This window comes from Emys orbicularis, chromosome 1, assembly GCF_028017835.1.
Source record: "Emys orbicularis isolate rEmyOrb1 chromosome 1, rEmyOrb1.hap1, whole genome shotgun sequence".
Classification (NCBI taxonomy): domain Eukaryota; kingdom Metazoa; phylum Chordata; order Testudines; family Emydidae; genus Emys; species Emys orbicularis.
The window spans coordinates 360,308,219-360,452,397 of NC_088683.1; the positions used below are offsets into that span (position 1 = coordinate 360,308,219).

Here is a 144,179-nt window from a genome sequence, read left to right on the forward strand (position 1 = left end):
AACTTCAGCGGGTGGGTTGTTCATGAGCTGTTTGCATGGTGTCCACTTAAAATATTCAGTATGTGCGATATGAGCTTTGTTTGCACTGTGTGACCGGTTACCAAAGCCACGTGGGGTTTTTGACATTGTGGGAGTGAATGTGGGCTTAACTTTTTATGAGCAGGAAAATCACTGGGACGTTGATTCTCACAGGGAGGTGGTTGGGAGCACTGCAGGGAGAGAGAAGTAGCAGGAGATAAACAGACCCAGAGAATATTAAGATGTTTGAAAGTACATAAGAACGGCCAGACTGGGTCAGACCAAAGGTCCATCTAGCCCAGTATCCTGTCTGCCGACAGTGGCCAATGCCAGGTGCCCCAGAGGGAATGAACAGAACAGGTCATCATCAAGTGATTCATTCCCTGTCACCCATTTCCAGCTTCTGGCAAACAGAGTCTAGGGGCACCATCCCAGCCCATCCTGGCTAATAGCCATTGATGGACCTATCCTCCATGAACTTATCTAGTTCTTTTTAGAACCTTGTTATAGTCTTGGCCTTCACAACCTCCTCTGGCAAGGAGTTCCACAGGTTGACTGTGCATTGTGTGAAGAAATACTGCCTTTTGTTTGTTTTAAACTTGCTGCCTATTAATTTCATTTGGTGTCCCCTAGTTCTTGTGTTATGAGGAGTAAATAACACTTCCTTATTTACTTTCTCCACACCAGTCATGATTTTATTGACCTCTATCATATCCCCCCTTAGTCGTCTCTTTTCCAAGATGAAAAGTCCCAGTCTTATTAATCTCTCCTCATATGGAAGCCGTTCCATACCCCTCATCATGTTTGTTTTTTTATCTTTCCTCTCTTCCACCGGAAAAAAGCATTATGTTTAGCTACAGAAGTGGATCCCCGCTTTAAAAATGCCTGGATTCCTTCCTGACTCCAGGAGACAGACACAAACCAAAGCCAGTGGCTGTTTAGCAAGCTTTACGATCAGTTTTAGTATCACATTCACACTAAATGGTGCATTTGTGAAGAGTGCAGGCACTTGCTCTGGGTGCCAGGACTCACTGGGTGCCAGGACTCTAGGGACAGCTGGCGAGTACTATGCTAAGCTATCTTATGTGATATTTAATAATTCACTTAGTGCATTTAGTGAATTTGATGCTCTCATCAGTCACTGTTTTGCACTATTTAGTAATACCTTCTGAGAGGAACCCTTTCCTAGCATGCCTCTCTGGAGGTGGCCCTTTATATGAGGCACTAAAGTGACCATTTTGCAGCTGGCTGCTAATTGCTGTATTTCATTCCCTTTCAACCAGGAAGTAGTTTTCCCTCCTGTTGTGTTTCTCCTTTCTCATCTCCGAGGAGCTGGCACGTTCTCACAGGCCCCACCGGTCTTTGCTGCACAGAAAACGCAGGCTGTGCAGGAAGCGCATTGCCAAGCCCATTTTTGCTACTTTATCCCTGCTCTCATTGTTCTCCTTTAGCCTGCCCAGAATACAAAGAGGGCCAGGCTTATGGAAGTCAATGGAGTTACCCCAGAAACGGGCTTTGTTCATATCACCTCTCCCTTTGCAATTCATGATTCACTGTGTTCTCAAATGGTTTCTAAAAGCTATTTTAAATAACTCTGGGGATGGAGCTTCCTCAGCCATAGCCCTCAGCACTAGGAAGTTTTCCTTGCTGTTCTATTTTCCTTTGTTTCCTTTCATCCCATTCCTCCCATGTGCATCCCCCTGTACCATATTAAACACACCCGCTCTTCCCTTGGCAGGGCCATCCCTAGGCGGGTGCGGGGCCTGGGACAAATCAGCATAGGCACAGGAACTAGGGGTGTGGGGGGTACTGCAGCACTCCGGGGTCCCGGCTGCCGGCCCTGCATGCCCAGGGTTTTGCTCCTGGCCTCAGCTGGGGGTGTGTGTGTGTGTGGACAGCTGGCTTTCAGCAACCCCCCCTATTAAAAATGTTCCAGCGCCACTGCAAATCAGCTCCTGACGGCTTGGGGACCCCGCTCTGCATCGGCGGTTGGGCTGGCAGGACAGATCCGGCCTGGTGCTGGCCCACCTGTTGCTGCTGGCAGTTGCCGGTGCCTACCGCAGGGCTATTGTTGGCCATAGCGCCACGGCGGCTCAGAGCTCCAGTCGAGGTGAGGGAATCGCTGCACCGGGTCTCTGGGACCGACCACGCTGGCCAATCGCACTGGCCCGCATGGCGCCCCAAAGCACAGCACCCGGAGCGGACACCCCGATTTGCCCTACCCACCCTACACCCTTCACATATCTGCATCTTGTTATCTGTCTCCTCCCTGTTAGCAAGTTGGTGGTGCTACCCCTTCCGTATTTAATTTTCTTAATCTCTCCTCACAAGTCAAGCCCCCTGTAGTTTTCTTTTGGAGTGTGGGGGGAGAGGATGGTTTTATTTACGTTTATAGCAACTGCAGTTCCAGCTCTTGGATATTACAACAGCAAAAACATAATAATGGCTGTTTACATTGACCACCGAGCTGAGCCCAGCTGTTCCCAATTGTCGCTGATTCCTTACCAGCAGGAAGCCTTCTTCTAATGGAGAGGTAATGAGGGAAGGAAAAGGTCATGCTGCACCAGTTTGGGCCTTGGTTGGGAAAAAATCTCTGTATGATCCGATAAGAGCTTTCAAAGTGGGAAAATAGCTGCCCATCCCTTGAGCCAGCAGTGGCAAGAAGCCAATGCTTGAATGTTACAAAAGAGTCAGGCCATTCCTGTGGTTTGCATTCAGCTTGTTCACAAGCCCAGCAAGATTTCCCATTGTTCCCGCTGAATGGCTGGGGGGTTGTTCCGTCCATCCGTTGTCAGAAATAGAACGGCAGATTCTAGGGAGTGCAAATGGGCTCACTCTTTATTAGTGCATGTGCAATTTGTAATGAATATCACAAGATAAATAGCTGTGTGCGTTGTGTCCCTTCCCCCCCCCCCCCGCCCCACAAACAGCACAATCAGCTCATTTTCAGCAACTGTTTGGTAATCAGGAGGATTAGGGAACAGCTGCCTTGATCAGGGGAACTTTCAGAAATAAATACTTTGCATTTACACTGCCAAGGACCTCAAAATGTTTTATAACGGAGGAGACGTTTGGAAGTGCCCTACTGACTCTGCGTTCTGGCTGTCATTGTGACGGTTTGCATGTCTGTGGTGCACAGTGTAATGATGCAGCTATATGTGGCTCTGGGTTGTTTTTTTTCATATTGTCCTAAGTCCCATTTTCAAAAAGGAGAAACTGAAGCACAGCGATGTCAAGTGATTTGCTAAAGGGCCCTGAGGAAGTCAGTGTCAGAATTGGGAGCAGGTCTTCTGACTCCTGCTCTACCTCACTGTCCTCCATCCCTCATGGAACTGTCGTGTATGTTTCTGCAGTGCCTTGCAGTGTATCCAATTATTTCATAGACTCATAGAATCATAGAAGATCAGGGGTGGAAGAGACCTCGGGAGGTCATCTATTCCAATCCCCTGCTAAAAGCAGGACCAATCCCAACTAAATCATCCCAGCCTAGGCTTTGTCAAGCGGGCCTTAAATACCTCTAAGGATGGAGATTCCACCACTGCCCTAGGTAACCCATTCCAGTGCTTCACCACCCTCCTGGTGAAATAGCATTTCCTAATATCCAACCTAGACCTCCCCCACTGCAACTTGAGACCATTGCTCCTTGTTCTGTCATCTGCCACCATTGAGAACAGCCGAGCTCCATCCTCTTTGGAACCCTCCTTTAGGTAGTTGAAGGCTGCTATCAAATCCCCCCTCACTCTTTTCTTCTGCAGACTAAATAACCCCAGGTCCCTCAGCCTCTCCTCATAAGCCATGTGCCCCAGCCCCCTAATCATTTTCGTTGCCCCCTGCTGGACTGTCTCCAATTTGTCCACATCTTTTCTGTAGTGGGGGCTCCAAAACTGGACGCAATACTCCAGATATGGTCTCACCAGTGCCAAATAGAGGGGAATAATCACTTCCCTTGATCTGCTTGCAATGCTCCTACTAATGCAGCCCAATATGCTGTTAGCCTTCTTGGCAACAAGGGCACACTACTGACTCATATCCAGCTATTTGTTTAAAAACACAACGTTTCTGATTTCTACTCAGTTTCCCCTTTCTTTCTCAGCCTGTAGGATTTTTTCAGTGATGGCAAAATCATCATTGTTGTGGTGATTTATTATTTTTTGAGCACTGGCCAGGTGCAGAATATAGAGTTGACAAGGTCTCTGCCCAGAGACCCAGTGTAACATCCAAATTCATCATCATACAAATGACTGAGAGAATGTATTTTTAAGCAACATTTTTGGTAACCTCTTAAGTCGAAGCAGTCCAGTGGTTAGAAGAGCAGCCGGTGCACCAAGACCCTTGAGGTCAGTTCCTGGCTCTGATACTAACTCATTTGTGTTGCTTGAACCTGTCTGTTAATGTCCCTGGGCTCCATGTTTAAAATAAGGCAGAAATACTTCCTGGGAGAGGTGTTGCAAGCCATATTTAATTAACTTCCAAAAAGTGCTTTGAGCTCCTCTTGGAAAGGGTCTTATAGGAGTGGAAATATCAGTATTAATAAATACTACTAATAGATATAATTTATTATTAAGGGGCTGATATTGCAAACCTGACTCATTCCTTCCTGCATTAGAAGCCATTCGAACTACTGAGGTATGGAAGAATTTGCAGGACCAGGCCTTACATCTTTAACCTCTGGGCCAGTACCTCACTAATCTCACTTGGGATTCCAAGCATAGTGATATTCCAGGCAGTTCATCTCTCTACAATCCATGATTATAAAGTGTTTCCTGCCAGTAAGCACAATTTCAGTTCTTATTAGTTTGTTAAGGTTTTTATTGTGCTGCTGAATGTTTTCAGGCAAAACTGTGCTGATTGGGAGGCAAGGAATTGCTCGTAGAGCTGAAAATCATTCATAGAATTTGTTAAGGAGTGCCCCTTCTCCTTCTGAAAAGGATGTGGTGAGGGTGCAACCAAACTTAATTAAGTCTTAGATTTTAAGACCAGACAGGCCCACTTCGTTCATCTAGTCTGACCTCCTGCATAACACAGGTTGGAGAATCTCAATCAATAATTTCTGCATCAAGCCCATAACTTTTGTTTCAGCTATAGCACCTCTTTTAGAAAGACACCAGTCTTGACATGAAGACTGCAAATAATGGAGAATCCACAACAACACTTGACAAGTTGTTCCAAAGGTTAATTACCCTCACTGTTTAATAAAACCCATGCCTTAATTGTAGAATGAATTTGTCTAGCTTTTGCTTTCTGCCATTGGTTTTTGTTATGCCTCTTTATGGTAGGTTAAAGAACTGTCTACTGTCAGAAATTTCTTCTCCATGTAGGTAGTTGTAGACCATGATCAAGTCACGTCTTAACCTTCTCTTCAATCAACTAAATAGACTGAGCTTTTTTAGCCTCTCACCATATGATGTTTTCCAGACTTCTCATAATGGCTAAACAGACAATTTGGAGGCCCACCCAAGTCTGCAGCACCATACCCCAGCACTGTGGGCCTTAGCTGTGCATTCCAGGGGAAATACCATGTGGCATGCCGCACTATAGTCTAGGGGCCCACCTGGAGGGGTGGAGGGGACAGCGATGGAAGGCACAACTGGCTGTTTCCCAGCAATTGCCCCAGAAATACCCATGTGCCAATGATGGACAGAAGGTCTGCTGAGGTGGAAAGAATGCAGACTGCTGTGGAGATGTGAATTAGCTATGGTTAAAATAAAACAGATTTGACCCTTACCCCAAAATTACAACTGAATCTGACCCTTTAATCTCTCTACCCCACTGAAGAGGCACAACAGGTTCAGCTTGGCACTGTGGCCTAGTGGATTAGCTTCAGGGTACTTTTAGAGTTGGGTTCTACTCCTGTTTTCGGCACTGGCTGGCTTTGTGAGCTTGGGCATGTTCCTTGACTCCACTCTGCCTCAGTTGTAAAGTGGGGACAGTAATACTTATGTGCCTCTGCTAAGTGCTTTGACAGCTAACGATATAACAGTGCAAATCATTATTGCAGAGGGATGCAACACTCCCAGCACGCTGCAACCCGTCTACTCAGAGCTTGTTTGCCTGGGATGGTTCTGCAGTTCGAGGGTCCATGTAGCAGAGTTGCCATTTGCCTCAGTGTCCCAAACGCAAGGTTCATCATAGTAACCCCATAGTTCATACCAATGCTCCTCTCCTCCACTGAGCCCTTATTCTGCTCAACGGAAGCCCAGCCTTCTGGCTCAGTCTCCCTCCCTTCCTCTGTCCATGCGCACCCTGCCTGAGAGGGAAGGAGGCATATATACTAGTCTGCTTCTGAAAGCTTTTCCCAATTGGCCAGGAGAGAGGGGAGCCCTGCCCCACCCTATACTACAGGGCTCTTGATCCTGGGCCCTTAATGCCAGCATTCTGGGATCTTCCCACCCCACCGCTATCTCCCCGGGACTACTTCCTCTTGTCTGGATTCAGCATGTTTCTGAGCCGGTGCTCACAACCAACAAAGGAGTTTTGGAATTCCTTGCCTGAGGAGGTTGTGAAGGCTAGGACTATAACAGGGTTTAAAAGAGAACTGGATAAATTCATGGAGGTTAAGTCCATTACTGGCTATTAGCCAGGATGGGTAAGGAATGGTGTCCCTAGCCTCTGTCTGTCAGAGGATGGTGATGGACGGCAGGAGAAAGATTGCTTGATCATTACCTATTAGTTTCACTCCCTCTGGGGCACCTGGCATTGGCCACTGTCGGTAGACAGGATACTGGGCTGGATCGACCTTTGGTCTGACCCAGTACGGCCATTCTTATGTTCATAGAATCATAGAATATCAGGGTTGGAAGGGACCTCAGGAGGTCATCTAGTCCAACCACCTGCTCAAAGTAGCACCAATTCCCAACTAAATCATCCCAGCCAGGGCTTTGTCAAGCTGGGCCTTAAAAACCTCCAAGGAAGGAGATTCCACCACCTCCCTAGGTAACGCATTCCAGTGCTTCACCACCCTCCTAGTGAAATAGTGTTTCCTAATATCCAACCTAGACCTCCCCCACTGCAACTTGAGACCATTGCTCCTTGTTCTGTCATCTGCCACCACTGAGAACAGCCGAGCTCCATCCTCTTTGGAACCCCCCTTCAGGTAGTTGAAAGCAGCTATCAAATCCCCCCTCATTCTTCTCTTCTGGAGACTAAACAATCCCAGTTCCCTCAGCCTCTCCTCATAAGTCATGTGCTCCAGACCCCTAATCATTTTTGTTGCCCTCCGCTGGACTCTTTCCAATTTTCCCACATCCTTCTTGTAGTGTGGGGCCCAAAACTGGACACAGTACTCCAGATGAGGCCTCACCAATATCAAATAAAGGGGAACGATCACGTTCCTCGATCTGCTGGCAATGCCCCTACTTATACAGCCCAAAATGCCGTTAGCCTTCTTGGCAACAAGAGCACACTGTTGACTCATATCCAGCTTCTCGTCCACTGTGACCCCTAGGTCCTTTTCTGCAGAACTGCTACCTAACCATTCGGTCCCTAGTCTGTAGCAGTGCATAGGATTCTTCCGTCCTAAGTGCAGGACTCTGCACTTGTCCTTGTTGAACCTCATCAGGTTTTTTTTGTCCCAATCCTCTAATTTGTCTAGGTCCCTCTGTATCCGATCCGTACCCTCCAGTGTATCTACCACGCCTCCCAGTTTAGTGTCATCGGCAAACTTGCTGAGAGTGCAGTCCACACCATCCTCCAGATCATTAATAAAGATATTAAACAAAACCGGCCCCAGGACCGACCCTTGGGGCACTCCGCTTGAAACCGGCTGCCAACTAGACATGGAGCCATTGATCACTACCTGTTGAGCCCGACGATCTAGCCAGCTTTCTATCCACCTTACAGTCCATTCATCCAGCCCATACTTCTTTAACTTGGCAGCAAGAATACTGTGGGAGACCGTATCAAAAGCTTTGCTAAAGTCAAGGAATAACACATCCATTGCTTTCCCCTCATCTACAGAGCCAGTTATCTCATCATAGAAGGCAATTAGGTTAGTCAGGCATGACTTCCCCTTGGTGAATCCATGCTGACTGTTCCTGATCACTTTCCTCTCCTCTAAGTGTTTCATAATTGATTCCTTGAGGACCTGCTCCATGATTTTTCCAGGGACTGAGGTGAGGCTGACTGGCCTGTAGTTCCCCGGATCCTCCTTCTTCCCTTTTTTTAAAGATGGGCACTACATTAGCCTTTTTCCAGTCATCCGGGACCTCCCCCGATCGCCATGAGTTTTCAAAGATGATGGCCAATGGCTCTGCAATCACATCCGCCAACTCCTTTAGCACCCTCGGATGCAGCGCATCCGGCCCCATGGATTTGTGCTCATCCAGTTTTTCTAAATAGTCCCGAACCACTTCTTTCTCCACGGAGGGCTGGTCACCTCCTCCCCATACTGTGCTGCCCAGTCCAGCAGTCTGGGAGCTGAACTTGTTTGTGAAGACAGAGGCAAAAAAAGCATTGAGTACATTAGCTTTTTTCACATCCTCTGTCACTAGGTTGCCTCCCTCATTCAGTAAGGGGCCCACACTTTCCTTGACTTTCTTCTTGTTGCTAACATACCTGAAGAAACCCTTCTTGTTACTCTTAACATCTCTTGCTAGCTGCAACTCCAAGTGCGATTTGGCCTTCCTGATTTCACTCTTGCATGCCTGAGTGATATTTTTATACTCCTCCCTGGTCATTTGTCCAATCTTCCACTTCTTGTAAGCTTCTTTTTTGCGTTTAAGGTCAGCAAGGATTTCACTGTTAAGCCAAGCTGGTCGCCTGCCATATTTACTATTCTTTCTACACATCGGGATGGTTTGTTCCTGCAACCACAATAAGGATTCTTTAAATCTGTTCTTATGTTCTTTACCACATCCCTGGAATGTGGCCTTCTGGACCCCTTAGGCTTAAAGGGCCGGTACACCCCATTACAGTCCAACCTTGCTACCCTCTCCCTCCCAGTACCACTTCTTCTCCCTCCCAACTAGCTGGTCACCCCGTGCACATGCAGCCTCTCTTTCAACCAACACAAGAGCTTCAGTATATCAGCCAGCCCTTACAACCATACATCTAGCACAGCATCACTCCTAGTCATGTCAGTGCGAATAGGACCAGGTTTTCAGAGGTCCCGAGGCCATCTAATAATGTAACAAGAAGAGAAGAAGGTACCCTAGTGCTATGATAATTGGTGTTTATGGCCAAGTACAGAATACATAGAGACATTTGTGTACTGTACAAAAACCTTTATAAAAACAATTCAGCTGTAGGTATTAGTACTTAGAGTGCTGGCATCATCCAGATTGCCAGCTGAATGAATGCTTAGGAAGATATAAATCTATAAGGCTGCAATGTCCAAAGGGATTAATCCAATCAAACAAGCTCACGAGGCACCACTCAAGCATGGGTAGATGTAAACTAGCAGATAAAAAAAGAAGACGAAAGAACAAAAGCTGTAGCTGCCAAAGATAAAGACAGGAAATAAATAAGCTTATCTCCTGTTCAGTCTCATCCCAAGCATCCATCCTTCACAGTAACAGTAAAATGCAATCCGTGTGCTTCCCTGGGCAGCAGATATGGAATGTGATTCACGTTCTCTGAGTCAGACTTTGGAGTCTAGGTTTTTGCTTGACTTTTCTGCCAGCTTCTCTTTCTCTGGGATTGTCTTTGGCTCTGCGGCATTCCTGGTTTCCCTCTCTTGTCGTCTGAGAATGATGAACACAGCCACGAAGCACAGAAAAGCTCCCACTTCAAAGAAAAACTGGAGCCCAAGGAATCTAAGGTACAGAAACACAAAAGGACAAGGTAATAAGGTAAGGTGCAAAGTTTCAGGGTACAGCATCTATCAACCACCAAGCCTCAGGACATGCATCAAATGAGCGTGGAGTTTATGTCAAGAGCTTTTTCAGTCAGTCAATGAATAGGGAAGGCGAGTATCACCTATCAATGGGTAGGAAATCTGCATGTGTCAGGGGCAAAAGAAAATGTCGGCTGAATACTGACCTCAGTAATAGCTTTCCTGGTGCAAAGGTTTGGAAAATAAAATGGAATATGCCTCTGCACCCAGGCTGAATAGCACTTGCTCATGCCAATAGCAAATCCTACTCAATGTAAGCAACCAGTTAGAGGTGTCTTCCAACCTCCTAATGATTCTGTAGCCCTTCCTCAGCTGAGCAGTGCCAGTGCAGTCCCTGGTAGAGAGGTCTGGGATGACTTCCCTGAATCTGGTGGTGTCATTCCATCTCTGGACACTGTTATATTATCCCTGACAGAGAGGAGGGATCTCCAGGGGCTCATACACATTCTGTGGAGGAACTTGTTTTTTGCCAGAGGATTGCACCATGTGTGAGGTAATTTCAATAAACTGTCCTGTGGAGAATACCCCGGAACCCCATGAAAACCCTTTGCCCCACTTTAAGCGGAGCACGGTGCTTCACACTTACAGCATTTTTCAGGTAGTAAATACAAAGTTTTGCAACAAGTACAGCTGATTAGAAGTCTGTCTGCTGGGCAGTGCTGCCTTCTGGCATTTGGAGAAAGTGTCTTTATTTAAATGGAGAAACAAATCACCAGATGGCCCAGCCCTTTACCCCATATCTCTGCCAGTACATGTACCTCACTGTACCCGGGGTTATGGCAGGAAAAGTGGGGATGTTTCTGTGAGAGCTCTTTAATAAGATATTAACTGCACATTACTGCAGCAGAGTAGGAAGTCTGGCTAGCAAATCTCATGATGCCACTTTCCAGTCTATCCATCCATCCATCCGTCCCATGTTCATCACCTTGTTTTCCGAGCAGATTCCTTAATTTTCTTTTAAAGACGCCACCAGTGTACGATAAGAAATGTGGCCTGGTCTACACTTAAAAGCTACAAAAACAATGAGGAGTCCGGTGGCACCGTAAAGACTAACTGATTTATTTGGGCATAAGCTTTCGTGGGTAAAAAACCCCACTTCTTCAGATGCATGGAGTGAAAATTACAGATACAGGCATAAATATATATTGGTACATGAAGAAAAGGGAGTTACCTTACAAGTGGAGAACCAACGCAGAAGGCCAATTTAGTCAGAGTGGATGTGGTCCACCCCCAATAATTGATGAGGAGGTGTCAGGTTGACATAGCAACGGTGCTCAGGGGTGTGTGAAAAATGCATACGCCTGAGCACCATAGCTACACCGACCGAAATCCCCAGTGTAGACACGGGGAGATCAATGGAAGAATGCTTCCGTTGCCTAGTTACCACTGCTTGGGGAGGCGGAGTTACTACTGTGGTGGAAAAAACCCTTCCGTTGCTGTAGTGTGTGTCTACGCTTCAGGGTTACAGTGGCAGAGCTATGGGGCCGTAGGACAAGCGGTATCTGATGGAGCCTCACAGGGCCGTACCTTTGTCTGAAGAGATCGTTGTCGTAGTATCTGCAAGCTGCATTCTTCTTGCACTTCTTTTCCCACAGGATGCAGGTTGTGTCGATGGCACTGCCATAAAGCACCGGTCCTGGCATCCAGGCTGGAAAACAAGTACAGGGCACTTGGTTTGTCAAATGAGAAGCAGTTCTTTCTGTTAGGGCAGACCCCATCATACCATTTTTCAAAACCACATTCAACTGATTTCAGAATGGCGGGTGGCCTGGCTGGTGTCTTCCTGGCATAGGCGACACATGGGGGGCATGCGGGTCAAGTGCCATCCCCGCCCCGATTTCTGCTTGGCCTGCCTGGGAGCAGGGAAGGAGAGGGGCTCTGTTCTTCTCCTGATGCGCTTGCCCCCTGGCATGCTCAGCCCCTGTCCCTGGCAGCTGGGCCCGGGTGGGGAGTGGAAGGGGTGAATGGAGCTGCTTCTCATGCCGGCTGAGGGTGGCCACTCCAGGTTGCTGCTCTGTGCAGCACAGCGGCTGCCTGCGAGAACCCTGCTGGAGAGGCGGTGGTGGCCTGCCCCCTCTGCTCCCTGCCCAGGCTCCACTGCTGGGGACAGGGGCCGAGCGAGCCGGAGCTCTCCCCTCCCCCACCACGGCATGTTTCTGGCTCGCTTGGCCCCTGACCCTAGCAATTGGGCCCAGGTGGGGAGCAGAGGGGGGCGGGCCACTGCTGTCGCCTCCCTAGCCGGGATCTCTCTCAGGCAGCTGCTGCGCTGCACAGAGGCAGCGACCTGGAGCAGCCACCATGAGCTGGTGTGAGAAGTGGCTCTGTCCTGCCCCCTCCATTTCCTGCCCAGGCCTGGCTGCCAGGGAGAGTGGGTGAGTGAGCTGGAATGTGCCAGGGGGAGGCGCAGTGGAAGAAGGACAGAGCCCCGACCCCCTCACCCCGGCAGATCACTCTGGTGAAGTGAGGAGAACATGGCAGTCCTGGGCTGGACGCAAGGCGGGTGGTCACTGGAGATGGTGCCAGGAGCAGGTTCCTGGCCTCTGCTCAGCTGTAGGTAGGGGCATTGCCTGTGCTTCCCCTGCTGAGGTGTCCACGAGCTCCAGGGAGACCCTGGTGCTGTGAGTCTCCCTGGGCCCCCAGCCAGGCCCAGAGGCATGTGGTCCCCACTACTGTGGCCCTAGCCTCCCAGGAGCTGTTGGGATTGTCTGCCTTGACCCAGGGAGGTGGGGCTGGAAGTTCCTCCCAGAGGCAACATATGGGGCGGTCACGTCCCCGCCCCCTTTACATTGTGTCCCCCCAGTATCAGGAGGCACAAGTTGTCTATGGGCCAGACACTAGAAAATGCCTTAACCAGTTAGCAGAAACATCCTCCAACGCCTGGAGTGGCTGTTCAGGTACTTTCTTCCTAAAAGTTACTATAGTTGAGAATGGAATGAGACATCAAGGCCCCAGACCTGCAGTTCTACCAGGCTAGACTTAATTCCATCTGGTCTGTCCTTGCAGAACAGCCATGGTTTGCAACATAGCTAAAACCATGATGTTATAGGCAGCTACAGGCTTGTTAAATACCACTTTAAGGAACAATCCTGCATTGGCTGGGGTTGGACCAAATGTGATGGGTTTTTTATCTGTTGTTTTTCTATAAGGGACATTCACACAATCCAGGTATTATTGCAATTGCAGGCTCACTTCTTCCTCTCCATTCTGTATTGTGTGAAAATGTGCATTGTTAGGACTTCTGGGACACATAGCAGTGTTTGCCAGGTGAAAATTAATTTCTGCATAAGAAAAACAATTATTTGAATTGAACGCTATTTTGAGCCATTCTGACATGTACCTCATGAGATGGTCGAGTTCAGGATCCTGACAAAAGGAAGAAAAGAGAGCAGCAGAATACGGACCTTGGACTTCAGAAAAGCAGACTTTGACTCCCTCAGAGAACTGATGGGCAGGATCCCCTGGAAGGCTAATATGAGGGGGAAAGGAGTCCAGGAGAGCTGGCTGTATTTTAAAGAAGCCTTATTGAGGGCTCAGGAGCAAACCATCCCGATGTGCAGAAAGAATAGCAAATATGGCAAGCGACCAGCTTGGCTTAACAGAGAAATCTTCGGTGAGCTTAAACACAAAAAGGAATCTTACAAGAAGTGGAAACTTGGACAGATGACTAGGGAGGAATATAAAAATATAGCTCGAGCATGCAGGGGTGTAATCAGGAAGGCCAAAGCACAATTGGAGTTACAGCTAGCAAGTGATGTGAAGGGTAAAAAGAAGGGTTTCTACAGGTATGTTAGCAACAAGAAAAAGGTCAGGGAAAGTGTGGGACCCTTACTGAATGGCGGAGGCAACCTAGTGACAGATGATGTGGACAAAGCTGAAGTACTCAATGCTTATTTTGCTTTGGTCTTCACAGACACGGTCATCTCCCAGACTGCTGCACTGGGCAGCACAATATGGGGAGGAGGTGAGCAGTTCTCAGTGGTGAAAGAACAGGTTAAGGACTATTTAGAAAAGCTGGACATGCACAAGTCCGTGGGGCCGGATGCACTGCATCCAAGGATGCTGAGGGAGTTGACGGATGTGATTGCAGAGCCATTGGCCATTATCTTTGAAAACTTGTGGCAATTGGGGGAGGTCCTGGACGATTGGAAAAAGGCAAATATAGTGCCCATCTTTAAAAAAGGGAAGAAGGAGAATCCAGGGAACTACAGACTGGTCAGCCTAACCCCAGTCCCCGGAAAAATCATGGAGCAGGTCCTCAAGAAAACCATTTGGAAGCACTTGGAGGAGAGGAAAGTGATCAGGAACAGTCAACATGGATTCACCAAAGGCAAGTCACACCTGACCAACCTGATTGCCTTCTATGGTGAGATAACTGGCTTTGTGGATATGGGGAAAGTGGTGGACATGATCCACCTTGACTTTAGCAAAGCTTTTGATACAGTCTCCCACAATATTCTTGCCAGCAAGTTAAAGAAGTATGGGCTGGATGAATGGACTGTAAGGTGGATAGAAAGCTGGCTAGATCATTGGGCTCAATGGGTAGTGATCAACAGCTCGATGTCTAGTTGGCAGCTGGTATCAAGTGGAGTGCCCCAGGGGTCAGTCCTTGGGCTGGTTTTGTTCAACATCTTCATTAATGATCTGGATGATGGGATGGATGTTCAGCAAGTTCGCAGATAACACTAAGCTGGGGGAAGAGGTAGATATGCTGGAGGGTAGGGATAGGATACAGAGGGACCTAGACAAAGTAGAGGATTGGGCCAAAAGAAATCTGATGAGGTTCAACAAGGACAAGTACAGAGTCCTGCACTTAGGGCGGAAGAATCCTATGCACTGCTACAGACTGGGGACCAACTGGCTAAGCAGCAGTTCTGCAGAAAAGGACCTGGGGATTACAGTGGACGAGAAGCTGGATATGAGTCAACAGTGTGCCCTTGTTTCCCTAACTGCATATTGGACTGTATTAATAGGAGCATTGCCAGTAAATCGAGGGAAGTGATTATTCCCCTCTATTCGGCACTGGTGAGGCCACATCTGGAGTATTGCATCCAGTTTTGGGCCCCCCACTACAGAAAGGATGTGGAAAAATTGTAGCCTTCAACTACCTGAAGGGGGGTTCCAAAGAGGATGGAGCTAGACTGTTCTCAGTGGTGGCAGATGACAGAACAAGGAGCAACGGTCTCAAGTTGCAGTGGGGGAGGTCTAGGTTGGGTATTAGATAAAACTATGGGCTGGTCCACACTAACCCCCCAGTTCGAACTAAGATACGCAACTTCAGCTATGTGAATAACGTAGCTGAAGTTGAAGTATCTTAGTTCGAACTACAAGGTACTTACCGCGGGTCCACACGCAGCAGGCAGGCTCCCCTGTCGACTCCGTGTACTCCTCTCGCGGAGCAGGAGTACCGGTGTCGACGGCGAGCACTTCCGGGATCGATTTATCGCATCTAGACAAGACGCGATAAATCGATCCCAGAAGATAGATTGCTTACCGCCGAACCCGGAGGTAAGTATAGACGTACCCTATTTCACTAGGAGGGTGGTGAAGCACTGGAATGGGTGGAATCTTCATCATTAGAGGTTTTTAAGGCCTGGTTTGACAAAGCCCTGACTGGGATGATTTAGTTGGGGTTGGTCCTGCTTTGAGCAGGGGGTTGGACTAGATGACCTCCTGAGGTCTCTTCCAACCCTCATCTTCTATGATTCTATGATTCAAAGAAAGACACAAATAAGAATAATTTTCCCCTAGACACTGTCATTTCTTGAGAAAGATCCCAAAGTGCTTTAGAGAAGCTATGTATAAAGGTCTCTTCCCCATCCCATGCTGGGATGAAATGGGGCAGTCTGTGCCAGGAATGCACAACAGTAGTGTTACTAGGAAGGTAAGGGAAGAACAATGGAAATTACAAGGGGAATTTCAGATGCAATTCACAGATTGAAATTTGGCCAGGACACCAGGGCCCAACATACCATCTCTTGAAGAAAGTGCTGTGGGATCTTTAATGACTACAGATGATCAGGACTTTGGTTTTACTGCTTATCTAAAAGGCACTTCAACCAGCAACACAGCACCCCATAGCTAGGAATAATGGTTCAGCAACAAGTGAGAAAAAGTGTGACACCTACTGAATCAACAATACCCTTCTTTTGTAGCACCTGACTTTCTCTGTTGATGTCCCATCTGATCCATGTGAATTCAAAATATCTTATGACTTTTCAATGCTACATAACAACAAATTTTAATTTACCTAAAATTCTCAGCAGCAGGAACTGTATCCCAATAGCAAATGACTTATCTTCAGGCTGAACGCTCCTGAAAAGCAAAAACAAAAGAAGAATTAGTACATCCCCCTACACCAGTGGTTCTCAAACTATTGTACTGGTGACCCCTTTCACATAGCAAGCCTCTGAGTGTGACCCCCCCTTATAAATTAAAAACACTTGTTTATATATTTAACACCATTATAAAAGCTGGAGGCAAAGCGGGGTTTGGGGTGGAGGCTGATAGCTCGCGACCCCCCATGTAATAACCTCACAACCCCCTGAGAGGTCCCGACCTCCAGTTTGAGAACCCCTGCCCTACACAGAAATAGGAACAAATATGGCCCTTTGTTACATCCATGCAAACTTTGTATGTGTGTAACTGAGGGCAGACTTTGCTCCATCAGATGTATCACAGCCATGATGTTTTGGTTAGCTCTCATAATCTCTCAATTTTTTAATAATATTACAATATGTTCTTTACAAAATTTCACTGCTCTTTACTGTAACATGTTTTCAAAACATTTTATTTCCTAGTATTCATTTGTTTAACATACTCTGTATTAGCAGAGGACAAGGCTAGGATTTTGGGCATCTCCTGATATCAGGTGGCCAAATATTTCGATGTTCATTTTGGCACCTAGCACGTATTTGGGTGCTCAAAGGTAACAACACTTAACAATAAATAATCCCATTTCCAGCGAGTTGGTTCACAGTCAAGCTGGAAGGGCATATCAAGTGGGGTACCACATGGATCAGTTCTGGGTCTGGTTCTGTTCAATAACTTCATCAATGATTTAGATAGTGGCATAGAGAGTACACTTATAAAGTTTGTGGATGATACCAAGTTGGGAGGGGTTGCAAGTGGTTTGGAGGATAGGATTAAAATTCAAAATAATCTGGACAAACTGGAGAAATGGTCTGAAGTAAATAGGATGAAATTCAATACGGACAAATGCAAAGTACTCCACTTAGGAAGGAAAAATCAGTTGCACACATACAGAAAGTGAAATAACTGCCTAGAAAGTAGTACTGTGGAAAGGGATCTGGGGGTTAGAGTGGATCACAAGATAAATATGAGTTAACAGTGTAACACTGTTGCAAAAAAAGCAAACGTGATTCTGGGATGTATTAACAGGTCTGTTGTGAGCAAGACACGAGAAGTCATTCTTCCGCTCTACTCTGCGCTGATTAGGCCTCAACTGGAGTATTGTGTCCAGTTCGTGACCCCACATTTTAGGAAAGATGTGGACAAATTGAGGAATGTCCAGAGGAAAGCAACAAAAATGATTAAATGTCTAGAAAACATGACCTATGAGGAAAGGTTGAAATAACTGGATTTGTTTAGTCTGGACAAGAGATGACTGAGAGGAGACATGATAACAGTTTTCAAGTACATAAAAGATTGTTACAAGAAGGAAGGTGAAACACTGTTCTCCTTAACCTCTGAGGATAGGACAAGAAGCAATGGGCTTACATTGCAGCAAAGGTGGTTTAGGTTGGACGTAAGGAAAAGCTTCCTAACTGTCAGGGTGGTTAGGCACTGGAATAAATTGCCTATGGGGGTTGTGGAATCTCCATCATTGGAGGGTTTTAAGAACAGGTTAGACAAACACCTGTCAGGGATGGTCTAGATAATTAGTCCTGCCTTGAGTGCAGCGGACTGGACTAATGTCCTATTGAGGTCCCTTCCAGTCCAACACTTCAGTGAGTCTAATAACATTCTTCCACTGTGCAAACTGAACTGAGGCTGAGTCACAGCAAGGTCATGGGGGAGATTTCATTGGTAAAAAAAATTCAGCCAAAGCCAGTGAGCAGCAGCTGGCTCTTGCTGGGGAGTAAAAATGGTACATATGATACATTGCATTTCTATAGAACCTCTGATGATGAAGCTGTGAGGAAGGAAAGTAGCTTCTTACTTCATTGTTGCTTCATTTTACAAATGGGAAAACTTGGGCAAAGAGAAATTAACTGACATGGCCAGGGTCATACAGGTAGACTGTGGTAGGGCTGGGAATACAACTAAGGCCCAGATGCCCAGTCCTGTATTTAAAGTACAAGACTGTCCTTCCACTCCAACAATAAGGGCCCAATGCAGCTCCCACTAAGTCAACGAAAAGACTCTCATTGAATTCATTGAGAGCTGGAGCTGGCCCTAAGTGAATTCCAACAACAAGCAGTTTCTGAGGAGAATAATTCCCTCCCCTGCAGGGATCAGTGGGTGAAATTCTGTGGCCAATATTATGCAGGGAATCAGACCAGATTATCATAATGGTCCCTTCTGGGCCTAAAATCCTCAGAACCTTTGAGGAATGAGACTATAAGCTGAAATGATGGAGGCGTCCATTTGTTTTTTATTGTAAATCTATAGGGGAGTGAGGTACAGACCTCTGGCTCCGAGCAAGTTGCCAATGTAGCCCCTGGTGTCACAAAGTCTGAAAAGCCCAACTTCCATGGGCTATGACAGACAGAGTAACCGTTTCATTGAACCAGCCAAGAATGTCCCAATCCCTGGGAGGTTAATGGTGTTGAAATATTGACAGCTGCTCAGCACTGAAAAGTGCCCCCACAGTACACGTCACGGTGGCTAATGTTGTTGACTTGTTCTTTAACTCTGCAAGGGATTTAGCTGCTTCGGTTAAAGAGATGGGAAGAGCCTGTGGAGTCAAAGAGTACCTGAAACCTGCTGTGAGAAGTGCTCTGCCTGAACTCCTAACACAAAGCACAGCCTGTCGTAAGGGTCTGCGTGAGGCAAACATCAGTCCCAATGATTTCTCCTGCTCTATGTAAAGCAGCTCTTCGTTTCTAGCACTATTTGACGCTCAGACACATGACAGAGCTTCCCATACCTGCTAGCAAACTGAGCTAGTAGGCCAAGTGCCGAAGGTGGAACTACATGGCATGCTTACCTGCCCTTCTGTCTTGGTGATTTGCTATAGTGTAAAGATGGAGACACTTTAAGAAAGACAGGAAGAAACAAGGAGAAAGACAGAAGCAGATTTAGATAAGGATAGCTACAGATGATGGATGGCAAGACATAGACCGGGATGGCACAGCAATAACTCCAGTGAAGTCAGTGGGTCTGATCCTCCACTGCCTTCACTAACACCTGGGCACAGTGCATGTGGGAAATGCTGTCATGCTGATCTGGTAGCACTTTACACCCACTTTTACCCTTAATTTGCACTAGGGTAAATCAGGTGCAAGGCAGCGTGCAGTGAGCCCCAGTGCGGTTACACTGCTGTAAATTCAATTGGGGATCAGAATCAGGCCCATATGCAAATCAGGCCCATCTTTGTTGTTACCTTATCACCCACCCTGTCCCTGTTTGTCTGCTTATCCACCTGCAGTGTCTTGTCATAACCCGAGACTGTGAGCCCTCTGGGCTCCATTTCCTCACTTGTACAGGGCCTAGCACGCTGGGTCATGACCCCTGACTGGGACCTCTAGGCATGGCCACACTATAAATAACAACATATATGGTTAAATATGGATAAATATAATAGAGATGTGCCAAGATGGGAGCTCTGAATTTAACCCTCATGCCTGCCACTCCCTGAACGTTTGTGGTTTGGATAAAATAGCTCTCAGATCTGAGCCACCGATGGTTTTGGGTTTTCAAAACTCAGCCTCCTCATCCCAGCTCCAGAGTATTCTCCAGAGGAGGGGAGATGCCGGATAGAGCTCGTGGTCCGAGAGTGGTGACAAATCCCGCCTACATTACCTCAGGATGAGCATGAAGGATGGTGTGTGCGACGTGCTTGCCAGGATTCCAGCCAGGCAGGAAAGTACAACAAAGGGTAAGAGGAGGTGGAAGCAATTTGTGCCACAGGTCCCAGGGGAGGCGGATCCTTCAGTCCCGTTTGCAGAGATGCACCTGCAGTGTGTATAATTCTGAAAAGAGAGCAAAGAAGATGCTGAGATGGGGGAAGCCATTGGAAATACAAGGCACTGCAGCCAGCTGTAAGTGGAGGCACAGATGTAGATAAGAACCTAGGATTTGCCCGGCTAAATCACACCATGGGTCAGTTAGTCCCATATTCAGCCTCCAGCAGTTAACTAGCATCTGAGGCTTCTGATGAAGGCAAAGAATTCATTACTATTATAGCTGACCAGTGGCAGACTGCGGTAAGGAAGGGAACATGCCACAGGTGCTGACTTTGTCATTTCCCAGGAGGTGCTTGACCCCCACTCTGCCCCAGGCCCTGCCCCCGCTCCACCCCTTCCCCCAAATCCACCCCCACTCCGCCTCTTCCCGCCCTGCCCCTTCCTGTCTTGCTCTGCTCCCTTCCCTGAGCATGCCCCGCCCTCACTCCACCCCCTGTTCCCCCAGCGCCTCCTGAACAGCTGATCATGGAGGGCGGGAGGCGCTGGAAGGGGAGGAACTGATCGGTGGGGCCACCAGTGGGTGCTGAGCACCCACTATTTTTTTCCCGTGGATGCTCCAGTCCTGGAGCACCCACGGAGTTGGTGCCTATGGAACACGCTCTTCCTGACCCCGGCTTCTGTCCTGAAGGACTCCACGAGGGTGACTCGGGGCATTCTTGGATAGCTGTGATCACCATCAGACTTTAGAGCAGTGGGTGGCCAAGACTTTGCCGTTGCTCCTGGGTGTGGCACTCATCATCCCCTGGACATCTGCCTCAGTTCAGCCTCTCCTCACTTTTAGAAGCCATCTAGTAATATTCCTTTTCCAGAGACATTTCTATTATCAGTCATGCCAGCCCCTGTGTAGGGCTCCTCCCCACCCATTCTTGTAGTGATTCCTCAGGTTTTGTGCTTTCAGTCCTTTGTTTCAGGTCTATTGTGTATTTGAGATGTTTATGCACCTTGACACCTGAAACAAACTCTGATTCTTGGGATAGTTTCATCTCTTATGAGAGGTCTCAACAACAGCTTGTTAAAAAATCAAATCAAATGTGTCCATTTGCCTGAATTAAATCTTCCTGCAGAAACAGCTGTGGGAGAAAATCTGGGGCAGAACACTGAGGGAGGATTGCATGGAGAATTTCCCTTAGATTGCTCCATTGAGGAAGGGGCAAGTTTTGCTTCCCCCTCCTCAATGGGATGATCAATGGTTAAGCTGCCAGAACCAACTGAATCTTTGGTATCCACAGGAGACCAGTCTCTCCTCAGTGATAGATGCTGGTTTCCCACTTCCCCTCCCATTCTCTGACATCACAGCTCCATAAGAAATGTTCTATTATTTACAATCTGGGCCAAATCCTGCAGTCCATACTGATGCAAAACTCTGAGAACATGGACCAATTAAAGAATAGATGTGTGCCCATCTTACAGGTTCTTTTTAATTACATAGCTAGTAAAATACCTACAAGTAGGCAATAAAATTATCTATCCAATCTGCTACATGAAACACACAAAACAGAGAGTGGCTCAGATGAAAAGGCTGTGGTTAAATATTTAATCATTGTAAGTGAGGTAATTGCATCCTATCTTTCACTTTCAAAAGCATGTGCAAGATCCTAGCTCATTGCTAATGACAGTTACTGTCTCCAGCATGCAGTGTTATGGACAACATTTCAAGTTCAACGTGTTTCCACTACACCACAGATGGATCTCCAGGTGGTTGGTTAAGCGTTCAGTTATAAAAACCTATATAGAACGGAATAGTTAATTATGTCCTATAAAAGTTGGAACCTTATTGGTGAAGAGGTGGAAATCAATACTGGAAGCTACTTTCAACAGCCCAATACATTCTTGAATGAGAACATTACTCTGTCCAGAAAGGAGGTTTTCTCTCATTCTGAGTGGAATAGAAACTGAAGAGAAATGAGAGTTTTGCTAGTGACTGCAATGGTAACAAGACTGGCCGATAGGTTTCTGAATCCTGAAGAATTTGCTCTCAGAGCTTGAGAAAAGAACCAGTGTCTTTAGCAGCATGCTGTAACGAGTCAGGGAGCACTAAAGTGATATGGATGGCTTGGTGTTAATGATACCCCTGTGTTGCCAGTGTAACCTTTGACTTCTATCTAATCTGGTTAACCTATGTCTCTGATCTATTTTATGGCCTCACTTTAGTTTTGTGCTTTACAAAACTATATGAATCTGTCTGAAAGGTCTATACAAAGCCCCATCCAGGGGCCAACAGGCATGTCTAGAACTTCTCTTTTTATCCTGAGTGGGGTGAGCTCTTTGTTTGTTTGTTTTTGGGGTGGGGGGTGGAGGGTTCTTCCAATGAAGGGGCGCAATCCTTCGAGGTTAAACACCCTCAACTCCTTGGGAGGCCAGTGAAGCTGTGAAGTTGATGGCCCTCAGAACCTTAAGGAATCAGGTCACAAATGAATTTAAGTTGGTAGATCCCAGCACAGTTTGCAAATGAACTTCTTTACACATAAGAATAAGATATCCATTCTGATTTTATTAAATCTGTCAACTGCCTTAGATACCATTGACCATGAGGTGTTCCTAGCATATCTGCAATTCCTGGCTTGGAATGGTTTAGTTCGCTTTTTTCAGAGAGGGCCCAGCAGGCAATGATGGGTGACTGTCAATCAGAATGGAGGGATCTCTTATCCCAGGGCTGGAGGGGAGTTTTACTAATAGGGCCTGGGGGTTGGCGATTCATTTACTTTGGATGGAATGCAAAATCTTTTGTTATACAGCATAATGGCATGAATTTGTTCATATTAATTTCCATCTCTGTTCCCAGAGCATGGATGTGGGCCCCTCTTGGTTAGAGTATCATCTTGTGTCTATGCCAAAAGAATTAAAGATAAATACATCACAAAAGCACTAGATGCAGCACTGCTGTCAGTCTGTGCTTAGGCCTGGGGTGTGAACAAGACTCCCGCTGTCAGGGTTGGAGTGGGTAACTTTGAGAGACTTGTCTGCCTGCTCCCACTGTGCCTGGTTCTAGCCATGGCCATTAATCACTTGCTTTCACTAAGCCCAAACTCAATGAAATATTAAATTAGAAAGCTCTGCTTGGGCGGGGGAGAATGCAAAGCCTCACCTTTGAGAGAGGGACAAAAATAACCAACATATTACTAGTGAAGAGAACAGATTGTGGGCATGGGATATAGATTTTTCCAGTTTCTCTATTTTTAGTCACTACTGACTTGTTGTTACAAGGAGCTCGTTCTTTAAAACAGACCTTTAAACAAACAGAGAGTGAAGGTAGAGCTTGCGAAAGGGACTGGATTTACAGCCTGTGGCTGACGTGTGTGTCCACAAAACAGGTACAGCACAGACAGAAGCTGTGCAGACTCCCCTCACAGCACCATCCATATATCAATTACTTCAGCTAAAGGAACAACTCCATCAGATGTTAGTATGTAGCGAGCTGTGATCTTGACTGGGGACAGCCTTTAGAAGAAGTCTTGACTGGAGACTGTAAATCACTGTGTGACAGGGCCTATCTCTGTGGTGCCCCTTGTGGCCCAATGGGATACTACTAACCTTGTTGTGGGGGCTCCGATGGTCAGCTGTCACCTCTCGAGGGTCCAGGGCTGTGATGCTTTAGCCTTCCAGCTAAGGCACACTTGAGTCCCACCCTTCTGGGGTACTGAAGTCCAAAAATAAAGGAATGCTATGGACTCAAAACCAGGGTTGTCTGAGACGTCTTCAGCAGGACCCCACCTTTCTACTCAGGGCTTGTCTTCATGCAGCCAGTCCGTTTAGCCAGTCTTCCTGGGCCCAGTCCTCCCATGCATTAGGAGGCTCATCTTGGCAGTAAGCTGTCACAGACACTTGGCTGAAAGCAGGCTTCCCTCACCAAGGGAGAAGCAGAGCTCTGCTTCCCTTCCTGGTCATCCCCAAACTTAGCTGGTTTCCTCCTTTTACCTCTCCTCTCCACTCCTGACATCTGCTACAAGTGTAGCAGGGTGGGGCCAGCTGGATCCACAGGCCCTCATTAACCTCCTGGAGCCTTGCCGGTGTGAGGCCTGGATGCCCCATCCCACATGGTATCTCTAAGTCAAGCTTGTCCTGAGTGCCTTAGGTCCACAGGAGATCAAGTCCCAGTCACAAGTGAGTGGCAGGCTGATAGTTGCAAAGGGTTACCATTAGAGGAAGTTTTGCTCACATGCACTAAACCAGCATTTGACCAATCACCGTGCTACTGGCCGCAAAGGGCGGTTACAGAGCGAGCTTCCAGAACTCTCGCCCTGATCTGCCTCATAGTCTGTAGAATTAATGATGTTTGTAAAGTGATTTTATAAGGGGAGATTTTGGCAAACCAGTAAAGTGCCTGAAACCACTATGGCTTATTGCTAAAAGCAGCCAAGCCAGCAGGCTTAGCTTAACCAAGGAAGGAGGGGAGGGGGTTTTGGGTGCCACAGAAAGGGCAGCTTGACCCTGCATCCTTCATGGTAAGAATTGTGTTGAAGTTGCTGATACATGCATTTTAGAAGAGCAGGATGTGCCTGGTTAATCAATAATCAGAAGAAAACTTCTTCCTTGACTAATGTATAAAATAAGGGGGGGAAAGTTCGGAGGTGGTGGGACTCTTCAGGACTGGTCTCTCCCTCTGGATGCATCTTGTGTTCCCCACTGGCAGACGGGCTGCCGCTGTGTCACTCGAGAGCCACACTCAGCTTCGGTAATTATCGAGGGTTGGGGGTGTTTTACTAACCTGTTGCGGACGTGTGTAAGTGCTTGATTCATAGATTCTAGGACTGGAAGGGACCTCGAGAGGTCATCGAGTCCAGTCCCCTGCCCTCATGGCAGGACCAAATACTGTCTAGACCATCCCTGATAGACATTTATCTAACCTACTCTTAAATATCTCCAGAGATGGAGATTCCACAACCTCCCTAGGCAATTTATTCCCGTGTTTAACCACCCTGACAGTTAGGAACTTTTTCCTAATCTCCAACCTAAACCTCCCTTGCTGCAGTTTAAACCCATTGCTTCTTGTTCTATCCTTAGAGGCTAAGATGAACAAGTTTTCTCCCTCCTCCTTATGACACCCTTTTAGATACCTGAAAACTTCTATCATGTCCCCTCTCAGTCTTCTCTTTTCCAAACTAAAGAAACCCAATTCTTTCAGCCTTCCCTCATAGGTCATGTTCTCTAGACCTTTAATCATTCTTGTTACTCTTCTCTGGACCCTCTCCAATTTCTCCACATCTTTCTTGAAATGCAGCGCCCAGAACTGGACACAATACTCCAGTTGAGGCCTAACTAGCGCAGAGTAGAGTGGAAGAATGACTTCTCGTGTCTTGCTCACAACACACCTGTTAATGCATCCCAGAATCATGTTTGCTTTTTTTGCAACAGCATCACACTGTTGACTCATATTTAGCTTGTGGTCCACTAGAACCCCTAGATCTCTTTCTGCCGTACTCCTTCCTAGACAGTTTCTTCCCATTCTGTATGTGTGAGACTAAGTAAAGTGTATCTTTAAGTGAAAGCACTCTTGTGTTGTGCTGTTTGTGCCAGCCATCTATCGGTCAGACAGCCATGTCTCCCCTGATTTATTTCCTGACATCACCTTGCATAGAGTAAAAGTTACTAAGAGCTATGGGTTGAAAGAACCCCAGGTAACAATTTGGGTCCCATGTAGAAGGAAGGCCCTATATAAATGCAGGATCATCCTTGTTATTGTACAGAGCAGGGCTCATAATGATTGATGCACCAGGTTTTAACAGAGCATTCAACTAAAAATGGGACTAGCTCCACTGTGGCCTAGTGAGATTTTTAGCTGCTGCTTCCTGATGCCGACAGCGTAGCTGTGAAACCAAATGTACATGGTGCCCATAAGTCAGAGCCAAGGTGGACTGCACATTCGCTCCTCTCTCTGCCCATATGGGGAGGATGTTGAACAAGAGGCGACATGTTTGCTACATCCACTGCTATGGAAGCATGTTTAATAAAGCTGTTGGTACTCATTGCAGCTTGTTAAAGACATTTCACATGCGCCAGAGAGAAACGTGACAAACCTACTGTGACCCTCAGAGCACTCCAATGCCAGAAGACAAAGGGCTCCTTGGTATCTAGCAGTGAGTCTCAGCTGGCCTGACCAGCTCAGTGTACCCCAACTCACCATTGTCATAATCTGCATCTAAAAGGTGTCATGCAAGCAAAAACCTCCGAGAGCGCAACTGCCGAAGCAAAAAAAAAACCCCAAACCACCCGGAATGCCGCCCCTGGAATTGTGCCGCCCCAAGCACGTGCTTGGTTTGCTGGTGCCTAGAGCCGGTCCTTCATGCAAGGTACAAACTGGTAACACACTGCTGATTAACACTACTGAGTTATATATGTACGGGTGCTATATAGAAAATTATATCTATGGGCTGGAAATATGTCCTTAAAATGTGTTTGGCAGTTAGTGCTTAAGTCATCCTGCCCTAGACAAAGGAACCTGCCTGCTTGAATGTGTCTCCAGTGTAAACTGAGCAAAGAGACAATGGAAGAACATTTACATAAAAGGTAAACAAAGCTCACAACCTAGGGAGTGGGGGAGATAGCCAGGTAACTCTCACAGCGGGGGAGAGGAGACTGCAAAAATTAACATGGCGTCAACTCTCTGGTAGACGCAGCAAGCTGAGCCCTTGAAAACAAAGATAAACTTTGAAGATCTGAGCAGAGAGAGAAAGCCATTTGGCATCCTTCACCTGAAGAGACAAAGAAGCCAAGTGCTTTGAGCTCTGTGTTAGATCCTGGCTAAGACCTGGCCAGCCATGCTGGGGAGAAAACTACTTTGAACAAATGACTCTAGGTTGTTCAGTTAGGTTTTAGTCTCAGCAGCCTATTTTTTTATGGTTTGTTTGTAACCATTTCTATCTCGATTCCTTCCACTTGGTATCACCTAAATGTCTGTTCTCTGTTAATAAACGTAATCCTGTTTTATGACAAAACCATCTCAGGGCTATGTTTCAAACTGAGGAGTAAAATCATTGGCCAAACTCACAGGCTCATGCTGTGAACTCTCGTAAAAGGAGCAGCAAACTTCATAAGGTTTTGTGAGTGCTACAGTGAGAGGGGCTGAGCACTGCAAAGGAGACGGTTCTGGGGAGACTCGGGCCTGGAGGGGCTGTTGATGTCACCCTGTATGGAGTAACCAGGCTGGTGGAAGCCAGGGTGAAGTCAACGTGCTTGGAGCAGGCTCTGAGCCAAAGCTGCACAGCACAGAAGCATTCACTGTTAAAGGGCGGGTGGTGACACAACCCCTATTGGTCTGAGTGAACGCCCAAAGTGTCACACCCATACCGGCAAAAGGGCAACAAACAACGTGTGCACGTCACCCTCTGCACTTTGCTGACATGGACCACGAGCACAAGAGGTGTTTCCATCTGGGCCAACTGCTTTTGTTTAAAAAAAAAAAAGCAAATGTTCTGAGGCAGGCTGTAGATCAGTGTTAAAATGCTTCAGATTATATTTATCGATTGTAGATTGTCACTAACAAGAAAGACTTGCACCTCTGGCATTTTGGTTGTGTGCTGTTTATCTTGTCTAGTTAGATTGTAAGTTCTTTGGGGCACCACTGTCTTTCCACTTGTGTTAACTTAGCACAACAGGCAATCTTACTATGTCAATAAATAGCCAGCTACGGAAGTGCTCCTCTAACTCAAGTGGAAGTGGCCTCCCCAAGTGTGTGTGTGATTTATCGGGTAAATGTATTTGTGGTCTGTAGCACATGAATGTGTGATGTCAGCACCAGGTTTGAAATGTCTTGGTTGGCTCCCTGGGGCCATATGTATTAATCTGAGCCCTGCAGTCTTTTCAGGTTGAGTCCAACAGACAGTTGAGTGTGTGGTTTTCTTTTAGAAGATAACACTCTGCCCTTCTACAAACAGTAATTACCGTAGTTAAGGTTAATTAAAGCCACTCTGAGTGAGGTATTACTGTGTCTGTTTTATAAGGAAGCTGGGTCATAAAGAGTTTAGATGACTTGCCCAAAGTCACGGCAGAGTCAGGAATACAACCCTAAGACACCTGTCTCTCATGCACATGCTCCAAACAAGACCATGCTCCTTTCCTTTCATTCGGCTGTGACTTCATGGCAGTGGATGACCACGGATTCATTTCAAAGCCTCTAACTACTAGAGGGCAACACAGCCACAGATATCTGACCAGGTCTGAATCCATCCAACAGAGAGTAGTTGTGAAATATGTACGCTACCCAATTTGTACACGTAGGTGTTTTAACACAGCACAGAGCCGCCTTTGGGGGCCTTTTCAGATGACATAAACCCTGGTTTAGAAAATCCAGCTACCATAACTTGTGTTTAACAGTCATGACTCGAAAAAAAATTGCACCAAACCTCTGAAACCAGCTCTGCGGGTTGTGGGAGTCAGTAGCAGCCAGGCTCCTGTTCTGGCGGGCAGCCAACCACAATTTCTTTCATCGCTGGATGTCAAATAATATTACTCAGTGGTAATATCTGGCAATTGAGTTCTCAGATGAGAAAGTAGGTCACATCAAACCGTGCATGTTGCGTATTCTTTTTTTGCTAGCTGGGACTTGCTGGTATTTAAAGTTTTGTTGCTTTTTCTCTCAGAGAAGGAAACACCTATCAGGTTCAGATTGTTTATATAGTGTGTGAGTGAGGTGGCACAGTGGGAGTTGGCACACTAACCTCTCAGCTTTGGGGACATGCATTAAGTTACATGTGGACTGTATTGGGACATCTCTCATACAGGTCCTTATTGGCACTAGCATACACCACCGAAGCACCACTCAAGGGGTTAGAGCCCCATCTTCCCTCCCATCCCCATACATCATGTAGAAGGGCCAGAATGACATAAGGTGCCCTAAAAGTCCCACATTGAGCTGGAGGAGAATTCCTTCAGTGAAGGACTGACTGCAGAAGACAGCCATAAGGCTACCTTCTGAGGACCCCCTCACAAGCCCTGGTGTAGGGGGCATGCTGGGAGTGGGGCTGGGGGCAGGAGATGGATGTTTGAACAGGGAGATTCCAGGCAGTGCTGCATCCCATAGGGCAGCTCCAGGAGGCTACTCTAACTTTGACTGGCCCCCAGGGCTGCCAAAGTGCTGCTGATGGCCTCCAAAGGCCCTGGAGCAGCTCACAATTGGGAGAGTGCAAAGATGGCTTAACGCCACTCTAACGCCCCCAGTCCCTTGGGCAGAGAATTCTGTGCTGTGCCTCAGAGTCCTGAATGGAGGTGTTTCCATTCACCCCACACCAGCTCCAGCACAGGGAGTCCTTTAGATACCAAGCAGTATCAGTGCTACCATTATCATCACCCGTTCCCAGGCACACACCACACTGGTTTCTTCAGACTACCTCTGGTCTCTGTAACTCTGTTAATAGTTCACCCAACCGTTACTGGGCATGGTTATATACTTATGTTCTAAATAGTCAACAATTCACCATCCATAGGTGATGATGGGAAGGTCGGGCTCATCATTCCTTAGAGAGGTGCAGTCTGTGCGAACTGTGGGACCCAACATACAGTGCTCCACTATGGCCTGGTGGAAGGTCACTCATTTCAAGATGGACACTGCATGATGGGGCCTGTACTTCCTGCAGCCCGCACCCCTGTGTGAAAACTGAGAATGTAATCTGCTCCATGTGAGGAGAATGGGTTGTGGTCCTCAGGCTCTTGGCAATAGGTCAGTGCAGCCTTCACTTTGGGCAAAGTTTGAGTAGCCCTGATGCAAATTGAGTTTATGTTTCCATACACATGTAGCAAAACATATGCTTGCAGCCTGTGAAAGCTTTTATCTAACAGTAGGAAAAAAAGCAGAATGAAGGAAATACAGTCCCCAGAAGAGAGTACTGTGTACGTGGCTCCTCTGAACCAGGTGGCAGCAACTCCAAGAACAAAATGGCTGCCGGCCCTGCACACAGGAGTTCTTAGAAATGTAATGGTGCAGGAGACTGGAAATAAAAGGCATCACAGTGCCATAGCCACTTACACTGCAGGGCTGGCAATGGAAACAGTAACAAAAACATAATTACACCCAGGAAAGTTTGTGCTTGGGGAATACCATAAAATGTAATAACCGTGTTTATTTTTCCTGCCGCAATTTAGCCATTTCTCTGAGCAGAGAATTTGGAACCAATAACTAGGCTATACTGCTGGCATGTGGGAAGAGTGAAGTTCAGCTTTATCTGAGCTTTTATCTAGATGACTTTATGTCTTGGGTGGCTGCAGTGCAACAAACTCTGTTATCTAGGTTAACGAGCAGCAAGAACATGGTTTCCTCGTGCTGTGACAGATGGGAGTTAGTTTTAATTTTCAGGAAATAGGAGATACTGGCAGGGACCAGGGTGAATCCAAACCAAAAAGAGATTGAAGTTGTTCTGTGGAAAGCTGGGCAAGTAATTCTTTAGTAGGCACGTAAGGGGCATAGTTCAGTCTTAGTAGCCATGGCATTGTCTGCACTCATCTCCTTGTCATGGTTACTTATAATGCCCAATTTACTGTGTGTTGGTCTAGTGCTGGGCACTAGACCAACACTCAGTAAGAGACAGTCCATGCCCTTAGGTGCTTAAGATCTCCCAAGCTAAACTGGGTCAAGATATGTCCATGGTTGGATGGAGGCCTCACTCGCCCCTCCCCCCACAAGTGCTGCAGGAAGTGCTATTGCTGGTTTTACTAGACGGTGTTTGCTCATGTGTTTGTAAGCACCCAGTACAATGGGGCCCTGATTGTGTTTGGGGCATCTGGATTCTACTGTAATACAAATGCAGACGCTCCCCGGGTTACGCAAGACCCGACTTACGCAAATCCGCACTTACGGAAAAAGTTCCGTAAGTTAGAAATAGGAGGTTTGTTTGATTTTTGCGTAACGGTTGGGTATATGTTCCAACTTACGCAAAATTCGAGTTAGGCAAGGTGTTCCGGAACGCGATTGCATACATCGGGGGGGGGTCTGTAATACAGGGGTAAAAGTATCTGAAGGCTTTCTGGGGTGGAGGAAGCTACGGGCAGGATACAGTGTTCCTGCAAGGAACAAACCTAAAAACAACCGTATTCAGGAGTGTGCTTTGGCAGAAAGATTATTTGTTGAAAGGAACACCTTCAAAAAGGGTGTAAATTCAGTTCCTGTCCTGTGTGTATGTGTGTATACACTGTGGTAGGAGGAGGGGGAATGCTATTTCTTTAATATGGACTCATAATGTTTCACATTATTTATGTATTTGGTTTGGTTTATAATGATTATGATAGTTTATTTGTATTACGGTCGCATCCAGAAGTCCCAGCTTAGATCAGTGCCTCATTGTGCTAGGCACTGTACACAGACATAGTAAAAGACAGTCCCTGTCCTTGAGAGACTGTAATCTAATTAACAAGACAAACAAAAGACAGAAGGAGAAACAAAAGCACAGCAAAATGAAATGACTTATCCACAGTCAGAACAGATTAGTGATAGAGCCAAGAACAGAACCCATTTCTTCTGGCTCCCAGTCCAGTGCCCCATCTACTAACCTTTGCTGCCTCACAAGTGTCTAGCTTGACAATAGGCATCAAAGAGGATAAAAATTGCAACCAAAATATGGCAATTTCTACTGTATGTTCGCAGTTATGGAGGTGGGTAAGTTGCTGGTCTGGTGAAGTCCCCTCAAAATGCCAATCTAAGGATTAAACAATGCCCTGCACAGATTTTCTGAATGTTGGTTCGTAACCATTCTTCTGCCATTGCCACACCACTGTGGTTACTTGTGAGCTACCTTGGGGGAGATGTTCTAATCCCATTAGCATCTCGCTGTAGCTATTGTGAGGCCACCATGTTCAGTGCTAGTAAGAACAGAGTGAACGTTAGACTAAGTCTTTCTATTAAGATACTGCAGAGCAGTGCCACAGGGTCCTCTCTCAGCTATCTGGTGTGCCACGGTGCTTAGCCAGTTTCCATCATCCCATGGTCACAGGGCCGGTGCAACCATTTAGGTGACTTAGGCGGTCGCCTAGGGCACTAGGATTTTGGGGGCGCCATTTTCTTCGGCAGCGACTGCGGCGGCCGGATCTTCGTCCGCCCCGGTTGTCGCCGGCATTTATGCGGAGGGAGCTGGGGGGCAGTGGAGCGCGGGGAGGGCTGTCTGCAGCAAGGGGGAGGGGGCGGCACGCAGGGGAACTCCCTGCCCCAGCTCAACCCTGCCCCGCCTCCTCCCCGAGCACGCCGTGGCTGCTTCACTTCTCCCGCCTCCCAGGTTTGCGGCGCCTAAGCTGATTGGCGCCGCAAGCCTGGGAGACGGGAGAAGTGAAGCAACCACGGCGTGCTCGGGGAGGAGGCGGGGCACGGGTGAGCTGGGGCGGGGGGGGGTGCCTCAGGGTAGGGGGTGGGGAGCTGCCACAAGGGGGGGGCCTCAGGGCGGAGGGGGGGGAGCAACCGTGCGGGGGTGCCTCAGGGCGGGGGCTCGGGGATGGGGGGGGGCGTAAGGTGGAAGTTTTGCCTAGGGCGCGAAACATCCTTCCACCAGCCCTGCATGGTCATAAACACACCCAGGCTCTTTTCCTTTCACCATGTGTTCCTTTTATACCACAGTTCTTTTGCAAACAGAACACAACACAGGCATATTGCAGCAGGGGCTTGCCAGACAGCTTTTCTCCTCCATACAGTTCACCTTCTGAGCTCCTCCCCCTGCTTCCTCTTCCTCCCAATTACTGCCACTTGTATCAGTAGTCTAGTAATGATCACCCAGGTGCTCATCCCCCAATAGAAAAGTGATTAACTGCTTCCAGCTAAGCCTGCAGCCTTTTCTGTGCTGCAGCAACATCAGTGATCAGGGTGCTGCTGCTAGCACTCTGACAGAGGCAATAATAATGTTAAATGTTGTCACCGTATGTACTCGAGTAATAGATATATTTAGAGTTAGTTTCCGGTTAAGGAATTATATTGTGATGGCAGGAGACCCCAGATGGCACTGTTACATATAGTTTACAAGCTCTTTTTTTTAAGAGTTTGAATGCTGTTCAGTCCTTGAAGAAATGCTGCACTGTGGTTACTTTGGTAATGTAGTTTCTTTTGGGTGAAGCTATTGCAAAAAGCAGAAGAATTTTCACTCTGTCTTAACCACTTGCGGAAGAGTTGCTCCCTGGGGGCTGGAAATCGATGTTTTGGCTGAGATTTCTGAAAGAGGGATTTGCTTATGTGTTGGTTGTGACCAGACCTGTTCAAGAACTGGTATACACAGTGTAAATAAAACAAGTTACACTAAGAAAATACCCAGAGTCAATGACACTGATTTCTCCTCTAATGGGAAACTGACCGGTAAGACCCCAACCTCTACTATGGCTCTGCAGAAGGGCGACAGTATTGTTGGTGGAGTTTTCCACTGGATGTTAAGTGCCATGGATTACAATTATCTGGGTTAGCTTGGGCTAGAGAAAGGAGGAAATTACTGTGAGCAGATTGTGTGAGAAAATTTTAGATTTTGTAATTTTCTGGTCAGTGCAGTACACTCCAGTCAATAAGCCACCGATTTCAGGCTTTGAACAGTGAATAGGGTAATCCTGACCATCAAAGAACTAATGGGTAAGAATTAGGTGTTGCAGCTGCCAAAGGTCACTGAGAGAAAGCATGTTTAACTATTATATTTTCTGTGGGTTTGCATCAGCGCGAACCATGATGTAATATGTCTAATTTCTCCACTTAAACACTAGATTGTTACCACCAACACAATGGGGTCCCAATCCACGAATGGAACTCCTAGGTGCTACCATTATGCAAATAAATAGTAATAATCATATAATCATAGGACTGGAAGGGACCTCGAGAGGTCATCTAGTCCAGTCCCCTGCACTCATGGCAGGACTAAGTATTATCTAGACCAGTGATTCTCAAACTAGGGCCACTGCTTGCTCAGGGAAAGCCCCTGGAGGGCTGGGCCGGTTTGTTTACCTGCCGCGTCTGCAGGTTCGGCCGATCGCGAGTCCCACTGGCCGTGGTTCGCCGCTCCAGGCCAATGGGGGATGCAGGAAGGGCGGCCAGCACATCCCTCGGCCCGCGCTGCTTCCCGCAGCCCCCATTGGCCTGGGGCGGCGAACCGCAGCCAGTGGGAGCCGCGATTGGCCAAACCTGCGAACGCGGCAGATAAACAAACCAGCCCGGCCTGCCAGGGGCTTTCCCTGAACAAGCGGCGGCCCTAGTTTGAGAACCACTGATCTAGACCATCCCTGACATGTGTTTGTCTAACCTGCTCTTAAAAATCTCCAATGATGAAGATTCCACAATCTCCCTAAGCAATTTATTCCAGTGCTTAACTACCCTGACCATTAGGAAGTTTTTCCTAATGTCCAACCTATACTGCCCTTGCTGCAATTTAAGCCCATTGCTTCTTGTCCTATCCTCAGAGGTTAGGAAGAACAATTCTTCTCCCTCCTCCTTGTAACAACCTTTTATGTACTTGAAACTGTTATCATGTCCCCTCTCAGTCTTCTGTTTTCCAGTCTAAACAAACCCAATTTTTTCAGTCTTCCCTCATATGTCATGTTTTCTAGACCGTTAATCATTTTTCTTGCTCTTCTCTGGACTTTCTCCAATTTCTCCAGATCTTTCCTGAAATGTGGCACCCAGAACTGGAGTAAAGCAGAAGAATTACTTCTCGTGTCTTGCTTACAACACTCCTGCTAATACACCCCAGAATGATGTTTGCTTTTTTTGCAACAGTGTTATACTGTTGACTCATATTTATCTTGTGGTCCACTGTGACCTCTATATCTCTTTCCATAGTACTCCTTCCTAGACAGGCATTTCCCATTTTGTATGTGTGCAACTAATTGTTCCTTCCTAAGGGGAGTACTTTGCATTTGTCCTTATTGAATTTCATCCTATTTATTTCAGACCATTTCTCCAGTTTGTCCAGATCATTTTGAATTATAATCCTATCCTCCAAAGCACTCACAATCCCTCCCAGCTTGGTATCGTCCGCAAACTTTATAAGTGTTCTCTATATGCCATTATCTAAATCATCGATGAAGATATTGAATAGAACCAAACCCAGAACTGATCCCTGTGGGACCCCACTCTTTATGCCCTTCCAGCATGATTGTGAACCACTGACAACTACTGTCTGGGAATGGTTTTCGAACCAGTTATGCAGCCACCTTATAGTAGCTCCATCTAGGTTGCATTTCCCTAGTTTGTTTATGAGAAGGTCATGTGAGACAGTATCAAAAGCTTTACTAAAGTCAGGATATACCATGTCTACTGTTTTCCCCCTATCCACAAGGCTTGTTACCCTGTCAAAGAAAGCTATCAGGTTGGTTTTACATGATTTGTTCTTGACAAATCCATGCTGACTATTACTTATCACCTTATTATCTTCTAGATGTTTGCAAATTAATAGATTAATTATTTGCTCCATTATCTTTCCAGGTACAGAAGTTAAGCTGACTGGTCTATAATTCCCCGGGTTGTCCTTATTTCCCTTTTTATAGATTGGCACTATATTTGCCCTTTTCCAGTCTTCTGGAATCTCTCTCGTCTTCCATGACTTTTCAAAGATAATTGCTAATGACTCAGATATCTCCTCAGTCATCTCCTTCAGTATTCTAGGATGCATTTCATCAGGCCCTGGTGACTTGAAGACATCTAACTTGTCTAAGTAATTTTTAACTGGTTCTTTCCCTATTTTAGCCTCTGATCCTACCTCATTTTCACTGGCATTCACTATGTTAGATGTCCAATGACCACCAACCTTCTTGGTGAAAACCGAAACAAAGAAGTCATTAAGGACCTCTGCCATTTCCACATTTTCTGTTATTGTTCCCCCCCCCCCCCCCGGCCTCATTGAGTAATGGTCCTATCCTGTCTTTGGTCTTCCTCTTGCTTCTAATGTATTTGTAGAATGTTTTCTTGCTACCCTTTATGTCTCTATCTAGTTTAATCTCATTTTGTGCCTTGGCCTTTCTAATTTTGTCCCTACATACTTGTGTTATTTGTTTATATTCATCCTTTGTAATTTGACTTAGTTTTCACTTTTTGTAGCACTCTTTTTTGAGTTTTAGATCATTGAAAGTCTCCTGGTTAAGCCAGGGAGGTCTCTTGCCATACTGCCTATCTTTCCAATGCAGTGGGATAGTTTGCTCTTGTGACCTTAATAATGTCTCTTTGAAAAACTGCCAACTGTCTTCAACTGTTTTTCCCCTTAAACTTGCTTCCCAAGGGATCTTACCTACCATCTCCCTGAGTTTGCTAAAGTCGGCCTTCTTGAAATCCATTGTCTTTATTTTGCTGTTCTCCCTCCTACCATTCCTTAGAATCATGAAATATACCATTTCATGATCATTTTACCCAAGCTGCCTTCCACTTTCAAATTCTCAACCAGTTCCTCCCTATTTGTCAAAATCAAATCTAGAACAAAATCAAATCTAGAACAGCCTCTCCCCTAGTAGCTTTCTCCAGCTTCTGAAATAAAAACTTGTTTCCAATACATTCCAAGAACATGTTGAATAATCTGTGCCCTGTTGTGTTATTTTCCCAACAGATGTCTGAGTAGTTGAAGTCCCCCATCATCACCAAGTCCTGTGCTTGGGATGATTTTGTTAGTTGACTGGAGCTTCTAGGTGCTACCATTATACAAATACATAATAATAATAACACCTCATTTCTCATGCGCCACTGCGCAGCCATCAGATGGTAACAACTGTCAGTCACTGCTGACACCATTACCAAATCCGTCCACCTCTGGGCACTAACACCATTGTGATATGAGTGCATCACTAGCTCGTACACCACGGTGGCCATTGCATTACCAGAGCTCTCCATATCTATTTGTGGACATCCCATAGTGTAGTTACACTACAAGAAAACACAATTATGAAAAGGGCCCTTTTAAGTGACAACTTGTGAAGAGAGCACAGCAAACTCTGGCACTGTCATTGCCAAAAAACAGTGGGTGCCTTTGAAAAGCATAGAATATATTAAAGATTAAATAAAGGTCCCAGTAGCCAAACCTGAGCTGATTAAAAGCAGTAGAAGTGGGAAACATATTTTGCTTGCCTGATCTTTCTGAAAACTCATTGTTCACTGTCATTTTGAATGCTATACTTGCAGAAGTACTGCCCCGAACAAGGCACTGAACTATGAATTTCAGCAAAACACTGGAGAGTGCTTAAGAGGATACACCTGTGCCAAATGTTTCCTGGAACTTTCCATTCGTCCTCTGTCAGCACTACTTTCAGCAGTGATGCAAAGAGACGGCATCCAAGAGGCATGTGAGAGCCCAATTCACAATAAAGATGGAGTCCATGTCTACACTTAAACCACTATAACAACACAACTGCACCACTGCTGCTGCGCCTCTGTAGCACGTCAGCACAGACACTCACTATACAGTGACGGGAGAGGGTCTTTCATCGCTGTAGTTAATCCACCTCCCCAAGAGGTGGTAGTTGGGTAATAAAAGATTTTTTCCACGACGTAGCACTGTCTACACCAGGGGTTGGGTCATCTTAACTACGTTGCTTAGGGGGTTGACCTAACTTCTTAGGGTAGATCTGGCCAAAGATTTTCTTGCTACACAGCTGATCTAAACAGTATCACTGAACTATCAGCATTGATCTTTGCATTGGACTCTTAACTCATTAGCAATGCCAATTCAGGGCTTTAGTGCTGAGTGAAGAAAAAAACTTTACTCACCAGAACTTTATTTTCAACCACATCAGAGTTTACAACTTCACAGCCAGCAAAACATGGAGAGATGTATTCAATCCCATCAGCCCCACATATAGGGTTATAGGCCTTATCGAGGCAGTTGCATTTACTGTTACATTCAAAAGAGTGTTGTCCAACATCAGAGCTACAGTAGAAGGAAAGATATGACTAAATTAATATATACATTGTGGGTTTATGTAGTATACCATATGTATATAGATATTAGTAAACAAGAGCTTGCTTGCTTAATACTGAAAGTGTGTATTGGTGGACTCTGCCAAACCCACAGAAAAAATAATTTCCATAGATTAATTCTTGTACCTCTAAAAAAAACCCTCAAAAGTTTGAAAGTCTGGCCATGAACAAAGGATGCAGCCACTTATATACATGCCATATATTTCTCCTTCAAATACTACCACGCCATGCAAGTGGAACTGAGCAGCTCATCAGAACTAACGGTACCACATCAGGAATATGTAAAAGTAAAAAATTCCCAATTCAGAATTAATATTTTCTTCTTTAGTATCACTGTGTGTGAGCAGGTTCCTTCAGCTCTAAACTACAGTCCACACTCTGAGTAGTCAAAACTCACCCCCTACCAGGGGTCTCTTTTTCTTAATAGAGGGTAAGGTTCTGCCTGCATTTCAACATATAGAGAGGCAGCCATTATTTCAAAAATATTCTCTCCATGTTAACATCTTGGTAAATTATCAACCAGTGAATGATGAGTCAAGCATTTTCCAGTATGAATTTTTGATTCCAAATTATTTGTGATAAAATTCATTAAACTTGTGAGGTTTGTGACCTTTTCGTGATGTTTTTTGGGTTTAATTCCTGTGTAAACTTTGTGGAATGCACATGGAAAGGGACACTTTATAAATCAATCAGTCAGCCCATGAAAATGTGTCAGAGGGCCAACCTTATGGTCTATATGACAAGTGGTACCTTCGTCTGTAGTTAAGGCCAGCAACTTTCTGCGTAGGGCAGCCCAGGAAGAGGAGGGGAAAGGCAAAGATCACACAGAGGAGCATGCCAATGACACACATGCCGCCACACTGTTTCAGAGTCATTTGGAACTTCTTCATGATGGCGCCACCCACCACTATTCCAACCATTGCCCCGGGGATGTTCACAGAACCTTGGGAACAGAAACAAGAGCAGGGAGTTAAGATCTAAATATCAGTGATAATACTTCAACACCTTCCAGTCAATGCAGAACATAGTAAATGGATTAAATGGTAACTGATAGATCTCAAAACGTCATTGTAAATAATAATTCCCTGTTCTTTTCATCTCATCTTTCATCAGTAGATCTCAAAGCATTTTACAAGCACCACGTCTCCATTTTACAGAGGGAGAAACTAAGAAGTGAAGTCACTTGCCCAAGGTCACCCAGCAGACCAGTGGTAGAGCCAAGAATAAAACCCAGGTCTCCTGAGGCCCAACCCAGTGCTCTATCCATGAGACCCACTGTCTCCTGTAGGAGGGAATGGGAAATCATCATCCAGTGAGATTGATCACTTCTGCCATTTCCACATTTTCTGTCATTGTTTCTTGATGCAGGAACCAATTGATGACATGCTAAGGGCATGTCTGTATGGCGAGTTAGAGCATGACAATCTGGGGTGTAAATCCATGGAGCTCTACTGAGCCATGCACTCACTGGCCATATGGACTTTCCTACGTCAAGCTAAAAGTTCTGTTTGAAACTGCAGTAGATCAAAGGGCACTACCCAACTTTTAGTATGCAGTGGCAGGATCCCATGGCCCATGAGTGCTTCGCACACTATAACACTGCAGATTTACACTCCAGCTTGCTGGGCACCAAGTTGCCATGTGGAGAAACCCTAAGGCTTGTATTATACTGGAGGTCATTCTAGATGATAAAAATAGTTCCTTTGAACTTAAAATCGATGAATCATCTGGGGATGATCTCAGAGCTCTTAAAATATTTTAGTTACTTCTCAGCCACATTTCCTTCCTGGGGAACTAGGCCCTTGATATATTTAACACTCTTCCCTGACATCTGTGCTCAAATAACATCCGCAGTTGAGTTCCTATTATCACATCTTAAGTCAAAGATAATCAGGCCTTTGCTGAGTGGACCGTAGGGTGTGGAAAGCACTTCTGATTTCTTTCACTGCCCTCCAGGAATTAAAAACAGTGGAGAGTGATTAAGCAAATTCACTCAGGTTGTAACACCTCCCAAGAGGTACCATCACCTGGAGAGGCTCGCATATACTGGTTCAAACTGGATTTTCTAGAGAACCAATAGACAAAGAAAGGACTGTTGGATAAAGTGCCTGAGTCTAAAATGAGTCAGGGCCTTCCTTCTGATCCAGCAAATGGACAGCACCTTCTGCCTAAAGGAAGGGCCCCAATCCTTAGGGAAGGGTTGGAGGGACTGGCACCAACCAGGGCCTTTGTGGAGATGAGGGTGGTGATCTCTGATAAGCTTATTAGAATGAGTGTAGGTTCTTTATTGTTTGTAATATGTTTTCTCTGTAAAGCTTTCACCTTAAGAATAAATGTGCTTGCTTAGAAAGGGCTGTGTGGTAACTTAAAACCATGTGCAATTACACTGTTTATAGCTTCTGTGGAGAAAAGCAAAGGGGGCCTGCTCAGGTGGTCTGACTTGCTGGGGAATTCACGGTGTAAGCAGAGACCTGTGCAGCCTGGGAATTCCCTAGTTAGGAGGGAGTGAGATGCATGTCTCTGCACAAGAGAGGCCATGGCTGGGGAGCTGGAAGCCTGAGAGTGGGTGCCCTTGCTGAACAATATGTGGGAATACAGTTGCAGTTGCCCTGAACTCTGATATTATCTTTGATTTCTCCACACATGAAGAGAAAACAGATGGGACCATCTTTTTGTTCTGTGTTTGGACAGCACCTAACACAATGGGGTGTTGGTCCTTGACTGGGGCTCCTAGGCACTGTCATGATACAAATAAATAATAACTTTTAGTCCTAATGATTTTTATTTTAGTTTAAGAGGACACAGAATATCCACCCCTCCCCCCAGCCAATGTTTGCATCTGAGACTATATCTGAGAGAGGGAGATTGCATTGGCCTGAGTCCACAGAGAGTTAAAGGTGCAGTACGCAGAAACAGAGTTATTGCACTTAAATAGAGAGGTGCACCATATATCTATTTAACAAAGGGGACACTGAGGCACAAACATCTTACGTGGCTTGCCCAGAGCCACATAACTAGCTCAATGGAAGAGAAAGGAGCAGAATTCAAGAGTCCAAGTCCTGTGCGATAACCACTAGAAAAACTCCCTCTGCAAAACTGTATGATCTTCAGTCAGTTTCAGTGAATGCTGAATATACTTTGTAGACCTGTTCCTGACCGACTTTGTAAATGAGCCCCACCCATCTCCAGCCCTACCTACCTCGCTTCTGGGCAGATCAGTCTGCATGTATTTGGTTGTTGTCATGTGAACTGGGTTTTGTTTGAGTTTTGCTGTCTCCCATGTAAAATTGCATTGAGTTTGGGGTAGCCTATCAGGAAACAAGGGCTTCAGTGCTCCCTAGCATGTACAGTAAGAGCTGGAATGTCTCCAGTAGTAACAGGCAGTACTTACCTATGATCATGTTGGCAAATGATGCAGTGAGAGAGAACTGCCTCTCCAGGAATTTGCCCATGAATGTTGCTAAACCGGCAACCATGGCAGACAGATTGACTTGGGCCAAAACCACCAGCAGATAGACTGGATGCCGGAGATTTCTCAACAAAACCACAGGAAAGACTGAAATGAAAAAGGAGAATTAGTAACAAAAACATATTAATATACAGAGCTGGCTGAAAAAGGGAATTTCCATCTCATGGCAGGTTAGCATGCATCCCACTAGCATTATAATAGTTATAATAATATAATACAGTGATAAGAGTAGTAATAATAGAGAGACAACTAGTGAGGAGGTTTGTGAAACAGATACTGGAAATTAGTTCTAAGTTTCTGTAATTCCTCTTCTGATTTTCAGGGGCAGCTTAAGAAGAGTCTTCTAATTATACAAGACTTAAAATAAGTGACACAGCATTGGCTCCAGGTCAGCCAGAACACATACACACAAATATTTAGCCAACTTCCATGCTAATAAATCTTTAACAGCTATGGCAGAAATTGGAAGAGGGGGGCAGAAAGGGGCATCTCCATATCTATTGAATAGACATGATTAACGGATGATAAGACCTTTTCATATTTATCAACTGCTGAAAAACACACACATTAAGACCTTTGAATGGTATTTACTACAGTTCTAAACATGCACACACACATCAAATACAAAAGACCTGAGTTAATGCCACATCAAGTTTTTAAATGCATGAGTCAGGACATTCAGAGTTAAGGTTCTTAAAGCACCGCTACTGTGTCTCCTTATATGTGTGGATTGCAATAGGGTCTTTCATTATGTGAACACACTTTTGTAGCCGTTTTCACCCCAGGATCTCCAAGTGCGTTACAAAAGGTGGTTAAGTATCATTATCCTCTCTGGGTGGCTGGCGAAACTGGCACAGAGAGGTTAAGGGCAAGACTGTGCCATTTCCATGCAACACTGCATTGTGGTGCAGCCCCCCTCCCTGAACTTCCTGCTTTACAGGTGGGTGTGTATATTTGGAGGTGGAACCAACTTCTAGGGTGATGTAGCCTCCACCCTGCCATGATGTGCATGGCCTGCTCCATGGAGCGGGGAGGCACAAGCCTGATCTTCCCCCTTTTTGAGTGGTTTGTGCCCCTAGGAAGGCAGATGTGGGGAGTTGTATGGAGTGCAGGGACTGTGAATACATCAGGCTCTTGTGCTGGGTACAGGGGAGGGAACCCACACAGGTGCCAGTCACAATCTTGTCCGTGGTTTGCCCAGGGTCACCTGGTAAGACAGTGAGAGAGTCAGGAGAATCACCTAGGAGTCTGGACTCCCAGAGCCCTGTTCTCACCATAGCTCATATGTATGGATTGTAATTTATTACTTATATAGCACATTAGATTTTCCTGGTGCCTAATGAATCAAAGGAATGACCAAAGGCGAGCTCATGATCTCAGCTGAACCACTGCAAATGCAGAGCTCCACTGGCTTCAGTGGATTTACTGTGAACTTACACTGCTGTGAGTGAGATCAGAATGGGAACCAGAGTCTCTTTCTCTTAAAATCTAGGGGCCAAAGTCTGAGATTCTTATTTCATTTGTATTGAGTTCTTACTCGGGTGAGCTCACACTGCAGTGAATGGGAGTTCGCGTAGGTAAGGACTGAGTAGAAAGAGAGAAAGTGCCTCAGGATTTGGTCCCGTGTACAGTATGTATCTCACACTGCCCAATGTTGTTTTGTCACACAGGCTGCTGTAGACACACACAGCCCATGCAAAATTTGCCTCTGCATTTCCTTTCCTTGGGCTTCGTGCAGGGAGTCTGTTATAATGAACTCAGAAAGCAGCTGTGAAGTTGTAAAAGGTTTATTTCCTTGTTCACTGCTGCTGCAATTCCGGCATCTTTTTCTTTTGATCATAAAAAAGTACATTTTTGGTTACAGACAAGAAAAACTAAGATGAACGCCCTAGGGGCTGCATCCTTGCTCTGGAATTCAGAGAAGAAAACAGTTTCACTTGCACAGCCCAGGCACCAGAACAAACAATCCCCTCCACCGGGGAATCAGAAAAAATGGATAACATCCACCATGGGCAACAGTGCAATTTCCCGTTCTGTTCAGTCCAGCAGTGTGAAAGTCGTCTTTCATACGAAGTAGGAACCTCATGTCCCAGTCATGCCTCTACCACCCTATAAATAGCAAAGTTCCTTGCAACTCTTTGTATATCTTTGTGTCAACTAAATAAAACACACAGCCGAAGATCCCTTCCAGATAAACAGTAAATGATTTTCCAGATGTGGACTCTAATTCCTTCTACTGATTTCAGCATAATATAATAGTAGTATTTAATGTGTGGGAATAATGCCGGGGGTCACAACAAATGTGTACCGTGAATTCGGGAAGTCTGAGCAACTCACAAATGATGGGGAAATGTCTGGCACCTTTTCCAAAACGAGGGCAATCTGTGGTCTGACATCCTGAGTCGGCGTGTGTCTAGGATCTAAAGCCATTTGGCTAGACATATTCTACCACCATAACATCACAGAACCCGAAATGTTATGCTTGGTAGATCTTCTACCTCACCTCATGCTATAATCTTAACTCTGAGCCCTGGAGCTGGCACTAGCCACTAGAAATAAATTTTAAGTGTGGGTCAGCGTGGGAGGCCCTTCAATAAGCAGAGACGATGACTATGCCACATTCGGTGTTATGACCCATCATTTGCCAGCATTTTTTTTCACCACTGGCAATTCTTTTAATCAAGATTGGAATTTTTTTCCTAAAAGCTATGCTCTAGTTCAAATAGGAATTAATTCAGGAAAGTCTTGTGGCCTGTATTATATAGGAGATCAGACTAGATGATCACAGTGGTCCCTTCTGGCCTTAAAAAAGTGATGACTCTGCAGGCACTAAAACTGCCCTTCGCAGAGTTAGGGTTAGCTATGTTAAATGGTATGGGGACTAGATTGCCAAAGCTGACACTGTCAGATGAGGTGAGGTGCATCTGCCTTTCTAGGGATCAGGGATCCCTCATTTTGCCACTGAGTTATGTAAGTCATCCAAGCAGAGGACCACAATGGTTGATCCTTGCCGTGGGGATTTGTACTAGTAACATCTCACAACTCTAGGATGCAGAGAAGGCACACTGGTCAGCTGTAGGCCAGGTGTAACTAACTCCTGGTCACTATGGGTATGTCTATGGGTATGGGGCTGGCCCGTGACAGCTTATTAGAGCTCGCAGGGGTCAGGCTACAGGCCTGTTTAATTGCAGTGTAGATGTTCAGACTCTGGCTACAGCCTGAGCTCTGGGACGCTCCCACCTCTCAGGGTCCTAGAATCTGGGCTTCAGCCCAAGTCCAAACATCTACACTGCAGTTAAATAGCCCCTTAGCCCAAGCTCCATGAGCCCGAGTCAGCTGGCACATTGCAGTGTAGACATACTCTAAGCCAAACTAAATGAATTGTTTGCCTAATGAAGACAAGTTGTAACAGTTTCTCCTACAGCATTCATGTACGCTGTCCCTGCTTTCCTTAGTATTATCTGGGAGGTTAGAGTGCTGCAATATCTGTCGGGGCAGGTTGGGGCATCACTCAAAGAGGTCAGAGTTAAGGTTGTGGGGTGGGGATGTTGTGTACTTTCCCCCTATTTCCTGGTTTTCAGAGGTTTCAGTGTACGTGAACTCAACATTCTGGAAGGGCACAGGTTAGGGGCGGGCAGGCTTATCTCTGCCTTAACGAGAAAGTGGTGAAATGGGCATGATTAAAGGGCACTTGTGGATGGCCATAAAGGTACTTTCTGGGCACACCTCTCAGCTCAGATACCAGCTCCTACCTCCTCCTGGCCATTCTAAGACCCTGGTAGGGGCCATGGGAAGGATGATAGAGCTGTGAGGAGTGTGTGTACCAGCTGTAGGCAGAGAAAGAGAAGAGAGTTGAGCTCCAGAGTCCCTACCTCACAACTGGGCCTAGTGCATGGGACAAGGACTCTGCACACCCATTGGCAGCAGGTGACGTGGGTATGAAGTGACCCACACATCTCAGTGGGGTGGTCCCAACTGAATTAGAACACCCCCTGGTGAGGAATGAATCCTGAATTATATGTCTGAGAGGTGTGAAATGCTATATTCATCTCAATGGATGGTCTCACCGCCTCTCCTTTCGTCTCAGTGCCCAGGTGCCTTTGCTATGCTCTGAGTATTATCTGTTCTCAGCTCCCTTCCCCCGTCTCAGCACAGTCTGCCTGGTGCATGCACGAAGGGCACCTGTTCCTAGTGCCAGGCACAGGTACAGCTTGTCCTGCCCCGCAGGAGTTTAATGAGCCTCTCCTGTCAGAGAACTGCTTCGTCCTGGCTGGGGCTTTCGGGCTGGACTCTCTGTCATTTTCAATGTGGCAGCTAATACCTCCCATAGCTGCCCATCTCTGTACCCCAGACCATGCTTCATTTCCTGGGCACAATACTACCCACCCAACTGAACATCCCTCAATAGAACCATAGATAGTAGAGATGGAAATGACCTACTGGAAGCTAAATCTCAGTCATACATGTCGTTCCAGTCACTGTAATGGGAGTACGAATGTGACCAATGTCATCCAGACCATCTGCGCAGAAGCCAAGGCTGCTCCCTGTTGTAGTCTGGCTTTTCTAATTTGGAGTAATTCTGGTGATGCAGCTTTGCTAACTTTCCTTGGGTAACTGACCTCATTGTTTGAAAACATCCCCAGTGCCTTGCCTGAATTTTTTCCCATACACCATTTCATCCTCTCATTGCTAGTTATTATTCATTTAACTGCTTTAAGAGCATAAGAACATAAGAACGGCCATACTGGGTCAGACCAAAGGTCCATCCAGCCCAGTTTCCTGTCTACCGACTGTGGCCAATGCCAGGTGCCCCAGAGGGAGTGAACCTAACAGGTAATGATCACGTGATCTCTCTCCTGCCATCCATCTCCACCCTCTGACAAACAGAGGCTAGGGACACCATTCCTTACCCATTCCTTACATAGACACAGTTCTTCCCACCCTTGAAATTCACTCCTCAGATATTTATAAACCGTTATCTTCTCCCATTGGGCCTAAGCCTGGAAGAGTCACAGTACATACAACTCCCAGTGACTTCCAGAGGAGTTGAGAGAGCTCAGCACTTTGCAGGATTGGGTTCTGGAGGAGGAGTCCAGACTAGGAGAGTAAGAGCCCAATTCTGGTCTCACTGAAGTCAATGATAAAAATCCTATTGACTTTGGTTGTGCAAGATCAGACCTCTAGGGCCAAATTCTGCTCCCACGTACACCCATATAATCTCACTGAAGTCAACAGGGCTGAACAGGTGTAGGTGACAGCACAATTTGTTCTTTAATGGTCATTTTCATTTTGTAACTTCTAAATCAACAGAACAGCCCATCTGGGCATTTCCTTCTGCTCCAGCTGAACTGAGCAATTTAAGGCCCAACTCAGCAAAGCATGGAAGCACTGTAAGCATGCACTTAAGTGTTTGGCTAATTAGCAAATGGCCTTAAACATATACTCAAATTCTTTGCTGAATTGCAACATAAACTTGCATGTCACATGGAATCATCCCAAAGCTTGGCTCAGCTCCAAGTAGGTTTTTTAAGCCATCAGTTTTAAAAGAAAGCTCTTCCTGTTCTGTTCAGGCCAGCAGTGTGAAAGCTAACAGACGGCAGAGCTCTTTCCACCGGGAATACACTGTGAAATATATTTTCCTTTCCAAAAGAAACATTTCTAATTATAATTGGCATCTGTGAGCTCAGTCCGGGAAATGGCCATCTCTCAGGCCTGTCACTGTGGAGCCCAGTGCCAAAGCCTGTAAGCCTATTTTGAAAGTGCTTTAATATTAATAATGAGCCAAATCCAGAGCGAACTCACTGAAGCCAATGGGTGTTTGCCTGAGTAAAGGCTCAGTAAACACTGGGTCAGGATGGCCTCCAGATGTGGCCCATAAATTATACATAGCACTTACACCTAGAACATTGGACCTTCAAAATGTTTATAGAGTGTAGATTTATTAATATGTATTTTTACAGAGTGTAAACACTAAGGAGGGAGAGGAATTATTTAGTGTGGTATCTGGGGATCTAACTACAAGCAATGGGATTAAATTAAAAAGGGAAAATTTGGAATGAATATCAGGAAAACCTTCTTGTGTTAAATCCCCAGTCAGGTACTGATGCTGCTACCCCTACTCACGCTGAGCAGCACCGACACTTAGATTGGTGACCTTCCTGTGTAAGTGCTAGTAGCCACTAGGGCCTTTTTGTGCTGCGTGAAAACAACAACAATGCACTAGCTAATTCAGTATAGGGAACAATCTTGTAGTGGCTCCAGGAAGATGGACTAGAGGGCATAATAGGTCTTTTCTAGCTCTAATTCCTATGATTCTCCAAGTTCCAGGTTCTTAGCTCTATATTTAGATTACTTGCTCACACACCTCCCATTCACATTGGTTTTAAAGAGAGAAGGCATAATGTCAGATGAAAGGAGACCTTCCTACAGTGGCTACAGGTCCACTCGCCAAATGGAAGCTGAAGCACACTCTGCTTCCTGGCTCGCCTGTGGGCTGTCTGATGGCTCTCTGCAGTGACAGCACTAGTCTTAACCCGGGTTCTCCAAACTGAGCGATTGTGGGCAGGATTTTCCCAGTTGTCAGTGGGAAAGCTGAATTTCTTGAGGCCTTGCTTGACTTTGTCGCTGTACTGGAGCTTTGGCCTTCCACTGCATTGCAGGCAGTTCTTAAATTGGCCATAGAGCGCAGCCTTCAGCAAATGATCTTGAGGCATACCCTCCATGTGTCCCAGCCAGCATAGTCTGCATAGAGTAGACTGTAGGTTGGTTCTCTCAAGGACCTCGTTATTGGTGATCTGTTGGTCCCAAGTAACTCCAAAGATTTTTCTAAGACAGTGGAGGTGGAAACTGTTGAATCTCTGCTTCTGCTTGGGGTACGTAACCCAGCTTTCACAACTGAAAGGAGGGTATTATGGACACAAATCTGATAAACAGACACCTTTGCGTTCAGGGTTAGCAACTTGTTATTCCAAACACATCAGGTAAGTTTGCCAAAGGTAACAGAAGCTTTACCGAGTCTCACGTCAAGTTCCCTATCAAGGTTAAGTGAGCTGGTAAGAATTGAGCCGAGAGAGCAGAAGTGATCCACAGTGTCCAGAGCTTCATTATTGACATAGATTTTAGTGGAATGTTGGTACCTTGTGACATGACAACTGTTTCCTTGATACTGATTACCATGCCAAACTTCTATATTACTGCATTGAAATGTCAAAACAGCAATGTGGTGTAAAAACTGGATTTTTTCCCCTTCTTTCTCCATCAAATAAATTTCAGGAAGTATAAAAGTTTATTGATTATTCAGACTGGAGACTCTGCAGATATTTTGTTTTTATAAGCTGCTGCGCACAAAAGACTATTAAAGCCAATAAAACAATAAAGTTTAGCATCAGAAAGAATGAACAAAATAAATAAGGTAAATAATAGAAACTGGGAGCAAAATTCTAATCTGAGTTACACTGGGGTAAACTGGGGATGAGACCATTGACTTCACTGGAGTTACTCCAGATTTATATCTAAATCCAAATTCTGGTTCCATTGAAGTCAATAGGAGTTTTCTCATATAATGTGACTGACCAATGTAAAGTGGCACTGAATATCAACATTTTATCTCTCTATATATACTGTACACACACACCCCTAAACACCCAGGTCTGCCTACTTATAGTCTTACCATCCCATTGGACATGGAGCCTAGAGAGATATCCGTTGCTGCCAGTTATTCTGTACTGGAACAATAGAACAGTACTTGTATGCAGAGCAGCAGGCAAATAATGCAGATTTCCATTGAACCCAGACAAAAGGGCATAAGGCGCTTATTTAGCCATGGTCTAGGAACATCAGATAGTTTAACATACTGGGGCAGAAGCTTTGTAACTGAATGCTGCTGCAATTGTTGCTTTTAGAAATCAGTGTTAAATGCTAACAATGAGCAGGCTATTTGTGTCTCTAGAGTACTATACCAATAATGCAATCCAGTACTGAGTGCCAGCATCACAGCTCTGTAATGCCACTTCCAGTGCAGTCTTTAGTAAGTGTTATTATTTCTTAGTTATGTACCACTGGCCACTTTACAGTCAGGTCTCTACCTGGAAGACCTTAGAATATAGAATCATAGGATTGGAAGGGACCTTGAGAGGTCATCTAGTCCAGTGCCCTGCATTCATGGCAGGACTAAGTATATAGTATAAGATATACTAAATATATCTTAGAGTCTCAGCCATAGAGAATGTGGAGGCTTAACAGAGAATTGGAAACAAACAGAAATAGGAAGATGTGAAATTTCAGTAGAAATACCCAGGGGACACGGCCGGCTCTAACTTTTTTGGCGCCCCAGGCAAAAAAGAAGAGCGCCGCCCCGCTGTAACACCCCCCACCCAGTGCCGCGCTGCCGACTCCCCGCCCCCAGCGCCGGGCCGGGCCGCCCAAACCCCCGCCCGATTGCCGCGCCGGGCCGCCCAAACCCCCACCCCCGAGCGCCGGGTCGCCCAAAACCCCCGGAGCGCCGGGCCGCCGAACCCCCCCGAGCGCCGCACTGGGCCACCGAAACCCCCCAAGCGCCTTGCCAGGCCGCCCAACCCCCAGCCCCTGAGCGCCTCGCCGGGCCACCCAAACCCCTGGAGCGCCGCGCCGGCCAACCCCCCCGCTCCCGCCCCAGCGCCGCGCCAGGCCGCCCAAACCCCCGCCCCCGCCGGAGCACTGCGCTGGGCCGCCCAAACTCCCGGAGCGCCGCGCCGGGCTGCACCGGGCCACCCAAACCCCCGCCCCACCCCAGCGCCGCGCCGCCGAAACAAAAAAAAGCCCCCTCGAGCGCAGCCCCGCGACCAAAAACAAAAACACCGTGAGCGCCCCCCGCCACTCCAACACTGGCTGCCCCTTATAAGGTGCCGCCCCAAGCACGTGGTTGGTCGGCTGGTGCCTGGAGCCCGCCCTGCCAGGGGATGAAAAACATTGCAGAAAAGGCAAGTGTCTTTGAAAAATAACTGAAAATAGGCTACTGTCTAGTTGTGCACATAGGAAATCTTATTACTATTTCCCTCATCCTCCTTTCCCTTTCCTCCTGTTGTTCATTACATTCATGGATTATAGCTGGTTGTATATTAGGGCCTAATTTTGCAAAGTCTCACCTCATTGTTACCTTGCACTTCCCCTGGCTGTTTGTGGTATCCACCTGTTAGCTCTCATCGTATACTTAGATTGTAAACTCTTTGGTGCAGAGACCACCTTGTTGTTATGTATATATACAGTGCCTGGCATGGTGGGCCCCGATCTCTGATTGGAGCCCCTTGGTGCTACTGCAATACAAACAGTAACACAATGTGTGTAATTTTTGATTGTAAGCTCTTCGGGGCAGGGACAATATCCCTCAGTATATTTGTTCAGTGCCCCCTCGCAAAATGGGGCCCCAATCCTGAGTGAGGACTTTAGATACTATTAAAAATAAATAACAATACTGATGAATAAGTGAAAATGGTGGAACTATACAGCATTAATTTATGTGCATAAGAATTTGCAGGATCGGGCCTTCAGCTTGTAAGTTCTTTTGAGACAGGGAATGTGGCTTCCTATGTATTTGTACAGTATCCAGCACCATGGGGCCCTGAGCTTGATTGGTGGCAGTGGTCACTGGTGCAGCAATAATAATAAATAATCCTGACTCCCATGCTCTGTGTCTGCTGCTCTCACAACTCCAGGTGAAGAAAAGGTGAATTTGTTCCCACCTTTATCAAGCAGAGGAAATTATTTTTACATTTAAAGTCTGTTTGCAGCCAAACAGAAAAGCGAGCCTGTGCGCTGTGAATTCATTCTCTGGCAATGGCTTCCATAGCAGATTTGCTTAGTGTACCAGCTGCAACAAGATATTCCTAAATGATAATGCAACAAGGGCAACAGGTGATCAAAAAAACCCAGTTTGCTTGTTTAATTTAGAATAGAGCTAGCAAGTGAATGGTGTAACTAGCCAAAGAGACTTCAGCTCACTTTCCCATGGCTGGGTCAGCTCTGCATTGGGGGCAGGGCTGGCTCTGGCTTTTTGGCCGCCCCAAGCAAAAAAAAAAAAAACGGGTCGGCCAGAACGGCAAAGCAAAAAAAAAACCTGTGGCGCGGCTGGAGCGCGGGTGCAGGGGGACCGGCTGGGGGGGGGGAGGGAGAGGGAGCGGGTGGGAGAGAGAGAGAAGGGGGCGGCCAGGGCTACAGCAGGGGCGCTGCCACGCGGCCCCTCCCGCTGCGCCGCTTCCTGCCGCCTGCGGCGAGGGCTCCGCTCTGGTCAGCGGGGAGGGAAGGAAGAGGACTTCCCTGCAGGGCGCTCTGGTTTTCCGCGCCGCCGCCCCCTTCAGGGCGGCCAGAGCGAAACAAGAACAAAAAAAAAGCGGCCGTGCCCTCCTAGGATTGGGCGGAATGCCGCCTCCAACAATCTGCCGCCCCAAGCACCAGCTTGCTCAGCTGGTGCCTGGAGCCGGCCCTGATTGGGGGTAATAAAAATCAGGGCTTCCAGCAAATTATAGTGATGAGATTTAGGAAACTCAGAGGAAGCAAACATGAGGCCAACATCAGAAAGTCACTTTTCTAAAGTGAGAGCCACAGTTGGGATTATTTCCTTCAAAACCCCCATTGGAATACACTCCAAGAATGAAACCTGCTGACCTACCCCAGCACAGACAGACCTTCGCTGTACTTATAAGAACACCATAGCACATTAGCCAAGTCTGACTTCTAGACAAGCCAGCTGTGACAGATGAAGGTAACCTGGCACAGATATTTTATACAGTAGAATTTTACCTCTAGAAATCCTATTTCCAAGCAGAGCCCATTTTACTTATTGCACTGGGAGGGGCAGACTGTTCCCAGCCTATATGTGCTCATGGTCCTTCAGATATAGTTCCCTTTAAGGATTTTAGGAAGGAACGGAGGTAACCCCCTTGAGGGCAGGACTTTAGACATGTGGAGAAAGTTTAGTACTTTTGAGCAACAGCAGCAGTGTTGCAAGAGTCAACTCCTATGCCAGGGATGAGCTCCTGGAAGCTCCTCCCGCTCCTCTGGGCCCTGTGCCAGGACACAGCTCCTGCAGAGTCCTCCAGGCCCTGCACTAGGACCGGGCTCCTGGAGGTTCTTTCCACTCCCTGTGAGCCCTGTGCTGGGACAGGGTTCCAGCAGGCTCCTCCCTCTCCCTGTGGGCCCTGTGCTAGGCCAAAACTCCCGCATGCTCCCTCTGCTCCTGCTGGACCCTGCATCAGGATGGGGTGGCTAGATTTGAGGCTTGGGTCCCCATTTCCTGGTTTGCATGAGGTCCTGCCTGCCACCAGTGCAGTGAGAGGTTGAGAGCCCGCTGTTAGGAAGTGCTGAACTAACAGCAGAAATAGGTCATTCAGGTTAATACGGGGAGGAGTGTGGTACTTTGTTTGATACACTCGTAAACGTTCTGCATTATCAGATCAATAACAGCTCTACAGAGCAAACTTTAGCACACTGCATCCTGGCTATGTGCTAAAGCTGCATCTGCGGGTCAGGCTGTGTACATGGAGCAAGTTATAGTCCCATCTTAGACTTTTTATCACTGGTGGTGCATATTAGTAGCAAGCTCTTCATTGCTAGGAGGGTGATATATGCTTGGGTGAGAAGAGGAGTCACTTCAGAGACTTTAAAAGGAGGGGAAAACACCAACTTACTTTTTATGAACTGGGTTAAGGAGAGGTTTTGCAAGATTTCCGATTTGGATTTAAGCTGGTTCAGTAGGTCTTTGCTCGTCTTAACTTTACTCTTGCTCCCTTTCACCACCTGAGAAAAGACAAAGAGACTTTCAGTTCTGGACACGCTGACAGCTGTTCTACTGAACTCACTTGCTCCTCCAAGCTGCATCACAGCTGTGTTATTTAAAGAAATGAAAACACATTCATTCTGATTTATGGCCCAGCATTCCATCCACAGAGGGATAAAGAGAATGCCCTGTGTTTCACTCGAGAAGGCTCTCAAACAGTTTACAAGTTAAATAAGAATCTTTTCACCCCCCATGGAGAGGCAGCCACTTCTGGGATGGTATGTGGCAGCTGTTTAACAGCAATATATACAGTAGTTATGGGCAAGAAGTGAAGAATACTGTATCCAATTGAAACTGCAAGAGGAATTTAGGACAGCAAAATGCAATTCTCTCTGTTTGAACTTGACCAGGATACCAAGAAAAAGCCCCTGTTTCGTTTCCTCTTCTCTGGTGTTTTTAGTGGCCATTTTTCTTCTCCATATTACAGGATTGTCAACATTACTAAGTTGAACACTTGTATCTTAGTTCTCACACAGACATCCTGCTGCCCAGAGGCCTTTGAAGACAGTGAAATGCCATTGACACAAGACCAATCCGTTGTGTGACTTCTTTGGTTATAGAACCTCCTGCTGCCAGCTGACTCCCAATATATAATAAAGCCATTCACCCATTCAATGTCATTGTCATCTACATGCAGCATCGGCAGGTTGTTCATTTCCATTTTATAGGAGGCATGCATGGCTTCAGTTTTATCACCACTGATCTTAAGTCCAATAGATTCTGCAGTTTTTCACAGACCTTCCAGCATTGGTTGTAGTTGGTTAGTAGTCTCTCCAAGTAAGACAATAAAATCCGCATACTCGAATTCTTCTAAAGACGTATCTTTAAATTTCACACTTCTTACTTTGGTCTCAATCAGCCTTGGCATCAGATAGAATCAGGATTGTGCTAGGAATACATTATTTAACATTCTAATAGACTATCAAAAACCAGTCTGTAATACAACTGTTGACCCTCATACAACTAAATGTACCATGGTACAGTTCCTCCACCAGGCACATTAACGAAGGCCTCAGGCACCCCATACTGGCATAGCAGTATTCACAGTGCTGATCAATGCTTTGAGGCAAAAGCAGCTGCAAAGTCTATAAATGTAATGTTAACTTCCTTTTGTTGCCCTAGTCATTTTTCAATAACATTCTGCAGAGCATATATAGCATGGATTGTAGATTGACTTGTACAGAAACCACAGTTGGGTCCATCTTGGTTCTTCCCATCAATGGTTCTTCATTATAGCCCCATCCACTATGATTTCTTCCCCCCTCCCTCCGAAGTCTTCTTGCTCAGAAGGATGTGTTTCCTTTCACAAACAGCATTGCCAGTCGGACACACTGCCACCTCCCAGCCAGCAACCTATAGGTGGTATGTCAGATGGTGATGGTATCTGATGAGCCAGACTGTGAGTTCAGCTCCTCAGACATCTTCAGAGGCAAATCCCTACTCCTTCCCCACTTTCTACAGATACACTTATTCCTGAATCTGTCCCATGTCAGACTAGACGACCCTTGCGGTTCCTTGTAAACCCTATGGTTCTACGATTCGATGGTTCTATGAGTTACTCAGAAGGAAGATCGCCATCTATGGAACCACCAGCACCACTTCCGGAGTATCAGGGTGTTCCACCAGGAAGCCTTAGGGAGACACGACCAGGCTGGCCTTCCTTTAGCTTAAGCTAACTGAGAGGCTCATGCTGTGCCACTCTGTGATACTACGTGAATGGGATGTTGTAGGTATACTGGCCCTTTGGTACCTTCCTTGAGACCCTGCAGACACGGTCCACTCAGCTTGGAGTTATGCCCCTAGAGAGAGACCCCACGGAGCCAAACAGTGATGTGGGGACTTGAGGTCAAATCCCAGCAGGTGTTGGGACCAGGTTTTCTGATTGTCTTTTTTGGGGGGACTCACTGAGCTGACAATAGCTGGGGGAAGCCCCAGACTTCCTATGCATGCTTGAGTTAATGAGGTGTAGCTGAGTCCAGCTAGGTTCAGAAAGAGGCAGATCTCCTTTCCACAGAGGAAACAGATGGAAGTTGTCTGCTAGCAGGATAGGGCTCTGGTGAGAAAAATAGTGTCCCTATCTATGTGGTATTTCATCTGCAGGGAGAGCACCCACAGGCTTTGCCAATCTAGTTTTATTTTGGATGCACTAGAAAAAAATAACATATAAATACCCCCAGAATGCAAGAGAGAGATTTTTCTCTGCTTAACCTGGAGCTCCTGCTGAGGTCTCTCCTGCTGTGCAGAAGGTAGCCCTTGAGACTTAGTGAAAAACATGGTGACAGGTACTATTTTAATATTAAATAAATAAGGGATAAGAATCCATCAGGCCACAAAAAATCAATTCAGAATGAATTTCCTCAGTTAATGAGCAGGTCAAGCTCCCATCAAACAGCTCATTATACCTCCTCCAGCAAATGCTGGTCCCCTTTAGTTTTTTTTTATTTTTGTATGTGCTTTATTAAAACAACCAACCTGCAGGGCAGGGCCGGCTCCAGGCACCAGCTTAACAAGCAGGTGCTTGGGGCGGCCAAGGGAGAGGGGCGGCACCTGCGGCAATTCAGGGGCGGCAGGTCCCTCACTCCCTCTAGGAGCGAAGGACCTGCCGCTGAACTGCCGCCGCCAATCGCGGCTTTTTTTTTTTTTTTTGATTTTTTTTTTTTTTGCTTGGGGCGGCAGAAATGCTGGAGCCGGCCCTGCTGCAGGGGACTCATTTATATCACACTGGATAATTATTTTTAGCAATTGGTTGCTTCTGTTTTTAAAACTTTGTGCTGAAAATCTGAACACGGAGACAAATCCATCCCTGTTGCCTTCTTGTGCCGTGGCCGCTCACACATTAGTGCCACAAACACACCCTGTTAATTTGGTTCCTCAAATAATACAGTGCATTTCTAACATCTTCTGCAAGTGCCTTACAAAAATTAATGAAAGAATCCTCACAACATCCCAACCCCAGGAGGTAGGCCAGTGTGGTTACCCCCATTTTGTATATGGGGAAACTGAGGCACAAAGGTTGACTGAGTTGCCCATGGTCTGATAGGAAGCCTGTGACAATGCTTTTCTGATTGCTCGTCATGTACTTTAATCACAAGACAACCCTTCCCCCATGCTGGCAAGCTCAATTTAGATGTGGTTTTAGAATAGCCTCTCCAGAATTCTGCCTCAGTGTTTTCCTTTAAGCTGTTCATGTTTATTGGAAGTACCAAAAATAGGCAACATAAGTGGCTGCATAACTGCCAAAGAGCCTTAAAGGGGCTTTGTTCCATAAGCCAGTCTTGCTCAAGCTAAAAATTAGAGACGTTATCTTCACTTCACTTCCTGAACACTACTGCAATATAATGGTGCTGGTGCAGAACAGGGGCCTCGTGTCTCTTCCAGAGGGCTCCCCATTCGGCACTCAGTAAAGTCCGTTACGATCCCTCAGAATGGGCGAGGCAACATCCAGGTGAAGTTGTGATTTACTCAGACTCTGATTTGCTGAATACCCTTGACTCCTGTCGGCGTCCTCATTGCTCCTGAACTCTTCTAACTGACGCTGGTAGGAGTTGTGGGGGCTCAGCATGTGCTAGGAGGCTCTCAGCACATTGTGGGTTCAAGCAGCTAGACCCCCAGCCTGGCCCCGTGAGAGCAGACTGCTGCACCTGCGCAGAGCCCATAGACTTCAGTGGGGCACCATATGGGCTCAGCAGCTCACCCATCAGTTGTATAGCACAGGGTCATTGTTGAAAATCCAGATTTCTTCAAGTAAAAAAGTAAATGAAATAACCAGCCCAAACATTGCCCTGTGCTAACCTTGGCAGTCAGGAAAAGGCCTGATCAGATACCCATATATGGGAATAATCATAATAATTACTAGTAGCTCCCCCTGACCTCATCTGAAGCTGGAAGCACCGCTAGAAATCAGGCTCTAAAGCTTTAGGGCAAGATTCTCTCCTTTAACCCATACTGCAGAGCTTTGCTACATATTCCGTCTAATCTACCAATTGAGTGCCCAGTCACTTGTGTTACTTCTATTGATGTTATCCCCACTGTGGCACTGACAGGGAGCCTGACTGTGAAGTTTCTAATGCAGGCCTGTACATTGTAACAGAGATTAAATGCCCCACGAGGAGTCAGGGCACTTCACACCAGAAATGTGAGGCGGATGGAACGCTGCATGCAGAGCCGGGGGCTGTGACATGCCAGCAATACGAAGGGATGGGCACTGCTGATGGAATGCTGCATGGCAAGAGAGGAAATGTCACAACTCGCAAGAAGGCTGCCTAACCTAGTGAGGAGGGCTTTAAACTAGGTTCACCAGGGGAAGGAGACCAAAGCCCTGAGGTAAGTGGGGAAATGGGATCCTGGGAGGAAGCACGAGCAGGAGAGCGCAAGAGGGGAGGACTCCTGTCTCATACTGAGAAAGAGGGACGATCAATGAGTTATCTTAAGTGCCTATACACAAATGCAAGAAGCCTGGGAAACAAACAGGGAGAACTGGAAGTCCTGGCACAGTCAACTATGATGTGATTGGAATAACAGAGACTTGGTGGGATAACTCACATGACTGGAGTACTGTCATGGATGGATATAAACTGTTCAGGAAGGACAGGCAGGGCAGAAAAGGTGGGGGAGTTGCGTTGTATGTAAGAGAGGAGTATGACTGCTCAGAGCTCCGGTATGAAACTACAGAAAAACCTGAGAGTCTCTGGATAAAGTTGAGAAGTGTGAGCAACAAGGGTGATGTCGTGGTCAGAGTCTGCTATAGACCACCAGACCAGGGGGATGAGGTGGACGAGGCTTTCTTCCGGCAACTAACAGAAGTTGCTAGATCTCAGGCCCTGGTTCTCATGGGAGCCTTTAATCACCCTGATATCTGCTGAGAGAGCAATACAGCGGTGCAGACAATCCAGGAAGTTTTTGGAAAGTGTAGGGGACAATTTCCTGGTGCAAGTGCTGGAGGAACCAACTAGGGGCAGAGCTCTTCTTGACCTGCTGCTCACAAACAAGGAAGAATTGGCAGGGGAAGCAAAAGTGGATGGGAACCTGGGAGGCAGTGACAATGAGATGATCAAGTTCAGGATCCTGACAAAAGGAAGAAAGGAGAGCAGCAGAATACAGACCCTAGATGTCAGAAAAGCAGAGTTTGACTTCCTCAAGGAACTGATGGGCAGGATCCCCTGGGAGAATAACATGAAGGGCAAAGGAGTCCAGGAGAGCTGGCTGTATTTTAAAGAATCCTTATTGCGGTTGCAGGAACAAACCATCCCGATGTGTAGAAAGAATAGTAAATATAGCAGGCGACCAGCTTGGCTTAACAGTGAAATCCTTGCTGACCTTAAATGCAAAAAAGAAGCTTACAAGAAGTGGAAGATTGGACAAATGACCAGGGAGGAGTATAAAAATATTGCTCAAGCATGCAAGAGTGAAATCAGGAAGGCCAAATCGCACTTGGAGTTGCAGCTAGCAAGAGATGTTAAGAGTAACAAGAAGGGTTTCTTCAGGTATGTTAGCAACAAGAAGAAAGTCAAGGAAAGTGTGGGCCCCTCACTGAATGGGGGAGGCAACCTAGTGACAGGATGTGGAAAAAGCTAATGTACTCAATGCTTTTTTTGCCTCTGTCTTCACAAACAAGGTCAGCTCCCAGACTGCTGGACTGGGCAGCACAGTATGGGGAGGAGGTGACCAGCCCTCCGTGGAGAAAGAAGTGGTTCGGGACTATTTAGAAAAACTGGATGAGCACAAATCCATGGGGCCGGATGCACTGCATCCGAAGGTGCTAAAGGAGTTGGCGGATGTGATTGCGGAGCCATTGGCCATTATCTTTGAAAACTCATGGCGATCGGGGGATTCTGGGCTAGAGGCACCATTGGTCTGACCCAGTCTGTCCGTTCTTATGTAAGAGAAGGTGTCATCCACTTGTTGTACCACTTTATAGCAGGATTGTTTCACATAATTTCAAATGTCAATGAATGAAATTTAAATCAATAGGTGGTTGTAGGCAAGACATTTCTTGTACATGACCCATGAGGAATAAGGATAATTCCTTACATTTATATAATGCTGGTATCTAAAGGGAACCTGCATTACATTCAAACCTTATATAGGATTCCCTTTTCTCACCAATGAATTGCAGGCACTGTGGAAATGATTTAACAACAACACTACATCACAGTTTAGCATTGGAAGGGAAGATGAATATGGTGCCCAAGTGAAACTACAGGGAAGGTTTTAGTAGGCAGAATGTAATTACCTGGATTGGAAAATGATAAGGAGACCAGGGACAGACTTTGGGACATTAGCTAATCCCTAAGTGTTAAATACGCTGGGCATGTGTCAATCTCTGTCGTTTCAAATGAGCCAATAGGTGGTGCTATGTCAGTGAGGGGGATGAAGCTAAGCTGGAGCTATTGGAAGGGTCTAGTCCTGACCTGACATGCCTCCTTCCTGCCAAAAACCCCTTTTTCCTTCCTCAGCATGAGATCCTGATAGCTTGGCTGTGATTGCACCTAGAATATTGCTGTCAGGCACCTCTGTACTAGAAAGATACTGACAAACTGGAGGAGTTCACAGATTAACAAAAGAAGAAGAAGAAGATGATGATGATGATGATGATGATCAGGGGCTGGAGGGACTGATTTCTGAGGAAAGATTAAAAAAGCTAACTATGACCCCGAACCTGCAAACACTTACAAATATGTTTAACATTAAGTAGACGAGTAGTTCAATTCATTTCAATAGGATTGAGTAAAATTAATCACATGTCTACGGGTTTGTAGAATCAGGGTCTAAATCTATCTTGACTAAGGAATGACTACAGGAGGTAAATGATTGTCTACAAACACTGGTGGGATGCACTATTATTTATTATGAATAGAATGGCAGTGTGTTGGGAAACATGGTCCCTGTTTCAGACAAAGTGTTATTTATGGTGATCCATGGGGTATAACTAAGACGGAATGAAAGCAGCGAAGGGAAAATGTAGACTGAGAATCAGACAAATGAGATGGATTTGACTGTGGGATAGTCTCCCATCACTTAGATCCCATCACTTGGGTCATTTAAATTGAGGCTGGAGAAAACCCTAGGACATGGACAACAGAGAACAACCCTGCCTTGGCCCCAGGGAGAGAGATAAGATGTCCCAATTGGTCTTTTTCATCTGAGGAGATATTGGGCTAAATTATGTCTACTTCTTGTGGGTTTACTAGAGGGGAGAGAAAGTGTAGGGAGCCCTTTCCCTCCCTAGCTCTTCTGGGCAAGGGTCAGTCATCATCTGGCTCCCAGGGCTGTGGAGGACATGAGGCAAAGTTGGCTGGAAAGCAACTAATGCTGCTGGCAGTGCTAGTGCCCCTAAAATCAGCAGAACCTTCAATCTGCTTAGCTATAGATCTCCTCCCTTGTTGGTGTGGGTAACAGATAGGCTTCCTGCTTATTAGGACATTGGGTACCAAAAATTGGCACAAGGCCTGAAAAAGCCAGTGTCCAAATTTGGTCCCAGAATTGAAGCACAGAATTAGTGGGGGGGCAGTGAGGTACTGTTTCTGTCCGCGCTGTGTCAGCACTGTGGATAGACCGAGGATGTTTCAGTGTCTTCTTGTGTTACTCTATTTCGGGCACATTACCTGTTTTTTTTTTATAACTGATTTAGTCCCATTTTGTTAAGGTGGCCAGACAGGATACTGGGCTAGATGGACCTTTGGTCTGACCCAATATGGTGGTTCTTATGTTAGACAACCAAAGTCCTACAAAAGGATCATTCTTCCACTACTGAAATACAGCCACCGCCATGGTGGAAGTTGAGAGCCATTACTTACCAGGAACAATATACAACACTTTTTAGGCAGGGATGTTTAGACAAATTACAATTTAAAATAAGGTGGAATGGAGGCAGGCAGAATGTAATTACCCAGAGTGGAGTATGACCAGGATATAAAGATTAGCACCAATTCTCTTACAAAACATGCCATGGGATCTTTAGCAACCAGGGCCTCAGTTTTATGTCTCATCTGAAAGAACAATTCAAACCATTCTTTGTGCTATTGCAGCAAATCATCTACCAGAAACTAGGAGCTGCAGAGAGCAAAGTCCCTGCAAAGCTTGTAAACCTATTTTCTCTTCAGTACGAGCATGGACATGTTCTTTGGGCTCTTGAGGAAGATAGAAACCCTGATAATAAGAAAAACAAACTGCTCCTATGTCAATGGGATCCAGTGGTAGATGCACAGGAACACCCAAGGGTAGGATGTGGCTCCAAGTGTGGAGATACACTGAGATCTACAACCAGCATTTCAAACCTCTTTTCTTATGCAGTGTTGGAACACAACATCCCTCTGAAACACCACCATTGGAGCAGAATGTCAATGCTTTCAATAGCAATACTTAGCTATGCAGAGCAAAGATCTCCTAGTGCTTTACAAAGCCAGAGAGGTATCATTAGCTATGTTAGGAAAACTAATGTCGCTCAGGGGTGTGAAAAAACCACACCCATGAGCGACATACGTTTCACTGGCATAAGTGGCAGTGTGCACAGCGCTATGTCAGAACAAGGAGCAATGGTCTCAAGTTGCAGTGGGGGTGGTCTAAGTTGGATATTAGGAAAAACTATTTCACTAGGAGGGTGGTGAAGCACTGGAATGGGTTACCTAGGGAGGTGGTGGAATCTCCTTCCTTAGAGGTTTTTAAGGCCCGGCTTGACAAAGCCCTGGCTGGGATGATTTAGTTGGGGTTGGTCCTGCTTTGAGCAGGGGATTGGACTAGATGATCTCCTGAGGTCTCTTTCAACCCTAATCTTCTATGATTCTTCTATGATTCTATGTCGGCGGGAGAGCTTCTCCCACCGACATAGTTATTGCTGCTAGTTGAGGTGGTTTTACTATGTCCATGGGGGAACTCTCTCCTGTCGGCATAGAGCGGCTACACTGTGACTTTACAGTGGTGCAGGTGCATCGGTACAGCTGTGCCACTGTGAGCTCGCTAGTGTAGACATGGCCCAAGTGACTTGCCCAAGGTCACAGAGCTGGAATAGATCCAGAGTTGCTTGACTCTCAATCCAGTGCCCCCGTATTCATTGGCCCATACCACCCCCGACAGTGTTACTGAAACACTGGGCAGCATGGAAAGTGCCTATTGTTCCATGAAGCCATTATGTTGCACAGCACTCAAGTGGTTATATGTATTTAGGTTTGGGAGCATTAAAAAGAGGAGGAACGGCAAAAGGGAGTAATCTGAAATCTCTCACTCCTCTGGGCTAGCACATTGGAGGCAATTCACTTATAAATGGTGATAGCTGAGACTGGCCTCTGATGCAGCTGCTGATTTGTCCCTGAACCCAAAGGAAAGTCAAAGGTTTAAAGGGAGTAACATGGTTGGAACAAGAGGGACACTACTGTACCAGTCTCAGCCTGGTTGAGGATGGTTGAGGAGAGAGATCTTGGGGAAAGAACTGTACAACTGAGAAGCTGACTCATCAGCAGAAGTGCCCGTGAAAGGCATTTTCAAACACCATGAGTATAATATCTTACATTTAGACCACATCCCTTTAGTTAGAAGGGTCCCACAGTGCCATTCCAACTACGTATTATGAGCATAAGTATAATATGCCCACCACTGATGTGCAGTCACTTGTGAGATAGAGCAATGGTTGCTCATGGAAGTATTCCCATGGACTTCAAAGGGGCTACTTAAATGAGTAAAGGTTGCAGGATTAGCCCCTTCAACAGGAAATGAAAAATCACTTCACCAGTTGAAACAAAATGCGTCGTGTTATGTAGCAAAATATACTAATCCACAGTAGAATTTGGGGAAGTATTTGTGAAAAGTACCATGGGTCACATGGTCAGGGACAGATGTGTAGTCATGTTGCTTAACACACTACTGGAAGGCACTCAGATACTACAGGGATGAGCATGGTATAAGAACCTATACAGAATAGAATAGAATAGAATAGAATAGAATAGACTAGAATAAGGATTCAATACCATTGTTTTTTGAACCTCTGGAGAGGGAAGAGTGCCACCTACTAAACTGTCAGCAGCACTCTGGGTTTTTCTTGGTAGTCTTTTACCAAAGTACTGACCAGGCTGGACTCTGCTTGGTTATCAGATCTGAGCTAGTAAGGGCTGCAGACACTAGAGAAGAGTTCAAATCAGAACATCCATCAGAAACCCTTTTTACTTTCGAGAAGTTTGAATCTGGATACAAACTTCACAGCTCACAGTCATCTCTAGAAGGCACGTGGCCCACAAGGGAAGCAGAGGGGAGAGAGAGAGAGAGAGAGGTGGCATGTGTACAACAGCACATTTATAACATCTCCTCACAGCATATTGATATTCGATATCTTATCCCACTTCAGCATCACTCCATCGCCCAACCAGCCTCAGGAAATTCTCACTGAGACCATCATCCCCTCACACCCCAATCTAGAGTGAACCCACCTGCCATGGGAGCTAAGAGAACTTAATTGTTTAAACCAGCTGAACGATTTGTGCAGCTGACCTTGCCTGTCTCCATTCCTGTTCTTACCTCTTTAGGCATTTCTTTTGGGAAGAAGAAATAAGGGATGGCAGATAAGGCCACGAGAGTGGCTGCGACCAGGAAGCCAAGCCACCAGGCTCCAACCCATCGAGGATCTTTGTTAGTGAGCTGAATTTCCTCTGAAATACAAGCAAATAAACACAAAATAGAAACACAGATGACGGGAAGAAGTGAGGGCCACCACTGTGTCCACCTCTACCCCTCTGACTGCAGGAAATAGGTTCTATTGGATGTGTCCATCTGTCCCTAACAACTGAATTTTGCTCAGTGCTCCAGAGCAGTGGCTCCCACGCTGGGGGCTGTGGATCCCTGGAGGTCCGCAGAACATTTGCTGGTGGCCCATGGAGAGCTGACCGATCACATAATGCTGAATCTCTTCCTTGCTTCCACCTGCTAAATAGCATTGAACGCAGCTAGAAATCCACTAAATAATAAATGTTAATTTAAGCATCTGATTTTAGGCACCCAAGTTTGAATATTTTGGCTTTAATAACTTGGCTACTCTCAGTGGTCAAGCCACGAGTAGGACCCAGGAAACCAGACTCCCATTCTGTTAGTCTAAACAGTTAGACAACACTAGGGTGACCAGACAGCAAATGTGAAAAATCGAGATGGAGTCGGGGGTAATAGGAGCCTATATAAGAAAAGGACCCAAAAATCAGGACTGTCACTATAAAATCGGGACATCTGGTCACCCTATACAACACTCCCTTTTAAGGCATCTCCAAGATACAGGCCAAATTGACCAATTTTACAAAATCCTTTGGTAACTTCCATCTCTTCCTCCCCCTTCTGCTTTTTCCTCTAGTTCGAATGACCATTGTCCCCCTGGTTGCATGACCAGACAGAACATCTGGAATGTTTTTTTTTCCCTTTCCCATGAAGTAAGAGCAGCACCCTGCCAAAGATTACATACACTGTGGGAAGGGTACTTGGCCTAAATAAAACATGATCATCAGAAGTCAGGATGCAATTTCTCAATATGATGAGTTTAAACCAGGAAATATTTCTACAGATCATGGAATTCCTGTGGTTAGAAATTAATTTTAAGCCTAGTTCTAGGAAACTAGTCCTAAAAGATAAGTGAACAGCATCTCTTACACAACTGTGATGTAATAACCTCCTATCCCCACAATGCACATAGCCAGTTGTGCAGTGCCGTATGTGGGGGTTAAAATTCCTTCCAGAATCCCACATGGACAAGGTTTAGCCAAGAATCATGAGATTGGGTTAGCCGTATTTCTGCATGACTACCTACCACTGCCACCACTTTCTGAGCTTCCCCCTTTCCCTCCCACCCAATAGCCAATTACATTCCTATCTGAAGACAGCACACGTAGAGGGAGCTCTAACTCCAGTTACTCAGACATATTCCTCACTTAGCTTTAGTCTAAGGGGATGACTTAGGGTACGTCTATACTTACCTCCGGGTCCGGCGGTAAGCAATCGATCTTCTGGGATCGATTTATCGCGTCTTGTCTAGACGCGATAAATCGATCCCGGATCGATCCCGGAAGTGCTCGCCATTGACGCCGGTACTCCTGCTCTGCGACAGGAGTACGCGCAGTCGACGGGGGAGCCTGCCTGCTGCGTCTGGACCCGCGGTAAGTTCGAACTAAGGTACTTCGACTTCAGCTACGTTATTCACGTAGCTGAAGTTGCGTATCTTAGTTCGAAGTGGGGGGTTAGTGTGGACCAGCCCTTAGAAGATCTAAGCATCAGGTTTGCAGAGCCCCTGGGACCACAGATCCTGCCTGGGTCAATCCATCCCTTCAACATTGTGAGGCAGGTAAGTCGAGTACCAAGCCACTTACTGCTTCAGGACCTTTTGCTGCAGACTTTAAAACTGGGGCTTTGTTTGCTCTGCACTGACATTCACAATCCCAGGGCAGTTTTCTTCAGAATAAGAGTTTGTCCAGTGTCCCTGACCCAGATTTCCCTTCGCCCCACGGTGAGTAGCCTGCTGCATGTCGGTTGGCTGCTACCTTCATGCCAGAGATAGTTGCTTCTGTGATATTAGTATCTGTGGATTGTGCAGAATTTGAGGGTCCATCGGAGCAAAAGCTGTTATATAAATCGAAAAGACGATCTGGGTGAGGTAATATGTTTGATTGGACCAACGTCTGTTGGTGAGAGGGACAAACTTTCAAGCTACGAGGAGATCTTCTTCAGGTCTGGGAAATGTACTCAGAGTGTCACAGGTAAATACAAGGTGGAACAGATTGTTTAGCATAAGTAGTTAACACATAAGAAACCCATGGATCACCACACTTCCCTTCACAGATCCAGTAGAGACCCCAAGCACACCAAGAAATCCATTATTGACAATCAGGTGCTACTGGGCCACTTCATCTTGAATGGTCCCTTAAAATATATGTTAAATACTTATGCTAAAAAACTGTTTTGAATGGACTAAGTATGTTTATTTCCAACAAGGCTATCGATTAATCACAGTTACTTCACGCAATCAACTCAAAAAAATTAATCGCGATTAAAAAAATGAATCATCTTGTGATCCATTCCCTGTCGCCCGTTCCCTGCCTCTGGCAAGCGGAGGCTAGGGACACCCTCCCTGCCCATCTTGCCATCCTTTTTAGATTGACAACCAGTTGTTCAGCCCCTCCCCAGGGCTGCTGCCCTCCCTGGTGCCTGAGCCTGCTCTTCTTGAGACAGCAGCATCAATTTTGTTCTTAAGCTTTTCCACAGTGCTCATCCCTGTTACAACTCTGTGCTGACTGGCAAACAAGGCTGTTTCTGTCAGGGTGGAGCTTCATTGCCCCTCCCTACCTTCTGTGGTAGTCTCTAGTTTTGCCTTTGCTGACAGGCTGACGTTACCGGAGTGTTAGAGATCTTTCCTATGCCCAGCGAATCCCACAAATGCTCTCCTAACATAGTGCAGGACAAATGAAACTGGAAAGGCTTCCAGGACTTTAAGGGCAATTACTGCCCCTTTCTCTCCCTGATCTTTGTCTCTTCTCCTTGTTTTTGGTCTTCTTTCCCCCCTGCCTCTCCCCCCTCCTCAGTTACCCTGTCTTTCTGCACATTCCATGTCTCTTTTCTTTCTCTCCTCCACTCCTTTTTTGTGTTTCTTTCCTCCCCTTTCGTTTTCACTCTCCTCCTACACACCCACCCTGAGAGCTGGTGGTGGGTGGAACGCGCATACCTGTGCAGCTCCCATGTACCACTGGCTACGCAGAAGCAGTCGAGAGAAGGGTAATGAATAAGGTGTAATCCTTGTGGGCACCCAGCTAATACATTGGTGAGCACGGTAAGGACAGATAAATAGGCTTCACTCTCCTTGTGCTGGCAATATTGGAACTGAGCTGCAGCACCGGTGTGAGTGATCCTCATGATTGAGGAAGAAGAAAGCATGAGGAAAGCATGAAGTTTCTGAAGCAGCCATGCTTGATCTAACCCTCTGGCATTTGTGTGTGACTCTAGAAGGGAAACACCCACTTGCCATATCTGATTACTCGGAGAGTTCCATCACCGCATTTACTGTACTTGGTTTACCACCCCCAGAATCATGCAAGCCGCTAGCAGAATGATTACAGGAAGCTCTATTAATGCACTCAGGCATATACAAGTGTGTCAGCAGAGTTAAAGGAAGCCAGGCTTTGCTTCACTTGATGGCAGATGAACAGCAGCGTCGCTGTACACTTCAGATCTTTTAAATTTCTTTGGCATCATGATGCTAGCTCGCAGATCAAAAATAACATTGCCTATGGTAACAGGAAAGTTCTCCCTCCCACGCACTGCATTACAAATGGATAATGGCCCTCAGAACCTACATGAACTCACCTGGGGGAACTTTGTCAATGTCCACATAAAAGCGCAAAATGGCAGATCCTAACATGAATGCCACGCCAGGTCCGATGATAGTCAGAGCAAACAGGATTCCTGCAAAAAGAAACAGAACCTTTCTGCTGAGTGGAAAATGCTGTCTTTGAGAGGAGTGCATGCAGGGGACATGAGATGCAAAACCACAGGAAAATAGGAACTGCCAAATGAGGTCAGACCCAAAGTCCATCCAGCCCAGTATCCTGCCTCTGACTGGGACGAGCACCAGAGAAAGGTGTAAGAACCCTGTAGTAACAGGTGTGGGTTAATTTACCCCCATATTAGGTCTCATCCTGGTATCTAAGAATTAGAGATTGGCTTAAACCCTGAAGCATGAGTTCTAATATTCCTTCCAAAAATGTTGTTACCATTAATTATACCTCTGACTATTCTTGTTATCCATATAAATGTTCCATCTGTCTTTCCATCTTGCTAAGGTCTTGGCCTCGTGGGCTTCCTGTGGCAATGAGTTCCACAGTCTAATTACATGTCATGTGCAAAAGTATTTCCTTTTATCAGTTTTGAATTTCCCACCTTTTGATTTAATTGAATATCCCCTTGTTGTTGTTTTAAGCAACAACAAAAAAACACCAAAAAACAAACAAACCGCAAAATCCTTTATCTACCTCTTCTATACCATAAATTATTTTATATTCTTTTACCATTTCTCATTTCTAGGTAAACAATCCCAATCTTTTCAATCTCTCTCCATAGGAGAGTTTTTCTATGCCCTCAATCATTCTTGCCACTCTTCTCTGAACCCCTTGTGACTTCTGCAGTACATCGGGGCCAAACTCTGACGTCAGTTACTCCTTGTGTAAAACCTCCATTACATTCAAAAATGTACTCAAGATATATACTGGCACTGTTCAGATTAAAAACTGTGCCATTCTCTTTGAAATGTTTTTTTGCTACCTCAATTTATCTACTTCAGCTTTTACATGGAAACCCTCTTATGACAGCTACTGATGAAAAGCATGAACATACATGAGAATCAATTCTTTATTACACTGAATCCTTGTGAAATATGTTTATGGCATTTATAGGAATTAAACTCTGGAGCAGCCAAAACTAAAAACACTTGAAATTTCTTGTAGTCTAAGGGTCTAGAGCAGTCACACCCTGTCATGGAACTGGTCCCTCCAGCCCAGCATAAGAGCTGCTTTCCTTTCTTACCATGGTGGGACTCAATTCTAGTCTTACCTAAATAGAGAGGTGAGTTTCTCTCACTGGCAAAATCGTCAATGTAAGAGATCCCAAAGGGCTGGATGGGGACCCCTCCAATCCCTAGCAAAGCCTGGCCAATAAACAGGATCAGCAGGACCTCGCGGTTTTCTTTCACGGCATGTGGGGTGCAGTCTGTGTCACTGAGGTTTCTGGTGGATATATCAGGTTGGCAGAGATCAGTAGAGTTGCTGAACACACCTGTGGAGGCAAATGCAACACCCCTAAGTGCTCAAAGCCGAAGTTGGTGGACACCTAACCTTAGACATAAAACATCCTCTGTAAAATGGCGTCAGATACAGAGCTGCTGTTTGTCTCTTTGAGGGTTAGGTTGTGGCACTTAGCTACAGCCCCGACTGTGGAGTCACACAGCCCCATGGGGATCCCAGTCACTGACTGTGCCCCCAGAGGATTAATTCCTCCCCATGCTCTCCAGAGCACAAGCAGTGATTGCGGTCTGGCATGCAGCTTGCTTTCTTGGTGCCCCAGCCCAGCTCCACCGCACAGCGCTTTCACCCTGCCACCTGGCATACAACACAGAGCATGCAGTCCCTACACTTCTCCAAAGGCAGGAGCTGAGATAGTCCTTGACTGTTGGCTTTTCCTCAACCCCGTGCTAGCTGCTGGGGCCAGGGAAAATCTGGCTCTTAGTGATTTCTATAGCCATGTATGGTTTACAAATTAAACAAATGATGGGCTAAATTCTACTTTCAGTTACCCACTTCTGCCTCAGTGGACCAATGAAATTTCACAAGTGTTACACAGGGAAGAATTTGGTACAATATTTGTTTCTTTTTAAACATCTCTTTATCTAGTCAATAATAACCTACCTAACAACAATGGCAAATACATCTAGATATACATCAAATAAACACGAGGCCTTAATTTAACATCCACATTGGGGACACTGTGCAAGACAATCAGAAACCAAATAAAAATGTATTTGTTGAGCTGTGAAAGATAATTATGATAAAAGAGCAATGGCACTAAACAAAGGTTACTCAGTAGATAAGTACAATAACCGTCGCACTTAAAAATGTAGATGGATGCGAAAAGGATAAAAATCAAGTCCAACTAAAGAGGCAGTCTGCTCTTGTCTACACTGACTTTGGTGGAGTTACTCTGGATTGAAACCAGTGTAATGGAGATGGAGATGTGAGAGAAAAAAAATTGGGTATCATAAATAATTGTGAAATAATAGATAACAGATTTATCATGAAAGTAATTATCTACATAAATAAGGAATATTGAAAAGTGCAGCATAACAGCCGCCTTTGAAAGTTCTGGAATTTTTGTTGAGTCCCCAAAACAACACTGAATTCAGGATTTTTCCTCTGTGTTTGACAGATCAGTCATCTGACCCAGGGAACGGCTGCCCTATCCAAGGGCCTATCATGAAGTGTAGATTGAACTTGTTTCCATACTTTTGTTAGCCCTTGTTCCCTGGCTAAAGCTGTGAATTAGTCACTTTGTAAATCCTCCTTTGGTGGCTGTAACTGAGGAAATATTAATGGGAAAGTACAATGCAGACCTAGTCTGTGACCCCAGCTGTGTTCTGGCTGATCTGTACTGGTGTAGTGACCCAAGGAAACAGGGAAAAGGCCTCGTAGAGAAGTTTCTAAAGGATTTTGTAGAGTCTGATAGTAGGATTTCTATTATTACTGGGATTGGGGATTATGACCTTGAGGTCAAGGAGCAGGATGACTAACCTCCACCAGCGTATTCTCCTTCCATTCTCGTCTTCTCACTTCTTCCATGAAGCCTCCTATGCCTGTAAATCCCCTCCCTGACCTGGTCCTCCATATCCTACCATCTCCTCCTTCACGCCCCTTCCTAAAAGTTACTTCTTCAATCAGGCCCGCAAACACTAGTCCTCCCCCCAAGGAAGCATCAATGAAATCACAAATAAAGTAAGAAAGATTTAAAATCCGGGCACTTGTGCCTATGGTCACTGCTCTACCACTGCTGTTGGCTGTATCCAATCCTCTTCCTTCACCTACAGTTTAAAGCCCCGTCCTGCAAACCTTTGCTCACCATATGTATTCTCCTTGATTTGGGCTGAACTCAGTGGGACTACTTGTGTAAGGACAACTTCTGTGAGTAATGATTTGCAGGATTAGACCCTTGATTGTAATCTCTTTGGGGTAGGGACCTAGGGTACATTTGGTGCCCTAAATAATCATAACAAAAGGGGAAGCAGGAAGTGGAAGCAGCAGCATATCTAAGAATGTAAATGCTTTAGATCTCATTTTCATTTGTTCTGACTCTAGTTTAGGAGCTGTTTTCTTGTTATGCCTCTCTTGGCTTCACCTTGGTCAATGTTTACCTCTTGGGGGCCAGTACATTTTAATTTCTGAAAACAAAAGTTCAATATCTGCTTCTTTGGTGTCATATTCCACATTTTTATGCTTTGCAGTTAATGAAACCTCAAGAAAAGATTTCCCCCTTTACCTGTTCCCAAAAGGTATATACATTTAGAGTACCTACTGGCAATGGACTGGTCATATTCGTAGGGCCCGGTTATAAAGTGAGGAAGAGACATGAGAAACCCAGCTATGGATACAAGAATAGCGCCGCAGCCAATGAAACGGGGCCTGTTCACTCTGCTTCCAAAGTAACTTACGAAGACTATCAGCAATGTGTTCCCAACCTGCAGTAGGAGACAGAGATTAAAAAGCCTCTGAAACACTTTGTAAATGACCTCCTTAGGACAGACAAGAGTACAGGAGAGTTGTGTGGGTGGGAGATCAAAAGAGAGAATTTTAAATACAGTAGAGGTTACCTCATTGAAGGAAGCGAGCAATCCGGATGTCTGACTGGATAAGCCAAACCGCTTCTCAATTGTTGAAATTGAGCTTTTCAGATAGCCAGATAGCAGGAGCTGGGACAGCTGGAGAAACCCATGGCAGAGCACAAAAAACTGCAGACACAAAAAAATAATCCACTCAGTATGGTTATTTCTATTGAAAGTTGTAACCTAAAAACAAACTCTTTTTTCAAACTTTTTTATATTTAAATAAAACAATCCCTTAAAAATAAGAAGTGTGGTGGTCATTGAACATGTGGGAGCAACTTTAAAATATCACTACTGTTATTCATTTCAGAGTGGTAGCCGTGTTAGTCTGTATCAGCAAAAAACAAAGAGGACTCCTTGTGGCACCCTAGAGACTAACGCATTTATTTGGGCATAATCTTTCATGGGCTAAAACCCACTTCATCAGATGCATGGAGTGAAAAATACAGTAAGCAAAATATATATTATAGCACATGAAAGGAGTTGCCTTACCAAGTGGGGGGGTCAGTGCTAACGAGGCCAATTCAATTAAGGTGGAAGTGGCCTATTCTCAACAGTTGACAAGAAGGGGTGAATGTCAAGGGAGGGAAAATTACTTTTGTAGTGCTAACGAGGTCAATGCAATCAAGGTGGACGTCGCCCATTTCCAACAGTTGACAAGAAGGTGTGAGTATCAGCAGAGGGAAAATTACTTTTTGTAGTGACCCATCCACTCCCAGTCTTTATTCAGGCCTAATTTGATGGTGTCCAGTTTGAAAATTAATTCTAGTTCTGCAGTTTCTTGTTGGAGTCTGTTTTTGAAGTTTTTTGTTGAAGAATTGCCACTTTTAAGTCTGTTATTGAGTGTCCAGGGAGGTTGAATTGTTCTCCTACTGGTTTTTGAATGTTACAATTCTTGATGTCTGATTTGTGTCCATTTATTCTTTTGTGTAGAGACTCTGCGGTTTGGCCAATGTACCTGGCAGCGGGGCATTGCTGGCACATGATGGCGTATATCACTTTGGTAGATGTGCAGGTGAATGAGCCCCTGATAGTGTGGCTGAGGACCTAGCCACACCATCAAGGGCTTGTCCACCTGACCCCCCACTTGGTAAGGCAACTCCCATCTTTTCATGTGCTATAATATATATTCTGCCTACTGTATTTTTCACTCCATGCATCTGATGAAGTGGGTTTTAGCCCATGAAAGCTTATGCCCAAATACATTTGTTAGTCTCTAAGGTGCCACAAGGACTCCTCGTTGTTTTCACTACCGTTATTGAGTGTGGACATTGCTGGTGAGAGATTCCAGAGACTGGAGTAATTTATTCCCAGAGCAGGTACACACTTCTCTCCCACCCTCCAGATACTGGACATTGATCCTGACCTGGTGGCACTATCCCTGGGGCTAGAGAGTAGTTCAGTCACCAGGTCCCTTAAATCCTTCTCTGCTGAAACTGCCAACAAGAGTGCCAGTTCTGCCAGCTGCGCGAGGGACATCTGTGCACTAGAAACTGGGCTTAGAAAATCAAACTGATTTCATATGGGACACTATCAACCTGCACTGGCTTTGACGTGATGGTCAAGAAATGGACAGCTCCATAGCCATTTCTACTTTCCATGACCGGAACCATCCAGTTGCCTGGCTTTTGCTGGGTTAGAGTCACATACAGAGGAAATGTCCCATGCTTCGTTGTATTTCTTAACAATCATTTTGTTCCAAACAAAGTCAAAATAGAGGTTCCCCCAGCCAAAGCCTGAGTGCTTTTGATGACTGACTATCTAATCCCAGGGCTCAGCAGAGTGAACAGAGCCACCCCTGGCTATCTGTTACCTGTGTTCGTTTCAGAACATTATGGGAGCAATTCAAAAAAACCTCCACTATCAGTGTGGATTTGTGCATCCATCCAGTCCAAATCCAGGATTTGTCACATCCTCAACTGTGTGTAACAGACCACACTACTGCTATTTCTATTTTCATGTATGGGTTTACCTTAGCTCCCGCTTGAGCGACTTCCCAGTGATACTTGGTATTTCCATAAATCTTTTCATCCCAGGTTATCAAATACTGGCACATATTATTCTCCCTATTTTACAGATCAGGGAATTGATGTACAGAGAGATTCAATGACTTGCCCAAGGAGTTATAATAAACAGGTGATAGAGTTGGGAACAGAACCCAGCTCCTTTAAGTCCTGTGCTCTATCCCTCAGACCATACCAGTGCCTTCGTTATTTGAATGAAAGAGGAAAAAGAGATGTTGACTTTAGGACAGTTGAAGAGATCATAGGCCCCTATTTGTCTTTTGTTGCACCATTTTCTACTGCATTTCACCATGCAGTGTGATGGGGTTTTATATTTATTTGCTGGATCATGACATCAGGTTCTTTGGCTTGTATGTTCTAGAAAGAAGCTCTTCACCTTTGGAAAGACAAAGAACTATTTACAACAATATTAACCCCGTGATAATGGGGGTGGGGAGAGAGAGGAAACATCTTTACATTTGGAAATGCGTAGGGTCATCTGTGCTTGGGAAACTGGTTGATACTCTAGCTACCTATTGCACATATCTAAAGTGTCTCCAAAATGGCAGAGATTATGTACTCTCTCTCTCTCTCTCTCTCTTCCTTCATTAATTGGCCAGCAGGATCGTACTCACTGATTCCCTACAGGTTTCCTCAAGAACAATAACATGGATAGTGGCCTTCCCTCTCCCAACCTGCAGAGACTGTTCCTCATGGTGCCCCCAGAAAGTTGCTTCCATGAGGTCAAGGGGAGGGAAGAACAAGGCTTCAGATGTGGCATCCTCCCTCCTGTATCTCCTCATCTTGTTCCATCAGACTGATCCTCCTTTCAATGGAATGGACGGGACAGTCTGCCCCCGGCTCTTTATGTCGGTGCATATCTATGATAGTTTTGAATTTTGTAAAAAAAATCCTTCTTCCAACCATTGAGGTTACTTTAATGATTTGCTGTGCAGCAGAAGAGCTCTCAAATCTCCATGCATCAGCCCTGCTCTTTGTACTGCAGCACAGACCGCTCACTCAAGCACCTTCTGTGTTAGGTCACTCTGGACAAGCTGAAGTTTCAGACAACACTCAGTCTGATTAAGAGGTCATTTTCCTGCATGAGAGTTTCTGATAGAAAAGATACTGCACATACGGAGATAAAAGGAAGGGCAGATAGCAATAGCTAGAGCCAGGCATAACGCCAGCTGGCAATATATGGATCTCCTGTACACATGGCTTGCAGCACCTCTACAATTTCTGAACCAATGTGTTGAAACGTCCCATGCTACATTAGTCCCCTCTGGGGCAGGGACTATCAAATGAGGATGTATCATAGATTCATAGATTCATAGATTCTAGGACTGGAAGGGACCTCGAGAGGTCATCGAGTCCAGTCCCCTGCCCTCATGGCAGGACCAAATACTGTCTAGACCATCCCTGATAGACATTTATCTAACCTACTCTTAAATATCTCCAGAGATGGAGATTCCACAACCTCCCTAGGCAATTTATTCCAGTGTTTAACCACCCTGACACTTAGGAACTTTTTCCTAATGTCCAACCTAGACCTCCCTTGCTGCAGTTTAAGCCCATTGCTTCTTGTTCTATCCATAGAGGCTAAGGTGAACAAGTTTTCTCCCTCCTCCTTATGACACCCTTTTAGATACCTGAAAACTGCTATCATGTCCCCTCTCAGTCTTCTCTTTTCCAAACAAAACAAACCCAATTCCTTCAGCCTTCCTTCATAGGTCATGTTCTCAAGACCTTTAATCATTCTTGTTGCTCTTCTCTGGACCCTTTCCAATTTCTCCACATCTTTCTTGAAATGCGGTGCCCAGAACTGGACACAATACTCCAGCTGAGGCCTAACCAGAGCAGAGTAGAGCGGAAGAATGACTTCTCGTGTCTTGCTCACAACACACCTGTTAATACATCCCAGAATCATGTTTGCTTTTTTTGCAACAGCATCACACTGTTGACTCATATTTAGCTTGTGGTCCACTATAACCCCTAGATCCCTTTCTGCCGTACTCCTTCCTAGACAGATCCCTTTCTGCCGTACTCCTTCCTAGACAGTATGTGTGAAACTGATTTTTTCTTCCTAAGTGGAGCACTTTGCATTTGTCTTTGTTAAACTTCATCCTGTTTAACTCAGACCATTTCTCCAATTTGTCCAGATCATTTTGAATTACGACCCTGTCCTCCAAAGCAGTTGCTATCCCTCCCAGTTTGGTATCATCCGCAAACTTAATAAGCGTACTTTCTATGCCAATATCTAAGTCGTTAATGAAGATATTGAACAGAGCCGGTCCCAAAACAGACCCCTGCGGAACCCCACTCGTTATGCCTTTCCAGCAGGATTGGGAACCATTAATAACAACTCTTTGAGTACGCTTATCCAGCCAGTTATGCACCCACCTTATAGTAGCCCCATCTAAATTGTATTTGCCTAGTTTATCGATAAGAATATCATGCGAGACCATATCAAATGCCTTACTAAAGTCTAGGTATACCACATCCACCACTTCTCCCTTATCCACAAGACTCGTTATCCTATCGAAGAAAGCTATCAGATTGGTTTGACATGATTTGTTCTTTACAAATCCATGCTGGCTGTTCCCTATCACCTTACCACCTTCCAAGTGTTTGCAGATGATTTCCTTAATTACTTGCTCCATTATCTTCCCTGGCACAGAAGTTAAACTAACTGGTCTGTAGTTTCCTGGGTTGTTTTTATTTCCCTTTTTATAGATGGGCACTATATTTGCCCTTTTCCAGTCTTCTGGAATCTCTCCCGTCTCCCATGATTTTCCAAAGATAATAGCTAGAGGCTCAGATACCTCCTCTATTAGCTCCTTGAGGATTCTAGGATGCATTTCATCAGGCCCTGGAGACTTGCAGGCATCTAACTTTTCTAAGTGATTTTTAACTTGTTCTTTTTTTATTTTATCTGCTAAACCTACCCCCTTCCCATTAGCATTCACTATGTTAGGCATTCCTTCAGACTTCTCGGTGAAGACCGAAACAAAGAAGTCATTAAGCATCTCTGCCATTTCCAAGTTTCCTGTTACTGTTTCTCCCTCTTCACTAAGCAGTGGGCCTACCCTGTCTTTGGTCTTCCTCTTACTTCTAATGTATTGATAAAAAGTCTTCTTGTTTCCCTTTATTCCTGTAGCTAGTTTGAGCTCATTTTGTGCCTTTGCCTTTCTAATCTTGCCCCTGCATTCCTGTGTTGTTTGCCTATATTCATCCTTTGTAATCTGTCCTAGTTTCCATTTTTTATAGGACTCCTTTTTATTTTTTAGATCATGCAAGATCTCGTGGTTAAGCCAAGGTGGTCTTTTGCCACATTTTCTATCTTTCCTAACCAGCGGAATAGCTTGCTTTTGGGCCCTTAATAGTGTCCCTTTGAAAAACTGCCAACTCTCCTCAGTTGTTTTTCCCCTCAGTCTTGATTCCCATGGGACCTTACCTATCAGCTCTCTGAGCTTACCAAAATCCGCCTTCCTGAAATCCATTGTCTCTATTTTGCTGTTCTCCCTTCTACCTTTCCTTAGAATTGCAAACTCTATGATTTCATGATCACTTTCACCCAAGCTGCCTTCTACTTTCAAATTCTCAACGAGTTCCTCCCTATTTGTTAAGATCAAGTCTAGAACAGCTTCTCCCCTAGTAGCTTTTTCAACCTTCTGAAATAAAAAGTTGTCTGCAATGCAGTCCAAGAATTTGTTGGATAGTCTGTGCCCCGCTGTGTTATTTTCCCAACAGATATCTGGATAGTTGAAGTCCCCCATCACCACCAAATCTTCGGCTTTGGATGATTTTGTTAGTTGTTTAAAATATGGTGATGCCATCTCAGACTAAAGATGATAACTCCAAACTTGACTGACCTGTGATCTAAGCCAGAATTTGAAAAATTAAACTGTCCCTTCTATAGCACATCTCCTCCAACAGTCTCAAAGCACTTCTGAAACACCGATAAGCTTCACAGCACCTGAATGTAAGTATATTGTACCAATTTTATTGGCTGTGCAATGAGTCAGTGGTGAGAAGAGAATCTAGAAGTCCAACTGCCCGGATCCCATTGTTCTAACCATGAGGTAACTCCCCTTCCATTTGTAGAGAGAAAAGGTTAGCACATTTGGCCATTATACCTCCAAATCTCTCTCTCTCTCTCTCTCAGTGCACTATCAGGCCAGAAATTATTGCATTGAAATATCTTCCTGTTCTCTTTCATTTGTAATACCTTCGTAGAAGATTGACAGTGAGAGAAATTGTATTGTCAATCTCATCCATACCCATTTGTCAGACATGGATCACAATGCTCCGGTATCCTTGGAGTTTGAAATTAACAAAGCATTTCCACTTGCCACCTCTTGGGTTTCTTCTCTTATCACTGGGTAACAGATCAGCATATATTGTAGGTTCTACCAAAGCAGAAGCGTTTTTGTTTGTTGTTTGTTTTGTTTTAAAATTTCTTAGTGACACAGCAATAGATTTTGAAGGCGCTACTAGTTTTTTGGACCCAAGATGACATTTCCTATGGGATTACAACAATTTTCAGGTATTAGAAATGTGGGGCTTGTGGCACTTGAAGGCATCAATTTAAAAGTATGTTTTCTTTTTGTTCAGTAAATTGTGATTTACTAATTTGCATTAATCCAGACCAAACACCTGAATCAGAACACGGATCTCATTGTTTCTATGTGTCTCAGAGCTCAACATCTGTTTATATACATTCTATTCAGGTTCTTATACAGCCCCCATCACCGTGTTAGCTGGGTGCCTTCCAGAAGTGCACTGAGCAACGTGACTAGCAGCTGTCATTTGTGGTTCTTTGTTCTCTTTTCCTCTCTCCAGCAGGAAATTATGTATTGTATTATTTGTATACTGTGGTGTGTGTTTCTTTTAGTAGGACATAGTGCAGAGCAGGAAGCTGATAGTTCCTCTCTACCAGCAACACATTGAGTCACAGCCAACTTAAAACCAGAAATAGGTCAACAAACAAAAGGAAATCAGGGAAAAAACAACAAAAATGAATAATAATTTGAAGGGATTTACTGGAAGAACAATTCCAAGATCCGAAGACATTGGGCCCCAGTCCATTGCAATGGCCTTTGGGGGCAGGATCTTTGGCAGCAGAAAGTTCATTGGAGGATTACAGCAGTACAAGAAAGCCACAATCTTCCTTAAATTAGGGACCCCCAGCAGGCCAGTGCAGCTCCCAATATGGCAGTGCTTATGAGGGAGGGGCACAGTCAGGCGATATGATGATTTAATGCTCCTATGGCTCCCTATGGAGATTAAAGCTGCCCACCCCCAGCGGAAATAGCTGCCTGCCCTCCATTAGATGAAGGATTCTGCCATTCCCTGGAACACACTAGATCAGGCTGGCACAGGGAGGTGCAATGTGCCCATAGGGAGCTGGACCAGCATCTGGACTCTTTCTGAGAAGGAAGAAAAAGAGATTTTTAAATTCTTAGATTCTGTGATATGGGCCCTGGGACAGGGAAACAGACAAGATGGCCTTAGGGCTTTTCCATCTCACATGTAGACATTTTAAAAAACCCTAACAAAGCAGAGCACTGTACACATGATTCTCACGGAGGGACTGGTTGAGAGAGAGAATTAACCACCCATGACAGATGCTAGTCAGTCACATCACCTAGTGCACACTGGTGGAAGATGCTCAAGTACTACGGTGAACTGAGTGGTATAAGAACCTACCTAGAATAGAATCTCTAGCCTTCTCCTGCAGCTCCAAGGAAAAAGTGGATGATGTAGAGTCCATTTAGCATAAGCAAGACATTCCAGTCTGATAGTTAATTGTTGCAGCCACAGGCGGAGAGTGGTCATGATCCAGGACAAATGGGGAAATTCTTTCTACCTGCTCATTCCCTGGGAATAAACAGCTGGCAAACATTTTTCACTCATTACAGCCCCATGGAGATGTATCCAGGTCTGGAGCTGCTTACCTGAGCAAAATGGATAGCATGCACTATTACTGCACTTTGCATCAAAGGATCTCTAAGCACTCTACAAACATTAAGGAATTCAGCTTCATATCACCCCAATGAGATAGGGAAGCATTATTATCCTCTTTGGGAAGTCAAGGAGACCTAGAGAGATATGTGACTTGCCCAAGGCTAAACAGAAAGTCAGTGTTGGAGCTGGGAATAAAACCCACATCTCCTGATTTACCCTACGTGACAAAATTAGGTGATATTAGAATCATAGAAGATTAGGGTTGGAAGAGACCCAGGATCGGCTCCAGGGTTTTGGCCGCCCCAAGCAGCCAAAACAAAACAAAAAACAAAAAACAAAAAAAAGCCGCGATCGCAATCTGCGGCGGCAATTCGGCGGGAGGTCCTTCGCTCCCAGGCGGAGTGAGGGACCGTCCGCTGAATTGCCGCCGAATACCTGGACGTGCCGCCCCTCTCCGGAGCCGCCGCCCCAAGCACCTGCTTGAGAAGCTGGTGCCTGGAGCCGGCCCTGAAGAGACCTCAGGAGATCATCTAGTCCAACCCTCTCCTCAAAGCAGGACCAACCCCAACTAAATCATCCCAGCCAGGGCTTTGTCAAGCTGGGCCTTAAAAACCTCTAAGGAAGGAGATTCCACCACCTCCCTAGGGAACCCATTCCAGTGCTTCACCACCCTCCTAGTGAAATAGTGTTTCCTAATATCCAACCTAGACCTCCCTCACTGCAACTTGAGATCATTGCTTCTTGTTCTGTCATCTGCCACCACTAGAACAGCCTAGCTCCATCCTCTTTGGAACCCTCCTTCAGGTAGTTGAAGGCTACTATCAAATCCCCCCTCACTCTTCTCTTCTGCAGACTAAATAACCCCAGTTCCCTCAGCCTCTCCTCGTAAGTCATGTGCCCCAGCCCCCTAATCATTTTCGTTACCCTCTGCTGGACTCTCTCCAATTTGTCCACATCCCTTCTGTAGTGGGGGGACCAAAACTGGACACAATACTCCAAATATGGCCTCACCAGTGCTGAATAGAGGGCATAATCACTTCCCTCGATCTGCTGGCAATGCTTCTACTAATACAGACCAATATGCCGTTGGCCTTCTTGGCAACAAGGACACACTGCTGACTCATATCCAGCTTCTCATTCACTGTAATCCCCAGGTCCTATTCTGCAGAATTGCTGCTTAGCCAGTTGGTCCCCAGCCTGTAGTGGTGCATGGGATTCTTCCTTCCTAAGTGCAGGACTCTGCACTTGTCCTTGTTGAACCTCATCAGATTTCTTTTGGCCCAATCCTCCAGTTTGTCTGGGTCACTCTGGACCCTATCCCAACCCTCCAGTGTATCTACCTCTGCCCCCATCTTAGTGTCATCTGCAAACTTGATGAGGGTGCAATTAATCCCATCATCCAGATCATTAATAAAGATGTTGAACAAAACCGGCCCCAGGACCAATCCCTGGGGAACTCCGCTAGATACCGGCTGCCAACTAGACATCGAGCCGTTGATCACTACCCGTTGAGCCCGACGATCTAGCCAGCTTTCTATCCACCTTATAGTCCATTAATCTAATCCACTCTTTTTTAACTTGCTGGCTAGAATACTGTGGGAGACCATATCAAAACCTTTGCTAAAGTCAAGACATATCAAATCCACCGCTTTCCCCATATCCACAGAGTCAGTTATCTCATCATAGAAGGCAATCGGGTTGGTCAGGCCTGACTTGCTCTTGGTGAATCCATGTTTACTGTTCCTGATCACCTTCCTCTCCTCCAAGTGCTTCAAAATGGATTCCTTGAGGACCTGCTCCATGATTTTGCTGGGGACTGAAGTGAGGCTGACTGGTCTGTAGTTCCCCAGGTTCTCTTTCTTCCCTTTTTTAAATATGGGCACTAAATTTGCCTTTTTCCAATAATCAGGGACCTCCCCCGATCGCCACAAATTTTCAAAGATAATGGCCAATGGCTCTGCAATCACATCAGCCAACTCCCTCAGCACTCTTGGATGCATTAAATCTGGACCCATGGATTTGTGCATGTCTAGCTTTTCTAAATAGTCCTTAACTGGTTCTTTCAGCACTGAGGGCTGCTCACCTCCTCCCCATACTGTGTTGCCCAGTGCAGCAGTCTGGGAGCTGACCTTGTCTGTGAAGACCGAGACAAAAAAAGCATTGAGTACTTCAGCTTTTTCCACATCATCTGTCACTATGTTGCCTCCCCCATTCAGTAACGGTCCCACTCTTTCCCTGATCTTCTTCTTGTTGCTAACATACGTGAAGAAACCCTTCTTGGTACCTTTCACAGCCCTTGCTAGCTGCAACTCCAATTGTGCCTTGGCCTTCCTGATTACACCCCTGCATGCTCTAGCAATATTTTTATACTCCTCCCTAGTCATCTGTCCAAATTTCCACTTCTTGTAAGCTTTCTTTTTGAGTTTAAGCTTATCAAAGATTTCACTGTTAAGCCAAACTGGTCGCCTGCCATATTTGCTATTCTTTCTGGACACAAGAATGGATGTTTAGGGAGATATACCTATCTCATAGAGCTGGAAGGGACCTTGAAAGGTCATCGAGTCCAGCCCCCTGCTTTCACTAGCAGGACCGAGTACTGATTTTGCCCCAGATCCCTAAATGGCCCCCTCAAGGATTGAATTCATAACCCTGGGTTTAACAGGCCAATGCTCAAACCACTGAGCTATCCCTCCCCCCATAGTAGCCACCCAGGGGATCCTTCCCATCAGTTCCCTAAGGGAGTCTAAGTCAGCTTTTCTGAAGTCCAGGGTCCATATTTTGCTACTCTCCTTTCTTCCTTTTGTCAGGATTCTGAACTCAACCATCTCATGGCCACTGCTGCCTAGGTTGCCACCCACTTCTACTTCCCCTACCAATTCTTCCCTGTTTGTAAGCAGCAGGTCAAGAGGAGCAGGGCCCCTAGTTGGTTCCTCCAGCACTTGTACGAGGAAGTTGTCCCCAACACTCTCCAAAAACTTCCTGGATTGTCTGTGTATTGCTGGGTTATGATATTCTGGGTTAGGATTGTTTCCAGTGAAAACTAAGGCTTCCAGTGAGCATGCAGACAATGAGTGCAGACAATGGGGGGAGGGATAGCTCAGTGGTTTGAGCATTGGCCTGCTAAACCCAGGGTTGTGAGTTCAATCCTTGAGGGGGCCACTTGGGGATCTGGGGCAAAATCAGTACTTGGTCCTGCTAGTGAAGGCAGGGGGCTGGACTCGATGACCTTTCAAGGTCCCTTCCAGTTCTAGGAGATGGGATATCTCCATTAATTATTATTATTATTATTTTGTATCTAATATAGAGGACAAGGCAAGGAAAGCTTCAATTTAGATCAAGATGTGTTCACCTACAGTATGGAGAACAAGCCAGAGAGACAAGTCCAGCCACTTGCTTCCATAATCCTCTTCCTGCCGCTAAAAGTGACCATAGGTTTTGCCTTATATAAATTTTTACTCTCAGACATGTGATGTGCCACATATGTATATTAAGTACCAGTGGCTTTGCCTGTGCTTTGGCTGATGAAGCCAAATCAAATCTTTCACTTGACACTCCTGTCAAGTTTTCTGAATTGCCCAAGATCAATACTCAAATACCTGTAAAAAAGTAATGGTTTTATCAAGAATAGTGCCTTGTCTCCAGAAGGAAGAAATAAATCGGCAGAAATAATTTCCAGCCTTTTGTGAGCTAAGGATTCCTTGCCACTGCAATAAACATAGAATCATAGAATTGTATGACTGGAAGGGACCTCGAGAGGTCATCTAGTTCAGTCCCCTGCACTCATGGTAGGACTAAGTATTATCTAGACCATACCTGACAGGTGCTTGTCTAACCTGTTCTTAAAAATCTCCAATGATGGAGATTCCACAACCTCCCTAGGCAATTTATTCCAGTGTTTAACCATCCTGACAGATAGGAAGTTTTTCCTAATGTCCAACCTATACCACCCATGCTGCAATTTAAGCCCATTGCTTCTTGTCCTATCCTCAGAGGTTAAGAAGAAAAATGTTCCCCCCTCCTTCTTGTAACAACCTTTTATGTACTTGAAAACTGTTATCATGTCCTCTCTCTGTCTTCTCTTCTCCAGACTAAACAAACCCAATTTCTTCAATCTTCCCTCACAGGTCATGTTCCTGCTTGACTGTGACCACTGATAACTACTCTGTGGGAACGGTTTTCCAACAAGTTATGCACCCAACTAATAGTAGCTCCATTTAGGTCAGGGGTGGGCAAACTACAGCCTGTGGGCCGATCCGGCCCACCAGCCATTTTAAGCCGGCCCTCGATCTCCCGCTGGGGAGCAGGCTTGGCCCGCTCCGGTGCTCCAGCCAGGGAGCAGGGTCAGGGGCCGCTCCCGTGGCTTCCGGAAGCAGCTGCCTGGCCTCCCTCCAGTGCTCCAGCTGGGGTGCAGGGTCGGGGGCTGCTCCACATGGCTCCTGGAAGCTGCGGCATGGCCCCCCTCCAGCTCATACGTGCTCCTATGGCCCCGCTCCAATGGCCCCCTCCGGCACGCCAATGGGAGCTGCAGGGGCGGTGCCTGCGGATGGGGCATCGTGCAGAGCTGCCTGGCTGTGCCTCCGTTTAGGAGCCGGAGAAGGGACATGCAGCTTCTTCCAGGAGCCACTTGAGGTAAGTGCCACCCAGAGCCTGCACCCCTGAGCCTCTCCCCGTGCCCGAACCCCCTGCCCCAGCCCTCATCCCCAAACCCCCTGCACCCCAAACCCCTCATCTCCAGCCCCACCCCAGAGCCTGCACCTGCAGCCGGAGCCCTCACCCCCTCCCCGCAACCCACTCCCCCGCCCCAGCCCAGAGCCCCCTCCCAAACCCTGAACTCCTCATTTCTGGCCCCACCCCGGAGCCTGTACCCCCAATCAGAGCCCTCACCCCCTCCTGCACCCCAACCCCAATGGTGTGAGCATTCATGGCCCGCCATACAATTTCTATTCCGAGATGTGGCCCTTGGGCCAAAAGGTTTGCCCACCTCTGATCTAGATTGTAGTATATTATTGGGTTATTGTATTACCATTATACTTTCTTCCATTTCCCTGGGGGAAGAGGATGTGGGACTCTTACCGGCATTGCCATCATGGTTAGAAAACCCAGGTCCCTATTTGCCTGGATAGTGCATGACTCTATAAGTGTAAAATAAATATATAAATAAATAAATCTGTTAGTCTTTAAGGTGCCCCCAGACTCCTCGTTGTTTCTATAAGTAGAAGAATCCCATGCACAGCTACTGACTGGGGACCGACTGGCTAAGCAGAAGTTCTGCAGAAAAGAACCTGGGGATTACAGTGGACGAGAAGCTGGATATGAGTCAGCAGTGTGCCCTCGTTGCCAAGAAGGCCAACGGCATATTGGGCTCCATTAGTAGGAGCATTGCCAGCAGATCAAGGGAAGTGATTATTCCCCTCTATTCAGCACTGGTGAGGCCTCACCTGGAGTATTGCATCCAGTTTTGGTCCCCCCACTACAGAAGGGATTAGGGGGCTGGGGTACATGACTTACGAGGAGAGGCTGAGGGAACTGGGGTTATTTAGTCTGCATAAGAGAAGAGTGAGGGCGGGTTTGATAGCAGGCTTCAACTACCTGAAGCGGGGGTTCCAAAGAGGATGGAGCTAGGCTGTTCTAGTGGTGGCAGATGACAGAACAAGAAGCAATGGTCTCAAGTTGCAGTGGGGGAGGTCTAGGTTGGATATTAGGAAACACTATTTCACTAGAATGGTGGTGAAGCACTGGAATGGGTTCCCTAGGGAGTTTGTGGAATCTCCATCCTTAGAGGTTTTTAAGGCCCAGCTTGACAAAGCCCTGGCTGGGATGATTTAGTTGGGGTTGGTCCTGCTTTGAGCAGGGGGTTGGACTAGATGACCTCCTGAGGTCTCTTCCAACCCTAATCTATGATTCTATGATTCAAAGTGTAGTTTTTCATAGAAGACTGAAAGGACCAAGGCTCACCAGTGCCTGCTTCTCTGCAATAGCTACTATTAGATCGTGTATGTTACACCCATTTGATCCTAACTGATGATCCCTGCTCTGGGCAGGAAGGAGAATCTCTCCACCAGGTCCCTGTCGATATACAATTGACCAAAATACATGATATTCCCGACCCACGTTTGTGATCTATGTAACCCAGAGCATGTGCGGGAGAATCACTGGTGCATATGCATTTTATCCACATGATATTTCGCAACATTAACCATTTGAATGGCTGTCAAAATTCTGCATGGCACCTACATGAGATCGGGAATGTTATAATAATATAATTATGTGTATTTATACAGAGCCTTACATCCAATGATCTCAAAGCCCTTTATAAACAGAGATCCAATAAGCCTGACATTGCCTCAGGGAGGTAGGTATTACTATCCCCATTCTACACATGGGGGAAATGGAGACACGGAATAAGATGGAGCAACTTGCCCAAAGCCAGGCAGCCAGTAAGTTGTAGAGCATGAAAAAGAAGTCCTTACTCTCAGGGAGCTGAAAAACTTCTTACTAGTTACACTGTCCTAGCATCCTTTTTAATGAATGCTCAGAAAAGACACATGCCAGCTATTACACTTTGTGCCGTAGGGAAGTCGATCTCACCCTGCTTCCTGTCTGTTCAGGAATATGCTGCTGCTATTTTAACTACAGGCTCCCACAGATATTTTCTTCCTTAGCCGGTGATAAAAGCCTGGACTTTTAGGTGTTTTCAGAAAGGAGGGGATGAGACTGTCTGAGGAATCATTTGTTTCCTCACTGAAGCAAAACTGCTGGTTCATAACCATAACCAAAGTCAAACCACTGCACAAACAAACATCTACTAAGGGCATTGTGCAAGGAGTGTCTTTACCTTGTTCCTAAATAAATATGCACAGCATGCTGCTAGCATAGCCTGGGGGGCCGCTTGTGTAATCTGAACTGTTATGGGGGAGAGGGGGACAGTGCTTGTAGAAGAGAGTCTCCTTCCCCAAGATATTTTTTTGAAGATACATGACACCTGGTGCAATCTGGTGCATAACAGAGGGGAAACTGTTACTTTTCAGAAGTATTTTTTTCTGAGCCGCAGGCATCACTCATCTCTTGGAGGGGGATTCAGTTGTATTCAGAGCTGGCCGGGCTCTATCAGAGGCAGGGAAATCACCCCAACCAACTCTTCAATATAATGGCAGAATTTTTAGCAAGTGGCTACTAACTGACCCCTAGCGCCCTCTCCTGCCCATCCCCATACCAGTCTGGGTCTCACAACACTTGCCAGCAGAACACAGGCAGGGTTGACCCTCCACTGTTGGGCCTTACAGCTCTCCTCACAGAATCCGGGCTGGGTTAGTGTTGTTTTCACAGGCTTTAGTTGTGGGGCATGCAAAGGCTCCTCTCTTAATGGTCAGAAGCACCCCATGTGACCTCAGGCCAGGCCTGCACACGAACATATTTCAGCCAAATGAGCACCATGCACATATGTCTGCAGTAGGCAAGGGGATTCAAGGCAAGACAGAGCAAGCTATTTACAAGAAGGCCAAGACCTGACCCTTTAACCACAGTAATGTGCAGGTTAACGTTATGAGTAATTCAAATGGATGTGCAGCCTCTGGTCTGATTCCAGCTAGGAATTATGGCGGTAGGAAGTGGCTGAAAACACACACACACACACTCAAAATATAAAGTAGGAGAAAATAGTTGAGCAGAAGAACTTGTACTATAACTGCAACCTCAAGTTCTTTTTATATAGTAGCTGGCCAGGTCCAGCCAGTGCCCATAACATATAATTATATGACTTTGCTGTCAAGCGGACTATATTACACTCATAACTTTGTTTTTACTGACAGGTGAATTGCTGTCATGACACACACAGTAACTGCTAATAACACTTCACCCATCCACAGGGCCTTTCTTCTGAGGATCTCAAAGCCCTTCTCACACATTAATTAATTCACTCTCACAACGGCCTGGATTTTGCAGGTGGGGAAAGTCAGGCCCAGGGAGGTACCCTGTGGCAAAGCCAAGTATAGAACCCAGATTTCTTTGCCAAGATTTTAAAAAGCGACTAGTGATTTTGGGTGCCTAAATTTTTGGCTGCCCAACTTGAGACACCTTAATGGGGCCTAATTTTCAGAAAGTGCTGAGCTCCTGCACTCTGAAAATCAGGGCCATATAAAGTGACTCATGTCAGGCACCCAAAATACATAGTCACTTTTGAAAAGATTGGCCATTGTGCTCAGTCCTGGGCTTTAGCCACAGCACAGTCTTCCTATATTTCCTTCTGGATTTGTCTCCTTATGTTCATTACAATATTCATGAAAAGAGCTAAAGAAAGAAAGTTAACCTAAACTTCAGCTTTGTCAGCGGTCTTTATGTATTTTGCTTGACGTGCTCTTCTACTACAAAGTCTAACGGCCAAATTCTCCTCTCATGAATACTGGTGCACCCCATCTACTTCAGTGGAGTGCCTCTTGCTCTTGTGTAGTGTAGAAAAGAATTTGCCCCCTAATGTTCACTATATTAAGTCAAGGCTAGATCTTGCTTCTACAGAACTCAATAGAGTCTTGCCATGGACTTTACTAGAAGCTGCATCAAATCCTTATTTTGTCCACTTTGTAGTAGGAATTAGTGCAATGTGTCATTAAATGTTTTACGGTCTGATTCTAAAATTGTCTCCTAGAATGTGAGGAAGTCAGACATTGATTCTGAAACCTGAGTGACCTAACTTCATGAAAGCAACATAAAGCAGGGGGAAAAGCTTCTCTGCAGAGCATTCAACATGCATTAGGAGTGAATTCTTGTGTCTCGGCTCTCCTGGCACATGCACAAATCCACATGACAGCTTAGATCATCTCTTTTTAGTGTTCAAACTCACACAGCCCAATACACTTGCACACACAAAGCACATGATGCCGTTTCCACGGGTTTAAATTTCGGGTGGGATTTCTGACACATTCATAGCTTCCTCTCCAACAAAGAAAAATCTTTAAGAGGCAGGTCAGGTGGCAAATGCCTTTAAAGCCTTGCCAAGCTCCTAGAAGCAAACTCTAGATTTCTTGGCAAGAGAGTTTTCTAGGGATCTAGGCTGTTGTGCAGGTAGTTTATACTGTACATGGAGATGTGAAACAGAACACTGCTCACTCATCTTTTCTCTCAGACTTTTGGAAGAGAGTTTAGTGCTGGAAAAGTGCTGGGTTAGCAACTGCAGAACATGGACAGCAGCAGTGCAAATGTTCCCCACATTGCCATGTGTAGTGGGGTGGTCACCTGCTCCTGCTCTGAGGGGTTTAAAGACAGCCCTTGGAAAGGGCTGGGGTTGAGAGAGAAAACCTTAGGCTGATTGGGGAAACAGCCGCAGCTGGGCCACACCCCAATCAGGCCCCAGCTGGCCTGTATAAAGAGGCTGGGAGCCAGGAGCTCAGCAGTCTCTCTCTGCATTCAGAGAGAGAAGGGCGTGGCTGCAGGGAGCTAGAGACAGTACCTGAGTGGAGCAGGGCTGGGAAAGGCTGAGGAGCTGGGGAGCTCCAGCCTGGAAAGCCCCAGGCTGCGGCCTAGCAGAAGGCCAAGGGGTACTGGGGATTGCAGAGGGCAGCCCAGGGGTAGGCCAAGGCAGCAGGTCCAAACCCAACCTTGCCAGTGATGAGTAGGCTGATACTGCAGTCTGACCCAGGGAGTGGGGCTAGATGATGACTGGCAGTAGCCTTATACTGAGGCGAGGTGGGGATAGTGGGTGGGGGTTTCCTGGGGAGGGGAGACCCTGAGAGAAAGGGGTTACTGCCAGGGGGCAGCACCCCAGCTAACAGGGCACCGGAGTCCAGGGAGGGACACGGGGGCCAAGCTGTGGCGGATCACTGGCCTGCAGGGGGCACTCTGGGCTGGAAATTGAGCTAATTCCATGAGAGACCAGCAGGAGGCACCGCAGGGGTGAGTACATGCTGTTACACCATGCCAACGTGCTTCAGTTCTGACCTGGAAGGATCCCTTCTAGAGATGAGAAGAGTGTTTAGTGTCCATATCAAATCAATCAGTCTCTCTGCTGAGTCTACCAACAAGGAGGTTGACTGTAATCTATGCACTGGGAGCTGGATTGAGACCACTTGCTCATGTCACAGAAAGTAAGCCACCAAAAAAATAACTATTTTCCATTACCAGCAAGGGCTGGCTTCAGACCTGTGTCCCAGCAAAGAAAGGCTCAGAAACCAATAACCAATTCCCTAAGCCTTCCAGTCCCACACAACAACACAGTCCATTATCAGGCACTTTGACCTGCAACATTTGTGAGGAAGACTTCCGTGTCTCTCTCATCTCAGGAGAGAACTCAGGAGTATAACTGCTGATTGGGCCAGAATAATGGCCGATTTCAGAGCTTCCTTGTGCCACACATCGTTGGCACTCTTATTGCAGCTTGTTTCTTAGCGATTACTAATTAGTTTCAGTGCATGTCACTTCGTAGGCATCGTCATAGAGAAACATTAGCTTTGTTTTACTTGCACTTGGACATCCATGAGAACAAAATAAAGTTGATGAGAACAATGGTTTTGTGGCTAACTCATAGGACTGTGTCAGGTAATCTGGGTTACATTCTGGGCTCTCCCACAAACTCCCTGTGTGACTGTGGGTACGTCAAGAGCCTCAGCTTCTCCATCTCTCAAAACAGGGATAATGATACTCTCCTACCTCAGAGGGGGTTGCGAGGCAAAATTCATTAATGTTTCTAAAACACTTTGAAAAGTCTTATGATCAGGCAGGGCAATGCCTGTTTTACTCCAGTGCTTTAAAACAGGGGTCTCCAAACTACGGCCCACGGGCCGGATCCGGCCCGGGGCTTCCATTTGTCCGGCCCTCCAACCAACGGGGAGAAGCAAACAGCTGAGTAGGCACGAGCAGGCAGGGGCCGCCAGCAGCAGCTCACAGGGGGCAGCAGCACAGCTGAGCTGTGCAGAGGGGTGAGTGCCTCTGGGAGCCAGTGTCCCCACAAAAGGGGAGCCAACTTAGGGGGAGAGTCGTTGGTGCAGCTGAGCAGGTACAGGGAGAAGCAAATAGGCAGGCAGCAGGCAGGGGGAGGGGCTGCCGGCAGCAGATCGGGTGGGGGGGGGGTAGCTCAGCTGAGCTGTGCAGAGGGGTGAGTGCCTCTGGGAGCCAGTGTCCCCCCCAAAAGGGGAGCCAACTTAGGGGAGAGTCATTGCTGCAGCCGAGCAGGCATGGACCCCTGCCTGAGGAGTAAAAATACAAGCCAGAGGCTTAATTACATCTCCAATAAATGGAGTAAAGAAGATGGAAATTAAACAATTTCATAATGGTTAAATTTTAACTATATCACTAATAGAACCAAACTGTATTTGTATGATACAAATGTGTGAGTTTTTAGAAATACAATAAAAAAAATGTGAAATGATTTTTAATGTATTGACAAATATTTTGTGTGATTTCACAGTACCTGCATCGATTAACTTTTATACCTGATTTAGAATTTAATGCAACACTGACACAGTAGAATAGTGTTGTTTTTTTAAGGATTTTGCATATATTTGCATATATTTAATTTCTTTCACAGTCGCTTCGGCCCACGAAGCCCCTTCAAAAATCTAATATGGCCCTCGTCTCATAAAGTTTGGAGACCCCTGCTTTAAAACAAAGCATTGATCATGTAACTTTATAACTTAGTAAAATTATCTAATAAGAAAGTATCAGGTGATCAACTTCATGCTCTAAATGTATAGCATTGTTTGTCCAAGAATCTCAAAGCACTTTGCAAATATTAATGAATCAAATCTCGCAGCTCTGATCTTATCAGGTAATAAGTATTATCACAGCCACTTTGTGACTGAATGCGCCCCTATAGTCACATCCTACACACTATTGTAATAAACTTTGTACAAAATATGAAGTCCCCTCTATGATGTTGGTAGCACATGTTCAAAGCCATGTAGCCCTGATTAGGCAGGAGTGGTTAAGCAAGTCTGTCTTAACCAAAGAGACTGTATTTACCTTAATTTACATACAATTAGTAAACAAAGTCCTTGAGACAGTAAAAGGGTGACAAGGCAAATCTGCATTTTAGCATACACAGTGAAAAAGAAAGAGCATGGGGGCATGGTCACCCCCAGACTCCACAACACCCTCTTTACTGTTTGCATAAAATTTGTTTTGAGGGGTAAATCTCTGATGAATCCACTTCAAAGGGTGACTGGACTATAAAAGTGAGGGGCAAACCCACCCCAGGTATTTCCTGCTCGCTCACTCTTTCACCTAAGAAGACAAAGGAACCGACCCTTTGGATTTTGAGGGCAGATCCTGAGTTGAGAATCTGGTCAGCCCCATTGCTGGGAACATGTGGTAAGAATTTTACCAGAACCAAGTCTAGTTTGTTAAGGTTTCGCACTAGAAAGCATTTTATCTTGATTTCTCTTGTAGCCATTTCTGAGTTTAACACCTTATACTTGCACTCACTTAAAATCTCTCTCTTTGTAGTTAAATAAACTTGTTTTATTCTTTAATCAAAACTAATCCAGTGTTGTGTTTAATCTGATTGTTTGTTAACTCCAATTAAAGTAGCAAACTGTTGTACATTGACCCCTTACAGGGGCAACAGGCCTAAAAAATCTGAACTGTCCAGGAGAGGAGAGGGCTGGACATGGAGAACACACATTTTGGGGGGAAATTTGGGACTGGGAGCATGTTGGGGGCAGGGAGGGTGCAAGGATGTTTCACGCCCTAGGCGAAACTTCCACCTTGCGCCCCTTCCTCCCCAAGCCCTGTGGCAGCTCTCTGCCCTAAGGCGCTTCCCCCCGCGGCAGCTCCCCACCCCCGCCACCTCCACCCCCACCCCCACCCCACCCCAAGGGCGCCCCCCTGCGGCACCTCCCCCTCTCCGCCCTGAGGCACACACCCCCCCCGCGGCAGCTCCCCGTCCCAGCTCACCTCTGCTCCGCCTCCTCCCTGAGCACACCATCGCTGCTCCACTTCTCCCGCCTCCCAGGCTTGTGGCGCCAATCAGCTGTTTGGCACCGCAAGCCTGGGAGAGAGAGAAGCAGAGCAGGGCGGCGTGCTCAGGGGAGGAGGTGGAGCAGAGGTGAGCTGGGGCGGGGAGCAGTTCCCCTGCGTGCCACCCCCCCTCCTTTACTTGCTGCAGGCGGCCCTCCCCACGCCCCTCTGCCCCCAGCTGTGCACTTTTGAAAATCTGGCCCATAGGTAGATGCCTAAAGGGGAGTGAAATTCTTCTGAAAATCTGGCTCCAATAATGGGTGCAGAGAGTTTAACAGTGGAAGGTTAAATACTGCAAACATGGTAAGTAAAACTTGTGTTGTAACATCCTTTTTGCAGGGTTTGCTTTTTAGATTAAAAGCACTTTTTTCCTCATTGAACTTCTGCAAGTAGGGAAATCCATGTCTGAGCTTTAACAATCATTTAATGAAAAGAAATAAGGACAGATGACTTCTGCAGAAACCAAACACTTCCTTTTCTTTCCTTGCCCGGTGACCTTGGGGGGATTTGAGCATGCTTGAGGTATCTACCTTGATATTGAGAAATGGGTTCTTGCAGAATATTCGTCTGGATTGATCCTCAGAGCTGCTCTCAGTAACGGTGGCTGCCATTCTGTCAGTTACACTTTATATGCCTGCCAGAAAAGAAATTATTCAACACATTGCTTAATGTGCAGATGGGTAAACTCTGCACAACACAGCAAAATCCAGTAGAGCTTTGTAAATAATGACGCAGCTGGTACCTGGCCAGAGTAAGTCATTATTAATTATTATTAACAATATTTATTAACTAAATAACATGTTACATCTGCAAAGCATGATACAAAACATTAACAAACTAATCAACTGGGTGAGAGAGAGGATAAGAGTTGGGGAAACTGAAACTCAAAGAGGTTAAGTAACTTGCTCCAGGCCACACAGTGACTCAGTGGCAGAGCTTGAATCAGAACTCCAGAGTTCCCAGCTCCCAACTATATGAATAATGTAATAATTTCAGAACTCTGCCCTCATTTCTCTTTACAGGCTCTACTGCTCTCACAAATCTACCCAAGTCACTCCTGATTGCTGCCTTTTTTCAACCACTTGGGGCTTTCTGCTTTCTTCCATACACTGCCACCCACCTGCCTGGAACAGCTTCCCAGTGCAGGCCAAACACTCCCCAAGACCTCACCCATTCCACAAAATATTCCAGTTACAAGGATTGTTCTGTGCTTTTTTCTGATACCTGGGGAAAACTGTGACTCAGTACATACCTGCTGCTAAATTTTGTTGGAAGGTACTAGTCTATTTGCAGTTTCTTATCAGAGAGGACGGGATCCAAAAATCTGAGCTAAGACAAACCAGAAAAAGGTGGACATGGGAATGTGTTCCCATGGGGCAGGCAGTGGTGCATGTGGAGATCCCTTCCCATGGATCAAGTATTTCCCCTGAGCAGATTGTGGTGGATGCTTCTGAGTGGATTCCTTCCTTTGAGCAGACTGGGGTGCATGTAGAGACGTTGCCCCTTAAACTAATTGGGAATGGATACAGAGATACTTTCCTTTGAGTTGATGGGCTGGATGTGGAGAAGGAGATGGTTCCCCTCTAGCCACAGAGATGGCTTCAGATGCAGAGGAAGTGATGCCTGCTCCTGAATTAACTGTGGGGTAAAGGGAAGCAAGCTCTTCTCCTTCTCCTCACACAGTTTTCAGTTCTGGTGCAAGAGCCTCATTCTCTCTCTCTCCACCTCATTTCCGTTTGTAGCATTTTCAGATCTCACCTGAAAACACTTCACTTCTGTCTCCTACTGATTTTGTTTTTTTTATTTGAACGGTGAAAGTGAATTGAAATCTGTGTGGACAGGGTGTATGAAAGATGCTTTGCAAAATGGAGTTATATACTTTGTAAACAGCTTATCTGAAGTGAACTCCCATTGTACCACAGCCCTCCTCTGATATGTTATGTTCCATATTTTCCTTTGGCTAAATCTGTAAATTGCATGATGTGCAGAAGGACTGCTTTCTTTGTTCTGCTTTCAGTATCCAGACTTCCTGTTTCGAAAGTTGTAGTGTTCAGAGACATATTAACCTCTTCTATGTCAATCTGTGGGGTCCTGCAGAGGAATCAGTTCTTGGCCCTACACTAGATACATCTTTATCAAGACCTGGAAGAAGACAAAATCATCACTGATAAAGTTTGCAGATGACACAAAAATTGGGGGAGTGGTAAATAATGAGGAGGACACGTCACTGGTTCAGAGCAACCTAGATCACTTTGTAAATTGGGTGCAAGCAAACATTATGTGTGTTAATACAGCTAAATGTAAATGTATACATTCAGGAACAAAGACGGTAGGCCATATTTACAGGATGGGGGACTCTATCCTGGGAAGCAGTGACTCCGAAAAAGACTTGGGGGTTCGTGGTGGATAATTAGCTGAGCATGAGCTCATAGTGTGACACCATGGCTAAAAGAGTTAATGCAATCCTGGGATGCGTAAAAAGGGATATCTTGAATAGGAGTTAGAGAGGTTACTTTACCTCTGTATTTGGCACAAGTGCGACCACTGCTGGAATACTTTGTCCAGTTCTCATGTTCACAATTCAAGAAGGATGTTGTTAAGTTGGAGGGGTTCAGAGAAGAGCCACAAGAATGATTACAGGATTAAAAAACCTGCTCTATAGTGATAGACTCAAGGAGCTCAATCTACAGTATTTAGCTGAACAAAGAGAAGATGACTTAATTACAGTCTATAGGTAACTACATGGGGAACAAATATTTAATAATGGTCTCTGAAATCTAGCAGAGAAAGGTATAACACAATCCAATGTCTGGAAGTCGAAGCTAGGCAAATTCAGACTGGAAATAAGATGTATATTTTTAACAGTGAAAGTAATTAACCCTCAGAACAATTTACCAAGGGGCATTGTGGATTCTCCATCACTGACCATTTTAAAATCAAGATTGGATGTTTTTCTAAAAGATCTGCTCTGAGAACTAATCTGGGGAAGCTCTATGACCTGTGCTATGCAGGAGGTCAGACGAGATGATCACAGTGGTCCCTTCTGGCCTTAGAATCTCTGACTCTTACACATTTCTTCTCTCCATTTCCTTCTGATAAACCATTTTTTTTATGCATAATTCCTGGGCAACATTTACTATTTCAGAGGATTAGCTGCCATAAACTCTAGTGTAAATAGGGAAGGGGATGCTTTAAATAGTTTCATTTTCATATAATTCTATTTTCCCCCGAGGACCAAAAATTGAGGAGCTAATGCAATCTGCATCAAATGAACAATTTTACTGTTTGCTTTAAAGCGTGACAATCTCAAGTGAACTCAAAAATTGGTTTAACTGTGATGTTTATACAGCCCTTAAAAGGTATTTCACAGCAGACATAAATCTAAAAACATGAACTGCATAACACGTAGCTACATGTTTCATACTGGCCTTGGTTGCTGCTCTCAGTCCTGTTCCAAGAGAACAGGTTGTGCCATAGTAAAACATAGTATGGGATTAAAAAGTAACTACAGGAATACATTAAAGCATCTAAGAAAAGCTTATTTAGACCTCTGGAAGGTTAAATGATATAGTGGTATAAACACCTGAGCTTTTCTGCACTACAGCATCCAGTGTTGGTAGCCCTGGGGAGCAGGACTGGTGATGAATTACAACTACATCATTTTTTAGTGTGATAAGGATTTAGAGATGGTCCCTTAGCTTAGGGGCAGGATGGGTGTCAAAATGTATGGGAGTGGGGAGTAATAAGGGTCCAGCACAAATATTTTTATGGTGCAATATGCAGTGCTGTGTTTGTTTATTGGTAAAGTGACTGTTAAGCACTTTAGGCTCTCAGGGTAAAAATTCTCCCTATCCTCTGTATGTTTTCGAATTTTCAATAGCTCTCAACACCATAGTATGTAAGTGCTGCACGGCTAAATTAAACCTGCACAGCAATGTCTATAGGAGACTTTGAGGAGTGTACCGCTCTTCACCATCTACATGTTGCAGGGAGTTCTTCCTTATTAATTATTTCTTTTTGATCTTCTAGTATGTTCTGTGAAAGCAGTCAGACTCTGAGTTAGTCTAACCTGTTTTTTTAAAAGGCTTTACAAAACCAATCACTACTAGATATATTTTCATTACAGTGTGAAAAACAGGTATAAAATGTTGTAAGAAATCCATGGGAGTCTTGGACTCCATGGTTGTCCTTTTGTTGTTCACCATAGCCACATTGAACTTTATAGCATCACCAAGGATAGAGCTCAGATCCTCCTCCTCCAGCAGAGTCCATTACCATTTGAGTTAAAGGAGAATCTACATTAGCTGTGAGCAGTATAGGGCATATGACACACAATTGAGCAGTTCTGAGTCAATCCAGTCAAGGGCACTGGTTCATGTACACTCTGGTGTGTTCATTACAATAGTCTTGTTTTGTTTTTTAATTTGGATTATAAATTTCCTTGCAGTGCTTGCAAATCGATATTGTACCAGTGAGCTAGTGCATGAGAATCAAAATACGAAAGTAGACAAACAACATAAATAGTGAAACATAAAGTAGATTTTCAGAATCCTGTCAGTATAAATAATCTAAGGCACAATTCATAAAAAGTAAAGACGTTAGTGGGTGGTTTTTAATAATTTTAACCAAGGTGTGCTTGCAAGAATGAAGGGAATATCAGATGAAGGAAAAGAAAAAATGTTTTTATAAACCAGGCAAGACAAATAACCAATTTAAGGAAAGAATTGGATAGACGAGGTTAGATAGATACACATACACATTTAAAAGGGGGAAAAAGTTGTAATCAGGCAATGAAAACAACAGACACAGTCTCATTAATTCTTCACTTCTTCAAAAACCAAACCAGGCTACCAGTTATTCGCACCAGAGCTGTATATATAAGCCCCCAGGCAGTGCTTCCCCAGTTTATCATACCCCCCATACCCGCCGGGGGCTCGGCTTGCTGTACAAAAGCACTGTCCTCCCCAGGCTACCAGTTATTCGCACCAGAGCTGTATATATAAGCCCACAGGCAGTGCTTCCCCAGTTTATCATACCCCCCCTACCCCCCCCCCCCGGGGGCTGGGCTTGCTGTACAAAAGCACTGTCCTCCATTTTGAGCCCTTCCTCCTTACAAATAGAGCCCGATGTACAAAAGCATCCATTTAAATTAATGGGTTTTCCAGGGAGGATTAATCAGTGAATCTGCACCTCTAAGGAACAAGAGGAAGAGGGAATGTATTCTTTCCGGAAATGGAGGCTGATTTCGAGTTTGCAGTTCATGCCAGTAGAGGAAAGGGAACAAAGAGGAGATTGAGGGAAAGAGATGGTGAATACTGGAAAACTGTGTCCAACCTGCCCTCTCCCTAACGAAAATAATGGAGAAGAGGGGAGGGAAAGAAAAGCAGAGGGGGAAAAAATCCTTTTCTCCTGCTTTGGATGGGACTACACGCCTGCTTAGCTGGGTCAGGGCTGGAGTGCTCAGCAAACTGCAGGTCCCACTATCCCAGCAGAGGCCTGCATTCCCAGGCCTGTGTTCCTGACCCCCTTCTGCCCAGCAATGTGTTCCCCTCGCCACAAGGCTGTACTGTAACTCCATTCATTCACCCACCGGCCGCTAAGGGGGAAATGTAAAATACTGGAGTGGTTTTCTTTAACTTAATTTGAAAGCCAACAGAAGCAGGGCCTAATTCATTTCCACTGTGGCCCAGTGGATATAGCACTAGACTAAGAGCTCTAGGTTCTCTTCCTGGTTCTACCACGGGCCTGCTGGGTGATCTTGGGCAAGTCATGGCACTGCTCCGTGCCTCAGTTTCCCCACTGTAAATTGAAGGTAATGGTACTCTTTGTAAAATGCTTTGAGATCTACAGATGAAAAGCATTATATAAGAGCTAGGTGTTATTGCACAGCGGTGGATTGGGCCCATTATTCCATATTCTTTCATTGTAAGAAACACTGGAGCACTTTTAAAACAAAGAGAGTTGTTTATTGTTTCACTAAAAGCCTGCATTCTAGAGTCAGCTCTGGACTATAGAGGCACGTTGTTATAAGAAATAACCAAAATACAGGGGGACATGGATTAGCATTCACATCGCACTCCCCATCAGTACCCGGCCCAAGCCGGGAAAGTTAATGATCCAACCAGCGGACCAAATTCGGTGATGAATCCTGATCACATGCCACCTGAAGGACATTGTGCATACACTAAGAAGACCAAAATAAGAGCTGCTACAATATACAGACTGACCTTTCCAATCTCCTCTCTGGTAACATTACAACTGAATGCTCACAATCCACCATTCTTACTTCTGAACAACTGTCTTCCTGGGGTATTAATGGGCACTGTATTATCAGAGGTTCTGTCTTTCACATGAGAAGTAACACTGAGGTCCTGACCACTCATCGTTATTAAAGATACCATGGCACCTTTTACAAGAGATGGGGGCTGTTAGGGGAGTGTGTGGGGGGAGTTTGGAGGGAGGGGCTCAATTCTGCTCTCTATTACACCCTAACTTTATTGATTTCAAAAGCCAAGAGTGCATTAGTGCTGGAGTTACGACCCCAAACTATAAAGTTCTGCTTCACTAAATTCCTCCCTTCAATTTAATTTGAATATACAAGAGAATTAGGCTATGTCTACACTATCACTTATGTTGGAAAATCTTATGTCTCTCAGGGGTGTGAATATTCCACCTCCCCGAGCAACATAAGTTATGTCGGCATTAGCGCTAGTGTGCACACTGCTATGTCGGCGGGAGAGCTTCTATTGCTGACATAGCTACCGCCGCTCGTTGGGGGGGGATTAATTATGTTGACAGGCGACATTGGCATAAAGTGGCTACACAAAAGATCTTACAGTGGTGCAGCTGCATTGGTACAACTGCGCCGCTGTAAGCTCTCTAATGTAGACATAGCCTTAGCCTTCTCTTCCTGTCCTAAATTGTGTAGTATACATTTTTGCTGTTATCCAGCTCCTAGGGTCCACCCAAGGTGGCTGATCTCTGCAATGGGTTAAGTGAGCCCTATGTTAGGGTGACCAGATGTCCCGATTTTATAGGGACCGTCCCGATTTTGGGGTCTTTTTCTTACATAGGCTCCTATTACCCCCCACCCCGGTCCCAATTTTTCACATTTGCTGTCTGGTCATCCTACCCTATGTGCACAGCTGACATATCACATTAAGACTGCAAAGCACTTTGGAATGACAGGGGCTATATCAATGCAAATTATTATGATTATTCCGCAAATGATTAACAACTGCATGAGCTTTTTTGGCTCGTATTGGTGGATTTCAGCTTTAATCTTTATACACATCACTCGTCCAGAGAGCTGTTACCTTATTCTAGCAGATATTTCCAGCATTGTGTTTATTACCCCCAGCTGTAATCCTGTAGGTTTCAAATATGCGTTCTCTTTCTCCTACTCTCTGCCCTTCACCCCAAATACGAGCAACCACTAATTCATTTCCCTACTCATTTGCTACAGAGAGAAAATCAGTGAAAAACTGGGCAGTATTTCAAGGGCAGCAGGCAAAGATGGCAGATCGATAATTTTAAATAGTGTCATTGACCCTAGTACAAAACTCTTTAAAAAGCAGCATTTCTCCTAGTGAAGCAGGAAACTGTTTACTTATTATATGCTTGAAAGTAAATTCTTAAGCTCTCAAAGAAAAAGTTCTGCTCCCATAAAACTTGCAGGGACTTTCCACATTTCTGACAGGCGTTAACAGAGTAAAACTAGATACAAGGGCGACCGGATTTCAGTGCACACAGTGTCAGTCAAAGCTTCATGAACCAATATTTACATTGCAGGGGGCTTGGACAAAGGTCACACTTGTTTGGGATCTAAGACTAATAGATATAAAGCACTGAGATAAGTACCCATTTTGTATGCTTCATCTATCTGAGCCAAACCATGGGGAGCTGTGGGAATGGTCCAGCCACTAGTTAAGGTGCTGAAGGTTGGCTCACCCTCCTGTACCAACAACATTGAGGGGGAGTCAGCACATTATGCACATGGGCCTTTTTGTTAGGATTTTAGAGGCACTGGGGCAGAGCTTCAGCTGCTGTAAATTGGAAGAGCTCCAATGGATGCCAGCTGAGAAACTTCCCCAGTAATTTTGGGGATGAGGACTTCTCCCAGATGCCGTTTTCTCCTTTTTATTTCTGAGAGGCCCTACGCCTCAGTAACCCCGTCCTCTAGCCTGGGAGAGCTGGATGTGGTTCCCACCCAAGTCCATCAATGCAGATCCTTGAATCTACCATGCATGTGTTGCTTGGGAGCAGGACTCCAAACCTTTTGAGGTGGGGGCGGGGGCAAGGTAGTGAGCCTAGAATTTGAACTAAGATCTCGAACAAGGCCAGCCTGCTATAGTTATTGTTAAATTACAAAATCTTACAAATGTAAAGTATGACTACTAGGCAGAGGTGAAAGTAAGCCGGTCCGGTACGGCGTACCGCCAAGAGCCAGTACACCATGCCAGACCGGACCAGCTTCCCCAGGCCGGCGATTTCAAGGGCCTGGGGCTCCTGGCAGTGGCCGGAGCCCCGGGCCCTTTAAATTGCCACCAGAGCCCCGCTGCCAGAGCCAGTGGGTGGCGGAGGCGACTCAGGCAGCAATTTAAAGGGCCCTTTAAATCATCGCCGGAGCCCCTGGCTACCGCCACTACCCCGGGGGCTCGGGCAGCGGGGCTCGGGCGGCGATTTAAAGGGCCTGGGGCTCTGGCCGCTGTGGGGAGCCCCAGGCCCTTTAAATTGCCACTGGAGCCCCGTTGCTGGAGGCCCGGCACTGGCCCAGGGCTCCGATGGTGATTTAAGGGGCCAGGGGCTCCCGGCCACCGATACTGCAGCAGCGCCCCGGGCCCTTTAAATCGCCAGAGGCGCCCCTGAGGGTTCCCGGCTGCCGCCGCGACCCCGGGGCTCAAGGCGCTGGCAGAGATTTACCTGCACTAGGTTAGCTAATGAGATTTAATGTGAAGTGATATGAATGCACCAGAAACACCAGTTTAAAATGATTTGGTTGTGGTTAAGACGATTATATATTGAAAATATACACAAATCTTCCCATGGTACCCTCTCACCTGCTGCCCACTCTGCCTAACAGTTCTGCCTGCCCTGCCAAACTTTTCCTTACATCTAATCCTAGCAGAAGGTTAGCTGTGCAATTATTCCTCTACGTTGAGTTTATGTAGGTGTGCATGTTAAGGCACCACACAGTGTGGTTCTTAACCCCAAGAAGATAAAGGTATGTAGGAAGAGTCATATGTGGCAGAAGCCATTGGCTGAGTATCACTGTATTAGATAGTTATATATTTATGTATAAATCAATGTAATCACTAGTTTACAGACACAATATTAACTTATGCAGTAATTACATCGCTTGTGCTGGGCTACGCTTTGCTCTTGATGTCGGTGGTGCGCGTCCTCACCAGAAGCGCTTGCACCAATTGAACTGTCAGTGTGGGGCATTATGGGATGGCTTCTGAAAGCCAGCAACAGTCGATGTAAGCAATGCAGTGTCTTCACTGACCCTGCTTCGACCTAACTACATCAACATTGACTCTACACCTCTCGTGGAGGTGGAGTTATTAAGTAGGTGCAGCAGGCGAGTTATGTTGGTGGCAGGGCCGGCTTTACCATTTTTGCCACTCCAAGCAAAAAAAAAAAAAGCCGCTCGGACTGTGCCGCCCCAAGAATGGACGGAATGCCGCCCCTTAGCATGTGCCGCCCCAGGCACGTGCTTCCTCCGCTGGTGCCTGGAGCCGGCCCTGGTTGGTGGGAGCTAAATTTTAGAGTAGACACTTCCATAGTTTGGTTGACATAAGCTGCCTTGCATTGATCTAACTCTGTAGTGTAGATCAGGGCTTAATAAGCCACATTTCAGATAGAGGCGTCTGAGCCCAGTGAGTACTGGGAATGAGAAGTGAACAGGGGAGAGAGTGGATTGTATACTAGACAGAGGAAAGAAGACTGAGGAAATTAGGACCAGATCTAAGTTTATTGGTGCTTTAGGTAATGCCTCTGTACTGGGAGGCTGATTGTGGAGGAGGTGTGGAGTGATTGCAGGCCTGAGTGTCCAGGTTGGTTCCTGAGGGAGTGTAGTGGCTGGTGTAGGGGGTGCTGGATAGTGAGGGACTTTTATACATCACATGGAATGTATTTGGAAAAGATGTGTGCACAAAATGAAAGGAGCTGAAGTGACTTTATGTTCGTAATCCTCATTTGCTCACCTTCCTGCTTTCCCACCTGTTGGTCTGTAGCTGTGGCATATGGTGCCATGCCAGGCATTAGCATGTGCACTCTTCAGGACAGGGAGTGAGTCTGTGTTTGTAAGATGGATGCAATGAATAAATAACAATAATAAAGTCAGTTCCTGTTTTCTTGATGTTTCCTGGGTTGCTCTTGATCCAGTTTTCCATCCCCTCCCCTCAGCATCTCTATCTGTCCTTAAATCCCACACTTTAGGGCAAGGTACTTATCTTCTGGCCATCTGGTCTCCTCCTGTTATTATTATTTATTATGTGTACTCTGGTTGTGCCTAGAGGCCAGGACCCCATTGTGCTAGGGACTGTACCTGTTCTATTGTACTCTATATAGGTTCCTATACCATGTTCATTGTTGTAGTATGTGAGCACTTTCTAGTAGTGTGTTAAGCGAGGTGACATGTGGATTGTTCTTTCATCCTCTTCCCATGTGAAGAACTGTGTGTGCAATGGAGTGTTTAGTTTTAGTAGGGGTGGTTGTTGTTATGCAATGCACAGCCAATACAGGAAGTTTTTGCAGAGTGTTGGGGACAACTTCCTGGTACAAGTGCTGGAGGAACCAACTAGGGGCCATGCTCCTCTTGACCTCTTGACCTGCTGCTTACAAACAGGGAAGAATTGGGAGGGGAAGTAGAAGTGGGTGGCAACCTAGGCAGCAGGGACCTTGAGATGGTGGAGTTCAGGATCCTGACAAAAGGAAGAAAGGAGAGAAGCAAAATATGGACCCTGAACTTCAGAAAAGCAGACTTAGATTCCCTTAAGGAACTGATGGGAAGGATCCCCTGGGAGTCTAATATGAGAGGGCAAGGAGTCCAGGAGAGCTGGCTATATTTTAAAGAAGCCTTATTGAGGGCACAGGAACAAACCATCCCGATGTGCAGAAAGAATAGCAAATATGGCAGGCGACCAGCTTGGCTTAACAGTGAAATCTTCAATAAGCTTAAACTCAAAAAGAAAGCTTACAAGAAGTGGAAATTTGGACAGGTGACTATGGAGGAGTATAAGAATATTGCTAGAGCATGCAGGGGTGTAATCAGGAAGGCCAAGGCACAACTGGAGTTGCAGCTAGCAAGGGATGTGAAGGGTAACAAGAAGGGTTTCTACAGGTATGTTAGCTACAAGTCAGGGAAAGTGTGGGACCCTTACTGAATGGGGGAGGCAACATAGTGACAGATAATGTGGAAAAAGCTGAAGTACTCAATGCTTTTTTTGCTTTGGTCTTCACAGACACAGTCATCTCCCAGACTGCTGGACTGGGCAGCACAGTATGGGGAGGAGGTGAGCAGCCCTCAGTTGTGAAAGAACAGGTTAAGGACTATTTAGAAAACCTGGACATGTACAAGTCCCTGGGTCCAGATCTAATGCATCCAAGGGTGCTGAGGGAGTTGGCTGATGTGATTGCAGAGCCATTGGCCATTATCTTTGAAAATTCGTGGCAATCGCGGGAGGTCCCGGACGATTGGAAAAAGGCAAATATAGTGCCCATACTTAAAAAAGGGAAGAAAGAGAACCCGGGGAACTATAGCCTCACCTCAGTCCCAGCAAAATCTTGGAGCAGGTCCTCAAGGAATCCATTCTGAAGCATGTGGAGGAGAGGAAGGTGATCAGGAACAGTCAACATGGATTACAACCCTAATCTTCTATGATTCTATATACATGTTGCTATATGCTTGTACAAGAGAAGGCAGGTCAAAAACTGTGCCTCACACTTGGAGCAGAAGGTGGTGAGATTTGTAATGGTCCTTAGTAACATAAGTTGTTCATTTCACAGTCTGGGACAAGCCTCCAAGAAAGCTCTGTCTCCTGCACAGATGATCTTTATGCATATATTTTGCAAACATATAATATTGATCTAACTCTCTACATGGTGCTTTAATCTGCACGAGAAGTATGTAAATTCTAACGTGCACTAATGTGTTGCACACTAATGGGCCCATGTGAACCCTGCTTTCAAACAGTATTACATTAAGAGGTACTTGGGAACTGTGAGTGTGCACCAGTAGGGGCCACACTGGCCAGTTAGAGCACAACAGGCTAGTGCAGACTAAAGCACCATGTAGACAAACTCAAAGAGACAGCCCCTGCCCCAAACGTTCTTCTGGTCCATTGCCTGGTTCTGCAATAGAATACAGGAGCCATGGAACTCTCCTTGCAACATGGTATCCCACGTGGCTACTTAGTCAATGCCTAAAGCTCACCTTGGAGGAAACAGATTAAGGAAAGAAGGAGGGGCTGGTTTTGTAACTGGTAACTAGTATAGAGACCAGCATTGAGACTTTCCCTTTCTCCTCAGAAGAATGCAGTATACAGTAATGTCCTAAACACTGGGCACCTCAGGCAATACTGATCTGAGCAACATAGCCACAGTAAATTGCACTGACAGATCACATTCAAGGTAATTTGTGGTTGTCACTATACACCTCAGCCACTCACAACTTCATGGAGACTCCAGGGAACAAAACTCCTGCTGCTAACGCTCCTGTTATGTGGGCTCAAGGAGAATCACCTGTAGTTTGTAGTAGTATAGGACTATGAATCACAGTTGAGCAGTTCTGATTCCATCTAGCAGAGGGCAGTGATACACATACATATGTCAGCAGCTCAACACACTACAGTTTTGTTTTGTGTCTTTCATACAAACTCAATTCCCAGAAGCTCATGGAGTTGAATACACCCATCATGTCCAAAGATAAACAATCAAAAATAGCAGAGAGAAGGAAATGAGGAGGGTACACACAGGGCAGAAGAGAAATCTTTGTGCTGACATTTGAAATCTCAGCATGTTACATAAATGGAGAAGATGGGGATTATGCAATAACAACCTGTTTGAGTAATTTCTCAAGACAAAGCTTCCCCACTGTGTGGATTATTCTGCAGCAGATTTAACACTCCTGTCTTCATGCATCTGAAGAAGTGGGGTTTTTTACCCACGAAAGCTTATGCCCAAATAAATCTGTTAATCTTTAAGGTGCCACCGGACTCCTTGTTGTTGTTGTGGATACAGACTAACATGGCTACCCCTCTGATGCTCCTGTCTTTATGACCATGTTTACTTTAGAAAATTTTCAAAGCGGTGTGTCTAAAGGTCGGCTCTGACAAAGAGATATGTAGATTCAGTATTTTGACAAAGTCCAGAAGCAGCATGCCTTGTGCTGACACACAGCATTCCCATTGCAACCTCAGGATGTAATCAGGACTAGTGGTTTTTACTAGCTGATGTTTGTTCTGAGGTTCAAACCACTTTGATGACTGCTGATGATTTAGTGGTTGTCTGTTTTTTGTTTTGTTTTTCTGAGGGTCATATTGCATAACTAGTACTAGCTGAAGTCAGCCCCAGGACAGGCAGAAACCAGACAAACTGCCTATTTCAGTCCTAGGTTTCTCTCAAGTATAGTCTTTCCCTTAAGTCCAAATTCTGTGGTGTATTAGCATGTGCAATGCTGACAGATGACAGACTAGGCTACTGTCATAGGGTGACTGGCCCTTTTAAGGGGAGAAGGGGCCACCCACACTGTGCCATATTTAATTAGCTGCTTCCCAGCCTGAGAAGACAGGACTACAGAAGATCATGTGATAGTTTAATGGTCCCCCGTGTCTTATAAAAAAGACTGAGAGAGATCAGCCTGGGAGGATCCACAAGAAGTGGGAGGGCTCATGTGGAAGGCCCCGAGCCAGGGTCTGCAGGAGGCGGGGTACTCCAGGGAGAAGTACTCAATGCTTTTTTTGGCCTCGGTCTTCACAGTGCTCTATACCAGATCAGAGGAATTACTCTCAAAGGTAGTACAGAAGGGACTAGGAACAGGGCCCAGAGGGCAGGCTGAAGAAAAGCCCTGAAGAACAAAGGACTATTTTTGTTTGGGACTTTTTTGTTGGACTTTTGCTACCTTGGAAAGGTTTAAGTTTATCACTTGGTTGTAAGGGCTGAGCCATATCTCCAACAGAGACTGGTGTCTGGAAAGCTGAGGAGACCAACATCATGGATGGAAACTGAGGAAGGGAGTGCCAGCTCCATCATGCTGTGTTATAGGGCAGCCATACCCAATGACAGCTACCAAACAAATTATTTCAGTAGCAATCTTAAGACAGCATTTGGACCCAGGCCCCCAAATATGAGCAATTAGTGCAGTAACTCTTTGCATCACTCCCTCATGGTTTTAATTCTGAATAATTCTTATATTAGGTCTCTGCGAGAGTTCTCTGCAAGAGTCCTCTGCCAGCCTTACTATGTTTACCATCCTGCTCCAAAGATGCCCTGCTGTGCCTCACGATAGCCCTGCTCCAGCACTCTGCTAAAGAAGGAGGCAAGAATCAGGTTTTAATTAATATCTGACCTGTTTGTGTTCCTGGGCTGAAGGAAGTCAATGGGGTTGCACAAGGTGTAAGTCAATGAACAGTTTGCTCCCTTGTTTCAGACCCACCACCCAGGTCAGTTTGGATTTTTGGATGCACATGCATTGGGCAGAACCTAGGATTTTTAGTTCCCAAATCCAAACCTCTACTCCCACTTAGGCTAAAGGAGAATCTTCTTTAGCTGAAGTAATATTAGGATTTATACCCTCTCTAGTTTGCTGCCACTATATGGCAACAAAGATACAAAACCTTTAAGCAATTCTGATTCCATCCAGCTGAGGGCAGTTGTGCATCCACCTATCTGCCTGCATATTAGGAGAGTGAGAGTCGCAAAACCTAGTTTTATAAAGATTTTAAGAAGTTTTTTCCTTCATTCACAATCTAAAGGAAAGTACAGGCTGTCACTCAGATGCTCTCCCTTGTAGACTGACACTGAATGGGTATTATCATGTTTGGGAGAGGTTACAAATAGAAGTGACTGGTTTTGATTTTCTGCTCACTGTACAGTAGTTGTATATCAACAACAATCCTGAAGAGCTAGAAACTGCCGGGAGAAGGTTCTCTGTTAATACTTTTTATGGCTAGGGCATCTTCTGTCTGAGGGGCTCAAACATTTACTCATTGAGTCTCACAGCTCCCGTGTGCGGTAGGCAATTTTACAGATGCAGGAATTGGAGGCACAGAAAAGCAACAGCTCAGATCCACAAAGAGATTTGTGCGTTGCAATGCTCAGTATCACAACACCTAACTTTTAGGTGCCTAGAAAATCACAGGACTAACAACACCAGCCACTGAGTTAGGCATTTAGGCCCCCTTTACAATGGATGGGGAGAGATAAGTGCTTAACTATACAATCCACAAAAGCCAGCATGCTAAGCATGGAGCTGCCTGAGCCATCCAATGGGAGATGCCAAGGAGAGGAGGATGTCCTAAGCCCCACCCCTCTCATAGAGATAGGCGCTTAAATCCAGGCTATAGGGAGGCACCTATCTCTGCTTGCAATCCATGTTTCTGGGTTTAAATTATCTCTAATTATTAAGGATTGGGGGGAAACCTTCATGGGAAGCAGATTATCCCACATCTGGCAATCGTGAAGCTCTTATTTTCCCTTTGAAGCATCACATGCCGCCAACTGTCAGAGACAGGGTACTGGACTACATAGCTGGAGCTCTGGTCTGAACCAGCATGGCAATTCCCTTGTTTCTATGACCAAGGACTGGATGAGTTGCGGAGAGCAAAGCATTCTCTCCCCCCTAGAGTTGAGCCAACTAAGTCAAGGCTGAGAAAGACTGCTGGGACAATGCAGGGGAACCTGCACTGAAACTGCTGCCCTGTGCTTGTTCTGTGAATTGAAGACTCCGCTTTCCAAAGCTAATAATTCCACCCCATTCACCGGCAGGCTGTTCACGTAATAAATCAAAGTGCTGCAACATAGCATGATGTTCAGTATGTGCACCTGCAAAGCAGTCACTCGGACTGCAGGGGATATTGTCATCATACAGTCTGTGTAGAGCTGCAGCACTGCTAGGTTAATGCTTGATTTTTCTGTCACTTTAACACCTACCAGCTCCTTGTCACAGTCTTTGTCATCTGGCCAAGGAGATGAAGCAGCAACATGCTCTTTAATTGACTAGATGAGTCTCTCCTCAGGAATCCAATCCGAGTCCCTCTCCTTGCAATACAGAGCACTATTTCCATGTCACCAATTTCAGCCTAAGGGGTTAAGTGTACTCAGACATAGGAAATGGCTTATGTCTCCCTAGAAATCCACCCTGCCCTAAAATAAATGCAAGACATCAGAAAAGTGAGTCTGGGTTAGTGAAATCTCCTACAGTGAAGTGACTTTCTTGAACAACACTGTGGAACTTTCATTCTATTTCACTAGACGATTTCACTCCAAATGGGTTATGCCTAAGGCTGCAGTGTAAAAGTAGGGTTGTTTTGTTAGAACAAGAGAATCAAAGAAATAAACAAGAGCGAACTCCTCATGGAACAGACAGTACAGAACATTTGTGCCCACTCCCTCTTTTTGAGCTGCTAAGAAATCCAAGTCCTGCACAATCTAAGAAGTTGTATAAAAGTAACCCACTGGGGAAAGCAGCTAAGGATTTATAGACACATGAGCTGTGCTGAGGTCTGAATTTGGAGGAAAAACCAAAACAAGTTAAGCAACAAGCAGCTCAATAACCTTCTTTCTTATAACAAAGCACTCGGGATACTCACAATTTCTAGACACCCCTTTTCATAGTCTCAGTGCTGCTGTAGCAAACGCATTCCTCAGCCAATGTGATTTCTAGCCATAGAATACTTTAGTTTTCAGCTTGGGGTGGAGTGTTTGTGTGTTGGAGGGGAGGGACTTAGTCTATGCTTCTGATTTGAAATTGCCAAAGGTCTTTTTCTAACTTCCAATTTTGCAATGTCTGTCTGTCTGCACTTGGATTTTCTGCCATTTTTGTTAGTTTTAAGCCTTTTATTTACACATTTTTGGAGCCAAAAATTTCAGAGGCTGTGGTTTGTTTGAATTTTTAGCCAAAAACTTTGAAAATTTAATAGCTCTTGATTTAAAAAAAAATCCCAACAAAAACAGCAATCTTTGTTCTTATTCTATCCATATTGCAAAATTCCTGCTTCTTACCCCGTCCCCAAATATACTGCTAGGATCCATCTCATGTAGGATTGTTAACCCTCCAGGATTGCCCTGGAGTCTCCAGGAATTAAAAATTAATCTTTCATTAAAGATTACATCATGTGATGAAATGTCCAGGAATATGTCTAACCAAAATTGGCAACCCTAATCTCATGTGCCTTGTTCGTCATGTTTGTCTTATTATTCTAATTTGTTACTTGTGACTTTCTAAGCTGCAGTGTTGGTTATGGATTTGTGATTTAGAGCATTTGTTTCTATAACGAATCACTATAGCATTTTCAGATAAGAACAAGAGAAATTAAAGTACAAACAACACCAGCTAAATCTGTCAAGGGAAAACAGGGATTTTTCTCTTCAAGCTTGTCATTTAAACAACTTGTTTATAATGTTCATTGAGTACATACTGATCCGCTGGAATTACTGGTCTTCTCACTTTTGTTTGCTTATATATCAAGGACACTCACACTCCATGCAATATTTTATATTTTTCCATGTGGAGATGGTCTCCTAACCAAGACTCCCAATCTAAACAGCCTCTAACTTTACAAGGGGAGGGGAGATCATTTCAAATCTGAACCCAAATTTAGTAGCCTGCACCTATATCTTTAATAGGCTGACCCAAAACCCTGGACCCAAACATTCCTCGAGTTTAGGGGGGCCTGCATCTGCACTTTGGTGTCAAATGCTCATCAGTACTCAGATACCAGTACAATAGTTCACTGCAGATAGATTAGATCAGATCTCTGGCAGCGGTTGTGCTGACACCTGTATTTATCAAGCTAATCAGGATTGTTTCATGTATACTCTGTCCTCCTCCTCCATCTATTTGTTTTATCCATCTGCTTTTATTTCATCATGCTTTTCAACTGGGACAGGGTGTGTACCATAGCACCATAATCAAGTCCTCTAGGTGCTACTGTAATAGAGGTAATAAGAAATAACTTTTGAGAGCTATAAATAGGGACGTTTAGGAACAGGGAGGAAAAAGACACATCTTCCAACTCCACTGAAGTACAGAGGCTAGCTGGCCTTTTTTGGAAGGAAAATATGTGCAGAATGGAAAATATTTTCCTAAAAATAAGGATGGCCAGACCCTCTTAAATAGGGAGAGTGCACTACTCCCATGCCTTGTTTTACCTTTTAGACAAGAAGAGAACCTATTCTGATAGTTAAAACACAACCTGCGATTCAGGAATTCTGGTTTCTACTCCCTACTCTGTCACTGACTCGTTGCTTGGCCTTGACCAAGTCACTTAACCTCATCTGTAAAATGGAGGGAACACTTCCCAGAGTAATGTGAAGTTTAACTTTTTAATGTCAGGAAAGTGCTTGGAAAGTTTAGATGAAAAGCATTAGAGAAATTCAGCATATTAATATTGGCCTTAAGTGTCAAATTCAGACCTAGTATGAGTGGGAGCAACTCTGCTGAAGTTAGTGGGACAAGTTCACTCATTGCATTCAATATAATTACACTTGGTTATGCCAGTGGTGAATTTAGCCCCAAAGGGCTGCACCTGCTTACACCAGGATTGGGCATGGCCCTATGTATTTTGGTCCTGAGACATAGCTGAGGTGGACTTTGACAGGTTTGGAGATTTGGTTCAGATAAGACATATGGATGCTTATCCTAGTCCCTTCTGCTAAACTGGGTGCAAATGTCACCAGACAATGGCAATCTGAGCAGTAGTTGACCCTGATTTGCTATGCACTGTGCTAATTAGGTTCCTTGGGAAGGAGGAAGAGATCAGATACACAGTACGTGCTGCTTTTTCTGCTTATCTTTCCTGGTGCATACCTTTTATTTCTGTTTGGAACAACTGGGCCCAGTTGCTTTGGAAGTTACAGTCTTAAAATATCGGTTGTGGTTTTGAAATGGGTCAAAGTCAGAACCTCGTTATCAAGTCCCCAGATTTGGTGGGTCAGGTAAAATAAGACCCACAGCTGAGCAAGCCCTAGTTTTGATTCTGCAAAATCCAAACCACCCCCTTTTCAATATTAATATATTCAAGATGCTTTTACTTGTCTCGGCCTCCTTTTAGCATAAAATAAGGATCTCTCTGGATGAGCTCAGAGACATTTTCGCAATGCAGTTCACTAGACACCCCCTGAGTTGCCTGTCTTTCATTCTAGGACATCAAAACCTGTTGGCACACTGCTTCTTCCACATATATTCTTAAGGAGTCCACAGGACACATGTGTGGCTGGTTGCCCTATTGCCATTGCGCCACCTGCTGTTGGAATTCTTGTCCATGGCCTCATGAGAAGATTTTTTTGTGCTTTTTGAACTTAGAAATATCTAATCATGTTAAAAAAAACCTTGTGATAGTAGAGATACTGAGGGGATGGAGGGGAGTGAGGTCTCTAAAATTGTGAGCACATAGATTTTCTGCTGTGATTAGAGATGAGCCCCATTCACAGAGTTTGGATCTGGATCTAGATTTGGATACAAGTGTACATTTTCCTAAAATTGAGGGCTGTTTGGACTCATAGAATATCAGGAGTAGAAGGGACCCCAAGAGGTCATCTAGTCCAACCCCCTGCTCAAAGCAGGACTAATCCCCAGACAGATTTTTTGCCCCAGATCCCTAACTGGCCCCCTCAAGGATTAAGCTCATAACCCTGGGTTTAGTAAGCCAATGCTCAAACCACTGAGCTATCCCTCCCCCCTGGGCACCACTCCAGATCCAGCCATACCCAAAGATTACATATGGGGAAGGAAGGGCTGGATCCACTTTATTTTCTATTTGGGCTCTTATCAGGTACCTGACCACCTGACTGCCTGTCTCACTTTGGGCTTATCATTAAACATCATACATTCCACTGCTTCAAGGACTCTGGTTTCTAAATTCTAGAAAAACAAAGACAATGAAACACTAGTCCTTTATTCTTATTAAGGACAAGGAAATGTCAAAGAGTGAAGTTTAAGATGTGGGTTTTGAGCTATAAAGCCCTAGATGGTTTGGGCCCTGGCTATATTATGCATCCAATCTACTGTTCAAACTTCTCTTGCAAGTTCTGCAGAAAGCTATTTTGTCTGTAGTCTCATTGCTAGCCCATATGAACTGTTTTATACAGAAATATTACAACACACAGTTTGATGTTACCTTTCCAACACATGCAAGTTTGCAGTCAGATACATTTTCAAGGAATTTTATACTTACCATTCAGAACCAAGAAAAAATGATGACATCATTAGGACCAAAAACTAATCTGGGATGTTTGCATGTATGACTCCCATTGACCTCAGTAGGAGCCCCGCACAAGCCAAGGAATAATTCAGCTTTTAATTTCTGGGGGCCAAATCCAAAGTTAAAGGGAGCTGCAGATGCTCGGTACCTGGTTGATATAGTAGGCTGAATAGTGAGTCGCTGAGTGCCTCCTGGGAGTTGCTGAGGGTCCTGAACTCCTACTGCCTTCCATCCAGAAAGAAAAGCCTGGTCTTGTGGTTAAGACAGTAGACTGGAACTGAGTCATTTCTGGCTGTGCCACCAACCTACTATGTAACCTTGGGCAAGTCATTTAATCCTCAGAGCCTATAGCAATGATGAATGCCATGAGCTATTTAGGATCATGCTGTCTGACTAAGTTCCTTGGAGTAGGGTCCATTGTTTTGTACAGTGCCCAGCATGCTGCTGGTTTATAACAAATAGTATTAACAATTTAGAAATAATACTTGAGAAGAGAGAGGGTAACAGACTCCGTAAAAAGTGCAAATATGTGCTTGAGTGAAGTGTCCTACTTTGACAGTAAGCACAATACTCAAGGAAGGAAGCACACTGAAGGCCTGCAGTCTGGTGCTTTATTCCTTCACCAATACTGCCACCTAGGGACACAGATTCATTTCTGCAGCTGTTTATATCGGTGACCTTCTCTGACCAATATAGCAGGCCTTGATCCTGCAAAGACATATCTGTGTGATTGACTTTACATACCGTGATTTAGTCCCATTGCCATCAATGGAACTAACTCCTTTTTAAAAATGTTTAATTTTTAAAATTAGCCTAAGGGATTTAATAAAGACTGATGAATGTGGGAAGTTTGAAATACCTGAGTCTTGAGAGCTTTAAGTTAATGTTTATGGACATGAAATGCTTTTAATAAAAAGTATTCATATTTATTTCATAACAGTGTGATTGTTCCTTGTAGGGAGTTTTCTAGTGTTGAGTCTTCCAAAAGGAGTGGTGGAAGCATCATTGCTTCAGAAGAGATTATAAAGCCAAAGTGATCATCTAGTCTGACCTCCTGTGTAATACATCCCATTGGACTTCCCTGTTTGAATTACAGCAGATTCCTGTTCGCATTACAGAAAATTCTTTAGCCATATAAATAAAAAGAAAACAAGGAAAGAAGTGGGACCACTAAATATTGAGGATGGGGTGGAGATTAAAGATAATCTAGGCACGGCCCAACACCTACTGGAATACTATGCCTAAATTTTAATGAGGGTAATGAGGACCTTAAGAATAATGGCAGGGTGGATAATGAAAATTAGGATACGGAAGTAGAAATGACCACATCCGAAGTGGAAGTCAAACTTAAATTAATGGAACCAAATCTGGGGCTTGGATAATCTCCATCCAAGAATATTAAAGGAACTGGCACATGAAATTGCAAGTCCACTAGCAAGGATTTTTAATTAATCCTTAAACTCAGGGGTCGTACCCTATGACTGGAGAATTGCTAATATAGTACCCATTTTTAAGAAAGGAAAGAAAAAAGTGATCCAGGAAACTATAGACCTATTAGTTTGACCTCAATTCTATGGAAGGTTTTGGAACAAATTTTGAAAGAAAAAGAGAAAGTAGTCAAGGCCATAGAGGTAAATGGTAATTGGGATAAAATACAACATGGTATTACAAAAGGTAGATCATGCCACACCCGCTTAATCTTTTTGAGAAGATAACTGGTTGGGGTTTTTTTAGATAAATGAAATGCAGTAGATCTAATCTACCTGGATTTTAGTAAGGCATTGGATACAGTTCCACATGGGAAATTATTAGTTAAATTGGAGAAGATGGGGATTAATCTGAAAATTGTAAGGTGAATAAGGAACTGGTTAAGGGAGAGATTACAACGGGTCATATTGAAAGGTGAACTGTCAGGCTGGAGGAAGGTTACTAGTGGAGTTCTCAGGGATCGGTCTTGGGGCCAACCTTATTTAACATTTTCATTATTGACCTTGGCACAAAAAGTGGGAGTGTGCTAATAAAATTTGCTGATGACACAAAGTTGGGAGGTATTCACAATACAGAGGAGGATCAGAGTAGCATACAAGAAGAGCTGCATGACCTTGAAAACTGGAGTTATAGAAATGGGATGAAATTTAATAGTGCAAAGTACAAGGTCATGAACTTAGGGACTAACAGCAAGAATTTTTGCTATAACCTGGGGACTTACCAGTTGGAAGCAACAGAGAAGGAGAAAGACCCGAGTGTATTGGTTGATCACAGGATGACTATGAGCTGCCAATGTGATACAACCATGAAAAAAGGCGAATGCAATCCTAGGATGCATCAGGAGCGATATTTCCAAAAGATGGGGAAGAGTTATTACCATGATACAGGGCCCTGGTGAGACCTCATCTGGAATGCTGTGTGCAATTCTGGTTTCCCATGTTTAAGAAAGATGAATCCAAACAGGAACTGGTGCAGAGAAGGGCTACTAGGATGATCTGGGGAATGGAAATCCTGTCTTACGAGACTCAAGGAGCTTGGCTTGTTTAGCCTAACAAAATGAAGGCTGAGGGAGCTATTATTGTTTTCTGTAAATACATCAGTGAGGGAGAGGAGTTATTTAAGTTAAACGTCATTGTTGGCACAAGAACATGTAGATATAAACTGTCCATCAACATGTTTAGGCTTGAAATTAGACAAAGGTTTCTAACCATCGGAGGAGTGAAGTTCTAGAACAACCTTCCAAGGGGACCAGTGTGGAAAAAAACCCTACTGGTTTCGAGACTGATCTTGATACATTTATGGAGGGAATAGTATGATCAGATTGCCTGCAATGGGATGTGGCCCATCTGAAAGCACTAGTAGCAAATATTCCCAATGGCCGGAGATAAGCTAGATGGGGAAGGCTCTGAGTTACTGCATAGAATTATTTCCCAGGTGTCTGGTTTATGAAACTTACCCAGGTGCTCAGGGTCTAACTGATCACATTACTTGGGGTCAGGAAAGAACTCTCCATGGTCAGATCTGCAGAGACCCTGTTTTTTTTTTTCTTTCCTCTGCAGCATGGAGCATGGGTCACTTGCTAGTTTATATTAGAGTAAATGATGGATTCTCTGTAACTTGAAGTATTTAAATCATGAGTTGAGGATTTCAGTAACTCAGCCAGAGGTTATGGGTCTATTACAGGAGTGGGTGGGTTAGGTTCTGTGGCCTGCGATGTGCAGGAGACCAGACTAGATGATCACGATTGTCTCTTCTGGCCTTAAAATCTATGAGATCTTTTGGAAAAAGATCCAATTTGATGTAAAAATTTCCAGTGGTGGAGAATCTACCACAACTCCTGGTAAGCTGTTCCAATGGTTAATTACCCTCATTGGTTGCACTTTATTTCCAGTCAAATTTGCCTAACTTCAACTTTCAGCCATTGGATCTTGCTATATCTTTGTCTGCTAGATTGGAGAGCCCACTATTATCAACTTTTTGTTCCTCATATAGGTCTAGACTGTCACCCCTTAACCATCTCCTTGTTAAGCTAAACAGATAGACTCAAGGAGCCGAGTTATTAGAAGGCATCCTTGGAACCTTTAAAATTAGAGTGGACAAAAGACTACTAGTATTTATTATGTGCTGAGTGGCACCAGTCTGCCGGAGGCTGTACAAAATATAGAAGAAATGGGTGCTGCCCCAATGATCTCACTATGACAGATTTTGCAATTTCCTGCAATATTTTTAGGAGACCTTATTGAATTAAGTTTAAATACCTTTGGGATCCATTGTAATAAATGAATGGCTTATGTATTATTGTGGGCTGGGATTGTACATAACCTCTTGAGGGTGAGATGTGACAGATGTGAGAGCCTGGGGGTTCAAAGGACTATACTGAACAATGTGCCAGACAAGAGTGTACTCTTTGAACAAAACGTGGTAAGTGTTTTTCCTGGAGAATATCTAGGGGGAAGTAAATGCAAATTCCCCACTTCCATTTATCCAAAAACTTTTGAAGTTATGCCCTGAGGAGGGGGCCATTGTCTGCTGATCACCTGTTAGATGAGGCCAAACTCAAAGGCCCAAGTTGTATAAAGGAAAGATTGAGCTATTCATGGTTGCTCTGGTTTTGAATTTGAGACAGTAATGAGCTTGTAACCATGGGGAAAACTCAGTTGTGGGTTTTGAAGGACTAATCACCTATTAGAGACCAAGTTAGAGATGGGGTTACCCTGGTACGCTTTTTAGCATACACATAGATTCTTGTATTCTTTTTATAGGTTTTCTCTGTAATGCTTTCACCTTAAGAATAAATACGCGTGCTTATAAAGAGTTGTCTCTGGTAACTTGTTACTGTTGGCAATTACAGCTGTTCATAACCTTTTGAAAGAAAGCAAAGCATAGATGCTGGATTGTTTAGGCAATCTGGCTTTCTGGGGATATCACATTGTAGGCAGGGAACTGTGCAGCCTGAGAAAACTGTGGTCAGGAGCGAGAGAGATGTGGGGCTCAGCTCAAGAAAGCTGACTAGTAAGGAGCCGGGAGCCTAGAGTAGGTGCCCTCAAGGGACCATAGAGGGGGAATACAGATGCAATTGCCTTGAACTGTGATGCTCACAGTCTAGAAAACATGATCTTGAAGACAACGATCCCACCATTGCCCAGGGTGGGGAGTTGGGGGTGCCTCTCTCAACTCTAATTTCTCCTTTGCTATGATCTCTTTCCAAGAATTACGTCAGGTTTGACGAGAGACTGCAGATGTAATACCATGCTGTGGGATCCCATTTATTTTCTACCAGTAACTTCCCTGTCAGATTCTTTCACTTTCCAATGCTTCAGTAAGTGTACTCTTCAATAAAAAGTGCAAGAGCTCGGAGTGTATCTTTTGCAAACATATGTGAGGAGAGTATTATCCTCTCCCAATCCTAAAAGACACAATGAACATAAGGGTACGCCTTGAAAACTTAAGCCCATATTAATATCACAGAAGCAAACAATGCATATGGGCTAAACTGACCAGGGACTTAATGAGGTTTGAAAATTTCGACTTGTTTCACAAGGACAGTATGTCAGCACATCAACAAAATGTGTTATTGTAACGCTGACAGACCCTGGTTGTCAGCAGGCAAGATTGAACCTGGAGCCTTTAGAGCTTAGTGCATGAGCCTCTACTGCATGAGCTAAAAGCCAACTACCTCTTAGCTAAGGCTGTAGAGAAGCCTCATTTTATCTCTTTCTCTAAGTGGTCTTGGTGCCACTAGATGGGACAGAACACCACACCCAGAATGTGTGTGCGTTACATTATATGACTATATATTTAACAGTGGACCATATGGTCTATTTGAATGAGACTAATTTTATTTTCAGTTATCCAAAGAACTAATTCCCAGATCTGTGTATAAAACTCATGTATGCCCAAGTGTTTCAATTAGTAAATAGTGTAAACAACTTCCATTTGCAGTCAGAGATGGGACATCAGAATTGGGATCTTAATTTTACAGCATTTACCCATAAAAACTCTAATCCTTCCAAGCCTATATATAATGGACCAGCCCCAAACCCTAGATCCACTCTCAAATGTTTGCAGGTGTTTTGAAATCTGGATCCAAATTTTGTGGCTTGAGCAAACTCTGCTCTGTGAAAGGAATGTTTCACTGACAAACAAATCAATGCCAAGAGTCCGTATGTATTTCTACATGACTGTCATTTAAATCTGAATTCATAAAACAGAAACCTATGAACCAGAAAGAAAACACAGACTGATCTCCCAATTCCCTTTCCTGTGCCTTACCCGCAAGTCTAGCCCTTCCCATCTTAAAGAAAAGAGACATACAGAAGGGAGTACAAATATTGTATTGTATATTGCGTAAAAACTGTATCCTAAAATATTTTAATAGCAGAGAGAGAGAGAGAAACCTAAAGGTATAAATTCAAATCTCACAAAGTCAGTGCAATGAAGAGGTACAGGAAAACAGAAACTGCAGTGGGGAAGACTCTTGCGCCATCAGTAGCAATATTTGCGAAGGGACAGAGAGGAGGCCCACATTAGGTGAACACTGTGAGAGGAGTAGAAAGAGAAAAAAATACATCCTAGCCCAGTTCTGCTCTTGGACAACTGTGCACAAAGGCCATGGAACTCATTTGGTTTTGGTTTTGTCCACGGACAATATTTAACGCTTAGCATGTAAGATGCCTTCAGTCTTGGAAAATCTGTGATAACATCGAAGTTGCTTTTCCATAACACAGAAGCAGTAATGTTGCCTGAAGGGGATGGTGTTTCTTTAATATCTTTCAACAGGGGATTAGTGCTGTCATATGCGATGAGTTTGTACTATCTGTATTACGTCCTTTTACATTGTCGCATAATTGCACAGACCTATTTCTTTAACAGTCTCAGGTGCATGGTACTGTTCACTCCATGATGATTTAGTGTATTAGAAAGCTGTAATTTATGGGCAGAGGCTGTCATATACTGAATACGTGTGATTCGGACTAGGCTAGCTATGAGTCATATCTCCAACATCCGCTCCAGAGTTTTCCCCATCACTAACTTTAAGTGTTATGTCTTAATTAGAAGATCTTTGTTAAATAGATCATTATGCAAATGCTACATTTTAATTGACAAATAAAGCTAAATGGCTAAAATTTAAACAAGCGTAGAAAGAGAAGAAAGTGAGAAAAACATTACACTTTCTTTCTTTCTTTCTTTCTTTCTTTCTTTCTTTCTTTCTTTCTTTCTTTCTTTCTTTCTTTCTTTCTTTCTTTCTTTCTTTCTTTCTTTCTTGTGAAAGATCCCGATTTGAGAGCCTTTGGAGAACAAGGTCCTTCCTTAATCCAGGAAGTAGACAGCACTTCTCAGAGCTTTCTCACACCATCCTTTCAATAGACTTCAACCTTACTCTTGAGAATCCAACTAGATAGTTGGTGGAACCATTAGTTGAGTTTTCATTGCCAGTTATGATGGTGGTCATTGGGTTGTAGATACTTGTTCTACAGGAACTGGACAACGACAAACAAATCATTTTTTATATGGTACTGCGAAAAGCCATCAGATAGGAACAAAGTCAGCACTAACAAGCTGATCTAAATTCAAGTCCGCAGATGTAAGGTTCTGCAGCCTGTTACTGCTCTCCATAGCCAACCTGTAAGTACGGAGTTATAAGTGCCCTTAATTGCTTTTAATAACACTGGTCTACAATTTTTGAGAAGTCGTCTGCTTCAGAGATAAAATGTGCTATTTATTATGTATTTTGATGTGCTGAATTCAAATATGACAATTAAAACAACTGATTGGCTACTGTTTCTAAGATATTTAAGTTTTTACATTTTATGTCTATGTATATTGTGTAGATAGTAGAGTTTTAATAATAAATTGTAAACCTAGGTCTTTTCATGTGTTTATGGTTGCTTTACATGATAATATTTCACCTGTCCTGTTTATGTAACACTTTAAAAATCAGCAAAAGGGTTATATAAATAACATTTATTATGAAACAAAAGGCAAAAAACTACTATGTACATAGTTTAGTCCTATTCAGTGTCTACTCGGCGCTTCTTGGCTTGTCTCTTGTATTCATTAAATGGAGCATCTCTTGTCACTGTACAGCAATAGTCTGCAAGCATTGATGGGCTCCATTTGCCCTGATAGCTTTTCTCCATTGTTGCAATGTCCTGGTGAAATCGCTCGCCGTGCTCGTCGCTCACTGCTCCGCAGTTCGGTGGAAAAAAAACTAGATGAGAGTGCAAAAAATGTATCTTTAGTGACATGTTGCAACCAAGGCTTTTGTATGCCTTGAGGCACCACCAACAACCTGTAGTTGTCTGCCTTGTTGTTTCCGAGAAAATTTATTGCCACTAACTGGAAGGCTTTCCATGCCGTCTTTTCCTTGCCACGCAGTGCATGGTCAAATGCATCATCTCGAAGAAGTTCACGAATCTGAGGACCAACAAAGACACCTTCCTTTATCTTAGCGTCACTTAACCTTGGAAATTTTCCACGGAGGTACTTGAAAGCTGCTTGTGTTTTGTCAATGGCCTTGACAAAGTTCTTCATCAGACCCAGCTTGATGTGTAAGGGTGGTAACAAAATCTTCCTTGATTCAACAAGTGGTGGATGCTGAACACTTTTCCTCCCAGGCTCCAATGACTCTCGGAGTGGCCAATCTTTCTTGATGTAGTGGGAATCTCTTGCACGACTATCCCATTCGCAGAGAAAACAGCAGTACTTTGTGTATCCAGTCTGCAGACCAAGCAAGAGAGCAATGACCTTCAAATCGCCACAAAGCTGCCACTGATGTTGGTCATAGTTTATGCACCTCAAAAGTTGTTTCATGTTGTCCTAGGTTTCCTTCATATGGACTGCATGACCAACTGGAATTGATGGCAAAACATTGCCATTATGCAGTAAAACAGCTTTAAGACTCGTCTTCGATGAATCAATGAACAGTCTCCACTCATCTGGATCGTGAACGATGTTGAGGGCTGCCATCACACCATCGATGTTGTTGCAGTCTACAAGATGACCTTCCATGAAGAAGAATGGGACAAGATCCTTTTGACGGTCACGGAACATGGAAACCCTAACATCACCTGCCAGGAGATTCCACTGCTGTAGTCTGGAGCCCAACAGCTCTGCCTTACTCTTGGGTAGTTCCAAATCCCTGACAAGGTCATTCAGTTCACCTTGTGTTATGAGGTGTGGTTCAGAGGAGGAGGATGGGAGAAAATGTGGGTCCTGTGACATTGATGGTTCAGGACCAGAAGTTTCATCCTCTTCCTCTTCCTCGTCTGACTCAAGTGAGAGTGATTCTGGTGCATCAGGAACCGGCAGTCCTTCTCCGTGGGGTACTGGACATATAGCTGATGGAATGTTTGGATAATGCACAGTCCACTTTTTCTTCTTTGACACACCTTTCCCAACGGGAGGCACCATGCAGAAGTAACAATTGCTGGTATGATCTGTTGGCTCTCTCCAAATCATTGGCACTGCAAAAGGCATAGATTTCCTTTTCCTGTTCAACCACTGGCGAAGATTTGTTGCACAAGTGTTGCAGCATATGTGTTGGGCCCACCTCTTGTCCTGATCTCCAATTTTGCAGCCAAAATAAAGGTGATAGGCTTTCTTAACCATAGTGGTTATACTGCGCTTTTGTGATGCAAAAGTCACTTCACCACAAACATAGCAGAAGTTATCTGCACTGTTCACACAAGTACGAGGCATCTCTGCTCACTTTGGCTAAACAGAAATGTGTCCCTTTGCAAAATCAAACACTGACAAATAAGAGAGCACGACACTGTATGATTTCTAGAGCTGATATAGGGCAATTTGTTCAGCAGAGTGATGTAAGCTTCGTTATGATTGCATCATCCATGACTTCTAGGAATAACATGATGCAATTCATATCATGTATGACGCAATACCAGCTTCAGATTGCATCATTCATTGTTTTGCCTAAAAAGCAAGTACTGTCCAAACCCAGTCATAGATTTATTCATAGATCCAGTCAAAGATGTATTTTAGTCATTTCTGGTTTAAATTGAGATCCCTTCCCTTTATAACTCACTTATCCTCCGCCATTCCCAAGTCAAGGGTCGTATATACTGACCCAATAGCATATCTTGAAAACTAGAGCCAATCAACAATTTTAAGCATCATTTTCGTTCTCAGTGACCCAGAATTAGTAAAGTTTGACTACGTTTATTTCAGAAGCATTTTGGCTGTAGAGTAGTGTAACCTGAATATCAATAGCACTATTGAGAGCAGGGGAGAGTGTTTCCCCCTAAATAGAGAATCTGACTAGAAAGTAAGTAGTTATTCAGCTAGACTGCACAGTAGAGTTCAAAGTACACTGCCGCAGGATGCTTAACAATTGAAGGAGTGCCTGCTTCGTAGAAGAGCTTTTATCTTGATCAAATTGTCACAACATTTTAAGTGAAATTAAAATAATATTGAAAAAAGTTATCCTTTCATCAGCTATCACAGTGATCTGAATGTTGATTCTCCCCACCCCCGCTTTTGCTAAGCACAGCAATGAATGGTTTATAGCCAACCATGCCACTAACTGCTTACAAACTCTGCTAAAAATTGTAGTGTACACGGTGCCTAACTAATACTAAACAAACTAGAATGCCCTTTCTTTGGGAAGAAAGCTGTTGATCTAGGGCTTCTAATATAGTAAAACTAGCCTTCTGAAAAGTTTTGTAAAGACTTTATTTTATCTTGATTTTCAAGTGCTCTTCAGCTTCTACAGCCTAAACCAAGTTGCGAAATCAGATCTGCAGAGATAACAACACTGAACACGTCACTGTTTAGTAATTTACATCTTCAAAGAACAGCACAATATGTAACTAATTAACCGAAGATGAAAAGCTAGGGCACTGGCCCATTCTGCTTCTGATCTCCATGCCGCACAGTTACAATCCTATTATCAGACAACTTGGCCAGTTATCAGAAGCGCTGAGCTTAGCTTGAAATGCACAAGTAAAATGTCTTCCAGGTACAATTGAACAAGAGGAGTTCATGCTCATCACACCCTTCCTGAACAAATCTTCGTGCTGTGATCCTGTCAGCTTTGCATAGTAGGTGGCATCCAGTGAGGTTATTACATGCATGAGAAATCTCCAAGGTTCTCTGTGTGCTGCAGGAAGAGGGATTGATGATTTGGTTGGTAGTCCTCACACGGCAAAGGAGGTGGGAGACATCTAGATAGAAAACTGAGAGGGTTATATTACTCTTGTCTCCCCACTGCCCCATATGCTGTGATCTCTATATTTCATTATTTGCTGAATACATTCTTAGACAGTGACATTGATCTGATGACACATACTGTGTGCAGTACATATGAGATCTCTCATATGTGGCCCATCACTAAACTGAGAACTCCAGAGATCTTGTAATGTACAGCTGTGGCCCTAACAGCATCCCAATGCAAGAGGGAAAGGGGCTTACTGGTATCTGGTAGTGAACTTCAGCTGGCCTGACTAGTTGAGGGTATCTCAACACACTAATGTCATAACCTGTATCTAAAAGGTGTCCTGTAAGATATCAATAGAAAGCTAATAACATACTGATCATGAATATTACTGAGTAGGGTATGTTTGGAGGACAAATTCAAAATTACAAATCTGTTGGGAATTATGTTCTTAAAAGTGTGTCTGCCAGGTAGGGCTGAAGTTACCCCCACCACAGTCAAAGGAATGTGGTTCTGCCACTTTGAAGGTATTTACAAGGCACATTAAGAAACAGGGGGTATGCAATTTAGATAAAAGGTAAATAGAACCATCAAGCCAACCAGGGGAAGAGATAACCACTCAGCATCATGGCAGAGGGAGGAGATTGCGGGAAACATATCAGTTTGCATTTGAGCAAACACCAGCAGGGGAAGAAACCAGCATGGTACTGCCTTCCCCAGCAGACTCCATGTCTCCTTCCTCAAGCTTGAATAAACTTTTAATTTGGGGGGTAATCTTCTGCAGAATCCATTTCAGAGGTTCACTGGACTATTAAAGAGGGGGGCAAAGAACCTCAAGTGATTTTTCACCTAAGAAGACAAAAGAATGGAGTACTTCGGACATTGTGGGAGATCCAGATCATAGGGGTGGGCAGACATCTTGCGGGAAGGTATATTTGTAAGGAAACTACCTTGAACAAAGGCTGTAGTTTGTTGTGTTAATTCTTAGCCACTAGAAAGCATTTTTCACTTTTATTTGCTTTTAAATATTTCTACTTCTACCCTTTATGCTTCAACTACTTCAAAATCGTATCTCATTTTCTTTAAAACTTTTTTTATTTTTAATCTGAACCAACCCAGCAGGGCCGGCTCCAGGGTTTGGGCTGCCCCAAGCAGCCAAAAAAAAAAAAAAAAAAAGCCGCGATCGCGATCTGTGGCGGCAATTCAGCGGAAGGTCCTTCGCTCCGAGTGGGAGTGAGGGACCGTCCGCGGAATTGCCGCCGAATAGCTGGACGAGCCGCCCCTCTCCCGAGCCGCCACCCCAAGCACCTGCTTGCCAAGCTGGTGCCTGGAGCCGGCCCTGCAACCCAGTGCTGTATTTGAAGTGAAGTTATAGCTAACTGTAGTGGGGAGAGAGCCTAAGACATAAGTCCTTGTATCAGAGGCCTGGTATGAGGCCTGAGGGCTGGGCTAAAGTAGCTGTCAAAACTTCGTTGATATAAGCAAAATCAGGCTGTAAGCTGGAGGCAGGCCCTGCTCACAGAATCTGGCAAGAACAGGGCTGATATTACAAAAACACACATACCTAAGAGGTACTAGGTACAAAGCACTCACGCAAACACATTCCAGAATGGTGGTACAAGAACACCTCGATACCAACACATTCCCTAAAGATAACATGCTTAGGGAACATGCTGACCCACCCTAAAGATAAGGATGAAAGTGTGATGGATAGAGATGTACAAGGTGATGGGTGATAACCGGCTATGTCAGAGGGTGTCAACTAACTACATCAGAGCAGCAGTATATAACTTGTTTGTATTGATGTATAAAATGGAGCCTCAAAGGGAGAGTCTCTGTCTAGTCTAGGGAGGAACAGAATGTCCCGCCATTCACTGAGCTGGTTCATCATTATGGGCATACATGTATTAATGGTCCAGTAGAGTCTGCGGGATACTAGTACCATGCTTCGTCGACAATAAACCTGGCTTGGTGTCTTCGTACCTTAACGGATCTTGTGGTTCACTCTAGGTCTGCTGTGCCAGCTATCTGCGCAGAGCAGGGACAGCACATAGGGAGAACACACACACACAGCCAACATCTGACCACATACAGTTCACGTGATAAGCTGAACAGTTTGTCTCTTTAGAGGAGCAAACAAACCTTATTATTCCCTGAGCAGTCCAGGAGAGGGATGGACATTGTAGAGCACATAGTTTTGGGAAAAATTGGGAGTTGGGGTGGTGTTACTGTTGGGGTCATCTTGCCAAGTGTATCGAAGGCTAGTGTGTACCAGAGCCTGGCTGGGGTGTAACAAGCAGGCTGCTGGACTCAAGCTACTCTGAACCAGCAACTCTATCACACACACACTCAGTGCCTATCTGTGTCCAGTCTGTAAGCAACAGCAGAAGAGCTTTTAAGGCATTCAGGGTTATAGGGCAAGTGGTGACACAGTCTGTCATAGATCTAGATTGCACCCCAGAATATGACAATGGTAATTTCTTGGAAATTAAAAACATCATAAGAATCTCTCATTCCCCTTACAAAAAGATTAAGTTAACCAATAAGAAGGGGAGATAATCACCAACCCTTTTGGAGAATGGGCATTTTAAAGTCCTTGCCCTTATATACTGCTTTTCTGTACCATTTGCAGGGAAACTAGACAGCTGTCTTTGGGCCAGATCTCGGGAACCAGCCACTGCTGTACAACAACATAGAAAGGCAGTTTAAGGTGTAAGAGGTCAACCAAACCCGATTTTCCTTTTCAACAAGATGAAATACCAAAATAATGGGCTTTTTCCAGAGGAGAGAGTATTGTTCTACATTGCTGTATTGTCAATCTAATACTCTCCCTTCATAATCTAGTACTTCCTGAAGGTTCCTGTTGAAATTCTCAATCTCAACCTCCATCAAAGGAAAATCCATCTCTTACACCCATCACCCAGCTTTACAATTGCACTAATTACACCCTATGGAAACTATCATACCAACACTATTCCCAAGATTACTCAATCTTTTATCGAACTGAAACTTCTGGAGAATAATTTCACCCAGGAACTAATTTCCTTGAAACCTTCAACTTGCAATCTTAGCTGGAAGGAAGAAGCTTGATATAAAAAGATCTATGGGTAGGCAAGATGCCAGGAACAAGCACTTATGGCTGATCACCACAAACAACTATCCCAGGAAGGGACTGAATAATGGGAATCAATAGTCGTGAGTGCCAGTTTATTCATAAACAAAGCCAACATCCAGATCTGCAATCTGACCTTGGACAAGACCCTCAACTTTGCATTTGTCACCAAGACCTACCCAGATTATGATGTGTATGTAGGAAACCAAAATCTTTGGTCAAATATGAAAAATACTCATGAGAACAATGGGCTAGATTGGGACATGGCGTATATACCCATAAAAACAAGGAAAAGGTGAAAACTCCCCTTTCACCTGTATGCCAGCTCCCTGGACTTTGTGTCCAGCGTGAATAAGAACATGGCCTGGGTGCCTGATTACACCTCTGCCAAGGAGCAGGTGGGAAGTATGCAGAGCACTGGTTCTGCTACCACCTTCTTGCTGGCCAGCACAGCTGATTGGATGTGGATAGGTTGTATAATTTGCTGTTGTATAAGCAAGCAACAAGTTACTACCCCTGCAGAGCAAGAGGGAAGCTGGAAAGCAATTGTAATTCAGAGATATGTTTGAATCACAGTGCCTCCCTAGGCTGTTCCTGGGGTGGTACAGCCTCTTGCTCAGGAGCTGTACTTAAAGTCACAATTGTGAGATATATATATATATATTGGCCACTGAGGAGAAGCCAAGTACCCCCAAGGCTGGGAGGATCGCAGTCACCACTCCTAGGAGGAAACATAGGGTAGTGTTGGTTGGTGACTCTCTTCTCAGGGGGACAGAGGCACCTATCTGTCACCCTGACATGGCATCCCGGGAAGTATGCTGCCCGCCAGGGGCCTGAATCCAAGATGTTACAGAGGGATTTTCAAGGATTGTCCGGGCCTCTGACTACTACCCCATGCTACTTGTCCATATGGGCACTAATGATACTGTGAGGTATGACCCTGAGCAGATCAAAAGTGACTACAGGACTCTGCAAGTAAGGGTGAAGGAGTGGGGAGCTCAGTTGGTGTTCTCTTCGATCTTTCCAGTCAAGGTTAGGGGCTCAGGCAGAGACAGATGCATCCTGGAGAAGAACCTGGCTGCAGATGGTATTGCCAGGAGTGCTCTGGCTTCCTTGACCACAGGATGCTGTTCCGGGAAGGACTGCTAAATAGAGATGGGGTGCACCTATCAAGGAAGGTGAAGAGCATATTTGGAAACAGACTGGCTAACCTAGCAAGCAGGGCTTTAAACTAGGTTCAATGCGGGCAGGTGACAAAATCCCACAGATAAGTCCGAAACATGGAGACTTGGAAGAAGTGTTGGAATCTGTGGAGAGCAGGGATTGTTATAGCAGGGATAAGGGAGAGACAAGAGAGAACATAGGGTGGAAATCAAATCAGTATCTTAGATGTCTGTATACTAATGTGAAAAGTATGGGGAATAAGCAAAAGGAACTTGAAATTCTTGTTAATAAACACAACTTTGACGTAGCTGGCATCACAGATTTGGTGGGCTAATACACATGACTAGAATATTGGTATAGAAGGGTACAACCTGCTCAGGAAGGACAGGCAGGGAAAAAAGGGAGGAGGTGTTGCCTTATATATTAAAAATGTATACACTTCGACCGAGGTTAAGATGGAAACAGGAGTGCCCATCTATAAAAAGGGAAATAAGGGCAACCCGGGGAATTACAGACCAATCAGCTTAACTTCAGGACCCGGAAAAATAATGGAGCAAATAATTAAGCAATCAATTTGAAAAAAAAAAAAGACGATAATAAGGGGTAAGTAGTCAAGTCAGCATGGACTTGTCAAAAACAAATCATGTCAAACCACCTAATAGCTTTCTTTGACACGGTAACAAGCCTTCTGGCTATGGGGAAGTGGTAGATGTGGTATATCTTGACCTTAGTAAGGCTTTTGAAATGGTCTCACATGACCTTCTCATAAACAAACTACGAAATACAGCTTAAATCAGTGGTGGGCAATCTGTGGCCTGCAGGCCGCATGCAGCCCGTCAGGATAATCCGCTGGCAGACCGTGAGACAGTGTTTACATTGACCGTCCGCAGGCACGGCCGCCCACAGCTCCCAGTGGCCACGGTTTGCCGTTCCTGGCCAATGGGAGCTGTAGGAATCAGCGGCAAGCCCGCAGCCAGCTAACGCCACTTCCCGCAGCTCCCATTGGCCGGGAAAGGCGAACCGCGGCCATTGGGAGATGTGGGCGGCCGTGCCTGTAGATGGTCAATGTAAACACTGTCTCGCGGCCCACCAGCAGATTACCCTGACGGGCCACGTGTGGCCCACGGGCCACAGGTGGCCCACCACTGGCCTAGATGGAGCTACTATAAGCGGGCACATAACTGGTTGGAAAACCATCCCCAGAGAGCGGTTCACAATCAAACTGGAAGGGCATATTGAGTGGGGTCCTGCAGGGATCAGTTCTGGCTCCGTTTCTGTTCAATATCTTCATTGGTGACTTAGATAATGGCATAGAGAGTACACTTATAAAGTTTGTGGACAATTCCAAGCTGGGGTGGGGGCAGGCTTTGCAAGTGCTTTAGGGGAAAGGATTAAAATTCAAAATGATCTGGACAAACTGAAGATATGGTCTGAAGAAAATAGGGTGAAATTCAGCAAGCACAAATGCAAAGTACTCCACTTAGGAAGGAACAATCAGTTGCATACAGATGCTCCCCGACTTACACAAGCTTTCCGTTCTGGAACGCCTTGCATAACTCGAATTTTGCGTAAGTCAGAAACGTATACCCAACCATTACGCAAAAAAACCCACAAACCCTATTTCTAGCTTACGGAACTTTTTCCGTAAGTGCAGATTTGCATAAGTTAGGTTTGCGTAACCCATACAAAATGGGAAATGACTGCCTAGGAAGGAGTACTGCAGAAAGGGATCTGTGGGTCATAGATCACAAACTAAATATGAGTCAACAGTGTAACACTGTTGCCAAAAAAAGCAAATATAATTCTGGGATGTCATAGAATCATAGAATATCAGGGTTGGAAGGGACCTCAGGAGGTCATCTAGTCCAACCCCCTGCTCAAAGGAGGACCAATTCCCAACTAAATCATCCCAGCCAGGGCTTTGTCAAGTTTGACCTTAAAAACCTCTATGGAAGGAAATTCCACCACCTCCCTAGGTAACCCATTCCAGTGCTTCACCACTCTCCTAGTGAAAAAGTTTTTCCTAATATCCAACCTAAACCTCCCCCACTGCAACTTGAGACCATTACTCCTTGTTCTGTCATCTGGTACCACTGAGAACAGTCTAGATCCATCCTCTTTGGAACCCCCTTTCAGGTAGTTGAAAGCAGCTATCAAATCCCCCCTCATTCTTCTCTTCTGCAGACTAAACAATCCCAGTTCCCTCAGTCTCTCCTCATAAGTCATGTGCTCCAGCCCCCTAATCATTTTTGTTGCCCTCCGCTGGACTCTTTCCAATTTTTCCACATCCTTCTTGTAGTGTGGGACCCAAAACTGGACGTCATGATGTTATACCAATTAGATCATTGTTGCTATCACTGTTATATAATTGCAACAGATCTTGTACCAAGTAAGGTGTCAATTGAAAAGTTATGGTTTGCTGAATATGATTATCCTATTTGTATACATGTATCATTTTGTATCTGAAGTTATTAAAATTGACTGTACCTGTATTTCAAACGTGTTTGCTCCAGTGGTAACACCCACAAGGTAGTTTGAATCCAGTCTAGCCAACACACTGTGAATGGACTATTCAAGTTGATGGCCCATCAGTGAACATAATGAGCCACGGAAGAAGCTTATCCCAACCTGATAGACTTTCCTGTGGACGTTCCAGCCAGAATATGGGTAATGGCCCTTGCTATGACTCATCGAAGCATACAAGGGCATGTGATCAGCTCATGCAACACTGGACTCCATGTTGTGCCTGTACTTTTCCACTGACTGTACTGACAGCAGACCCACTTTATGTCAGAAAGAATAAATGGCCCTGGAAAAATCTCCATATTGCCTCTTTCCTGCTCTGATCCCTGGACTATGGATTTATAGTAATGGGAGCATTTTACCCAAAGAACTGAGGACCTTCCAATCTCATAGACTCATAGACTCATAGACTTTAAGGTCAGAAGGGACCATTATGATCATCTAGTCTGACCTCCCGCATGATGCAGGCCACAAAAGCTGACCCACCCACTCCTGGAATAATTCTCTCCCTTGACTCAGCTGTTGAAGTCCCCAAATCATGATTTAAAGACTTCAAGTCGCAGAGAATCCTCCAGCAAGTGACCCCTGCCCCATGATGCGGAGGAAGGTGAAAAACCTCCAGGGCCTCTGCCAATCTACCCTGGAGGAAAATTCCTTCCCGACCCCAAATATAGCGATCAGCTGAACCCCGAGCATGCGGGCAAGATTCTTCAGCCAGACCCTCCGGAAAATGTTCTCTGTAGTAACTTTTAATATCCCATCATTGACCATTGTTACTAATTACCAGCGATGGGACGTTATTGACCTATTGACAAAAATCACGTTATCCCATCAAACCATCCCCTCCATAAACTTATCAAGCTTAATCTTAAAGCCATAGAGGTCTTTTGCCCCCACCGTTTCCCTCGGAAGGCTGTTCCAGAACTTCACCCCTCTGATGGTTAAAAACCGTCGTCTAATTTCAAGCCTAAACTTCCCGACGGCCAGTTTATATCCATTTGTTCTCGTGTCCACATTAGTACTGAGCTGAAATAATTCCTCTCCCTCCCTGGTATTTATCCCTCTGATATATTTAAAGAGAGCAATCATATCCCCCCTCAGCCTCCTTTTGGTTAGGGTAAACAAACCGAGCTCCTCGAGTCTCCTTTCATACGACAGGTTTTCCATTCCTCGGATCATCCTAGTGGCCCTTCTCTGTACCTGTTCCAGTTTGAGTTCATCCTTTTTAAACATGGGAGACCAGAACTGCACACAGTACTCCAAATGAGGTCTCACCAGTGCCTTGTATAATGGAACCAGCACCTCCTTATCCCTACTAGAAATACCTCGCCTAATGCATCCCAAGACCGCATTAGCATTTTTCACGGCCACGTCACATTGCCGACTCATAGTCATCCTGCGATCAACCAGGACTCCGAGGTCCTTCTCCTCTTCCGTTACTTCCAACCGATGCGTCCCCAGCTTATAACTAAAATTCTTGTTAGTCATCCCTAAATGCATAACCTTACACTTCTCACTATTAAATTTCATCCTATTACTATTACTCCAGTTTACAAGGTCATCCAAATCTCCCTGAAGGATATCCCAATCCTTCTCTGAATTGGCAATACCTCCCAACTTTGTGTCATCCGCAAACTTTATCAGCCCACTCCTACATTCGGTTTCGAGGTCAGTAATAAATAGATTAAATAAAACCGGACCCAAAATCGAACCTTGAGGAACTCCACTGGTAACCTCCCTCCAACCTGACAGTTCACCTTTCAGAACGACCCGCTGCAGTCTCCCCTTTAACCAGTTCTTTATCCACCTCTGGATTTTCATATCGATCCCCATCTTTTCCAATTTAACCAATAATTCCTGATGCAGTACCGTATCAAACGCTTTACTGAAATCGAGGTATATTAGATCCACCGCATTTCCTTTATCTAAAAAATCTGTTACTTTCTCAAAGAAGGAGATCAGGTTGGTTTGGCACGATCTACCTTTCGTAAAACCATGTTGTAATTTGTCCCAATTGCCATTGACCTCAAGGTCCTTAACTACTTTCTCCTTCAAATTTTTTTCCAAGACCTTGCATATTACAGATGTTAAACTAACAGGCCTGTAGTTACCCGGGTCACTTTTTTTCCCCTTCTTGAAAATAGGAACCACATTAGCTATTCTCCAGTCAAACGGTACCACCCCCGAGTTTACAGATGCATTAAAAATTATCGCTAACGGGCTTGCAATTTCTCGCGCCAGTTCCTTTAATATTCTCGGATGAAGATCATCCGGTCCGCCCGATTTAGTCCCGTTAAGCTGTTCGAGTTTGGCTTCTACCTCGGATACGGTAATGTCAACCCCCCCTCCTTTATTCCCATCCGTCACGCTGCCACTATTCCTAAGCCCTTCATTAGCCTCATTAAAGACCGATGCAAAATATTCGTTTAGATATTGTGCCATGCCTAGATTATCCTTAATCTCCACTCCATCTACAGTCTTCAGCGGTCCCACTTCTTCTTTCTTTGTTTTCTTCCTATTTATATGGCTATAAAACCTCTTACTATTGGTTTTAATTCCCCTCGCAAGGTCCAACTCTACACGGCTTTTGGCCTTTCTCACTCCATCTCTACATGCTCTGACCTCAATAAGGTAGGTTTCTTTGCTGATCCCTCCCATCTTCCACTCCTTGTACGCTTTCTGTTTTTTCTTAATCACCCCTCTGAGACGCTTGCTCATCCAGCTCGGTCTAAATCTCCTGTCTACGAACTGTTTTCCCTTTCTCGGGATACAGGCCTCTGACAGCTCCTGCAACTTCAACTTGAAATAATCCCAGGCGCCTTCCGCCTTTAGATCCATAAATATGTTAGTCCAATCCACTTCCCTAACTAGTCGCCTTAATTTATTAAAGTTAGCCCTTTTGAAATTATAAACCTTAGTCTCCGATTTAATTCTGTTAATCCTTCCATTTAGTTTAAACCGAATTAGCTCATGATCACTCGAGCCAAGGTTGTCCCCTACAACCATTTCCTCAACGAGGCCCTCACTACTCACCAAAACCAAATCTAAAATGGCATCCCCCCTCGTCGGTTCAGCAACTACTTGATGAAGGAATTCATCAGCTATCACGTCTAGGAAAATCTGAGCCCTATTATTGTTACTAGCATTTGTTCCCCAATCTATATCCGGGAAGTTAAAGTCTCCCATGATTACACAGTTCCTATTAGTATTTACTTCCCTAAAAACATTAAAGAGTTCTCTGTCCATATCCAGGCTAGATCCAGGCGGTCTATAGCACACCCCAAGCACTATCCCAGGGGAGGCTCTAGTAGTTCTTTTACCCAATGTGAGTATTGCCTAGACAGATTCCGTCTTATCCATTCCATCACTTATTATTTCTTTACAGTTTACCTCATTATTGACATACAATGCTACTCCCCCACCTTTACCTTTGTTCCGGTCTTTCCTAAACAGCACATACCCTTCCATACCTGTACTCCAGTCATGACTACCGTTCCACCATGTTTCGGTTATTCCTACGATATCTGGTTTCATTTCTCGGACCAGGAGCTCTAATTCCTCCATTTTGTTACCTAAGCTTCTCGCATTGGTGTATAAACATCTTAATTTATGCCGTTTAGCCTCTCTCACATTCGTTATCCAATTTGGTACGGACACCGTACCACCAGTATGACCTATTAGTCTAGTATCCATCCCCCCCTCCTCCTTATGTCCAATCTCTTCCCCCCAGCTATATCCGTTCTTATCTCGTCGTCCTCCCTCTCAATGTTATAATCTGGTGTGGAGATTAACTGGACATCTCCCAACCGTCTCCCCCAAATTCCTAGTTTAAAGCTCTTTTGATGAGATGAGCCAGTCTCCCTCCCAGAAGTCTATTTCCTTCCCTACTTAGGTGAAGTCCATCCCGTGAGAACAGTTTTCTGTCCCCGAAAGCCTCCCAGTGGCCATACATCCCAAAGCCCTCCTTATAGCACCACTCCCTTAGCCAACTATTTATCATCACAATCCTGTCACCCCTTTGCTGCCCTTCTCTAGGAACAGGCAGAATCCCACTGAAGATGTTCTGAGCCTCGATTTCCTTAAGCGTCTTCCCCAGCCTGGCATAATCTCCCTTGATTCTCTCCAGTGAGAACCTAGCCGTGTCATTCGTTCCTACGTGAAGGATGATCAAGGGGTTCTTACCTGCTCCTTTTAGGATCCTTTTCAACTGCAGGTCCACATCCCGTATCTTAGCGCCCGGTAGACAGCACACCCTTCTGTTCTCTGGGTCCGCCCTGGTCACAGGCCTGTCTAACCTCCTCAGTAAGGAGTCCCCAATCACGTAAACCTGCCTTTGCCTGGTGACAGTGCGATCTACTAATCTATCCACTGTTCCCTCTAGTTGCAACCCCCATCCATTCCTATTTTCCCTTATAATCCCCCTTATGCTATCCTGTATCCTCCCGGGGCCCAGATTTGGTGCTGTCTCCATCAACTCCTCCCCTCTTTCTATGGGACTAGCCGCTCTTCTCTTCTTCCTCACCCTCCCACCTTCAGTTGCCACCTGCTGCACCCCTTCCTCGTTGTCCAAACACCCAAACCTGTTCCTGAGCTCTATTTCTCCTTCACTAGCCCTCCTTTTCCTTGGCCTGCTTCTCACGGTCACATGCTTCCACTGCCCTTGTTCTCCCCCCGGCATTCCCCCCTCACAGGCCTTTTGGAAGCAGCCAAAGACTTAGCAAGCCAGCAGTTTATACCATCACTGCTTCAAAGCTGATACAAGAACTTTCCAATTATTGTATGTATTTGATTCCTTTAACCAATTTTAACTCTCACCTCTTTCTTTCCTATTATAAATAAACCTTTAGATATTAGATACTAAAGAATTGGCAACAGCATGATTATTAGGTAAGATCTGAGTTACCCAGGTCACTATATATGTGGCTGGTCCTTCAGAACATAAGAATGGCCATACTGGGTCAGACCAAAGGTCCATCTAGCCTGGTATCCGGTCTTCCGACAGTGGCCAATGCCAGGTGCCCCAGAGGGAATGAACAGAACAGGTAATCATCAAGTGATCCATTCCCTGTTGCCCATTCCCAGCTTCTGGCAAACAGAGGCTAGGGACACCATCCCTGTCCATCCTGTCTATAGCCATTGATGGACCTATCCTCCATGAATTTATCTAGTTCTTTTTTGAACCCTGTTATAGCAATTGGGACCCGAACCCCGCCACACGGGGCCAGGCAGCTGGGACCCGGACTCCAAGTCCCGCTGCATGGGGCTAAGCAGCAGGGCCGGACAGCCTAAAACCTGGGGGTGCTGCAGCATCCCCACAAACCCCTATTTCCCAGCACCCACCACCCCGTCACAGCCTAGAGTGTCCCTCCTCCCCACAAACCTGCCCAGAGGCCCACTCTCCCACACCCTGCCCCCCTGCAGCATTCACCAACCCCCTGCTGGTAGGAGCGCTCCAGCAGGCTGCCAGATGCTGTCTCCCCCTCAGCCAGTCCCACCCTCTTTCAGATCACAGTGGCAAATTTTGAATTTTTAGAAAAGTTAATGCCTTAATACTTTGTACCTATTATTGTACCTTTCATCCACGGTTTTCAAAACCCTTTTGTGAAGTGGGTCATGATTTTCAGATGGAGAAAGAGCACAGAGATTACACACCAGATTTTCAAACATCTGGGTACAGACGTGTGCAGTTTTCCACATTCCTGATTGATGTATGTGTCAAGCTAAATGGGGATTTTGCATATAAATATGGTAAGTATGTGCAAGGGTATGTCTACACTGCAGTTAAAAACCCTCGGCTGGCTCATACCAGCTGACTTGGGCTCACAGAGCTTATGCTAAAGGCAGTTTAATTGCGGCATAGATGTTGAGGCTGAGGCTGGAGCCTGGGCTCCAGGACCCTGCAAGGCGGGAGGGGCCCAGAGCTTGGGCTGGAGCCTGAGCCCGAATGTCTATGCTACAATTAAACAGCACCTTAGCCCCTGCCCCACAAGTCTGAGTCAGCTGTCACAGGCCACCTGTGGATTTTTAATTGCAGTGTAGACATACCATAAGTGTAAATCTCTGATTTGTGTGTGTGCACTGAATGTTTTGCAAAACATTCTTATTTACCAAAATAAGAATGATTCTTATTTACCAAAAATCACACAGCAAGTGATTGGCAGAGCTAGGAATCGAACCCATAGCTTCCCGGGATTTTGGTGAATATCAAAGGAAGGAACAGAATACAGGTTTACCTATTAGAACTATACATTACTACTCGGCTAGTCCTTCACCTCTGTATAGCTGCATTCAAACTGTACTCTGGGTCACAAGGAAAGTGAGGTTGGTGGTCTCAGTTTAATTCTTAATAATTACTGGTCCACAATACACAACATGAGATTACCAGCCATTTTGGCAGCAAAGGCCTGACCAGAAGTCCCTTGTAGTCAATGGGAAGAGTGTGGGTGTTTGCTGTTTAATAAGGCATTTATAAAAGGTGAAGCTTAACTCATGCTGTGTATTTTACTGAAGAAGCAAGTGGCAGAAATAGTGTCACCATCTGGCTAGCCCGGCGCCACACCCATGAGGACTGTTGCAGAGAAAAGAACATGATGTATCTTTCTAAAGGGTTTACCAATTCCTACTTGTCCATGTGTTTTCCCTATTCCCCCAGAGATAATCTGCCTGCTAGTATCCTGTGCTGTCTGAATGCCTCCAGCCACAACCACTGTGGCAGAGCCTCCCACAGTTTCCTACCATGGCAGTGGTTTAAAACCCACAACATATTCCTCCATGTGTCCTCCAATGGCCAAAATACAATTCACTGATCATCAATTTAAATTGTAGCTCAGGCCTCGTTGAGGGTCGCTGTGTATCATAGTGATAATTCAATAACACAATCCAGTAGTAATAGTACAAACACTGATCACAGTCCCTGGGTATTAATTACTGTGGAGAAACATTTTATATAACACAGAAGAGTGGCAACCTCAGAGACCAATTTGCAGTGTTTTTTACTAGTGAACCACCCAAGTGTAAAAATTAATCTATCAAAATAAACATGTTTTGAAATGAAACGTTCCAATTATGAAATGTTTACAGTAGGTTTTTTTTTTCACGTAAAAGACAGGAGCTCTGCTGACAAATAGGCCACATCCATTTAAACAGAATAAAGAACTTGAACATCAAATTGCTTCAGCAAATCCTGATTTAAAATATCTGTATAGGTTAGTGATGTGTCTATACTGTCCCTGTTTCACTGTATACATTTACTGACCATTAGCAATAAGTGCTATAGCTCAATGAGGTTATTCTCCCAACATACCTCTCCCAGTGTTGGGCCAAATTCTCTGGCCTGACCCTGTTGTCTCTGTGCCATAGGCACTGAAAGGGAGCAGAAAGCCCTAATATTTTTCCTGCTGTGGATTTCCCTATGGTGCCAAAGGAGATGCTGAAGAAGTGACCACAGAAATAAGAGGAGAACCAGGGGAGAACTGTGTCACAAAAGCCAAGGGAAGACACGATATCAAGCAGGAGGGAGTGATAAACAGTCTCATAAGCAGATGAAAGATCTAGAAGGATGAAGATGGAGTACAGGCCTTGAGATCTAGTCAGAAGGAAGAGGTTATTTCAAACCTTGGTGAGAGTAGTTTTAATCAAGTGTAGGGCACAGAAGTCAGATTGGAGGTGATCCAGGAAGAAGCTGGCTGGAGGAGAAGAACTTGAGATAATGGAGGAAGATAGCTTGTCTGATGTGTTTGGAGGTGAAGGGAAGAAGGGAGGTGTGGAAGTAGTTGGAACGAGATCTTTCTTATTGATGAAGATCATTGAGCATGATCAAAGGTAGTGGGTAGTGATGTACAGTTTCTATGTCAGCTATCAAGAAAGATACAGCCTGCATTGTGGGCTTGATCCTGCAGGCATTGAAATCAAGGATGCCGCTCTCATAAGAATATAGGAAAGGCCATACTGGGACAGACCAAAGGTCCATCTAGCCCAGTATCCTGTCTTCCAACAGTAGCCAATGCCAGGTGCCCCAGAGGGAATGAACAGAACAGGTAATCATCAAGTGATCCATTCCCTGTTGCCCATTCCCAGCTTCTGGCAAACAGAGGCTAGGGACATCATCCCTGTCCATCTTGGCTAATAGCCAGTGATGGACCTATCCTCCATGAATTTATCTAGTTCTTTTTTGAACCCTGTTATAGGCTTGGCCTTCACAACATCCTCTGGCCAGGAGTTCCACAGGTTGACTGTGCAGTGTGGGAAAAAACTTCCTTTTGTTAGTTTTAAACCTGCTGCCTATTCATTTCATTTGGTGACCCCTAGTTTTTGGGTTATGAGAAGGATTAAATAACACTTCCTTATTTACTTTCTCCACCCCAGTCATGATTTTATAGACTTCTATCATATCCCCCCTTAGTCGTCTCTTTTCCAAGATGAAAAGTTCCAGTCTTATTAATCTCTCCTCATATGGCAGTCGTTCCATACCCATAATCATTTTGTTGCCCTTTTCTGAACCTTTTCCAATTCCAATATATCTTTTTTGAAATGGGGCGACCACATCTGCATTCAGTATTCAAGATGTGGACGTATGATGGATTTATAAAGAGACAATTTGATATTTTCTGTCTTATCTCTACCTTTCTTAATGATTTCCAACATTCTATTTGCTTTTTTGACTGCCGCTGCACATTGAGTGGATGTTTTCAGAGAACTATCCACAGTGACTCCAAGATCTCTTTCCTGAGTGGTAAAAGCTAATTTAGACCCCATCATTTTATATGTATAATTGAGATTATGTTTTCCATTGTGCGTTACTTTGCATTTATCAACATTGAATTTCATCTGCCATTTTGTTGCTAAGTCACCCAGTTTTGAGAGACCCTTTTGTAGCTCTTCACAGTCTGCTTGGGACTTAACTATCTTGAGAAGTTTTGTATCATCTGCAAATTTTGCCACCTCACTGTTTACCCCTTTTTCCAAATAATTTATGAATATGTTGAATAGGACTGGTCCCAGTACAGACCCCTGGGGGACACCACTATTTACCTCTCTCCATTCTGAAAACTGACCATTTATTCTTACCCTTTGTTTCCTATCTTGTCACCTGTTACCAATCCATGAGAGGACATTCCTTCTTATCTCATGACAGCTTACTTTGCTTAAGAGCCTTTGGTGAGGGACCTTGTCAAAGGCTTTCTGAAAATCTAAGTACGCTATACTCACTGGATCCCCCTTGTACACATGCTTGTTGACCCCTCAAAGAATTCTAGCAGATTGGTGAGGCATGATTTCTCTTTACAAAAAACATGTTGACTCTTCCTCAACAATTTATGTTCATCTATGTGTCTGACAATTTTGTTCTTTACTATAGTTACAACCAGTCTGCCTGGTACTGAAGTCAGGGTTACCAGCCTGTAATTGCCAGGATCACCTCTAGAGCCCTTTTTAAAAAATGGCGTCACATTAGCTATCCTCCTGTCATCTGGTACAGAAGCTGATTTAAATGATAGGTTACAGACTACAGTTAGGAGTTCTGCAATTTCACATTTAAATTCCTTCAGAAATCTTGGGTGAATACCATCTGGTCCTGGTGACTTATTACTGTTTAGTTTATCAATTTATTCCAAAACCTCCTCTATTGACACCTCAACCTGGCACAGTTCCTCAGATTTGTCACCTAAAAAGAATGGCTCAGGTTTGGGAATCTCCCTCACATCCTCAGCCATGAAGACCGATGCAAAGAATTCATTTAGTTTCTCCGCAATGGCCTTATCGTCCTTGCGTGCTCCTTTAGCATCTCAATCATCCGGTGGCCCCACTGGTTGTTTAGCAGGCTTCCTGTTTCTGATGTTCTTAACATTTTTTTTGCTATTACTTTTTGAGTGTTTGGCTAGCTGTTCTTCAGATTCTTTTTTGGCTTCCTAATTACATTTTTACACTTCATTTGCCAGAGTTTATGCTCCTTTCTATTTTCCTCACTAGGATTTTACTTCCACTTTTTCAAGGATGCCTTTTTGCCTCTCACTGTTTCTTTTACTTTGTTTTTAGCCAGGGTGGCTCTTTTTTGGTTCTCTTACTATGTTTTTTAATTTGGGGTATACATTTAAGTTGAGCCTCTATTATGGTGTCTTTAAAAAGTTTCCATGCAGCTTGCAGGGATTTCACTTTTGGCGCTTTTAATTTCTGTTTCACTAACTTGCTCATTTTTGTGTAGTCCCCCTTTCTGAAATTAAATGCTACAGTGTTGGGCTGCTGTGGTGTTTTTCCTGCCACAGGGATGTTAAATTTAATTATATTATGGTCACTATTACCAAGCGGTACAGCTATATTCACCTCTTGGACCAGATCCTGTGCTCCATTTAGGACTAAATCAAGAATTGCATCTCCTCTTGTGGGTCCAGGACTAGCTGCTCCAAGAAGCAGTCATTTAAGGTGTCAAGAAACTTTATCTCTGCATCATGTCCTGAGGTGACATGTACCCAGTCAATATGGGGATATTTGAAATCGCCCATTATCATTGAGTGTTTTATTTTAATAGCCTCTCTATTCTCCCTGAGCATTTCACAGTCGCTATCACCATCCTGGTCAGGTGGTCAGTAATATATCCCTACTGCTATATTCTTATTATTAGAGCATGGAATTACTATCCATAGAGATTCTATGGTACAGTTTGGTTCATTTAAGATTTTAAAATCATTTGATTCTATGCTTTCTTTTACATATAGTGCCACTCCTCCCCAGCATGACCTGTTCTGTTCTTCCGATATATTTTGTATCCTGGTATTACTGTGTCCCATTGATTAGCCTTATTCCACCAATTTTCTGTGATGCCTATTACATCAATATCTTCATTTAATATGAGCCACTCTAGTTCAACCATCTTATTATTTAGGCTTCTAGCATTTGTATAAAAGCACTTTAAAAACTTGTCACTTTTTAGCTGTCTGCCATAACATGATGTAATTGAATGGGACTTTTTTTCATTTGACTGTTTCTCATCAGATCCTACCTGTATTTTATCATCTTCCATCCTCTCCTCCTTACTAAGACATAGAGAATCTCCATTAATAGATCCTCCGCACCTGTCAGCTTTCCCCCAACCCTTAGTTTAAAAACTGCTCTACAGTCTTTTTAATTTTAAGTGCCAGTAATAATCTGGTTCCATTTTGGTTTAGGTGGAGCCCATCCTTCCTGTACAGGCTTCCCCTTTCCCAAAAGTTTCCCCAGTTCCTAATAAATCTAACCCCCCCCCCACTCTATCATCTCATCTAACTGCCTATCTAACTGGCCATGTGCGTGGAACAGGAAGCATTTCAGAGAATGCTACCATGGAGGTCCTGGACTTCAATTTCTTACCTAGCAGCCGAAATTTGGCCTCCAGAACCTCTCTCCTATCCTTTCCTATGTCATTGGTACCTACCTGTACCACGACCACCGGCTCCTCCCCAGCACTACGTATATGTCTACCTAGATGTTTCAAGAGATCCGCAACCTTTGCACCAGGCAGGCAAGTCACCAGGTGGTTCTCCCGGTCATCGCAAACCCAGCTATGTTTCTAATGATTGAATCACCCATTATGAATGCCTGTCTCTTCCAAATAACTGGAGTTCCCACCCCCAAAGGGGTATCTTTAGTGTGAGAGGATACCACAACATCATCTGGAAGGAGGGTCCCAACTACGGGATCACTTCCCTCTGCTCCAGTTGAATGTTCTCCTTCCCTGAGACTTTCATCCTCCTCAACAGCACAGAATCTGTCAGACCAGGGATGGGACCATTCTACTGTGTCCCAGAAAGTCTCATTTATGTACCTTTCTGTCTCCCTTAGCTCCTCCAGTTCAGCCACTCTGGTCTCCAAAGCCCGTACACAGCCTCTGAGGGCCAGGAGCTCCTTGCTCCAAATGCACACATATGCCAGCTGCCCATCGGGCAGGTAATCATGCATGCTGCATTGGGTGCAATAAATTGGATAGCCCCCACTCTGTTGCTGGACTTCTGCCTGCATTATATTTTTACTCCTGAAGTTTGTTCCTTTGTTGTTGTTGTTGTTGTTTTTTATCGGGGGTATTTTTGGCCCCCTGGTTAAGCGTTGATGGGCACTAAAGGGCTTAGGGATCAAAGCCTTGTTAAGAAGCTCTCAGCCTTGCCTAGCAGGCTGCTAGGCTCAGCACACAGTCCCCCAAACAAACAGACCACACGGTATATTTCAGTGAATCAGCAAGCACACCACAAACACAAACACACACACACTACAGACAACAAACTTACCCCAAGGATCACCTAATCACTCCTCCTTCACCTGGAGAACTCCCTTGCAAAACTCCCCTGTTAGCCACTCCTGTTTGCTAGCTCTCACTGACTTCAATGGTACAGGATTAGGCACCAAGTGAGGAGGGTACAGAGCGAAGTTGCTGCTGCAGGACCCTAAGGAGGAATTCTGGCTGATTCAAACAGAGACTCCCTAGGAACACACTGCAGTGACAGCTCTGACAACTTTTAAAGAGGTTTAGTGTGCACTCCTCTCCATGCCTGGTCAGGTGTGTGCATGAGGGAAGGGAGAGGGACCTCCTCCCCACATTCTTTGAGGAGATTAGCATCAGGGGTAGCATGAACAGTGGCTTTGCTCCCCAGCCCCACTGACAGAGGCTATGCTACTCAGAACTATTCTAGACAAGATGGTGGCCACAACAGCAGTCAATGCCAGTGACCCTGTCTATGCTAGAGAGCCTCCAGTTACTGCCACAAGTGGAGATGCACTGTTGGCTGTGCAACAGTGGGATAGAGCTCAAAATCTATTGCAGGCAGAGATATTTTGGTCCCTGTGCAGGGTTTGAGAGAGAGGTAAAGGCTCTTTGCACTCTCCCATCTTTGAGCCCCTGCCTGGGGCCACCACATTCTAATCCATAACATCAACCACCAAATACGTGCACCCTTCAAACAGCTTTATGAAGTTCACAAACTTGATTACACATGAAAACACCACTAGTATGGCCTTAAGGACACACATGACCAAGGGCATACAATGTAACTTCCAAGTGTAGCAATCTGCTTTGAAACAGTGTAGTCCTTAAAGACTTGATCCTGTTCCCATGGATGTCAATAGCAAAACTCCAAATGCCTTAACTAAAAGCAGGATTGGGCCCAGAGTGTGCAATACATCCCAGAACACAAGAGGTTAAGAAATTTGCTGGTCTGAGGAAGTGATTGTCACTCTTTAGCATGTTTTCACAATCATTTGTTGAAAATGAATTGAGCCCAGATAATCCCAGGATCATATACAGTAGCTGTAATAAATCCATTTTTAATTAAAGTGTAGAATCTAGCTGACAAGACAAGACACGAGGACAGATCAAATGGTTTATAATCAGCAGTAAATGCCTCGTTACTACCCCACAATGACATTTTCTCGCTTGTTTCCATGGAAGAATTTCAGAGCAAGCTGATATTTCCTGTGTGCAACAGCAACATCCAGTGGCCATGAAATGAGATTTCCAGCAGCAAGTGTTTTATTCTCTGAATTTGATAATGAATTAATGTGCTTTCCAAAATTTCAGATGCCTTTATTTGTGCAATTCAGGTAGATTCTAAGCACAGGAAAACTATATTCCATAGCTTCTGGGTGCTGCCAGTTTATCACTAAGTGGCCTCAGACAAGGGTCTCTATTCAATTATGTTTTGAAATTCCTCTTGTGACACAGCAAAATATAAGGATCCAGTTTTACCACCCTCCAAAGAAATTACTTGGAACAAGATACTGATCAACATAAGGCTGGCAGAATTGGGTCCACAGTGGAAGATTCCACAGAACCCATGTGAATCTTGCACCACAACAAACAAGCCCCATGACCACTTTGAGGTGGCATAAGGCAAACAGCCTTGTTCAAGGAAGTTTGCATAGCTCTGACTGT

General features: G+C 45.0%; 1 protein-coding gene across 1 annotated transcript; it reads right to left on the reverse strand.

The window, feature by feature from the left end:
* Positions 1–9,595: 9,595 nt before the first annotated feature.
* Positions 9,596–93,014, reverse strand: SLCO2B1 (solute carrier organic anion transporter family member 2B1). The gene is made up of 14 exons (XM_065418952.1): positions 92,934–93,014; positions 71,474–71,611; positions 71,179–71,341; positions 68,671–68,892; positions 67,429–67,527; positions 63,616–63,746; positions 52,964–53,072; positions 41,226–41,390; positions 38,585–38,777; positions 37,625–37,784; positions 19,835–20,004; positions 16,098–16,162; positions 11,378–11,498; positions 9,596–9,770 (listed from the first exon to the last, which is right to left on the reverse strand). Exons 1-14 carry the CDS (start codon positions 93,012–93,014, stop codon positions 9,596–9,598), a joined length of 1,992 nt encoding a protein of 663 aa, XP_065275024.1.
* Positions 93,015–144,179: the final 51,165 nt, after the last annotated feature.

Coding starts and splice junctions, on each gene's coding strand:
- SLCO2B1 (XM_065418952.1), bottom strand. CDS start 93,014: ATGGCAGCCACCGTTACTGAGAGCAGCTCTGAGGATCAATCCAGACGA. Junction 67,528..68,670: donor AAACTCACCTCTCTATTTAG/GTAAGACTAGAA, acceptor TTCTTTTTGCAG/GAATCCTGTTTGCTCTGACT. Junction 53,073..63,615: donor CAAAAGAAATGCCTAAAGAG/GTAAGAACAGGA, acceptor GTCTTTTCTCAG/GTGGTGAAAGGGAGCAAGAG.